Below are 141,621 nucleotides of genomic sequence, written 5' to 3'. Positions count from 1 at the left end.
ATGGGTGTCTTTTTTCATCAGTTACTAAAAGTAAGCATGCAGGTACACCAGGCAGTGAAGAAAGCTAATGGCATGTTGGCCTTCATGACAAGAGGAGTTGAGTATGGGAGCAAAGAGCTCCTTCTGCAGTTGTCGAGGGCCCGAGTGAGACTGCACCTGGAGTACAGTGCGCAGTTTTGGTCTCCAAATTTGAGGAAGGACATTCTTGCTATTGAGGAAGTGCAGTGTAGGTTCACTACGTTAATTCCTGGAATGGCGGGACTGTTATATGTTGAAAAACTGAAGCGACTGGGCTTGTATACACTGGAATTTAGAAAGATGTGAGGGGATCTCATTGAAACATAAGATTATTAAGGGATTGGACATGCGAGAGGCAGGAAACATGTTCCCAATGTTGGGGGAGTCCAGAATCAGGGGGCGCAGTTTAAGAATAAGGCCTTTTAGAACAGAGATGAGGAAAAACTTTTTCACTCAGAATTGTAAATCTGTGGATTCTCTGCCTCAGAAGGCAATAGAGGCCAATTCTCTGGATGCTTTCATGAGTGAGTTCGATGGAGCTCTTAATGATAGTGGAGTCAGTAGGTATGGAGAGAGGGCAGGAATGGGGTACTGATGTGAATGATCAGCCATGATCAAATTGAATGGCGGTGCTGGCTCGACAGGCAGAATGGCATACTCCTGCACCTGTTGTTCTATGTTTCTATCATGGTCTAATGTTTCTCAGAGCCAATGCATCAATGTGAACACTTAATATGTGGGAAGCAACTGCAGATGCTGGTTTAAACTGAAAATAGGCACAAAAAGCTGGAGTAACTCAGCGGGACAGGAAGTATCTCTGGAGAGAAGGAATGGATGACATTTCGGGTCGAGACCCTTCTTCAGACTTTGGGGCTGGGGCTCAAGCTAACCAGGTAAAGCACCAGGTGTCTTTCCAGTATTAAACCAGCTGCATTTTTATGACAATCCTGCGGTTTCATGGCGACTCCAACAATGAGACAGCACAGTGGCACAGCTGGAGCAGCTGCTTCACACACCAGAGACCCGGGGAAAGGGTAACGAGAGATATAGACGATGATGTAGAGAGATAAAAAACAACGAATGAAAGATATGAAAATAAGTAACAATGATAAAGGAAACAGGCCATTGTTGGCTGTTTGTTGGATGAAAATGAGAAGCTGGTGTGAGTTGGGTGGGGGAGGGATGAAGAGAGTGGGAATGCCGTAGTTACGTGAAGTTAGTAAAATCAATATTCATACCACTGGGCTGTAAGTTGCCCAAGGAAAATTTGAGATGCTATTCCTCCAATTTGCATTTAGCCTCACTCTGACAATGGAGGAGACCTAGGACAGAAAGGTCATCATGGCAAAAGGAAAGAGTATGGGTGTGTTTAGCAACCAGGAGATCAGGTAGGTCCAGGTGGACAGCAAAGGTGTTCAGCGAAACAATCACCCAGTTTGGTCATTGGTGGTGAAGTTGATGAAGTCCATGAGTTCTGCATGGGTGCAGGAGGTAGCACCGGTGCAGTCATCAATGTAATGGAGATAGACTTCGGGGATAGGCCAGAGTACACCTGGAACATGGATTGATCGACGTCCCCTACAAAGAAGCAGGCATGGCTGGGGCCCATGCGGGTGCCCATAGCTATCCCTTTGCCTTGGAGGTAGTGGGAGGAGTCACAGAAGAAGTTGTTAAGGGTGAGGACCAACTCCGTTAGGCTGAGGGAAATTGGATGTTTCTGCAGTTCAGGAAGAAACGGAGGACTTTAAAGCCTTTCTAGTGGGGGATGGAGGTGTAGAGTGACTGAACATCCATAGTCAAGATGAGAGAGTGGGGGCTAGGAAATTGGAAGTCATTAAAGAGAAGAAGGGTGTGTGAGATATATTGGACATTGGTCAGGAGAGATTGGATCTGGGAGGATAGGATGGAGTCGAGATATGTGGAAAATATTTCAGTGGGACAGGAGCAGGCAGAAACAATGTGTCTGCCAAGGCATTTGTGATGATGGATTTTGGGGAGAAGGTAAAACCAGGCTGAGCAGGGATGGGAAACAATGAGTGTAATGGCAGTTTCTGTACCATCTCGAAATCCCACTTCGATAGCCATTACTTCTCGGGGATGATATGTAGTTATAGCTTACGCACACGTCGCACCCATATATGACAAAACGAATCTTCCAAACTTCTTTTCTTCATTAATTGGTTTTATTAAAGTAGCACAAATCATAGAGTAATTCATCAGTTTCCGTACTTTATCAACTGTTTATTCTTCAAACAATATCTAGAATTCTTGCAGTTATTACCATATGGTTCTTACAAATATAGATGATAAAAGCGTATGGTACGAGCTCGTGGTAAAGAACTGTATGCTCACCATCCTCCGAGTCTAAACTGACCCACAACCTCTGTCGACACACTAGCCTCCTCCAATCTAGACACTCCCCATTACGCATTAAGTCACACCCACAAGCAGGCAAAAAAGATATAAACTAGAAATATTAAAACATAGCCATAACACAATGACAACTGAATTAAGCATAAATGGCTCCAACAATGAGGTTGGAGACTGTGGAAGGCAGACAGCCAGAAGTGATAAAATTAGAAATGGTTTGTGAAATTATGACCTGAAATTATGACATGGTCCAGGGATGGGTCCTAGAGCTGGCACTATGTAGTTTTCTAGAATAGATAATGGGATGCCTGCTTTCAAAACAACAGACTGCAGTCACTAAAAGTCAGTCACTTCACAATTAAAACAACAGCAGCAACAAACACAAGCATCTTGTTCACGTTAATCCACTCTGAAGGGATAGATCACCAAGAGAAGTGTATGAAGATAGAAACAAACTAACGGGGAAGGAGAGGATGAAGTTTCCGTTTCAATGGAGAGGGCAAGAATGCAGGGCAACACAATAGACAATAGTTGGCAATGTACTGTCAGGGCACAGACCTTTACATCAGCAGGCATTGTATTGTCAGGGTGTTGACCCATAACAAACACAGCACTGCATGTCAGGGCCACAGAGATTGGGTTAACATATGATGAGCTTTTGATGGCTCTGGGCCTGTACTTGCTGGAGTTTAGAGGGATGAGGGGGACCTCAATGAAATTTACAGAATAGTGAAGATATTGACGAGCAAGTTTGCAGATGATACAGAAGTGGGTGGATTTGCAGATTGTGAAGATGATTGTAAAATGTAGAGAAGATTTACGTGGATGTTGCCAGGACTGGAGGGTCTGAGCTATAGGCAGAGGTTGAGTAGGCTGGTACTCTATTCCTTGGAGTGCAGGAGCACGAGGGATGATCTTAAAGAAGTGTAGGAAAATAACTGCAAATGCTGGTCCAAATCGAAGGTATAAAGTGCTTGAGTAACTCAGCAGGTCAGGCAGTATCTAGGAGAGAGGGAATGGGTGGTGTTTCGGGTCGAGACCCTTCTTCAGACTGGTGTGTAAGACTTATAGAGGTGTGCAAGATCATGAGACGAATAGATCGGGTAGATGCACAGTCTCTTGCTCAGAGTAGATGAATCGCGGTCCAGAGGACATAGGTTTAAGATGAAGGGGAAAAGATTTAATAGGAATCTGAAGGGTAACTTTTTCACCCAAGGGTGGTAGATGTATGAAACAAGCTGCCACCGGAGGTAGTTGAGGCAGGAACGATCCCAACATTTAAGAAACAGTTAGACAGGTACATGGATAGGACAGATTTGGAGGGATATGGACCAAATGTGGGCCTGTGGTTCTTGTAGCTGGGACATATTGATCGGTGTGGGAAAGTTGGGCCGAAGGGCAGTTTCCACACTGTATCACTCTATGACTAGGAAAGGCCTGGATAGAGTGGATGTGGAGAAGATGTTTGCACTCGTGGGAAAGTCTAGGACTGGAAGCCACAACTTTAGAAAAAAAGGCTTTTAAAAAGGAGATGAGGAGGAATTTCTTTAGACAGGGTGAAGTGGAATTCATTGCCACAAAAGGCTGCAGAAGCCATCAATTATTATTTTTGAAGCAAAAATTGACAGATTCTTGATCAGCATGGATGTTAGGGGTTATGGGAATAAGGTATGAGAATGGGGTTGAGAGGGGAAGAAAGATCAGCCAAGATTGAATGCCTTGATTGACCAAATGGTCTAAATCTGCTCCAATAATTTATGAACTTATGACTACATGCAACACAGGACAGTAATTAGTGACACAAACCCCAACAACCCAGCACTGCCTGTGGGGGCACAGATTCCCAGCACCAACTGCTCTGCTGGACAGATAATGACAGTAACACCCCCTGCACAACACTGTGAAGTCACAGCCCAGTACAGACCATACCAAGCCCAGTGGGGACAGAGAGCTTTGCACCAACCACAGCAACACTGGAAGGACACAGACTCGTACAAACCAGCTCTGGACTGCAGAGACTGCCCAGTACAGTTCCAGCACTGAAAGGAGGGCGATGGACACGGAAAAAATAACCACAGTCCTGCAGGGACACAGACTGGTGCAACCTCAGCACGGGAGGGGGAGGTGAATCTCTGGAACATTTTTGACACAAATGGCTGCCAAGGCACGAGAGGAAACTCAGGGAATATACAACTCCTTTTGTTGATAAGAAAAACATATATAAAATACAAATGGGGAACGTAATAGACACCACCTCAGACGACAGGTCCCCTCTTAACCTTTTATGTGATAAGCTCCCGGAATATGCTAAACAATTCCGACTATTATCGGGGGCCCTTAATAAGAAACTAGGACCTACTGTATGGCCATTAGGGGGGTCAGATGACCTGGAGACTGTCCAAAAAGCCCAGGAGCTTATCTGGACCCGAAACCGCAGTAAGGAAGCAAAACTTCTGATCCAGAAGTGGCGGTAGTTTTGCCAAGAAAAGAGGGATAAGGAGATTTTATCTAGTTGGCAGGACAACGTCGTCAAAGTGGGCATTAAGTTGACAGACGAAGGAAGCCCTAAAACTGTTGACATTTTAAAAAAGGAGGTGGGAGAAGAAAAACGGAAACGGGCGACCGTAACTAAACAAACTAAAGATGTACAATCAAAAGAATTGCGCAATTCAATGGCTGGCATAGGTTTTGGGGGGGATGACGACTCCATATGGGACGAGGGTCTATTGTATCTCACCGTTAGTAGCCAAACACCCCCTCCGGTTTTGAGACACCCAACCGGTGGCGGGCTTCCCGATCCCACCGTGAGTAGAGGCTTCCCATCAGGAACTCAAGTCATGGCTCAGAGCCCCAGAGCACCCTCTACTCCCGCAGCCATATACCCTACCGCTGATCGCCCCCCTCCACCTGGCTATACAGATGTGACTTTTCACCGAGGACCATGTGAGGGGACAAGGAGTAAAGATCATCTGAAAACGACCGCAGATTTGAACACCGCACTCCCGCAGCACGTCCAGGCTAAACGATCGATACTTCCAGATCAGGGAGCCCCTCTCATAAGGGGGATACGGACACAGACTCGTCTGGGTCTAGTGATGAGGAAAATACTAATCGGCAACTCCCTGTACGTCATGTGCCCAATCCAAGAGCCGGGGTAGTTCCTCCCGGTGGAGGTGCAGCAGCACCCAATACCATAGAAGTGTACATTCCTTGGAAACCGCATGAAATTGTTTCCCTCCTTAATGGTGCTCCGGACAGAAAAAAATCCCCCCAGGCATTCTGCGACTGGCTACGTACTACAATATCGATGTATCAGGCTGATAGCAGAGATTTATGGTCCCTGGTCAGACAGGTCCTGAATCGAAAGGAATGGCTGAAGTTTGTCGAGATAATAGGGGGGCATCAGGATCATGCGGCTATGGCAAATGCTGTTGGTAATGCCCCAAACATAAGAGAAGATGCCATCATTAACGCCTGTCATGGGGTCCTCAGAAAACCCATTGATATTCCTCCAAACTGGACCCTGTCGCTTTGGGCTACCCGCGATGTACCCAGATCCTCACTGCCTTCTACAATAGTCTCCAGTCTGCAGCCAACATCACACTTCAGCAAGACATTACCGTTTATAGTTGCCATTCGGTTACCACCTTACTCGGTCAACTGCAGACCCAACATCTGACTTCGGCACGACAAAACTGTTATGAGATCTTTCTGTTGAATAACCCCCAGCTGACTTTTAAATATTGCTCTAACATCAATCCTGCTACATTTCTCGATCACCCACCTCTCGATCAAGTAACCTCTGGGCATGATTGTCTCCAGTTGATCCAAGAAGACACTAGCCCGCGGGCTGATCTCTCTGACGCACCGCTCCTCAATCCTGACCTGGTCATGTACACTGATGGCAGTTCCTCCCTGGATGAGCGCGGTCAGCATCTCTCTGGCTATGCAGTAGTTACTGACAATAATCGCCTTTTAGAATCTGGGGCTTTTGATCCATCTGTGTCTGCCCAAAAGGCCGAACTTTATGCCCTGATTCGGGCTTGTATTATGGGGGAGGGATTAAGCATTAACATATATACGGACTCTCGATACGCTTTTGGCGTGGTGCACGACTTTGGCCAACTTTGGAAGAACCGGGGATTCCTCACCTCCTCAGGCACTCCTATTTCTAATCAAGCCCTTGTTTCTGCCCTCCTCTTAGCCATTCAATTGCCCCTAAGTATCGCTGTCATTAAATGCTCTGCCCATACCTCTGGCACATCCCCCGTCGATTTCGGAAATCACAATGTCGACCTTGCAGCCAAACAAGCTGCACGAAGTAGGACTAATGTTGTGTCAAAAAATGATGAGACTGACCACTAACCCCCCCCAAGGGACGGTCAACCTCTGAAACACCTATGCCAACCATCCAAGAAGTACTTCGGTTACAGGAGGACGCTCCTGATGTAGATAAGGCTTTATGGGTCAATTCTGGCTGTAGAATTGATTAAGTGACGGGGCTATGGACCACACCTGTGGGTCAGACCTGTATGACTGATACAATAGCCCTATGGGTGGTTGAATGTATCCATCTGGCCACTCACTGCGGGGCACAAGCAACGAGTTTGTTGCTTCTTAACACCTGGTGGCACCCTCGGCTCCAAGAATTGGCATCCCGTGTGAGTGCACGGTGCCTTGTGTGTCTCCGCCATAACACGGGCCAAGGGGCCCCGTGTTCCCGGGCAAGACCCCTCTGCCTGAGGGTCCCTTTGAGACCCTACAGATGGATTACATTGAACTTCCACGGTGTCAAAGTTATAAATATGTACTCATTATTATTGATGTCTTTAGTAAATGGATCGAGGCTTATCCGACCTCTGATAACAAAGCCTCCACGGTGGTTAAAGTGTTACTTAAGGAAATCATTCCTCTTTTTGGCATTCCTGCTCGCCTCAGTTCTGATAATGGTCTGCATTTCATTGCAGCGGTTAACAAGGAAATGTGCGCCCAGCTGGGCGTACATCAGCAACTACACTGCGTGTACCGGCCACAAGCTGCTGGCCTAGTCGAACGAGCTAATCAAACTTTAAAAACCAAACTCGCTAAACTAATTGAACAAACTGGTTCTCCTTGGCTAAAACTGTTGCCTGTAGCTCTTTTTCAGATTCGCACTACTCCCGCAGGTCGGACTGCCCTCTCGCCTGCGGAGATCGTTTATGGGCGGCCTCTCCGCACTCCTTGGAATGATGCTCCTCTGGCGCCGGTGCATTTCCACCATATGACTGACGAAATGACCACCTATATTATTGCCCTAACTAAAGCTTTGCGTTGTGCTCATTCACAGGTTCGCCCTGCCTTTGGTACTCCACTTGCCAATACTCCCCCTTCTCCAATCACGCCTGGTTCTTATGTCCTTATTAAAAATTGGACTAAGAAGTCCCTTGACCCACGGTGGGAAGGACCCGTCCAAGTTCTTCTTACGACCCCCACGGCTGTCAGGATTGAAGGACGATTGGCCTGGGTGTATCTACATCACTGCAAATTGATTGGTCAGGCCAATCAAAAGGAGAAGGAGGAGGAGTCTGTTGGGAAGGATGGGAATGTTTAAGTCAATTTATCTCCTGTTTTGTAAGTTTTTGTTTTTGAGTTAAGTTTTTGTGTTTTTTAAATCTTTTTGTGAGTCTTTTGTCTTTCAGACCAATCCAGATTATCATATACAATTATGGGACACGAAGTCTTATGTGGCCTCTTGGGGTTCGCCCAGATTACGAGTATGGCCGAGATACTCTGGCGATGTGATCCCGGACGTAGCAACCGAGTTTTCCACCTTTGTAGAAACGATGTGATGATGTGTGATGACGATACACCAGAGGCTACGGGATCTTGGAATGTCACCAAGTATAATTACTGTAACGGAGTCCTACACCAAGATACCAGGAGAGTACTCCTGAGATACCGCAACAGGTGGGATTTGCCCCGTTTGTTCCAGGAGTGTCGCTTCGACTTCATTTGTCCACGTGACGACGACAAAAAGACTGGATCATGCTCTCATGAGGCCTCTCACCAAGACTCCCTCTTGACACCCCGCCCGGGGGCACGATGAAAAAGAGAGATGGACGATGCTCAGAACTTATTCATAAGGGCTCATGATTTGATGTACTCTCCAGAATCTGTTGTCTGTTACCCCTCCACTTCAGTGGTGGGCCTCTTAACTCCCACCCCAGTCTCGAATCCTAGTTATTTTATCCAAGGATGACATTCGAACCTTCCTGAATGGGATGACCGAAGGAGTGGATTGGGGGGATTGGGGTTTGGGCAAATGGTACAACTGGTTTATTAATATTGCTATATATCTCGGCATTATCTTAATATGTGTGTTTGTAGGCATTGCAGTAATTAAATGTATAATTGCGAGGCTTATGCGAATGATGGAGGGGATTGGGAATACCCACAAAATGCTGATGTTGAGAATGGAGGAAACAGGGAAACGTGTCCCATGCTGAAGGAGGATGAAAGTTCAATGGGAGGACTCACGAATGATCAGCTGAATGAGCAGGTGGCAGGAGAGTCAGTGGAAGAGGAGTACATCCGATTAATTGTTCTGGGGAGAAACCAGAGCTATGGGGATGTTTACCACTAGTCTCCAGGAGGGGTTAGGGTATAAGAATCCGGTGGAAGGAGTAGGGACTAGAGGCGAGATTAGACAGCCTATTCGGCTAATAAAGCATCATAAGGTTAGGAATAAACTCTGATGACTCTATAAGCTCGCCTCTAATGAGCCTTCCGTTTGATTTATACCTTTATAGTTATCATAGAATGATAAAAGGGGGGAATGTGGAGATCTGTCCTTTTTCTTTGCTTCAGCCACTAGACTCCGCATGGGCTTTGCAGCATTGTGTGCTAGGTTAAAGCACATGCTTGAGGCTCTCTCTTTCTCACACACCTGCTTGAGGCTACGTAATCACAAAAATGCTGAGCTTGCTAAAGCTAGTAGTAATCAGTAGCCCAAACCGCAGAATGTTCCAGCTCGTCTTCAGAGGAGAAAAACACAATGTATAAAGAACATAAACAATAAACAGACGCCGACTAAACCTTAATAATAATAATAATAATGCATTTTATTTATATAGCGCTTTTCATATACTCAAAGACGCTTTACAGAGATTTTGAGAACATAGGGAAATGAATAAATAGATAAATAAGTAAATAAATAAATGAACAGAGAAAGGAGACAGAAGGTGAGGTGACCTTCAGTGGTTGAAGGCAGTACTGAACAGGTGAGACTTCAGCGATGTTTTGAATGTGGTGAGTGTGGAGGAGTCTCTAACGGTTTGGGGTAGTGAGTTCCATAGGGTGGGAGCAGCGATGGAGAAAGCCCTGTCCCCCCAGGATCTGAGTTTAGTCCGGATGTGGGGGGATAGGAGATTGGCAGCGGCAGGTGGGAGTGTGCCTGTGGAGGAGGTCGGTCAGGTAGGATGGGGCCAGGTTATGGAGGGCTTTGTAGGTTATGAGGAGGATTTTGTACTGGATTCTCTGGGGGATGGGGCATATATAACAATATATATAACAATAGCATGTTAGAACCTTATATGGGAAAACTGACTTTGTGCCAACACTCGGCCGTATAAGGGAAAACTGACTTAATTCCAATATTGATTGGTTGTGATACTTGTAAATAACTGTGAATTCTGCGGTTTTGGGGGATAAAAGGGGCTTAATTCTAGGGGCTGGTGTGACACGTTTCCAATGGCCCCGGAGTCCGCAACTCTGTGTGTGCTTTTAGAAACCTGTCCACGAGATCTCTAATAAACTAACAGGTAAAGTCTGTGCCGTCTCTGATTATTGTCATCCAACTGACTGCGAACGCGAAGTCGAACTCGACATGAGTGGGCGGATACATGGCAGATGCAGTTTAATGTAGATAAGCGTGAGTTTATTCACTTTGGAAGTAAGAATAGAAAGGCAGATTATTATCTGAATGGTGTCAAGTTAGGAAGAGGGGATGTTCAACGAGATCTGGGTGTCCTAGTGCATCAGTTACTGAAAGGAAGCATGCAGGTACAGCAGGCAGTGAAGAAAGCCAATGGAATGTTGGCCTTCATAACAAGAGGAGTTGAGTATAGGAGCAAAGAGGTCCTTCTACAGTTGTACCGGGCCCTGGTGAGACCGCACCTGGAGTACTGTGTGCAGTTTTGGTCTCCAGATTTGAGGAAGGATATTCTTGCTATTGAGGGCGTGCAGCGTAGGTTCACTAGGTTAATTCCTGGAATGGCGGGACTGTCGTATGTTGAAAGGCTGGAGCGATTAGGCTTGTATACACTGGAATTTAGAAGGATGAGGGGGGATCTTATTGAAACATATAAGATAATTAGGGGATTGGACACATTAGAGGCAGGAAACATGTTCCCAATGTTGGGGGAGTCCAGAACAAGGGGCCACAGTTTAAGAATAAGGGGTAGGCCATTTAGAACAGAGATGAGGAAGAACTTTTTCAGTCAGAGAGTGGTGAAGGTGTGGAATTCTCTGCCTCAGAAGGCAGTGGAGACCAGTTTGTTGGATGCTTTCAAGAGAGAGCTGGATAGAGCTCTTGAGGATAGTGGAGTGAGGGGGTATGGGGAGAAGGCAGTAACGGGGTACTGATTGAGAGTGATCAGCCATGATCGCATTGAATGGCGGTGCTGGCTCGAGGGGATGAATGGCCTACTCCTGCACCTATTGTCTATTGTCTATAACATAGTACACCATAAATAATATGACAAACGAGAGAGAAAAGAAAAAAAATAATAATAATAAACGGAAGTGCACGTTAGATTTAAGAGGATTAGCGACTGGGGAGGTCCTTTAAGGTTACATAGAGGGTGGGGTTCTGTAGCATGAATTGAGGAGAGCAAACTGTCTTGAAATATTAATGGCAGCTCAGCTTAGGGAAAACCTCACAGAGCCCGAGATATTTTGAAAACAAGAGGGTAGACAAAGAGTGACGCTGTGAGGTACCAAAGTGGCAACCAATGCGGTGGGGCAAAGGGTTTGGGCAAAGTCATAGATTAATGGTAAATTTCATGTCATAGGAGCAGAATTAGGCCATTCGGCCCACCAAGTCTGTTCAGCGATTCAATCATTGCTGATCCATCTTTCTCTCTCAAATCTATTCTCCTGCCTGGGCAGGAGGCACTAAAGCCTGAGGTTTCATACCACCAGGTTCAGGAACAGTTCCTTTCATACAACTCTCAGGTTCTTGAACAGGATTGACCTACACAATCCTAATCGTAGCTCGAGAATGGAACACTATGGCACAACTCTTGCACTGTTATAGACTTTTGTTGTTGTACTTTGTTTTGGTTTTGCAGTCATCTTTCTTTAAGAATTTTATTTATTTTAATGTACAATTTATATGTATTTTGTTTTGTGCATTTATCTAAGCCTACATGCCTTTGATGCTGCTGTAAGCAAGATTTTTTATTGTTCAAACAGCTGATTGTACTCGTGCATGTGACAATAAACTCAAATTGAACTCTATTACGCATGTTCTGCACTGGTTCAACTTCAAGATTCAAGATATCTTTATTTGTCATCCAAAAAACAAGTTCTTGTCTTATGTGGATTTATCTCCGTTATCTTATCTGAATTAAACTTCATCTGCTATTCAGTTGGCTACTTTTCCAATTGATATATATTCAGTTGTAAACTTGTAAGATAACCTTATTCATCACCTATCCCTGCAGACCACTGTAGTCGCAACAAAGATAGACTTCCCCTAGTCCTTAAATTTCACCCCATCAGCCAATACCTGTCCCAAAGGTAGGAAAAGAGGAAGTACAAAAAGATCTGTGTGTCCTTGTTCATCAGTCACTGAAAGTAAGCATGCAGGTACAGCAGGCAGTGAAGAAAGCTACTGTTACATGTACTGTGTGCAGTTTTGGTCTCCAAATTTGAGGAAGGACATTCCGGCTATTCAGGGAGTGCAGCATAGGTTCACTAGATTAATTCCCGGAATGGTGGGACTGTCGTATGTTGAAAGACTGGAGCGACAGGGCTTGGATACATTGGAATTTCGAAGGATGAGAGGGGATCTTATGGAAACATATAAAATTATTGAGGGATTGGACACGCTGGAGGCAGGAAACATGTTCCCAATGTTGGGGAAGTCCAGAACCAGGGGCCACAGCTTAAGAATAAGGGGTAGGCCATTTAGAATGGAGATGAGGAAAAACTTTTTCACTCAGAGAATTGTAAATCTGTGTAATTCTCTGCCTCAGAAGGCAGTGGAGGCCAATTCTCTGGATGCTTTCAAGAGAGAGTTCGATAGAGCTCTTAATTATATTGGAGTCAGGGGGTATGGGGAGAGGGCAGGAATGGGGTACTGATTGTGGGTGATCAGCTATGATCACATTGAATGGCAGTGTTGGCTCGAAGGGCCAAATGGCCTACTCCTGCAGCTGTGTCTATTATCGTATACAATACATAATGTTCCGACATAATGCTCCATTTCCAATGGGATCCCAACACTAGTCACATCTTCCCATCTCCTCCTCTTTCCGCCTTCCGCAGAAACCATTCCCTCCACAACTCCCTGGTTAACTCATCTCTTCCCACCCAAACCACCCCCTCCCCAGGTACCACCTGAACCCCCCAACCCGGGGGAGGGGCACAGTGAGTTGGCAATCAGTCACTTTTTCCAGGAGGGAAACTGATCTGCCAACAGTCATAAAACACAAGTTACATGATATTTGATATTGAGTTGACAGAAACTGAATATATTAATAATTGTAAAAATAATACTGTCATCGGTAGGGGTGCCAACTATCTCACTCCCAAATGTGGGACAGATGACGTCCAGAGTGTTTGGAGCTAAAATGTCGGAAAACTCGATTGTCTGGACCTAAACTGTCCGGATAAAACAACGTCAGGGCCTGCAGCGTCCAGGCTTACATCACCATCCCCCCCCCTCCCCCCCAAGCACCCCCCACCCCACCGGCCTAATACGGGACAAACCAATTTAGCCCAAAATACGGGATGTCCCGGCTAATATGGGACAGTTGGCAACCCTACTGCCAACAGTCATAAAACACTAGATACATGAAACATGAAATTAAAGTGACGAGTGGAAAGGGTTGGGGATGTGCAAAGATTTGAGGGTGGGGGGAGGTGAGTCAGTCTACCCCACGACAGAAAGGGGAGGAGTTGCACAGTTTGATAGCCTCAGGGAAGAGGGATATCCTGTGGAATTCTGTACTGCATCATGGTGGAACCAGTCTGTCACATAGTGTGTCATTGAGTAGCATCCTCCCCTCCAAGATCACCTCCTATGAATCCACTTCCGCTCCCAGGGTGGAGCCAGATGAGTTTGTGAATTCTGATGGTGTTCGCGGCCTTTGCCCTGCTGCCCCAGCACACAACAGCAAAGAAGGTGGCACTGGCTACCACCGTTTGGTCCAACATCAGGTGATTAAACCGACACCACTCAACAAAGTCTGCATTCAGCTTCCCTCCCCTCACTGATGCAGCCCACAATTGCAGAGTCATCCAAAAAACTTCTGCAGGTGGCAGGAGTCCGAGTTATATCTGAAGTCCGAGGTGTAGATGTTGAACAGGAAGGGAGAGAGTACCGTCCCCTGTGGGGCCCCCGTGTTGCTCACTACCATGTCCGAGACACAGTTCTGTTGCCTGACATTGTGGTCGTCCAGTCAGGTAGTTGGTGATCCAGGACACCAATGGTGCATCCACCCGCATCTTCGTCAGTTTGCTGCCTAGAAATGCAGGCCGGATGGTGTTAAGCACTGGAGAAGTTAAAAAAGATGACTCCCAAAGTGCTTCCCGGCTTCCGGAGACATTTTGGTGTCAAATGTGCAACTGGGGAAGCGAAATAGAATCTGTTTTCTCAAGACTGAAACTTGAACAAAATAAGTTGTTTCCAAGGCAGACGCAGTGAAAAAGATCAGCGAAAAATTAATGAAAGAGATAAAGGGCAAAGTAAGAGGCGAGAGATGCAGCCAGTCAGAATCGTGTAAAGAGTAAGCGTTTCTGGTGAGATAAAATAAAATAGAAATTTATTGAGAAAGTGAGCGGTGATTCTGTGCAAAGTGAGTCTGAGGGGCAATGGTGGTAAATTGTTGACAGCAGAGTGAGTGGGAATCACTGCCAGGTAAGGAAGGCGAGAATTAGACGGGGCCTGAGGGTTGTATTACACTCAGAACGTGGTTGCAATGTGGGATATGGTGCCTGAGAATGTGGTGGATACAAGAACAATCACACAAGTGAACAAGTATCTGGGAGAGCACTTAAAGCGTTGCAGTGTTGAAGGTTATGGAGCAAGTATGATAAACTGGACTGGTACAGTGGGGCTCTTAATCGTCAGTATGGAGGGCCACATGGGCTGTCTCTGTACTGCACAATCCCATGAGTCTGTCAGAGTCACTACAGAGGATACAATGAACCTCGCAGAAATGGCTGTAAATCAGGAACTGGAAGTTAGGGGAATCCCTGAAAAATTGCAATCAAAATTGTTATCTAGACAGCTGTTGGAGCTGAAGGCAGACAAGTCTCTAGGTTATCTTCTCATCATTCCAGAGTTATAAAAAAAGTTGGTGTTGAGCTGGCATTTTTAATTTTTTTCCAAATATTCCCAGATTAGGGGCAGTATCCTTCCGGCAACAACAAAGAGTACAATTCCATACCAACAAAGGTGGAGTGGGTGGGGGGGGGGGGAGCAGGAAACACCAGGCAAATGATCTCAACAACCTGCCACAGGAAACTGTGTCGGAAAGAACTGCAGGTTTAAATCAAAGATAGATGTTTCTCGATCCGAAACGTCACCCATTCCTTCTCTCCAGTGATGCTGCCTATCCCGCTGATTTACTCCAGCATTTGGTGTCACAGGAAAATGTCAGCTGCTATTACTAAAGAGATAACATGACACTCGAGTAAAACCCAAATCATTTGGGCAAAGTTAACAAGATGCTGAAAGGGAATCTAGTTTTGATCATTTTGACCAATATATCAGAGTTCACTGAAAGTGACCATCAGGATGAGGGAACCTGGGTCCACAAGAGATATTTGGGCTCTCAAGAGTCATGGACGCATAATTATCACAAAAACCAAGTGGACCCGTTGGGCCCAAACCTCTCCTGCATTGGTGCAGCACCCTCTCCTCCCCCCTCCCCTCTCCTCCCCACTCCCCCCCTTCCTCCTCACCTCTGCTCCCCCTCCCCCCCACCCTCCCCTCTCCCCCCTCCTACCCTCACCCCTCCGTCCCTCCTCCCCCTCCCTCCCCCAACCCCCCTTCCTACCCTTTCCTCCCCTCGCTGCCCCTCACCCCCCTCCCCCCTTCTCCTCCCACCCACTCAACCCCTCCTTGCCCCCTCCCTCACTAGGAGATAGATTTAAACTTTAAAAATGTGAATAACTTAAAAAATATAACACCTATTTCAATTAAACTTCTTCCATTAGCACCAGATGGTGAGTAAAGTGGGCCTAAAATTGCTGCGCTATCGTGTACCGTTCTGGCTGTAGTTCAGGAACAAACAAACGAGAGTTTTTGTATATAGATATGTACCCGCAATAGAACAATGACATGCACACTTGCTGCAGCTTCAAATGTCATTTAACACAGGAGCACACAGATCATAATTAACAATTAAACATACATTAAATTTGTAACCACATTACTTGGTAACCAAAATTGTGCAACAACTGAAATCCATAATGCAGCTAAAAACATGGTGCACAGCAGATCATAGCTGAGGTTAGTATTGTGTCATGTTCAAAAGCACGATAATTATTGGGAAGGAGCTGTTCTTGAACCTGATGACCATGATATTCAGACTCCTGTACCTTCTTTCTGATGGTAGGAGTGAATTATGAGCACAGCCAGGGTGGGGTGGTTTTTTGATAACATTAGCTGCCACTAAAGCAGTGCTTTATCTGGATCCCTCTGATGGTGGAGAGGTCAGCACATGTGAGTGACCTGGTAGTGTCTACCTCTCTCTGTAGTCTCCTTCGTACATGGGCCTTTGAGTTGCCAAACCAGACCGTGATGCAACAGTACGCTTCTGTATACCTGTAAAAGTTCAATAAAGTATTTGTCAACAAACTGAATTGCTCAATATTTTTAGAAAGTAGAGGAAGGAATAAAAGAAGTATATATCATGTGTAGATAGCTGGGATGAAGCAAATCTCTTGGGGTGTGCAAGTGATATAGAAGTACACTTAAGTCGAAAAGCAGAAGAGCAAAAAGAAGACACAAGATATCTTTAGCAGAGAAGGTTATGGAGATAACCTGGGGATTATTTAAGCATATTGAAAGGCAACAAAGGTGAGATTAGGGTCCCTGAAGGATCAATGTGGAATGTATATTGGCAGCCATTGAGAACGTCACATAAACTGGGGAATTCAGGGACGAGAACTGTGATGTCTGCAAACATGTCCCATGTTTAGAGGCATAGATAAAGTCGACAGTCAAAACTTTTTTCCCAGGTTGCAAATGAACAGTACTCGTGGGAATAGCTGTAAGTTGAGAGGGGGGAAGTATTAAGGAGATATGCGGGGCAAGTGTTTTTACACAGAGTGGTGGGGGCCTTCATCGCATTGTCTGGGGAGGTGGTGGAGGCAGATACAATAGTGGTGTACAAGAGGCTTTTAGATAGGCACAACAATGTGCAGGGAATAGAGAGGTATGGATCATGTACAGGCAGATGAGATTAAGGGCTTTGTGGCCACGTTTGTGGATGATACGGAAATAGGTGGAAAGGCGGGTAGTGTAGCTTAGAACACATCAGTATAATATGGCTAGGGAGGAACTGCAGATGCTGTTTTAAATCGAAGATAGACACATAATGCTAGAGTAACTCAGGCGGACAGGCAGGATCTCTGTCTAAAGATCATTTGGAAGAAGGGTTTCAAATCAAAACATCACCCATTCCTTCTCTCCAAAGATGCTGCCTGTCCTGCTGAGTGATTCCAACGTTTTGTGTCTATCTTACTGCAATATGGCACCAGTTTCAGACAGCCAAGCTGAGGAAGGATGTGCTGACTCTGGAGAGGGTCCAGAGGAGATTTACAAGAATGGTCCCAGGAATGAGTAGGTTAACCTACGATGAGTGTTTGTCGGCACTGGGCCTGTACTCGCAGGAGTATAGATGAACGAGGAGTGACCTCATTGAAACATACAAATAGTGAAAGGCTTGGGTGGAGTGGATGTGGAAAAGATGGTTCCGTTCATGGGAGAGTCTTGCACTAGAGGCGCCTCAGAATTAAAGGCCGTTCCTTTAGGAACGAGACGAGGAGAAATTTCTTTAGTCCGAGGGTGGTGAATATGTGGACCTCTTTGCCACAGAAGGCCTTGGAAGCCAAGTCAGTGGATATTTTTAAGGCAGAGATAGATAGATTCTTGATTTGTACAGGTCTCAAACGTTATGGGGAGAAGGCAGGAGAACGGGGTTAGGAGGGAGAGGTAGATCAGCCATAATAGAATAGCGGAGTAGACTTGATGGGCCAAATGGCCTAATTCCACTGCTCTCACTTCTGACCACATGACCTAATTAGGCATCATGTTTGGCACAAACATTGTGGGGTGAGGGACCCACACTGTTCTTTGGACCATTACGAAAGAGTGGTCTTAAAGTGCATAAAGTGGAAATCCTTGGAGCCTGATCAAGGGTATCCGAGGACAATGTGGGAAACCAAGGAAGAAAATGCAGGGGCTCTGCAGAGTTATTTGCATCACTGTTAGCCATGGATGAGGTACTGGAAGACTGCGGGGTGGCTATAGTGGTGCCTTTACTTAAGGACTGCAAGGAAAAGGCAGGGAACTACAGGCCAGTGAGCCTAAAGTGAATTGTGTGAAAGTTACTGGGGGGGAATTCTCAGAGACAAGTTCTGCCTGCAATTGTAAAGACAAGGACTGAGTAGGAACAGTCACGGTGGTTCTGTGAAAGGGAAATTGTGACTCACGAATTTAACTGAGTTTTTCAAACAGGAACCATGAAAATTGGTGAGGGACAGGCAGTAGGTGTTGCTACATGGACTTTAGCAAGGCCTTTGACATGGTGTTTTATGGTATGCAGGTCCAGAAGTTAGATCACAAGCGATGCAGAGTGAGGTAGCCAATTGATACAAAACTAGTTTGGTAGAGATGATTCTGTAGGTCTGTTTTACAGTTTGGAGACCTATGACCAGTGGTGTGCTGCAGAGATCAGCACTGGGTCCACTGTTGTTTATCATCTATGTCCATCATTTGGATGATTATGCGATTGTCTTGGTTAGTAAGTTTACGGATAATCAATTAGTGGTAGAGTGGACAGTGAATAAGGTTATCTAAGATTGATTCTGGATCTAAATCAGTTGGGCCAGAGGCCCAAGGAATGGCAGAAGGAACTTAACTCACACACCTGCACAGTGTTGCATTTTTGCTGAACAGTAAACGGCACCAGATTGTAGGAAGGATGTGGTTTTAACATAGCAACATAGAAAATGGGTGCGGGAGCAGGCCATTCGGCCCTTCGAGCCAGCACCGCCATTCATTGTGATCATGGCTGATCGTCCCCAATCAATAATCGTGCCTGCCTTCTCTCCATATCCCTCGACTCCACTAGCCCCATGAGCTCTATCCAACTCTCTCTGAAATCCATCCAGTGGTTTGTTTTCCACTGCCCTCTGTGGCAGAGAATTCCACAAATTCACAACTCTCTGGGTGAAAAAAAAATTCTCACCTCAGTTTTAAATGGCCTCCCCTTTATTCTAAGACTGTGTCCCCAGGTTCTGCACTCGCCCAACATTGGGAACATTTTTCCAGCATCTAGCTTGTCCAGTCCTTTTATAATTTTATATGTTTTACAAGATCCCCTCTCATCCTTCTAAACTCCAGTAAATACAATCCTAATCTTTTCAATCTTTCCTCATATGACAGTCCCGCCATCCCAGGGATCAATCTCGTGATCCTACGCTGCACTGCCTCAATTACAAGGATGTCCTTCCTCAAATTAGGAGACTAAAACTGTGCACAATACTCCAGATGTGGGCTTACCAGGGCCCTATAAAACTGCAAAGAACCTCTTTACTCCGATACAGAAATCCTCTTGTTATGAAGGCCAACATTCCATTAGTTTTCTTCACTGCCTGCTGTACCTGCACGCCAACTTTCAGTGACTGGTGTACAAGGACATCCAGGTCTCGCTGCACCACCCCCTTACCTAACCTAACTCCATTGAGAAAATAATCTGCCTCCATGTTTTTTCCGCCAAAGTGGATAACCTCACATTTATCTATATTATACTGCATCTGCCATGCATCTGCCCACTCACTCAACCTGTCCAGGTCAACCTGCAACCTCCTAACATCCTCTTCACAGTTTACACTGCCACCCAGCTTTGTGTCATCCGCAAACTTGCTAGTGTTGTTTCTAATTCCCTCTTCCAAATCATTAATATATATGGTAAACAGTTGGGGCCCCAACACCGAGCCTTGCGGCACTCCACTCGCCATTACCTGCCATTCTGAAAAGGAGCTGTTTACTCCTACTCTTTGCTTCCTGTCTGCCAACCAATTATCCATGTCAACACCCTATCCCCAATACCATGCGCTCTAATTTTAGTCACCAATCTCCCGTGCGGGACCTTATCAAAGGCTTTCTGAAAGTCTAAATACACTACATCCACTGGTTCCCCTTCATCCATTTTAATTGTCACATCCTCAAAAAATTCCAGAAGATTAGTCAAGCATGATTTCCCTTTCATAAATCCATGCTGACTTGGACTTATCCTTTTACTGCTATTCAAATGCACTGTTATTACCTCTTTACTAATTGACTCCAGCATCTTTCCCACCACCGAAGTCAGGCTAACTGGCCTGTAATTCCCCGTTTTCTCTCTCGCTCCTTTCTTGAAAAGTGGGATAACATTAGCTATCCTCCAATACACAGGACCTGATCCTGAATCTATTGAACATTGGAAAATGATCACCAATGTGTCCACTATTTCTAGAGCCACCTCCCTGAGGACCCTGGGATGCAGACCATCAGGCCCAGGGGATTTATCATCCTTCAGTCCCATTAGTCTACCCAATACTATTTCTCGCCTAATGAAAATTTCTTTCAGTTCCTCTACCCCCCAAGATCCTCTGTCCTCCAATACATCTGGGAGATTGTTTGTGCCTTCCTTAGTTTTGCTGGAGAGAGCACAAAGGAGATTCAGCAGAATATTTAGGAAAGAACTGCAGATGCTGGTTTAAATCGAAGGTCGACACACAATGCTGGAGTAACTCAGCATCTCTGGAGAGAAGGAATGGGTGACGTTTTGGGTCGAGATCCTTCTTCAGATCAGTATTAAGAAGGGTCTCGACCCGAAAAGTCACCCATTCCTTCTCTCCAGAGATGCTGTACGTCCCAGAGATTTACTCCAGTATTTGGTGTCTACCTTCAGCAGAATATTGCTTCGACTGGAGGACTTTATCCATTGGGGAGAACCTGGAGAGGATTTTATTTTTTTCCTTGCAACGAAGGAAACTGAGGAATGACCTGTTTGAAGTATATGAGGTTAGAATAAATAATCAATATTGTTTTCTCATGGTCAGTATTTCAAAAACATGAGGAGATAGGGTTGAGGTAAACACAAGGAGTTTTAAAGGGAATGTGAGGGGTATTTTTTTTACACAGGGTTGGTTGATATCTAAATCATGTGACAGAGAAGGTGATGGAATTGGATGCTGTCACCATGTTTAAGAAACATATAGACAAATGAATAGGCAAGGCACAGAAGATTTCAAGAGAGAGTTAGATTTAGCTCTGAGCGCTAAGGGAATCAAGGGATATGGGGGAAAAGCCGACACTGGGTACTGATTTTGGATGATCAGCCATGATCTTATTGTATGGCGGTGCTGGCTCAAAGGGCCGAATGGCCTACTCCTGCACCTATGTTCTATGTTTCTATGAAGTCCCTATGCCAGCAAATGGGACTAATACAGATGGGCAAATTGATGTGGTGGGCCAAAGGCTCTGTTTATTGGCTTTATTACTCTGTCCATCTGAATACAAAATTATCAAATTTGGGGGAAAAAAGAAGCATGTCTCCAAACATATCACCAACTATTTGTTCTGGTATAACTACATTGATACGATGATAAGGCACCACACCAACGCCTCCACTTCTCCAGAATACCAAACAATCTAGCGGCTCTCCAATGACTATCAACTTCTGCTGATGCACCACCATGGAAATCATATATCCATAAACATCATAGATTGCTGGTCTGTCCTAGTCTGTTCAGGATCTCAATAAATTGCAGAGAGTTGTGGAAATAGCCCAGTCCAACACAAACCAGGCTGCCCCATCAACATAATCCACACTTCATCCTGCCTCGGGAAAGCAACCAACATAATCCAAGGACCACTCACATGTCTCAAGAAGGGTCTCGACTGTCTTGCTGAGTTACTCCAGCTGTTTGTGTCCATCTTTGGTTTAAACCAGCATATGTAGTTCCTTCTTACACCACTCACAACCTGGTCATTGTATCTCCTCTCCTCTGCTGTCAGGCGGAAAATATGACAGTTTGAAAGCGCGTGTCACCAGATTCAAGATCAGCTATTTGCCCGCTGTTAGCAGACTCTTGAACAGACTTTTCATATGTTTCCAATCTTCCAATCCACCTCGTGACCCCTTGCACTTTGTTTCCTTTTTGCTCTCATGTATTGTGTGAGTGTACGATTTGCCTGCCTTACATGCAAAATAAACGTTGTCACAGTATACTGCTACGTGACAATAATAAACCAACTCCAAATACTGAGATGACAAAGGCCTGAGGTTCACAGAGATCTTAGGGTCCTGCTGCCTGATTTGCAACAACTCCAATGCAGACACAGATAGAATGACATTTTCCTCTACTTCTTTCTTAGGCCCCCTCGGTCATGGCTGACCATGGGTGATGCAGCCTAGTTGGCTGCTTGTTCCATACCTCGGCTGGAGCAGCAGATAGAATGTGAATTAGTGGATTTTACAGGTTACCTGATGTAGGAGAGGGGGGTTGCAGAAGCCTGTAAGTGTAACAGGATTATACTGGTAGGTGATTTAAACTTCCGTCATGTTGACTGAGAGTGCCACAGATTCGAGGCTATGGAAGGGGAGGAATTTGTTAAATGCGTCCAGGAAACATTTCTCAAACAATATGTGGAAGGGCCTGACAGAGAGGAGGCGATACTGGGCCTCCTATTGGGAAATCAGGCAGAGCAAGTGACTGAAGTGTCAGTGGGGAGTCAGTGACCATAATACTATCCGGTAAAAATAACAAGTATATAAATTATATTTCAGACGTGCAGTGAGCTGTTGATACCACAACTGGAGTCTGTGTCAGGTGTTGGACTGTTTAAAAATACAGGGCCGCTCATGCAAGAGAGAGACGAGACGAATCCAGGGATCGGAGACTCTGATGAGCGACGGCGTCAGCGAGTTTAACAGTTACTGAGCTGGGAAACCACACGCAACCCCCGAGAATCCACAGCAGAGAGGTTATCCCACCCTGGGAACTGTGCAACGGGCTAACTGTCCGAGCTGTGAATGTGTAGATGTGAACATTGTGTCAGAGAGTGTGTTAAAGGGGTGGGCGACTCAGATTGATGTCACTGTGTTTGTGGGTCCAAACATTTCGCCAGATTTCCCAGTCCCTCTGGTGAAAAATGTAAAGATATCAGTGGCACGGGATCGCCCCACTTCCCAGCTCAGTTGTGATGTGGGAATTAACCGCAAAGTTTACGTTGGTTTCGATATTTCTGTCGAAAAACAGCGGGCATGTCAGCGATCGGGACAGAGAACGCGCTCAGTGCATCAGTGAAACGGGTTTAAATGGAAAGCGATGCCTTTAATTCGTATCAGACTTACTCTACAATAAACATTCCGGTCTCAGAGATGTACCGAGGTCAGTCTGGTTCTCCGAAGTGTCTGGTTTTAATTGGAATTGGAGGGTTTTTGAAGACAGAGAAACACAACGAGGCGGAGGGGCCGGGAGCTGACAGCAGGATGTCTCCGCCCCGTCCGCTCGCTGCCTTTAAGTTGCTCTGTGCCGCCGCCACTCGCTTCATTTCTCACACAGTCCTGAGTGTCAGAGAGAGCTTGTGCAAAGTCGCCGACATGACCGAGACCGCAGCCGCCGAAGCGGCTCCTCAAGCCGTCCCCGCCGCTAAAACCAAGGCTCCCAAGAAGAAGAGGGCGGCCGCCCGGAGCAAGGCAGCCGGTCCCAATCTGGGCGGCCGGATCGACAAACTTGTGGCGGATTGCCACGATCGCCGAGGGATGTCTTTATTTGCGATAAAGAAGGGTCTGGGGGCCGAAGGCGTCGATCTGATGAAGTCCCGCCGCCTGATCCTGTTGTGCATCAGGAAGAGAGTAGCAAACGGTGTCCTGGTTCAGAACAAGGGCTCCTTCAAGACCGGTAAGGGAGAAGCCGCCGTGAAACCGATAAAGAAAGCGAAGGTTCCTGCAGCCAAGACATCCAAGAGCAAGAAACCGACGGCCAAGAAAACCCCGATCAAGAAATCACTGGCAAAAACTACCACCAAGAAACCAACGGTGAAGAAATCTCCCGCCAAGAAAGTTGGGGCCAAGAAACCAGAGGCTAAAAAAACGGCGGCGAAGAAAGTATCGCCCAAGAAGGCATCGCCAATAACACCCAAAAAGGTCGCAGTGAAAAAGGCAGCAAAGAAGCCAGTAAAACGACCGGCGAAGCCGAAATCGGTGAAATCGAAGAAGGCAGCGACCAAAAAGTGAATTAAAAAACGAACATTGTAAAGACCTGAACCCAACGGCTCTTCTCAGAGCCACCCACATCTCTCAGGAAAGAGCTGATCCAGACCCAAGCGATCCCTGTCCCGGGACAAGCTCAGTGTCAGGGGGGGAATCATTTAAATTACCGGGGGTCCCTCGTAACTCGCTGACATCCCCCACCCCTCCCCCCCGGTATCCAGTATCTGGAATACAACTAAATGGTGTGACCGGGCTCAGCATCACTCGGACTGGGCATACGTTTGGCTTCGAATTCAAAGACTTTCATTGTCAGCGAGACGGTAACACTGACAGAATCCCCGTCTCAGCCCAAGCACCAACTCGGTATGTTTCCCAAAATCATCCTTTAAAGCGACTGTAAACTGCTGAACCGCGTGGGGTGGGCGATATGGGCAGAGGGAACGGACTCCGAGAATGAACAGGAAGGAGACAAATTAATTTGACACAGCGATAATACCACTGAGTGACTTCCCGCGGAATGCCTGTCTCTGAAAGTTTGTCCGGAGCGCTAATTTTCGGATCGATTGGCGACTAACCGTTGGAAATTGGTTTCAGGAATCTGGGGCGTGGAGCTGGAATATGAGAGGGTGCTGTCTGTCACGTTGTCTCCTCCTCTCTCCGCCTCTCTCTCTCTCTCTGCATATCTCGGGCAGGTCGGGGCGCTGTGTATAAAAGGAGACAACAGCAGTCAGTTTATCATTGAGCAGCGACTCAAGTGAATCAGCATCATGTCTGGCCGAGGGAAAGGAGGCAAAGGTCTGGGCAAAGGCGGAGCAAAGCGGCACCGAAAAGTGCTTCGCGATAACATCCAGGGTATCACCAAGCCAGCCATCCGCCGCCTGGCTCGGCGTGGCGGGGTCAAGCGGATCTCGGGTCTGATCTACGAGGAGACCCGCGGGGTGCTGAAGGTTTTCCTGGAGAATGTGATCAGGGACGCGGTCACCTACACCGAGCACGCCAAGCGCAAGACGGTCACTGCCATGGATGTGGTGTACGCTCTGAAACGCCAGGGCCGCACTCTACGGGTTCGGCGGCTAAATAACTACCCCTTTATTCGAACACAAAACAAAAGGCTCTTCTAAGAGCCGCCCACAGCCTCACAGAGAGAGCAGTGACACGGGAGTGAGAGTAGATGCAGATTGTAATGTGCTTTATGAAACGAGTTATTCGACCACTGAACACAAGAGTGACTTGATCACCGCGGTCATTAGAAATGCAAAGAACATCGGCAGCCGACGGTAAAAGATCATAGACAACATCACAGACTTTTACCTTTATACCTCATGATGTGGATAAATGTGAGGTTATCCACTTTGGATGTGGATAAATGTGAGGTTATCCACTTTGGCGGCAAGAACAGGAAAGCAGAGTATTACCTGAATGGTGACCGATTGGGAGAAGGGGAGATGCAACGTGACCTGGGTGTCATGGTGCACCAGTCATTGAAAGCAAGCATGCAGGTGCAGCAGGCAGTGAAGAAAGCGAATGGTATGTTGGCATTCATAGCAAGAGGATTTGAGTTTAGGAGCAGGGAGGTTCTGCTGCAGTTGTACAGGGCCTTGGTGAGACCGCACCTGGAGTATTGTGTGCAGTTTTGGTCTCCTAACCTGAGGAAAGACGTTCTTGCCTTAGAGGGAGTACAGAGAAGGTTCACTAGATTGATCCCTGGGATGGCGGGACTTTCATATGAGGAAAGAGTGGATAGACTGGGCTTGTACTCGCTGGAATTTAGAAGACTGAGGGGGGATCTTCTAGAAACATATAAAATTCTTAAGGGGTTGGAGAGGCTAGATGCGGGAAGTTTGTTCCCGATTTATTCACAAAATGCTGGAGTAACTCAGCAGGTCAGGCAGCATCTCGGGAGAGAAGGAATGTGTGACGTTTCGGGAAGAAGAAGGGTCTCGACCCGAAACGTCACCCATTCCTTCTCTCCCGAGATGCTGCCTGACCTGCTGAGTTACTCCAGCATTTTGTGAATAAATCGATTTGTACCAGCATCTGCAGTTATTTTCTTATACATAATATTGTTCCCGATGTTGGGGGAGTCCAGAACCAGGGGTCACAGCTTAAGGATAAGGGGGAAGTCTTTTAGGACCGAGATGAGAAAACATTTCTTCACACAGAGAGTGGTGAGTCTGTGGAATTCTCTGCCACAGAAGGTAGTTGAGGCCAGTTCATTGGCTATATTTAAGAGGGAGTTAGATGTGGCCCTTTTTGCTAAAGGGATCAGGGGATATGGAGAGAAGGCAGGTACAGGCTACTGAGCTGGATGGTCAGCCATGATCATATTGAATGGCGGTGCAGGCTCGAAGGGCCGAATGGCCTACTCCTGCACCTATTTTCTATGTTTCTATGATTACTGCAGCAACAGGAGGGTCGACTCGAAACCGTTCTCTGGGTAACCGTCGCTTATTTCCAGTCACGAGCAGAGCTGAATTCCGTCTGCACCGGGATCCGGTCTGTGAATCCGCGCCGCATATTCAGTCAATGATTTAAGCGATAAGTTAAAATGGATTTGATATTAAGTTGACAGAAACTGAATTTATTCAGAAATATCAATAAAATACCGTCTTCGGTTCCCCGGTGAAATGAAATTGGCGGCAATTTAAAATTCAATCCGCAACCAATGATACTCCACCTATATCCTTCCTTTGTCCCACCCCCGACATCAGTCTGAAGAAGGGTCTCGACCCGAAACGTCACCCATTCCTTCTCTCCCGAGATGCTGCCTGACCTGCTGAGTTACTCCAGCATTTTGTGAATACTGCAGTCCGTGCTCTCTGGTTGGCTGAGCTTTCCCCACCCCACCCGCCGGTCACAAATCTCTGTATCCTCAGACCTTCTGAAACCGCCGCCTGGTGCTGACAGACCTGCAGCCACTCGCAGGCATGGGACACAGTGAGTGACATCCCTGCTCCAGCCAATCAGAGGCTGTGGGCCGGCGCTTCACCAACGATTTAAAAGCCGGTCCCAGAGCCGGCTCCGTCATTCACGCTGTGTTCTGACTGTTGAAGGAGAATGGCCCGGACCAAGCAGACAGCGCGCAAATCGACCGGAGGCAAAGCTCCTCGCAAACAGCTGGCGACCAAAGCGGCGCGGAAGAGCGCTCCAGCCACGGGCGGAGTGAAGAAGCCTCATCGCTACAGGCCCGGCACCGTGGCTCTGAGGGAGATCCGGCGCTACCAGAAATCCACCGAGCTGCTCATCCGCAAATTGCCCTTCCAGCGCCTGGTGCGGGAGATCGCTCAGGACTTCAAGACAGACCTGCGCTTCCAGAGCTCGGCCATCATGGCCCTGCAGGAGGCCAGCGAGGCTTACCTGGTGGGGCTCTTTGAGGACACCAACCTGTGCGCCATCCACGCCAAGCGAGTCACCATCATGCCCAAAGACATCCAGCTGGCCCGCCGCATCCGCGGGGAGCGCGCCTGAACCCCACCTCCACCAAGGACAACAAACGGCTCTTTTAAGAGCCACTAACCCGGCAGATGAAAGTGCTGCGCCTTTGTCTTAATGTCCTGTTACATTAATGTTCTGTTCTATCCGCGGGGATTTTTTTAATGCCATAGACTATTGCTGAGCGGAGTTTTACTCCAGTGATTCAAGTGTAACTGGTTACGATGTAAACGCCAAAGCTGCTCATATTGCTGTGTACACGCCGCGCACAGTCCAGCCCCTGTTCGCTCTGCGCCCCATTTTCTCGCGCTCTGGGTTCAAGGCAACAAACACCTTTATTACGCACTTTCCCCGCGCGGACCTCAGTCGCTGATCAGCCCTTCCACAGTCACTGAGTTACTGCATCTACATCTACAAAGTGATGAGGCCGGTTGGAGGGACAACGGCGGAGACCAGATACACCAGCTCCAAGTAACGACCCACACAGCGCTGACGAAGCGAACGGAAATCCTAACTGCTCTGTTCAGAGCCACGCACGGTCTCGCTGAAAGTGTTGTGCCGATATTTCGACACCTCATTGCTCCAACTGGTTCCATATTTCATTTTCTGGCGATGATTCTCATTCTGTATAATCCAGGTATCGCTCTGCATTCATGCCAACTGCAATGAAACGGAAACGTCACCCTCTGTTTCCCCGTTAGTTTTTTCTCAATCTTCATACACTTCTCTAAATGATTTATCCCGTCAGATAGGATTAACGTGAACAATATGTTGGTTTGTTTGTTGCTGCTGCTGTTTTAATTGTGAAGTGACAGACTTTTTGTGACTTCAGTCTGTTGTTTTGAACGTGCGAGTCGTTTGCTATTCGAGAAGCAAACATATTAAGTGCTGCGACCGCTCCGTGAGTCATTAGATCATTGGTCATCAATAGTCTAATGTCCTTTGTGCACAGAGCGATGTCTAACATGTTCTGTGAACCGCGTTTGTTCCGACAGGTTTGCGGTTTAAAATAGTAAGTGAGCATTCCCAGGAATCTCTCACCATGGAACGAATTCACACTCAGTGTGTCTTGTAGATGGGTCATCATAGAATAACCGGGATGCGGGGATCCATTATCATAGATGTGTAATTAATTAAGTCTAGGGTATTGCTGAAGATATATTTTTTATTTTTGGTCGGGCTTTTCAAATTTCAGTTCTTTTGGGGACTGGCGGTTATTTTCCGCGCTTCTCCTGTTGGCGCCTGGTCACTGGAGGAAGAGGCAACTCTACGATTGGCCTATTTCACTTCACCAAGAGATGAAGCGCTGCGCCACCAATGGTAAGCGTCCCACCGCATTCCTCCAGAAGCTACAAGAAGGGCGAGTGCGGGAGGATTTCCTCATTCTCTGCACGCAGAAGTTTGTGGAAATGAGGGTGTCGTCTCTTGGTGGTGGATGTAATGTACCGTGGTTCTCCGCTCCGGCTGATAAATGTGTATGCCTCACCCAGGTGGAGCGAGCGGGTGGCCGTCCTCCAGCAGCTCCCACCGCTGCTGGCCACGTCTAGACCGCTCGTTCTGGCCGGTGACTTCAACTGCATCATCGATGCGGCTGGACGATCCGGCAGTGCCAACCACAGACTGGACGGCACCTCCAAACTCCTGGTGGAAACGGTCAAAGATGCAAAGCTGCGCGACGCCTTCAGTGACCCTGCAGGCGGAGTCCAGCCACGGTTCACCTGGTCAGGACCAAACGGTTCAGCCCAGTCCCGGATAGACTTCCTCTTCACATCGAGGGCCGTCACGGTCAGACACACCGACCTCGCCCCGGTGTTCTTCTCTGACCACTGCCTCCTTCAGGCCACCTGTCACCTACAGGAGGACCGGAAGGCGGGCAGAGGGACGTGGAAGCTAAACGTGGAGCTGTTGACCCCGGAGAACGTTAAGGAGCTAAAGAGGGACTACGCATGTTGGAGAACTGTGAGGCCCCTCTTTGACTCCCAGACACTCTGGTGGGAGGCAACAAAGGAGAACATCAAGAAGTTCTTCGTCTCCAAAGGTGTTCAGAGAGCAAGACAGGGTAAGAGGGAACTGTGTCAACTCCAGACAGATTTGCAGCAGCTACTCCTTCTGCAGAGGAGAGGGGTGGATGTGAGGGAGGAACTGAGAGAGTTGAAGGGCCGGCAAGCTCGGCTCTTTACCTCTGAATCCTCCAAGATCATCTTCCGGTCCAGGGTCCGCCATGTTGAGCAGGATGAGACGTGCTCACGTTACTTCTTCCATAAGGTTCACAGGGGGAGCTCTGTGATCAAAAGCCTTAGGGAGGAGGACGGCTCGGTAACATCCTCGCAGACAGACATGCTCAAGATCTGCAGATCCTTTTATAAGGATCTGTACGATGTAAAGACCACAGACAGCACCGCCTCCCAGAACTTCCTGTCCTCCATCACGGAAGTCTTGGACGACAGCAAGCGGGAGAGTCTGGACCAACCACTGACCCTGGAGGAGCTGACTGGCTCCATCCGTTCCTTTGACTCGAGTAAAACTCCCGGAGGCGATGGCTTACCGGCAGAGTTGTACTCGGCTCTGTGGGACTGGGTGGGCCCGGACCTGCTGGAAGTGTACAACGATATACTCCTAGCAGGCAGCATGTCAGACTCTATGAGGAAGGGCAACATCACCCTGATCTACAAGCAGAAGGGGGAGATGAATGACTTAAGGAATTGGAGACCCATCACATTGTTGAATGTAGACTACAAGATCCTGTCTAAGGCCATCGCCAACCGGGTCAAGTCTGCTCTGGGACAGGTGATCCACCCGGACCAAACCTGTGCTGTACCTGGCAGGAAAATCTCAGACAGCCTGGTGCTGCTGAGAGATACCATTGCCTACGTGCAGGACAGACGGGTGGATGCCTGCCTGGTCAGCTTGGACCAGGAGAAGGCCTTCGACAGGATATCGCACACGTACATGAGGGACGTGCTCTCCAAAATGGGCTTTGGGGAGGGAATCAGGAAGTGGATCCAACTGCTCTACTCTGATATCTGTAGTGCAGTCCAAATTAATGGGTGGGAATCAGACAGCTTCCCCGTCAGGTCTGGAGTCAGGCAGGGTTGCCCTCTTTCCCCTGTCTTGTTTGTCTGTTGCATTGAACCCTTTGCCGAATCCATCAGGAAGGATGCGAGCATAAGAGGAGTGACACTGCCAGGCAGTGGGGGCACTCAGGTCAAGGCCTCCCTGTACATGGACGATGTCGCCGTCTTCTGCTCGGATCCAGGGTCGGTCCGCAGACTGATCAGCGTCTGCGACCAGTTTGAGTTGGCCACGGGGGCCAGGGTAAACCGCAGGAAGAGCGAGGCCATGCTCTTTGGCAACTGGCCCGACCGATCTTCCATCCCCTTCACCATCAAGCCTGACTTCCTGAAGGTGCTGGGGATCTGGTTCGGGAAGGCTGGGGCATGTAACAAAAATTGGCTGGAGTGGATAGCCAAGGTGGGGAAGAAGCTGGAGCTGTGGAAGCAGCGCTCCCTCTCCATCACGGGGAAAAACCTGGTCATCAGGTGTGAGGTGCTCTCGGGGCTGCTGTACTTGGCGCAAGTGTGGCCCGTCCCTCCCTCCTACGCCACGGGGATCACCCGGGCCGTCTTCCGCTTCATCTGGGGGTCGGCGATGGACCGGGTGCGACGAGCCACAATGCACAAGTCGGCAGAAAACGGGGGTAAAGACGTGCCCAACGTCGCCCTCATTCTGATGGCCACTTTCGTGTGTGGCTGCATCAGGCGGAGCATAGATCCAAGGCACGTGGGCACCAAATGCCACTACCTGCTGAGGTTCTACCTGTCCCCGGTGTTGCGAAGGATGGGCCTGGCGCAGATGCCACGCAATGTGCCAGTCAGCTGGACATTGCCGAACCATCTGTCGTTTGTGGACAGGTTCTTCCGGACCAACACCTTTGACCACAAGTCCATCGGGCAGTGGTCAGCACGGAACGTCCTGCAGGCACTGCAGGGGAATGACTCCATGGATCCTGTGGCGTGGTTCCCAGAACAGACAGCCCAGCTTGTCTGGCAAAATGCCTCATCGTCAGAACTCACCAACAAGCACCAAGACCTGGCTTGGCTGGCGGTGAGGGGAGCCCTCCCAGTCAGATCCTTCCTGCACCGCCGGAACCTCACTACCAGCGCACGCTGCCCTCGGGACGGCTGCTACGGAGAGGAAACGGTGGCCCACCTCTTCAAAGAGTGTGGATTTGCCAGGAGAGTCTGGAGAGGTCTGCAGGGGTCCCTGTCACGATTCATTCCGAGCAGCTCCGTCACAGAGGACTCTGTGCTCTACGGACTGTTCCCAGGGACGCATTCCGAGACTGACATCGAGTGCGGCTGGAAGGTCATCAACTCGGTGAAAGACGCCCTTTGGTCTGCCCGATCCTTGTTGACCTCCCAGCGGAGCGAGCTGTCCGTCAAGGAATGTTGCCGACTGGCCCACTGCAGACTGCAGGAGTACGTGCTGAGGGACGCTCTGAAGCTCGGTGCAGCCAACGCCAAGGCCCTGTGGGGGAGGACCACAGTCTAGGGTCCTTCCGCTGCTGGACATGGGGGGCAGGGTGTGGTGGAGAGAGACGCCCCTCCAAATAAGGGATATGTATGTAAATGTATGTAAAGGTCTAAGTAAATGCCTGTATTGAATATGTAACCTCCGGGAATGTCGGATGGGTTTGTTTTAAAAATGATGTTTTGTAAATGATATTTATAACTTGAATAAAGTATTTTTTGATTAAAAAAAAAAAAAAAAAAAAGTGGACGAGGGAAAACCGGAGGCAAAGCCACGATCGTCCCGGGCCGGACTGCAGTTCCCGGTGGGCCGTGTTCACAGGCTCCTGAGAAAGGGCAACTATGGTGATCGGGTGGGTGCCGGAGCCCCGGTCTATCTGGCTGCTGTGCTCGAGTATCTGACGGCTGAAATCCCCGAGCTGGCCGGCAACGCGACCCGGGACAACAAGAAGAGCCGCATCATCCCCAGACACCTGCAGCTGGCCGTCCGCAACGACGAGTAGCTCAACAAGCTGCTGGGAGGGGTGACCATCGCTCACGGCGGGGTACTGCCTAATATCCAGGCCGTGCTGCTGCCCAAGAAAACCAGCGCAACTCTGGCACTAAGAGCAAATAGATCAGCGCAACGTCAATCTAACGACCCAAAGGCTCTTTTCAGAGCCACCCACAGTGTCTGTCGAAGGGCTGAGTACCGGCTCGGTGGGCGGTTTCTGTTCAGTATGCGCTCACGTTCCCCTTTGCGTCCCGCCAACTCCCATGAATACAGCCAACAGCTGCCCCGCACAAAGCGATCCGCTTCTGTCCGGCTTCCTCCACAGTCCATTCTCATCTCCGTCAGTTACATGGAGCTCTCTCCCAACGGGATCAGTGAGAGGGGAGCTGTGGAATTTCAGAAAGGCCGACGATTCCAGAACATCATACAAACAGAAAATAGGTGCAGGAATAGGCCGTTCGGCCCTTCGAGCCTGCACTGCCATTCAATATGATCATGGCTGATCATTCAACTCAATATCCCGTACCTGCCTTCTCTCCATACTCCCTGATCCCTTTAGCCACAAGGGCCACATCTAATTCCCTCTTAAATATAGCCAATGAACTGGCCTCAACTACCTTGTGTGGCAGAGAATTCCACAGATTCACCACTCTGAAAAAAAACGTTCTCATCTTGGTCCTAAAAGACTCCCCCCTTATCCTTCAACTGCGACCCCTTGTTCTGGACTTCCCCAACATCGGGAAGAATCTTCCTGCATCTTCCTGTCCAACCCCTTAAGAATTTTGTAAGTTTCTATAAGATCCCCCCTCAATCTTCTAAATTCCAGCGAGTACAAGCCGAGTCTATCCAGTCTTTCTTCACATGAAAGTCCTGCCATCCCAGGAATCAATCTGGTGAACCTTCTCTGTACTCTCTCTATGGCAAGAATGTCTTTCCTCAGATTAGGAGACCAAAACTGTACGCAATACTACAGGTGTGGTCTCACCAATGCGCAGCAGAACCTCCCTGCACCTATACTAAAAATCCCCTCGCTATGAATGCCAACATACCATTCGCTTTCTTCACCGCCTGCTGCACCTGCTTGCCTACTTTCAATGACTGGTGTACCACGACACCCAGGTCTCGTTGCATCCCCCCTTTTCCTATCCGGCCACCATTCAGATAATAGTCTGCTTTCCTGTTCTTGCCACCAAAGTGGATAACCTCACATTTATCTACATTATACTGCATCTGCCATGCATTTGCCCACTCACCTAACCTGTCCAAGTCACCTTGCAGCCTCCTACCATCCTCCTCACAGCTAACACTGCCCCCCCAGCTTCGTGTCATCCGCAAACTTGGAGATGTTGCATTCAATTCCCTCATCCAAATCATTAATATATATTGTAAATAGCTGGGATCCCAGCACTGAGCCTTGGGGTACCCCACTAGTCACTGCCTGCCATTCTGAAAAGGACACGTTTATTCCTACTCTTTGCTTCCTGTCTGCCAGCCAGTTCTCTATCCACATCAATACTGAACCCAAAATACCGTGTGCTTTAAGTTTGCATACTAATCTCTTATTGGGACCTTGTCAAAAGCCTTCTGGAAGTCCAGATATAACACATCCACTGCTTCTCCCTTATCCACTCTATAAAATTCTATAAGATTCATCAGACATCCATGCTGACTTTGTCCAATGATTTCACCACTTTCCAAATGTTCTGCTATCCCATCATTAATAACTGACTAGCATTTTCCCCACTACCGATGTTAGACTAACTGGTCTGTAATACCCCATTTTCTCTCTCCCTCCCTTTTAGAAAAGTGGGGTTACATTAGCTACCCTCCAATTCTCAGGAACTACTCCAGAATCCAAAGAGTTTTGAAAAGTTATAACTAATGCATCCACTATTTCTGGGGCTACCTCCTTAAGCACTCTGGGATGCAGCCTATCTGGCCTTGGGGATTTATCGGCCTTTAATCCATTCAATTTACCTAACACCACTTCCAGACTAACCTGAATTTCACTCAGTTCCTTCATCTCATTTGACCCCCGGTCCACTGCTATTTCCGGCAGATTATTTATGTGTTCCTTCGTGAAGACAGAACCAAAGTAGTTATTCAATTGATCTGCCATGTCCTTATTCCCCATGATCATTTCACCTGTTTCTGCCTGCAAGGGACCTACATTTGTTTTAACTAATCTTTTTCTCTTCACATATCTATAAAAACTTTTGCAGTCAGTTATTATGTTCCCTGCCAGTTTTCTTTCATAATCTATTTTCCCTTTCCTAATTAAGCCCTTTGTCCTCCTCTGCTGGACTCTGAATTTCTCCCAGTCCTCTGGTAGGCTGCTTTTTCTTGCTAATTTGTATGCTTCATCTTTTGTTTGGATACTATCCCTAATTTCCCTTGTTAGCCACGGATGCATTACCTTCCCTGATTTATTCTTTTGCCAAACTGGGATGAACAATTGTTGTAGTTCATCCATGCGGTCTTTAAATGCCTTCCATTCCATATCCACCGTCAACCCTTTAAGAATCAATTGGTAGTCGATCTTGGCCAATTCACGTCTCATACCCTCAAAGTTACCTTTCTTTAAGTTCAGAACCGTTGTTTCTGAATTAAATATGTCAATCCGCAGAGGGAAAATGTAACCTACATACCGTCACCATCTGTGTGACGACTCCCAAATACTGGGAATAACTTAACCGGTCACAGCATCTGTGAAGGGAATGAATAGCGGACATTTCGCCGACACGAATCTTTGTCTCCATGGAGCAAAGCCTCTCTTCATGACCGAATGCCGCCCAGGCTGTTCCGACACCGGACCGGTGTTAAACAGGCGGAGACACCACTCCGCAACAGTACAACCGGTCACCAATGTCACAGAATGACTGCTGCAACATTCAATATAATTAGTTGAAAATCTCATCGGCCCCAGTTAACCTTTAACAAATTATAATTAACCAAATCGGGTGGTCACTGCTCTCTCTGTGAGGCTGTGGGCGGCTCTTAGAAGAGCCTTTGTTTTGTGTTCGAATGAAGGGGTAATTATTTAGCCGCCGAACCCGTAGAGAGTGCGGCCCTGGCGTTTCAGAGCGTACACCACATCCATGGCAGTGACCGTCTTGCGCTTGGCGTGCTCGGTGTAGGTGACCGCGTCCCTGATCACATTCTCCAGGAAAACCTTCAGCACCCCGCGGGTCTCCTCGTAGATCAGACCCGAGATCCGCTTGACCCCGCCACGCCGAGCCAGGCGGCGGATGGCTGGCTTGGTGATGCCCTGGATGTTATCGCGAAGTACTTTTCGGTGCCGCTTTGCTCCGCCTTTGCCCAGTCCTTTGCCTCCTTTCCCTCGGCCAGACATGATGCTGCTGCACCCGAGTCGCTGCTCAGTGACAATCTCGCTGTTGCTGTCTCCTTTTATACGCAGCGCCCCGACCTGCCGGGGAAATGCAGAGGAGGAGGAAAGGCATAATCAGGGTGACGGACAGAAAGAGGGACGCCTCTTATCTTCCAGCTCCGCCCTCGGCTTTCTTTAACCGCCAATTTCCAACCGTCAATAAACAATACAATTTAAATTTAGCGTTCCCGCCAATCCCCATGTTGAACTGGTCGAAATATGGAACTGCAGATGCTGGTTCATACGAAAGATGGACACAAAGTGCTGGAGTAACCAGCATCTCAAGAGAAAAGGGATAGGTGATGTTTTTGCTCTGGACCCTTCTTGAGCCTGAAATTGGGGAGGGGGTGTGGAGGAAATTGAGGAGGCAGTGGAGAGGGTGTGGAAAGTTGGAGGTGAGGAAAGACCGGGACAAATCAGGGCCAGCAACAATTTACCTTTCCACTTGGAAATTGGAGGAACAGCAGCTGATGTTTAGCTTGTGGAGGGGTGTGAACGGTGAATTCTCTGTGTTTAAATAACTTCTACCAACACTCTCCTCCCCTCCCCCTTTGCCCCCATCACCCTCTAGTCGTTTAACCAGATCCACAGTTTTCCCTATTGTATCCCTCTTGGGATCGCACCTTCCTTAGCCACAACTTTGCAACACGGTCCAGAGCAGTTGGGAAGATGGGACTAGGAAGGGCAGATGGCAAATAAGAGATGTTTCATTTTGGCCTATGAAACAATGGACATGACTTGCACGTAAATGGTAGGACCCTGAAGTGTGTTGCAGAAAACAGAGATCTGGGTGTACAGGTGTATGGCTCCCTGAAAATGGTCATTCGTGGGACTGGACATCTTTGTAGATCTGACCTGGGTCCAGCACTTAGATGCAATCGTAAGTAAAGCCTATCAACGTTTCTACTTCTATAGAAGATTGAGGAGATTCTGTATGTCAACGAATACTCTCATGAACCTCTACAGGTGTACAGTAGAGAGCATATCTCTATGACTGGTTGCATCACTGCCTGGTTCGGCAAATCGAACGCCCAGGAATGAACAAGATTGCAAAAACTGGTAAACACTCCCAGTTAATCACGGGTACTGACCTGCCCCCATCAAAGGAATCTACAACAGTTGCTACCTCAAAAAGGCAGCTTGCAAAGCCCCACACCACCATGGCTATGCCCTTATTTCACACCTGCCATTAAGAAGGTGGACAGGAGCCTGAAAACTAACATCCAGGTTCAGACAATAGACAATAGGTGCAGGAGTAGGCCATTCAGCCCTTCGAGCCAGCACCGCCATTCAATGCGATCATGGCTGATCACTCTCAATCAGTACCCCGTTCCTGCCTTCTCCCCCTCACTCCACTATCCTTAAGAGCTCTATCCAGCTCTCTCTTGAAAGCATCCAATGAACTGACCTCCACTGCCTTCTGAGGCATAGAATTCCACACCTTCACCACTCTCTGACTGAAAAAGTTCTTCCTCATCTCCGTTCTAAATGGCCTACCCCTTATTCTTAAACTGTGGCCCCTTGTTCTGGACTCCCCCAACATTGGGAACATGTTTCCTGCCTCTAAACTGCACACAGTACTCCAGGTACGGTCTCACCAGGGCCCGGTACAACTGTAGAAGGACCTCTTTGCTCCTATACTCAACTCCTTTTGTTATGAAGGCCAACATTCCATTGGCTTTCTTTACTGCCTGCTGTACCTGCATGCTTCCTTTCATTGACTGATGCACTGACACCCAGATCTCGTTGAACTCCCCCTCCTCCTAACTTGACACCATTCACATAATAATCTGCCTTTCTATTCTTACTTCCAAAGGAGCTGCTATATCTCAAAAACCACACACCACCCTTCCGTACACAACAACCTCCAAATGTGCTTTGAACTATATAGATCAGGGGACCTTATTGTTGTAAGAATATCTGCCAAAACTTACCTTTCCGCATCAGTCAACCGCTGTTTCATGTTTTGTTTAGTTTAGAGGTACAGCGCGGAAACAGGCCCTAAGGGCCAGCGAGTCAACACCGACACGCAATCCCCACACATGAACGCGATCCTACACACACATGGGATTTTTTTGTAAATTTACATTATGCCAATTAACGTCTTTTGAATGTGGAAGGAAACGGGGAGAACGGACAGGCAAGCACCCCTAGTCAGGATTGAAATCGGGTCTCTGGCGCTGCAAGGCAGTTGGTCTACCGCTACGTCACTGTATACACAACTCAATGTGCAGGGTCGGTTTTCGAGACAATGAACACTTTTCCCGCATCGAAAGATTAGCCCTTCCACAGACATGGTGAGTGGCTCTGAAAAGAGCCTTTGGGTTACTATGTTCAGTTTCTCTCGCTTACTTGCTCGCTCCGCCAGTTTTCTTGGGTAACAGCACGGCCTGGATATTGGGCAGCACACCGCCCTGAGCGATGGTCACCCCTCCCAGCAGCTTGTTGAGCTCCTCGTCGTTGCGGACAGCCAGCTGCAGATGTCTGGGGATGATGCGGCTCTTCTTGTTGTCCCGGGCCGCATTGCCGGCCAGCTCGAGGATTTCTGCCGTCAAATACTCGAGCACAGCAGCCAGATAGACCGGGGCTCCGGCACCAACACGCTGAGCATAGTTGCCCTTTCTCAGGTGCCTGTGTACACGGCCAACCGGGAACTGCAATCCGGCCCGGGACGAGCGAGACTTGGCCTTGGCCCGAGCTTTGCCGCTGGTTTTTCCTCGTCCAGACATCTCCCGAATCTTGCACACGCAAAATGAGAAAATGATCACACACTCGCCCTTCTTGTACATTTTTGAGGAATCCAGTAAACCGCTGATGATTGGTGAAAAGGCACTTGATCTCATTGGTCAGAAGAATAACCGAATCACTGAACTGTTTTATCTACCAATCAAAACCCACAACAAAAGCGCTGAAAATAACTGCTAGTCCCTCCAAAACCAGAACTTTGAAATAGCCCGCCAAACTATAAATCTGGATGTCAATACAATTAGTTACATCACATAATCATTGTTTATCATTTTTTTATCTAAGTGCATTACGTCAAGATGTTAATTATACTGCTGCGAGTAAGAATTCCATAGCTCCGTTGACGGCATATTTGATAATTAAATACTCTTGATTATTGACCACCTTGAACCCTGGGCAATACGGCACAACCCAGTTAATTATGAAGTTAGAGACGAAGACAGGAGTTAATAAACCGCAGTACCCATAGTAAATAAAACAGCAACGACAGCACTAATCGGCTGCCCGTGGACACAACTTATGGTGACTGGGACAAGCAAACGTGAAGGAGTTTTACTTCTGTTTAATGGACAGGAACGTAACATGGATACCGGGAATATCCCGCGTATTGAAACATTTCATCACTAAACATAATGTGAAATAATTTGCCCAACAAAAATATCCTGAAACAACTCTGCTGCGATTCAATGTCCAAACATTAGGACAACTCTTTCTGCGAGAATGTGGGTGGCTCTTAAAAGAGCCGTTGGGTTTTCGGTATTTTGTCAACAATGTGCGGATCTTTACTTGGAGCTGGTGTACTTGGTCACCGCCTTTGTCCCTTCCGACACGGCGTGCTTGGCCAGCTCCCCGGGAAGAAGCAGGCGCACGGCGGTCTGAATCTCTCGGGAGCTGATGGTCGACCGTTTGTTGTAATGGGCCAGGCGGGCAGCCTCGCCTGCGATTCGCTCGAAAATATCGTTGACGAACGAGTTCATGATGCTCATGGCCTTGGAGGAGATGCCGGTGTCGGGGTGAACCTGCTTCATCACTTTGTAGATGTAGATGCCGTAACTCTCCTTCCTCGACCTCCTGCGCTTCTTGCCCGCTTTGCCTGTAGATTTCGGCAAAGCTTTCTTTGCGCCCTTCTTGGCAGCTGCTTTCGACGTCTCAGGCATTTCCTCGGTGGATTTCAAACACAGAAGAGACCAGACGCCGATCGGAGCGAGGATTAAATAGGCAGCGCGTCGCCCTATGCTAATGAGGGATGGAGCAGGAGCGGATCGTCATTGGGTGGTCGGAGACATGAATAATTACATCTCCCCGTAAACGCTCTGATTGGATATATGAGGGGAACGTCACAATCCCTCGCTGCACCAATCAGAAGCCGCTCCCACTGTCATGTGTCGTGTCAGGGTCACTCTGCGGACTAGGAATTGGCGCCGATCTGGTGCAGTGGCCGCTGCTGTTTAATACAGCAGAAAGCCCCGAAAGCTGTCGTTTGTCATCCTTCACCGTGGTGAGTACGGGATACTGACGTCCCGTGGGATAAAACATGAGAAAGGAAAACACCTTGCAATTAAAGGTCAGCTAGTACAAGTTCATTAGTGGAGCAATTATTGAAATATGAAAGTGCCGGAATAACTCAGCAGGTGAGGCAGCATCGCTGGAGAACATGGATATGGGACCACAGGTAGACAAAAAACGTTGAAGTAACTCAACGGGTCAGGCAGCATCTCGGGGAAGAAATTGGTGACGTTTCGGGTCGAGACCCTTCTTCAGACTAATGTCAGGGTAATGGGCGGGACAAAGATAGAATGTAGTCAGAGATAGAAAGACCAGTGGGAAAACTGGGAGGTGGGGGGGGGGGGGGGGGGGGGAGAGAGGGAAAGCAGGGACTAGCTGAAAAATCAGTGTTCATACCGCTGGGGTGTAAACTACCCAAACGAATTATGAGGTGCTGTTCCTTCATTTTGCGCTGGACCTCACTCTGACAATGGAGGCCCAGGTCAGAAAGGTCAGATTCGGAATGGGAGGGGGAGTTGAAGTGCTGAGCCAGCAGGAGATCAGGGAGATAGGACGGACTGAGCTGATGTGTTCAGCGAAACGATCGCCGAGCCTGCGCTTGGTCTCACCGATGTAGAGGTTGACACCTGGATGCAGTAGATGAGGTTGGAAGAGGTGCAGGTGAAACTCTGCCTCACTATGAAAGACTGTTTGGATCCATGGATGGAGTCGAGGGCGGAGGTAAAGGGACAGGTGTTGCTTCTCCTGCGGTTGCAGGGGAAAGTACCCGGGGAGGGGGTGGTTTGGGTAGGAAGGGACGTGTGGACCAGGGAGTTATGGAGGGAATGGTCTCTGCGAAATGCAGAAATGGGAGGAGATTGGATGATGTGGCCAGTAGTGGTATTCCGTTGGAGTTGACGGAAATTTTGGAGGATAATTTGTTCGATACGTTAGCTGATGAGGACAAGGGGGGCTCTATCCTTGTTACGAATAGGGGAGGTCAAGCGCTGAGCTGCAGGATATAGAAGAGACCCTAGTGAGAGTCTCATCTGTAATGGAGGAGGGGAAGCCCCGTTTGCTAAAGAATGAGGACATCGCTGATGCCCTGGTGTAAAAAGCACCTCATCCTGGCCCAGATGCGGCATAGACGGAGGAATTGGGAGTAGGGGATAGACATTTTTTGCAGGAGACAGGGTGGGAAGAAGTGTAGTCCAGATAGCTGTGGGAGTCAGTGGGCTTGAAGAAGATATCAGTCACTAGTCTGTCTCCTGTGATGGAGATGGTGAGATCCAGAAACCGTAGGGAGATGTGGGAGATGGTCCAGGTACATTTAAGAGCGGGATGGAAATTAGTGGTGTGCTATTTGCTTCGTGATTTTATACATCTTTAAAGTTCAACCTCCTGTCTTCAAAGGAGAAAAGTGCTAGCTAGACAAACCTCACCCAATGGCTCAGGCCTTCGAGTCCTGGCAATATCCTTATGCATCTCTACACTTTGAAACTTAACTGTTTATTTTCCTGAACTGAATAACCAAAACTGTGCAGAATGTTCCAAGTGCTGTATCAACAACGTCTTCTACAACTAACCACGTCCTAAATTCCATGCTCATTGCCTCGAATGTTGAAGGCCAATGTACCGAAGGCCTTCGCCCCAGGAGCAGAGATAGAAAGAGCGCAACAAATCTGGAATCTAATTTTTTCATTGCCCATTGTTTGCGAGAACATTCCAGTAACCGCGCATTCTGAATATTAAATCCAGTCCACATACCATTTCTATACTTTATTCGCTCTCTAACCACATACGTGAACCACTACAGTCATTGACCCGAAACTCTTGTCCGTCAGGAAAGCCAGGAGAACCGTCCACTGACCGTCGACGATGCTCAGTGTACTAAGATAGACAATAGACAATAGGTGCAGGAGGAGGCCATTCGGCCCTTCGAGCTAGCACCGGCATTCAATGTGATCATGGCTGATCATTCTCAATCAGTACCCCGTTCCTGCTTTATCCCCATACCCCCTGACTCCGCTATCCTTAAGAGCTCTATCTAGCTCTCTCTTGAATGTATTCAGAGAATTGGCCTCCACTGCCTTCTGAGGCAGAGAATTCCACATCTATGTTCTAAATGGACTACCCTTTATTCTTAAACTGTGGCCCCTTGTTCTGGACTCCCCCAACATTGGGAACATGTTTCCTGCCTCTAACGTGTCCAACCCCTTAATAATCTTATACGTTTTGATAAGATCCCCTCTCAGCCTTCTAAATTCCAGTGTATACAAACCTAGTCGCTCCAGTCTTTCAACATATGACAGTCCCGCCATTCCGGGAATTAACCTAGTAAACCTACACTGCACGCCCTCAATAGCAGGAATATCCTTCCTCAAATTTGGAGACCAAAACTGCACACAGTACTCCAGGTGCTGTCTCACTAGGGCCCTGTACAACTGCAGAAGGACCTCTTTGCTCCTATACTCAACTCCTCTTGTTAAGAAGGCCAACATTCCATTGGCTTTCTTCACTGCCTGCTGTACCTGCATGCTTCCTTTCAGTGAATGATGCACTAGGACACCCAGAACTTGTTGAATGTCCCCTTTTCTTAACTTGACACCATTCAGGTAATAATCTGCCTTCCTATTCTTATCACCAGTGGATAACCTCACACTTATCCACATTAAACTGCATCTGCCATGCATCCGCCCACTCACACAACCTGTCCAAGTCACCCTGCAACCTCATAGCACCTTCCTCACAGTTCACACTGCCACCTAGCTTTGTATCCTCGGCAAATTTGCTAATGGTAATTTTAACCCTTTCATCCAAGTCATTGATGTATATTGTAAATAGCTGCGGTCCCAACACCGAGCCTTGCGGTACCCCACTAGTCACTGCCTTCCATTCTGAAAGGGACCCATTTATCCCCACTCTTTGCTTTCTGTCTTTCAACCAACTTTCTATCCATGTCAGTACCCTACCTCCAATACCTTGTGCTTTAATTTTGCCCACCAATCTCCTCTGTGGGACCTTGTCGAAGGCTTTCTGAAAGTCGAGGTACACCACATCCACCAGCTCTCCCCTGTCAATTTTCCTAGTTACATCCTCAAAAAATTCCAGTAGATTAGTCAAGCACGATTTCCCCTTCGTAAATCCATGCTTACTCGGAACGATCCTGTTACTGCGATCCAAATGCTCTGCAATTTCGTCTTTTATAATTGACTCCAGCATCTTCCCCACAACTGATATCAGACTAACTGGTCTATAATTTCCCGTTTTCTCTCTCCATCCTTTCTTGAAAAGTGGGACAACATTAGCTACCCTCCAATCCACAGGAACTGACCCGGAATCTATAGAACATTGGAAAATAATCACTAATGCGTCCACAATTTCTAGAGCCACCTCCTTAAGCATCCTGGGATGCAGACCATCAGGCCCTGGGGAATATCAGCCTTGAGTCCCATCAGTCTACCCAAAACTTTTTCCTGCCTAATGTGGATTTCCTCCAGTTCCTCTGTCACCCTAGGATCTCTGGCCACTAGAACATCTGGGAGATTGTTTGTATCCTCCTTAGTGAAGACAGATCCAAAGTACCGATTCAACTCGTCTGCCATTTCCTTGTTCCCATAATAAATTCCCCTGCTTCTGTCTTCAAGGGACCCACATTTGCCTTGACTATTTTAGTCCTCTTCACATACCTAAAAAAGCTTTTACTATCCTCCTTTATATTATTGGCTAGTTTACCCTCGTACCTCATCTTTTCTCCCCGTATTGCCTTTTTAGTTATCTTCTGTTGCTCTTTAAAAGAGTCCCAATCCTTTGGCTTCCCACTCTTCTTTGCTATGTTATACTTCTTCCCTTTTATTTTTATGCTGTCCTTGACTTCCCTTGTCAGCCACGGGTGCCTCTTACTCCCCTTAGAATCTTTCCACCTCTTTGGGATAAATTGATCCTGCAACTTCTGCATTATTCCCAGGAATACCTGCCATTGCTGTTCCACAGTCTTCCAGTCAATTTTGGCCATCTCCTGCCTCATGCCTCTGTAATCCCCTTTGCTATACTGTAATACTGACACCTCCGATTTTCCCTTCTCCCTCTCAATTTGCTAGAGTAAAACTTATCATATTGTGGTCACTGCCTCCTAATGGCTCATTTACCTCAAGTCCCCTTATCAGGTCAGGTTCATTACATAACACTAAATCCAGAATTGCCTTCTCCCTAGTAGGCTCCAGTACAAGTTGTTCTATGAATCCATCTCGGAGGCACTCCACAAACTCTTTCCTGGGGTCCATTACCAACCTGATTTTCCCAGTCTACCTGCATGTTGAAATCTCCCATGACCACCGTAGCATTACATTTGTGACATGCCAATTTTAGCTCCTGATTCAACTTGCACCCTATGTCGATGCTACTGTTTGGGGGCCTGTAGATGACTCCCATTAGGGTCTTTTTACCCTTACAATTCCTCATCTGTATCCATACTGATTCTACAACTCCTGATTCTATGTCACTCCTTGCAAGGGAGTGAATATCATTCCTTACCAACAGAGCTACCCCGCCCCCTCTCCCCACCTACCTGTTTTTTTCTGTACGTTGTGTACCCCTGAATATTCAGCTCCCAGCCCTGGTCCTCTTGTAGCCATGTCTCTGTGATTCCCACAACATCATACTTGCCAATGTCTAACTGAGCCTCAAGCTCATCCACTTTATTTTTTATACTTCGCGCATTTAAATACAACACTTTAACTTCGGTATTCACCTCCCCTCTCACACGGGTCACAATTGGCCCTGACCTTATTCTCATATCCCTTCTAGAACTTCGCTTCCCATTCATTCGAGAGTCCTTTACAGTTTCTCCTGTATTCGCTTCCCCTTTAACTCCATCTTCATATTCCCAATTTGTCAACCCCTCCCCCCACTACTTAGTTTAAAGATGACAGAATGTAAAGCCATTTAGCAAATATCTCCATGATCTCAGATGGAGCCGCCATCAAACGGCCCGACCAACGACAAAGACGTACAGGTATATAGGTTAATTGGCTGGGTAAATGGTTTTTTTTAAAATTGTCCCTAGTGGGTGTAGGATAGTGTTAATGTACGGGGATCGCTGGGCGGCACGGACTTGGTGGGCCGAAAAGGCTCGTTTCCGGCTGTATATATATATGATATGATAAGAGTAACCCGCAGTCAGGCAATTGCCCGACAAACTCTGACAAGTGGAACAGAGTTCGACCGACTGAATTCTGATACAATCGGAGCCGAAAGTTTGGTGCTGATCTGCAGACGCTGCCATCGACTATAATCACCAACAACGCACTGGAATGCGGAGCAAAGCGCTGCGAATAAAAAAAGCAACGAGAGCGGGGGTCAGTGACAGCGGCAGTTTATTCTCCAACAGCCACCTACAGTTCCAGGGAACTGCCCACACAACCCGCCCTCACACCAGTCTCCCGTTTCCATAGAGCCACAGTGCCGACCAGTAGAGTCACGGAGAGCAGCGCCGTCCCGGCCGCAATTCCAGGAAGGACCAAGGACGGAACATCAGCAGCAGCGTCTGTGGGAACAAGACAGGGTTAGAGCGGCTCCAGGAACTCGCGCCCTTGCCAGTTACAGCCACATCATTTACCTTCGTCCTGCTGGGGGAGCCCAGCAGACAAGCGTTCCTCGTCTTCCAAGAGAATAATGGGACCAGCGGCCGTCACCAAGATCCCAGCCCGCTCCTTTGCGCTTCTTCGACTTTCTGGGGGATGGGATAAGACAAGAGGGAGCATAGTTTACCACATTTGCCGGGACAACGGTCAGTCGGTTCTCCAGGTGGGGGAAGAGCCGAGGCAGAACGCCGTTTAGGACTAAAATTAACAGCTTCACAGCACCTCCACGCTGCAGAAGACGATGAGATCTGGGACCACTGTCGTAGTCAATATCACGAGCCCCGGCCACTCCTCGGGCCGTAGGTGGACCTTATCTCCGATAATCTACTCCAAGTGCCGGCCAGTCGGTGCCGACAGGGGGCGAGTGCGGGTAGAAAACTTTACCCGATCGTCCGACCAACCTCTGGGGCGCTGTGAATGTTGGTTCATTCACCGACGTTACCTCCCGCCACGAACAAACGCGAGGCTATAAATTCTACCCGAAAACTGTCATCTTAGTCTTTCCACCGCCCGCCATGGGTAACTAATTGCATCGAATAACGTCCTCACCGCCCATAACCAGACTGTCAGTATCTCCGGCAACTGACCGCGGGCCTCACACTCCCTCGACCACCGCGCACGCTGGTCACTTTGTGCATCGGCGACGCAGTTACTGACCCCTGGTACGCGAACAAAAGGCACCAGTCAAGGAGTAGGTTCCCGCACTGCTTCCGCCCCATTCCTGTTTAACAATATCGCAGTTCCTCCGAAGACCGGTTTAAACCCTGAACAGCCGAGGGCAGCGGACGAATCACGGCCGTTCACTGCACTTGAGGGGGAATAGGGGCGGGCAATCAACGCAACCTGATCAACGACCCCATCCCGCCGTCAGATGTACTTACTGGGGCTGCAGGAAGCCGCGCAGTTCTCACGGTGGGAGGGAAAGCAAACCTCAGCTCTACAGTGGAAGTAAACCTGGAGAGGGAGAGTGTGGGATGGTCAGTGCCACGGCCCAAGGTCAATGCTTCTCCAGTCAATGGGGAACAGGGGACGCCCCACTGTTCCAAAGACGCGGGAAAGCAGCGCAGCCAAGTGAGTGCCCGCGCAAAACCGCCGGAAACTCACCTCTCCGCATAGAGCCCGGGCCGAAACGCGGTCCCAGAAAGTGAAACTGCTGACTACAAACCGCTGATGGTGCGTTGGGAAGCGCAGGTGGGAAGCGGCGCTCACGGGGACCAGGCGGGTTTTGTAGTTGTCACCAACAAACGGGCACCTGCGACAGAGGAACAGAGGGTTTAATAGAGAAAGACAGCGAGGGGATCTTCAGCGGGCCTCACACTCACCAATGGCTTCCCCAATCTCACTCACGGTCCCTGCCTCTCACCTGTTCACCAGGAGGTCCCAGCCGGACCCCGAATAAGGCTCGGGCCCTGGGGTCGCCCAGCAGTCATCGAGAACCAGCACAAGGGTCGGGTCGTTGTGGTTCAGCACACGAACCTCCACAAACACGGGGTCCCGCAGCACACTGACGATCGGGTAGTCACTGGCCACGTACCATCTCCGGTATCTGCCATCTGCAGAGAGAAAGGGCGGCCTGTATGTATTTGCAGAGAGCCTGCAGTTGGATACTGAGCAACGGAACACTCGCTACCTCTCGCTATTCGCAGCTCCAGAAGAAGGTGGGCGGTCTCATTGGCAGGACGTGGCGGAGTAAGCGAGTCTATACGGAGCGTCACCTGCAGCTCGGACTCCTGGCTTCACTCGTAACTGCACTGCACGTGGAGCCTGAAAGAGAACGGACACTTGTCTCCTCACCACCCACTCGCCGTATAAGCCGTTCCCAAACTCACCTGAACGGACTATCCCGGCTCACCGAGGCCAGAGCTCCAGGCAAGATCTCCAACTGTCCCAACACGTCCGTTTCATAAACCACATTCCCTCCGTACATCTACATGAAACAAAAGACCATCAGTGCCTGCGCGGGCGACTGTCATGACCCCCACCCCAACACCTACCCGCTGCGTGGTGCCATACTCGATGAGCGCGAACTGGAAGAGCACAACATCTGCGGAGACGGCGGTGGGACAGCAGTCGGCTCCGGACCCATTCTTCACGTACACCGTGCTCAGGTTTACAGGGGGCAGCGTCACATCCTTGGCGATAGCGACCAGAATCTGCCCGTCCTTTGTGCACACTGTGGAATGGGCAATGAAAGGCTGTTAGATAATGCACTGTATAGTCGAGACCCGGGACAACAGGTCACAAACCATAGCTCCCATCTACACCCTCTCCAATGTAAACCCATGTGACCAGCTCCCTGCCCCGCACAGATGCGGCTGATCTGCCGCTGTCTATTGATTTGGGGGTGGGGGCTGGCGTGTAGTAACAAAGGGGCGCTCAGCCCCAGCCCCTCCCTTTCCCTCCTCCACGGTAACATGACTGATACCAAACAGCGGGAAAGCACCCTCACAGAATGACTAAAATACGATCAAAATTCTACGTTTCAGCGGCGAACAATGTAACCCGCTCCACACGAGAGGAGTCTCGATGAACTGGTGATTGACCTTGATAACCGCGAGTATCAGGATTAAAGAGATCGGCGAATCCCCAGAACACAGTGGCCAGAAAGATACACACCCGGCAGGTTGTCAAGTGAATAGAAACACGGCGGAATATGCGCACTATCTGCATCTAAGCAGCAGCCTCTCTGCACGCACTCGCGACCAGAAATCCCCACAAACCCGCAGTCTTTGCGGAATTGAGGAGACAGCCAACATTTATCGGCCGGGAGATGCAGAGAGGGCGGCTGCGCTGAATAGGTTGCAGCAAAAGCCAAGCAAAGTGCCCATAACCCGTCCATCTCAACGCGCCAAGTCTCCGGGTGAATGATGCGCTAGAGCCGACTCCTCCTTTTTCACCCGGCGCTGTTTTACCGCCACTCAATGAATGACCCAATCAGCCGCAGGCCCAGAGTCCCCCGCCCACCGCCTCCCGTATTCCCGCGTGAATCTCGTGGATGGGCCTGGCTCCAATCAACCAGTGAAGGTGCTTCTGTCTTCAGGGAACGTTCAGAAAATTCCCCTCTTAAAGGCACCGCGGGTCTATATTGCAAGTCATTGTTTGATTAAATAATCAAAGTTATTTAAGACAGAATCAGGCTCTTCGGCCCACCGCATCCTGTGTCCGCCACCAACCACCAATTTTACTGTGATCTAATTGAGCAGCATCTATTTAGATTGAGGGTCGATGATGAAGGGAGGTAATGGCATCAAATTCCTGGCGTTAACATCTTGGATGCTATACATCCGATACGATACGATACGATAAGACGTTATTCTTCCCCGGAGGGAAATTGGTCTGCCGACAGTCACAACACACAGGGTGCACAAAAACTTGAAATTAAAAGTGAAAACAAAAAGACAAACACAAGCGACAGTTGGCTGGCTGTCCTGTGCACAGCGCCTTCACCGGAACAAATGAACAAAGAAACAAACAAACGCAGACTTATCCCATGGGCAGAGGAATCTAAACTAGAGATCCCCCCTCCCCCACACCGGGTCCCCCTTGTTCTCCCACCATCCCTCACGGCGCCCCCCCCCCCCCCCCCCCAAGCCGGGTCCTCGTTGTCTTCCCCTCCCCCCTCACGTTCATCCACCGCGAGCACCACCTGTTCTGGGCCAAGCAAGTAGATACCATCACGATAAAGGTGCGCCAGCGTCTTTGCTTTCTCCGAAGTTTAAATCAATCTGACATGACTCCGAACACTCTGGCAAAACTTCTACAGATGCATTGTATTCTGTCTTATTGCGTCATGGTCAGGTGCCGCATTTCTAACGCGGAGGAACACGGTGCAGAATGATAGGTTCAGCTCGGACCACACAACGGCTTTTGTGCGGTTCAAGTCCGCACAAAAAGCCTTGGGATTTTCTTTTATCCGATGTCAGTGACATTTCACGGGACATTTTGACCCTTCTAACTGCTCACTTGTTTTATTTTCTTGCTTGCTCACTACTCCTCAAATTAACCATCTGAATTCATCTGTCTGTACCTTATATAGACAACCTTTGACGTTATGATCAAATTTGCATGGTCTTTGGTCATTTAAGGTTCCATTAACTTGCCTCCTTATCCTCCCTTCTTACAGGAGTATACTGGAACTGAATTCTGAATAACTAGACTTTTATCGACTCCCATGTGGACTTTTACCTAATAATATTCTCTCATTTTGTTTCTCGCTAGCTCCTGCTCATAATGGCTTATCCCAATACGTTACCCCAAGATCCAGACTTATCCTTACTCATGACTCTCTTAAAGTACGTATGTGCTGACGGTACGGACAATATTATCCACTGAAACACCAGTCACCTGGCCATATTTGTTTCTCCGTACATGGTCCAGTCTGATCCCTCCTCGGGTTGCACTATCCAGACACTGTTTCAGGAAACATTCTCGGATGCATCAAATAAAATAAATACATTCTACCCCTTCCAGGTCTTTTGTACTGAGCATGTCTGTTGAGTATTGGGGAAGTTACATTTGGCCACTACGCCAACACTGTTGCTTTACTATCTTTCCGTAGTTTGTCTTCAAAGATATTGTCACGATGGGAAGAGTGCAGAGAAGATTCACGAGAATGTTGCCAGATTTTAAGGGTCTGAGTTGTACAGAAAGGTTGGGCAGCCTCGGGCATTTTACTTTCGAGAGCAGCAGGAAGAGGGGTGATCAGATAGAGGGGTATAAAATCATTAGAGGAATACATAGGGTAGATGCACTGAGTATTTCATCCAGAGTAGGGTATTAGAGAACCAGAGGATATAGGTTCATGGTGAGAGGGGAATTATTCAGTGGGAACCTGAGGGACAACCTTTTCACACACAGCGTGGTGTGTATTTGGAGCGAGCTGCCAGGGGATATAGTTGCAGCAGGTACTGTGTCAACATTTAAAATGCATTGATGCAGGTACATGGCTTAGAAAGATTTAGATGAATATAGGCCAAGCATGGGAAGGTGGGACAAGGATAAGTTTCAAACATTGACCCGGGCTCTACGTTCATCTGCTTTACACTCGATACACATTTGCGTTGAAATAAACACACTTCACCCCATCTACCTCACCATATTGCGTAATTTCTCCCAGTTTGAGAATGAGTGATCATTGCCTCCACCTAACAATCACCCCTTGCATTTGCTGACCATCTACTTCGCTCCCCTTGCTCCTGCCTCTCTAGTTTATGCCGCCTCAGTAGTACTAGCAAGAATATTGGTACTCTCTAGTTCAGGCGCAACCCTGCCCTATTGTAATGGTCAGCTTTGGTCCAGAAGATATCCCAATGATCCAACAATTTGAATCACTGCTCCCACCTCCAACACCTGACAAAAACAATAATCTGTCCTATCTTCCTATTATTACACCCAATACCGCGTGTCTCGGGAATACTCTGGAGATCACTGCCATTGAGATTCTGCTTTTCAAACGTTTTGCTTAACTCCATATGACGTGCATAGTGACTTATTGCTTCTCCTCTTCACCCGTGAGAATGTTCTACAGTCGCTCCTCCAGACCCTCGTAAACGTTCTGCACTCGCACCGAGACTCCCTCGCATCAGAAAAGCAACACACTATTCTGCTGTCTGGGAGTGCAGACACCCAGTCTGCGGCCACATAACCTTCTGCCGTCCCCCTAACAAGTCTCCTATCAGTATTGCTTTGTTGGTCTTCGCCCTTCTATGTTGTGTCTCAGGGCCTGGCATGGTGCCACTGTCTGCTGATGCTACTCTTCGCTGACAGGTCATCCCCAACAGTTTCCAAAGAGCATGCATGTTTTGGAGGGAAATGGCCACAGGGGATTCCTGCACTCTCTGCTAACTCTTTATCCGGGTTGTAACCCATCTACGTTGTCCCTGCACCATAAATGTAACCATCTCAATATTGTCCCTATTTATGTGGCGCTCCATCTCACCGGCAGTGCTGAGGTTGTCCAGACCCAACCATAGTTTCCTCACTAGGTCAGTGAGCAGCTGCAGCTGGAGGAACCTCAAACGGCAAAGTGGCTAAAGACATCAGCCTTGTCAAGGAGACTGGTACTGGTTTAGGAGAGAAGGAAAAGAGTCAAGGTAAACTACTCTTGCACGGGATCTATATCTAACTGAGACCAAAAGGGTATATTTATATGGATATTTATATGAGTATTTAAAAGCATCTTAACCTCCACAATCTATTTGCTTCGAGCAGCAACAGTGACAGAGCGATCGAGGCACCATGCTCTCTGGAAAGTTCTGCTTGAGCGGATGATACAGGATGGTACTCTGAAAGAGGTTGGAGCGAAAGGAAAAGCAGACAGTTCGTGGATTGTGAATTGGTTTCATGGAGTTAAGTCGATCGTGAACGGTGGAAAGTTGTATTTCGGACTGGCCGTGAATAGAGATGTGGCTCAGTAATCGGTGCTGAGTCCATTGCTCTCTGTCGTTTAAAAAAAAACGATTTGGTGATATCTTAGTTAGCGAGGAAAGTTACCAGAAAATTACTGCAATATGTTGATCAGTTAGGCAAGTGGGCGACGGAATTATTATTTGAGTTTAATGCGGGAAAGTGCGAGTTGTTGCATTTTGGTAAGTCAAACTAGCGCAGGCCCTTCACAGTGAATGGCAGCCCCCTGGGGAGTGTTGAAGGATCTAGGAGTGCAAGTACATAGTTCGTTGAAAGTGGGAAATGTAGGAAAGAATTGCAGATGCTAGTTTAACCCGAAGATAGACACAAAATGGTGGAGTAACTTAGCGGGAGAGGCAGCATCTCTGGACAGAAGGAATGGGTGACGTTTCGGGTTTAGACCCTGCTTCAGACTAGTCAGGGGAAAGGGAAACGAGAGATACTGGTAGCGATGTGGAGAGATATAGAACAAATTAATGAAAGGTATGCAAAAACGTAATGACGATAAAGGAAACGGGCCATTGTCAGCTGTTTGCTGGGCGAGAACGTGAACCTGGTGCGACTTGAGTGGGGGAGAGGTGGAGAGAGAGGAAGTGCAAGGGTTACATGAAGTTAGGGAAATCAACATTCATAACACTGGATTGTAAGCTGCCCAATCGAAATATGAGATGCTTTTCTTCCAATTGGCCATTAGCCTCACTGACAAGGGAGGAGGCCGAGGGTATAAAGGTCAGTGTGAGAATGGGAAGGGGAATTAAAGTGTTTGGCATCCGGGAGATCAGGTAGGTAAAGGCGGACTGAGCCAAGGTGTTCAGCTCAATGATCGCCCAGTCTACGTTTCGTCTCGCCGAACATGTTGAACAACGGATAAAGTAGATGAGTTTGAAGGAGGTGCAAGTGAACCTTTGCCTAACCTGAAAGGACCGTCGGGTTCTATGGACAGAATCGAGGGAGGAGGTATAGTGAATGTAGACCTGCAGCAGAGTGAGAAATGATCCGTCACGAAGGAGCGTGGGACTGTTCCACCCCACCCGAGAACTGAGGACATGCTGATCTGATTATTAGTCTGAACACGTCACCGTGCCCTGTTAGATGATGCTCAGCGGCAGAGCTGGTCGCTTGCCTCTCTGTTGAAAGAACACATTCCGATTATATTTAGACGAAAGTAATAAGTCCAGACCGGCGTCCTTTTGCAAAGATTGTTAATGTATCATTTTCCAATTACTTCCGTTACCTCACGAGGATCTTTATTTGCAACAGGTCCCTCGTTTATACTCATCTCGGTGACATCATACACCAGCCGTCGGTTTCTGATAGAAAGCGGTTTGATGTGTTTACGGTGACACCATGGGAATAATACCTATCAGGATTAATGGATTTAAACGTACGCATGCTTTTACCCATTGTGTGAAGTGACGTGATATCACTCAAATGAGCCATATCCTATTTGTGCATCGGGTGAATTAACCGTCTGAGAGAACAGCTTCAAATCTAAGCATTCATCAGTGCTCACCTGAACGACTGGTGTTTCGTTCATCGTTCCGCGTGAAGTGACGTGTCGTTTCTCCACTGGCTGGGCATTTTGACTTCTCAGGAGTAATGGAAAACGAATCATTTACAATCACGCGTATGGAGTAATTTAAGGAGCAATGAAGGAACTTGCCGAAACGACTGAATAGCCATCAGGCGGATGAAATACCGTGGAATCGGTAAATCCGTCTACGGGCCGATTTGATACAAAAGGAAGAGAGATATAAAAGTGTGTAAGATTGAACTGCAGATGCTAGTTTAAACCGAAGATAGACACAAATAACTGGAGTAACTCAGCGGGACAGGCAGCATCTCTGAAGAGAAGGAATGGGTGACGTTTCGGGTCGTCACCCTTCTTCAGATATGAAAGTGTTACAATAGCAGAAAATAAGGAAAATTGAACAACTCGGCTGCGCGCCATTGTACATATTAATGACGGAGAATAACTGGGAATAGACAAAATTTGGGCCGTACGAAACCTCTTCATAATTGGTACAGAAGGCAGGGACCAATCAGTGTCCACACGTTTTCCTTGCTAACCGTGCGAAAACAATGCAATATCAACCATTTATTCAATTGTCATTGGAACGATGCGTTCCATCGTCTGCCGTTTTATTTGTGTACAAACAACAAAGGAGACAACATTTCAAACCCAGACCAGCATATATACCAATTACGATTTCTCACAACGCTATTTTTTCTGAATCGCGGTGCAGCAAATGAGATCAAGAGAGCTGCGATGGCCGAGTGGTTAAGGCGTTGGACTCGAAATCCAATGGGGATTCCCCACGCAGGTTCGAACCCTGCTCGCAGCGTAAGCATCTTCAGCGCCTGGTGCTGAACGGCCGACTACTCCTCACAGTTTTACTTCACTTTCAGGTCTCATGAGGCCTCACCTATTCCTCACCGGGTCACGCAGTTTAGTTTTGGCGATTATGAATTGGGCAGTCGCTTACCTTCGCTGTTCAGGTGATGGGAGCTGAGATAATTATGCTGTCGGATATATGTGGCGCAGATTCCCTTCGAGTGCGGAATGAGGCTCAAAACGTTCCTAGTGGGGAAACGGGCTGTTGCTCATTGGGTTGGTGCCGTCATCTTATTCAAAATTCAATGACAAAATAAGACGGAAAGGAAAATAAAACGCCATATCAGCCGCTGAACCTCGTGTACAAAAGGTAGGGTGTAGATTCACCTTGCTCCTGTCACTGAACTGTTTTTAGCCCTGGTCGTCTGCAGTTCTGACTGAACCCACCCCAATCCAGGAACTCCCCTCTGATTCTGCCCCCTAGGAGGAATGGGGGACTGTCATTAGATTCTGTATCCAATGCCTTATCGAAAGCCCATCGCTACTAAGCTGAATGGATGCCAATTACACGGTTGCAGATCTCAGTGAACTAAAACGCGGAGTGAGACGCAAAACAGCGGCAAATACGAGCGGGATGCGGGCCGCTGTCAGACAGTACTGGTCATCCGAACTGTCACACGCTGCAAGTGTTGCCGGGGATTTCAGCTACCGATAAAGCATCAAGTTTAAAGTCCGGTTACTGAAATGGCATCGGACACAGGAAGGGCCACCGCAAAATTCTGTTAAAAAGAAGTGGAGTTAGTACATCATCAGCGCCTTTGTTTCCGGAAGTAGTTCTCCAAGTGCTCGGTTTCTCCAACCCATCCATTCCTCCTTCCCCCATCGGCACTCTTTGAACCTCCAACGCATTACCTAGTCCAAGGAAGCCCAAATGATTCCATCAGGACAAGTACGGAACGGAGTGACGCTCATTTTCACTGTTGCTCCGAGAGAAGCAAAACCATTGCCAGCGCAAATTGGAGGAACAGCACTTCATATTTCACTTGGGTAGCTTACACCCCAGCAGTATGAACATTGACATCTGTAACTTCAAATACCCCTTGCTTTCCCTGTCTTTCCATAACCTCCCCATTCCCAGTTCTCCCACCATTCCTACTGTCTCCGACTACATTCTATCTCTGTCCCGCCCACTCTCCTGACATCAGTCCGAAGAAGGGTCTCGACCCGAAACGTCACCCATTCTTTCTCTCCAGAGATGCTGCCTAACCCGCTGAGTTACTCCCGCATCATCAGTTCTGCCTTCGATTTAAACCAGCATCATCAGTTCTTTCCGACACATTCCTATCACAAGGCATTTTCATGATCTTAAGTAAAACACTCCTAATTTGCATAAAACGCTCCTCCATAAAATTTGAAATTTGAACTCCATCCAGGAGAAAGCTGCTCCCTTGATTCGCATCCAATCAAGTTCACAATATATTCACCGCCCACCATTAGCATGAGGTGCTGCAGTGTGTATCAGTGTGTATTGCCTATTATAAACATGGCAGTTCCTGTCCAGGACCACTGGAATAACATCTCCCAAACCTGCGACCACAGCCATTAACAACATCAAGGACAGTGCACGTGCGAGGCATCGCGCTCAGCACCTGCGCCCAAGCCGCACACCGCCGTGACTTGGAGAAATTCAGCAGGCCCTGCAGCATCTGCGAAGGGAATGAATTGTCTTAGTTGCGGATGAATACAGTAGAAGGGAACTAGGTCAGGAAAAAAAGACAAGGCTAGCAAGGGGAAACATATGATGTCGGGAGAGTAAACGACAAAAGAAAACAAGGGAAGATGCAACGTTCACAACAGAACAACATAACGCACTCGTTTACGTGAGACTGACTAGCAGAGTGGCGCAGCGGGAGCGTGCTGGGCCCATAACCCAGAGGTCGATAGATCGAAACTACCCTCCGCTATTTAACTCGGCTTTTATTTTCCATTACGCATTTGCCAACGGAACCCACATTTCTTTCAGATCCACAAATAAAACCGGTAAAGATGGTTAAAACAATGATAAACCAATGACAGCCGCGCGGATAACAGTGGGGATATTCCCGAGGAGCAGAGGGAATGAATGGGTCTCAGAGTGCAAAGGGGAGGGTGCAGGGGATGCACCAACATGTTGCCCGAGGTGGCGCGGATCGGTCAAGAGGCGAGACTATAAAGATTGGGTTTATTGTCCAGGGAGCCGAGTCTGCAACAAACCTACTAATGAGGGGCTTCGGAAGGTCATTCCATCCCCACGTCGCGTCCACGGAAGTTGAAATCTGGATCCGACCCCATGTGTGGGTGGTGGGGATTCTCACAGTGTTTATGTATCTCTAGCCCTTGAATCACCAATGCATTGAAGATAGAGTCGGTACTGTTAAACTCGTTCAGTACGGATGGATACCTGATGGTCGGTATGGATATTTGGGACCGAAAGGCCTGTTTCTGCGCTGTCTATGCTACATCTCTCAGTGCAGAAGTCTATGTCGGAATGAAGGGGGAGCGAGGGGAGAGATTCCACGGGCGAAACATAGAAAGACAGCTGGCGATGAGGAGATTAACAATTCACACCGGTGTGAATTGATCGCATTGTCGTGTTGGGATGTGTCCGAGTTTGCTCTGGGAATCTGCAACAGAATGAGAACAGGAATATGCGCTGATCCGTCACATAAACTGGGGAATTCAGGGACGAGAACTGTGATGTCTGCAAACATGTCCCATGTTTAGAGGCATAGATAAAGTCGACAGTCAAAACTTTTTTCCCAGGTTGCAAATGAACAGTACTCGTGGGAATAGCTGTAAGTTGAGAGGGGGGAAGTATAAAGGAGATATGCGGGGCAAGTGTTTTTACACAGAGTGGTGGGGGCCTTGATCGCATTGTCTGGGGAGGTGATGGAGGCAGATACAATAGTGGTGTACAAGAGGCTTTTAGATAGGCATAACAATGTGCAGGGAATAGAGAGGTATGGATCATGTACAGGCAGTGGAGATTAAGGGCTTTGTGGCCAAGTTTGTGGATGATACGGAAATAGGTGGAAAGGCGGGTAGTGTAGCTTAGAACACATCAGTATAATATGGCTCGGGAGGAACTGCAGATGCTGTTTTCTAAAAATATTGAGCAATTCAGTTTCTTGACAAATACTTTATTGAACTTTTACAGGTGTACAGAAGCGTGCTGTTGCATCACGGTCTGGTTTGGCAACTCAAAGGCCCATGTACGAAGGAGACTACAGAGGGAGGTAGACACTACCAGGTCATTCACATGTGCTGACCTCTCCACCATCAGAGGGATCCAGAGAAAGCACTGCTTTAAAGGCAGCTAATATAATAAAACCACTCCACCCTGGCTGTGCTCACAATTCACTCCTACCATCAGAAAGAAGGTACAGAAGTCTGAAAATCATGGTCATCAGGTTCAAGAACAGCTCCTTCCCAGTAATTATCGTGCTTTTGAACATGACACAATACTAACCTCAGCTATGATCTGCTGTGCACCATGTTTTTAGCTGCATTATGGATTTCAGTTGTTGCACAATTTTGGTTACCAAGTAATGTGGTTACAAATTTAATGTATGTTTAATTGTTAATTATGATCTGTGTGCTCCTGTGTTAAATGACATTTGAAGCTGCAGCAAGTGTGCATGTCATTGTTCTATTGCGGGTACATATCTATATACTAAAATTCTCGTTTGTTTGTTTGTCCCTGAACTACAGCCAAAACGGTACACGATAGCGCAGCAATTTTAGGACTCCCTTACTCACCATCTGGTGCTAGTGGAAGAAGTTTAATTGAAATAGGTGTTATATTTTTAAAGTTATTCACATTTTTAAAGTTTAAATCTATCTCCGAGGGAGAGAGGGGGCAAGGAGGGGTTGAGCGGGTGGGAGGAGAAGGGGGGAGGGGGTTGAGGGGCAGCGAGGGGAGGAAAGAGGAGGAAGGGGGGTTGGGGGAGGGAGGGGGAGGAGGGAGTGAGGGTGGGAGGGGGGAGAGTGGGGGGGAGGGGGTGCAGAGGTGAGGAGGATGGGGGGGGGGGGAGTGGGGAGGAGAGGGGAGGGGGAGGAGAGGGTGCTGCACCAATGAAGAAGAGGTTTGGGCCCAACGGGTCCACTTGATTTAGTGACAATTATGCGTCCTTGAATCTTGAGAGCCCAAATATCTCTTGTGGACCCAGCTTCCCTCATCCTGATGGTCACTTTCAGTGAACTGATATATTGGTCAAAATGGTCAAAACTGGATTCCCTTTCAGCATCTAGTTAACTTTGCCCAAATGATTTGGGTTTTACTCGAGTGTCATGTTATCTCTTTAGTAATAGCAGCTGACATTTTCCTGTGACACCAAATGCTGAAGTAAATCAGCGGGATAGGCAGCATCACTGGAGAGAAGGAATGGGTGACGTTTCGGATCGAGAAACATCTATCTTCGATTTAAACCTGCAGTTCTATCCGACAATTTTTCCTGTGACAGTAACTTTTTTAATAACTCTAGAATGAGGAGAAGATGGCCCAGAGTCTTGTCTGCCCTCAGCTCCAACAGCTGTCTAGATAACAATTTTGATTGAAATTTTTCAGGGATTCCCCTAACTTCCAGTTCCTGATTTACAGCCATTTCTGCAAGGTTCATTGTATCCTCTGTCGTGACTCTGACAGACTCATGGGATTGTGCAGTAGAGACAGCCCATGTGGCCCTCCATACTGACGAATAAGAGCCCCCCTGTACCAGTCCAGTATATCAGCACTTGCTCCATAACCTTGTACACTGCAACGCTTCAAGTGCTCTTCCAGATACTTGTTCGTGTTCTTGCATCCACTACATTCTCAGGCACCATGTTCCACTTTGCATGCACGTTCTGAGTGTAATACAACACTCAGGCCCCGTCTAATTCTCGCCTTCCTTACCTGGTAGTATTTCTCACTCACTCTGCTGTCAACAATTTACCACCATTGCCCCTCAGACTCACTTTGCACAGAATCACCGCTGACTTTCTCAATAAATTTCCATTTTATTTTATCTCACCAGAAATGCTTACACTTTACACGATTCTGACTGGCTGCATCTCTCGCCTCTTACTTTGCTCTTTATCTCTTTCATTAAATTTTCTCTGATATTTTTCATTCTTCTGCCTTGGAAACGATTTATTTTGTTCACGTTTCTGTCTTGAGAAAACAGTTTCTATTTCGCTTCCCCAGTTGCACATTTGACACCAAAATGTCTCCGGAAGACGGGAGCACTGTGAGAGTCATCTTTTTTTAACTTCTCCAGTGCTTGACACCATCCGGTCTGCATTGCTAGGCAGCAAAATGACGAAGATGCGGGTGGATGCACCATTGGAGTCCTGGATCACTAATTACCTGACTGGACGACCACAATGTCAGGCAACAGAACTGTGTCTCGGACATGGTAGTGAGCAACATGGGGGCCCCACAGGGGACGGTACTCTCTCTCTTCCTGTTCAACATCTACACCTCGGACTTCAGATATAGCTCAGACTCCTGCCACCTGCAGAAGTTTTTGGATGACTCTGCAATTGTGGGCTGCATCAGTGAGGGGAGGGAAGCTGAATGCAGAGGTGTGGTCAAAGACTTTGTTGAGTGGTGTGGGTTGAAATACCTGATGTTGTACCAAACGGTGTTAGCCAGTGCAAGCTTCTTCGCTGTTGTGTGCTGGAGCAGCAGGGCAAAGGCCGCGGACACCATCAGAATTCACAAACTCATCTGGCTCCGCCCTGGGAGCGGAAGTGGATTCATAGGAGGTGGTCTTGGAGGGGAGGATGCTACTCAATGACACACTATGTGTAACAGATTGGTTCCACCATGATGCAGGATATCCCTCTTGCCTGTGGCTATCAAACTGTGCAACTCCTCCCCTTTCTGTCGTGGGGTAGACTGACTCCATTCCCCCCACCTTCACATCTATGCACATCCCCAACCCTTTCCACTCGTCGCTTTAATTTCATGTTTCATGTATCTAGTGTTTTATGACTGTTGGCAGTAGGGTTGCCAACTGTCCCGTATTAGCCGGGACATCCCGTATTTTGGGCTAAATTGGTTTGTTCCGTATTAGTCCCGGGGTGGGGGTGATGTAAGCCTGGACGATGCAGGCCCCGACGTTGTTTTATCCGGGCAGTTGAGGTCCAGACAATCGAGGTTTTCGACATTTTAGCTCCAAACACTCTGGACGTCATCTTGTCTCGCATTTGGGAGAGAGATAGTTGGCACCCCTACCGACGACAGTATTATTTTTACAAATTATTAATATATTCAGTTTCTGTCAACTCAATATCAAATATCATGTACCTTGTGTTTTATGACTGTTGGCAGATCAGTTTCGCTCCTGCGAAAAGTGACTGCCCGCAGCAGCTCCTCTGATAGACAGCTCACTCTGCCCCTCCCCCCGGGCTGCTTCCGCCCCTGTCACGTGATGCGAGACAACTCTTCGGCGAGCCATTTGCGCGATGACGTCACAGAGGCCGCGTGCCGTCACTGACGTCGTTCCCTCGCAATCCCCCGGTCGGCGGCGAGGCCCACGGAGGGGGAGGGGCCTGGGCCCGGGGGTGGAGCCTGAGGTAAAGGACTGGACTGAAGTGGGGTCGGTCTGTACTTGCTGGAGTTGAGAAGAATGAGAGGTGATCTCACGGATGCTCTTGTGGTTTGCAGACTGGTTTGGAGAGATGGAGAAGGCGGCGATTGTATCAGACGAGCTGGTCCTTGCTCTCTGCCATTCCCGTGTGGATCTGGGGCCTGACTGGTGGAGTCTTGTGGGCCTGACTGCTCCTCCACTGTGGACATCGGGGTCTTCTCTTCCTGCCCGCCGGGCAGTGAACAGTGAGTGTGTTAGTGTCTTACTCCCTGCCTCAGTTTGAGCATTCTCATCCTAGTGTACCAATCCCTCCTTGGTCCTCACACCCTCACTCAGTCTGTCACCTCCTCCACTCCTGTGACCCTCTGAAATCTTTGTTCTCCTCTATCTGTGGCCCCCTTTTCTTGCTCACATTCTTTGGCTTCGCAAATTGGAGGCCTCAGTGTCACAAACAGCTGGAGTAACTCAACGGGACCGTCAGCGTCTCTGGAGAGAACGAATGGGTAACCTTCGTGTGGAGACCTTTGATTTGGGAAAAAGGAAATGAGAGATCTAGAGTTTGATGTAGAAACATAAAGAACAATGGATGAAACATATGCAAAAAGTAACAATGATAAAGGAAACAGGCCATTGTTAGCTGTTTGTTGGGTGAAAACAAGAAGCTGGTGCGACTTGGGTGAGGGAGGGATAGAGAGAGGGAGAGTTGAAATTAGAGAAATCAATATACCTCTGGTCAAGTGAAATATGAGATGCTGTTCCTGCAATTTGTGTTTGGCCTCACTCTGACAATGGAGGGGACAGAAAGGTCAGTGTCGGAATGGGAAGGAAAATTAAATTGTTTAGCAACCGGGAGATCAGGTAGGTTCAGGTGGACTGAGCAAAGGTGTTCAGCGAAACGATCGCACAGTCTGCATTTGGTCTCACCGATGTATATGAGTCCGCATCTTGAACAACGGATACAGTAGATGAGTTTGGAGGTGGTGCAATTGATCTTCTGCCTAACCTGAAAAGACTTTCGGGATCCCTGGACAGAGTCGAGGAAGGAGGTTTTGGGACAGGTTGCATCTCCTGTGGTTGCAGGGAAGGTACCTGGGGAGGGGGTGGTTTGGGTGGGAAGAGATGAGTTAACCAGGATGTTTCGGAGAGAACGGTTTCTGTGGAAGGCGGAAAGGGGTGGAGGTGGGAAGATGTGACTAGTGTTAGGATCCCGTTGGAAATGGAGCATTATGTCGGAACATTATGTATTGTATGCGATAATAGACAATAGCTGCAGGAGTAGGCCATTCGGCCCTTCGAGCCAACACTTCCATTCAATGTGATCATAGCTGATCATCCACAATCAGTACCCCGTTCCTGCCCTCTCCCCATACCCCCTGACTCCGATATAATTAAGAGCTCTATCTAACTCTCTCTTGAAAGCATCCAGAGAATTGGCCTCCACTGCCTTCTGAGGCAGAGAATTACACAGATTTACAATTCTCTGAGTGAAAAGGTTTTTCATCATCTCCATTCTAAATGGCCTACCCCTTATTCTTAAACTGTGGCCGCTGGTTCTGGACTTCCCCAACATTGGGAACATGTTTCCTGCCTCGAGCGTGTCCAATCCCTTAATAATTTTATATGTTTCAATAAGATCCCCTCTCATCCTTCGAAATTCCAGTGTATACAAGCCCAGTCGCTCCAGTCTTTCAACATACGACAGTCCCGCCGTTCCGGGAATTAATCTAGTGAACCTATGCTGCACTCCCTGAATAGCCGGAATGTCCTTCCGCAAATTTGGAGACCAAAACTGCACACAGTACTCCAGGTGTGGTATCACTAGGGCCCTGTACAACTGCAGAAGGACCTCTTTGCTTCTATACTCAACTCCTCATGAAAGCCGACTTGCCATTAGCTTTCTTCGCTGCCTGCTGTACCTGCATGCTTACTTTCAGTGACTGATGAACAAGGACACACAGATCTTTTTGTACTTCCCCTTTTCCTACCTTTGGGACAGGTTTGGCTGATGGGGTGAAATTTAAGGACTAGGGGCTGTCTATCTCTGTTGCGACTACAGTGGTCTGTGCAGGGATCGGTGATGAATAAGGTTATCTTACAAGTTTACAACTGAATATATATCAACTGGGAAAGCAGCCAAGGGAATAGCAGATGAAGGGCGGCACGGTAGCGCAGTGGTAGAGTTGCTGCTTTACAGCGAATGCAGCGCCGGAGACACAGGTTCGATCCTGACTACGGGTGCTGCACTGTAAGGAGTTTGTACGTTCTCCCCGTGACCTGCGTGGGTTTTCTCCGAGATCTTCGGTTTCCTCCCACACTCCAAAGACGTACAGGTATGTAGGTTAATTGGTTGGGTAAATGTAAAAATTGTCCCTAGTGGGTGTAGGATAGTGTTAATGTACGGGGATCACTGGGCGGCACGGACTTGGAGGGCCGAAAAGGCCTGTTTCCGGCTGTAGATATATGATATGATATGATATGAAGTTTAACTCAGATAAGATAACGGAGATAAATCCACATAAGACAAGAAGTTGAACCAGTGCAGGACATGCGTAATAGAGTTCAATTTGAGTTTATTGTCACATGCACGAGTACAATCAGCTGTTGGAACAATAAAAAAATCTTGCTTAAAGCAGCATCAAAGACATGTAGGCTTAGATAAATGCACAAAACAAAATACATATAAATTGTACATTAAAATAAATAAAATTCTTAAAGAAAGATGACTGCAAAACCAAAACAAAGTACAACAACAAAAGTCTATAACAGTGCAAGAGTTGTGCCATAGTGTTCCATTCTCGAGGTACGATTAGGATTGTGTAGATTTGTTCAAGAACCTGAGAGTTGTATGAAAGCAACTGTTCCTGAACCTGGTGGTGTGAAACCTCAGGCTTTAGTGCCTCCTGCCCAGGCAGGAGAAGAGATTTGAGAGAGAAAGATGGATCAGCAATGATTGAATCGCTGAACAGACTTGGTGGGCTGAATAGCCTAATTCTGCTCCCATGACATGAAATTAACCATTAATCTATTACTTTGCCCAAACCCTTTGCCCCTCCGCATTGGTTGCCACTTTGGTACCTCACATCTTCACTCTTTGTCAACCCTCTTGTTTTCAAAATATCTCGGGCTCTGTGAGGTTTTCCCTAAGCTGAGCTGCCACTAATATTTCAAGACAGTTTGCTCTCCTAAATTCATGCTAGAGAACCCCACCCTCTATGTAACCTTAAAGGATCTCCCCAGTCGCTAATCCTCTTAAATCTACCATGCACTTCCCTTTATTATTATTATTTTTTCTTTCTTTTCTCTCTCGTTTATCATATTATTTACGGTGTACTATGTTTACATATTGTGTTGTGCTGCAGCACTTATGAATTTCATTGTTCTATCTGGGACATATGACAATAAAACACTTTTGACACTTAACTCTTGTTTTAATCAATCCCTCAATATCCCTCAAAATTCACGGTTCCCAGGACTGCATCTGCTTGCCCAACTTCATTCCTTAGGATTAGGTCCAGCACTCCCCCATCAAACTCAGACTATCTATGGACTATCTCCTGCACTTCAAAAGTCTCACTCCTTATCCTTTCACACTTATGTGATCTTAATCGCATCAGCCTTTGTCCTCAGTTTATAGTTGTCTGATGATGCCATTTATATCTACACTTTGCTGAGATCTGCAAAGCCCTGTGTCCTCCAGTGCAATGGTTTGTGTTTTAAGGGCCTGTGCCCTCACAGTGCAATGCCCCGGGTTGTAAACGCCTATGTCCTCACAGTGTGGCGCTCTGTGTTGTAAAAGCCTGTGTCATCACAGTGCAATGCTCCACGTTGCAACATGCAACACTTAACATGCAACAAAAGCTTTTCAATGTACCTCTTTACATGTGACAATAAACAAAACTAAACTAAAGTAAAGGTCTGTGTCATCACAATGTGGCGCACTGTGTTGTAAAGGCCTGTGTCCGTTCATTACCACAAAAGCAAGGAGTGGGAGTTGGCCATCTGGCCTGCCATCCCTTCACTGTGATCATGGCTGATGTGTCCCAGGCCTCAACTCCTCTTCTGTGCTCATTCTTTCACCCAGAGCAGAGGAATCAAGAACCAGAGGTCATAGCTTTCAAGTGAGAAGGAAAAGAATAGGAATCTGAGTAGTAACTTTTTCACAAGAGGATGGTGGGTCTTTGGAAAGAGCTGCTGGAGGAGGTAGATGAGGCAGAAACTATAACATTTTGAAAGACTTTCGGACAGATACATGGGTAAGAAACATTTTGAGGGATCTGGGTTAAATATTGTCGAGTGGGAATAACGTACATGAGCAAGCTGGGGTGGGTGACAGGCTTGTTTCCGTGCTGTTTGGCCCTATGACTCAATGAATTCCACATTACGTTAGTACTGAACTTCCACAACAATGTATCCCCCCCTCTCTTCAAATATCTCCAGTGATCCAGTCTCCACAACCCATTTGTGTCAAAGTTCCAGAGATTCACCTCCCCCTCCCGTGCTGAGGTTGCACCAGTCTGTGTCCCTGCAGGACTGTGGTTGTTTTTTCCGTGTCCATCGCCCTGCTGTCAGTGCTGGAACTGTACTGGGCAGTCTCTGCAGTCCAGAGCTGGTTTGTACGAGTCTGTGTCCTTCCAGTGTTGCTGTGGTTGGTGCAAAGCTCTCTGTTCTCACTGGGCTAGGTATGGTCTGGGCTGTGGCTTCACAGTGTTGTGTTACTGTCATTATCTGTCCAGCAGTGCAGTTGGTGCTGGGAATCTGTGGCCCCACAGGCAGTGCTGGGTTGTTGGGGTTTGTGTCACTAATTACTGTCCTGTGTTGCATGTAGTCATAAGTTCATAAATTATGGGAGCAGAATTAGACCATTTGGCCAATCAAGGCTACTCCACCATTCAATCGTGGCTGATCTTTCTTTCCCTCTCAACCCCATTCTCCTACCTTATTCCCATAACCCCTGACATCCGTGCTGATCAAGAATCTGTCAATTTTTGCTTTAAAAGTAATAATTGACGGCTTCTGCAGCCTTTTGTGTCAATGAATTCCACAGATTCACTGCACCCTGTCTAAAGAAATTCCTCCTCATCTCCTTTTTAAAAGCCTTTTTTTCTAAAGTTGTGGCTTCCAGTCCTAGACTTTCCGACGAGTGCAACCATCCTCTCCACATCCACTCTATCCAGGCCTTTCATAGTCATCGAGTGATACAGTGTGGAAACAGTGCCCTTCGGCCCAACTTTCCCACACCGGCCAATATGTCCCAGCTACACGAACCACCGGCCAACATTTGGTCCATATCCCTCCAAATCTGTCCTATCCATGTACCTGTCTAACTGTTTCTTAAATGTTGGGATAGTCCCTGCCTCAACTACCTCCTCTGGCAGCTTGTTTCATACATCTACCACCCTTGGGTGAAAAAGTTACCCTTCAGATTCCTATTAAATCTTTTCCCCTTCATCTTAAACCTATGTCCTCTGGACCGTGATTCATCTACTCTGAGCAAGAGACCCGATCTATTCGTCTCATGATCTTGCACACCTCTATAAGTCTTACACACCAGTCTGACGAAGGGTCTTGACCCGAAACGTCACCCATTCCCTCTCTCCTGGATGCTGACTGACCTGCTGAGTTACTCCAGCACTTTGTGATACCTTCGATTTGTACCAGCATTTGCAGTTATTTTCCTACACCTCTATAAGATCATCCCTCATGCTCCTGCGCTCCAAGGAATAGAGTACCAGCCTACTCAACCTCTGCCTATAGCTCAGAACCTCTAGTCCTGGCAACATCCACGTAAATCTTCTCTACACCCTTTCCAGCTTGACAACATCTTTCCTATAACACGGTGCCCAGAACTGAACACAATAATCTAAATCTGGCCTCACCAATGACTTATACAACTGCAACATGACCTCCCAACTTCTATACTCAATACTCTGGCTGATGAAGGCCAATGTGCAAAAAGCCTTTTTTTACCACCCGATCCACCTGCAACTCCACCTTCAAGAAACCATGCACCTGCACGACTAGATCCCTCTGTTCTACAACACTACCCAGTGCCCTACCAATCACAGTGGGTCCTGCTCATGTTAGACTTCCCAAAATACAACACCTCACATTTATCTGTATTAAACTCTATCAGCCATTCATCAGCCCATCTGGCCAAACGATCAAGATCCTGCTGCAATATTTGACAATCATCTTCACAATCTGCAAATCCACCCACTTCTGCATCATCTGCAAACTTGCTCGTCAATATCTTCACTATTCTGTAAGTTTCATTGAGGTCCCCCTCATCCTTCTCTACTCCAGCAAGTACAGGACCAGAGCCATCAAAAGCTCATCATATGTTAACCCAATCTCTGTGGCCCTGACATGCAGTGCTGTGTATGTTGCTAAACACAGAGGGGGAGCAACGAGAGAGCATGTTGCTAAACACAGAGGGGGAGCAACGAGAATGAGTGTATGTTATGGGTCTACACCCTGAGAATACAATGCCTGCTGATGTAAAGGTCTGTGCCCTGACAGTACATTTGCGGTTGCAGCTCCTAGACTGTGGAACAGCATCCCTCTCCCCATCAGAACTGCCCCCTCCATCGACTCCTTTAAGTCCAGGCTCAAAACCTATTTCTACTCCCTAGCGTTTAAGGCCCATTGAGGAGGTGCTGTGAACTGTTTTGTATGTGCTGTTATGTTTGTGTGCTACTGTATGTTTCATTTTTTCCTTAGTACCTAATCATATGTACAGCACTTTGGTCAACGTGGGTTGTTTTTAAATGTGCTATATAAATAAAATTGACTTGACTTGACATTGCCAACTATTGTCTATTGTGTTGCTCTGCATTCTTACCCATTCCATTGAAACGGAAACTTCATCCTCTCCTTCCTCGTTAGTTTGTTTCTATCTTCATACACTTCTCTTGGTGATCTATCCCTTCAGAGTGGATTAACGTGAACAAGATGTTTGTGTTTGTTGCTGTTGTTGTTTTAATTGTGAAGTGACTGACTTTTAGTGACTGCAGTCTGTTGTTTTGAAAGCAGGCATCCCATTATCTATTCTAGAAAACAACATATTAAGTGCCAGCTCTAGGACCCCTCTTCCTACCCACCCCTGGACCATGATCCCACACACCAGGTCATAATTTCACAGACCATTTCTAATTTTATCACTTCTGGCTGTCTGCCTTCCAGTCTCCAACCTCATTGTTTCCCACCCCCGCTCAGCCTGGTTTTACCTTCTCCCCAAAATCTATCATCACAACTGCCCTGGCTGACACATTGTTTCTGCCTGCTCCTGTCCCACTGAAATATTTTCCACATATCTCGACTCCATCCTATCCTCCCAGGTCCAATCTCTCCTGACCAATGTCCAAGATATCTCACACGCCCTTCTTCTCTTTAATGACTTCCAATTTCCTAGCCCCCACTCCCTCAACTTCACTATGCATGTTCAGTCACTCTACACCTCCATCCCCCACAAGAAAGGCCTTAAAGCCCTCCGTTTCTTCCTGAACTGCAGAAACATCTAATACCCTCTGCCTCACGGAGCTGGTCCTCACCCTTAACAACTTCTCCTTTGACTCTTCCCACTTCCTCCAAGGCAAAGGCATAGTTATGGGCACCCGCATGGGCCCCAGCCATGCCTGCCTCTTTGTAGGGGACGTCGAACAATCCATGTTCCAGCTGTACTCTGGCCCTATCCCCGAAGTCTATCTCCATTACATTGGACTGGGTGATTGTGTCGCTGAACACCTTTGCTGTCCACCTGGTTGCTAAACAAACCCATACTCTTTCCTGTTGCCATGATGACCTTTCTGTCCTAGGTCTCCTCTGTTGTCAGAGTGGGGATAAACATTACATTAAGACAAAGGCGCAGCACTTTCTTCTGCCGGGTTAGTGGCTCTTAAAAGAGCCGTTTGTTGTCCTTGGTGGAGTTCAGGCGCGCTCCCCGCGGATGCGGCGGGCCAGCTGGATGTCATTGGGCATGATGGTGACTCGCTTGGCGTGGATGGCGCACAGGTTGGTGTCCTCAAAGAGCCCCACCAGGTAAGCCTCGCTGGCCTCCTGCAGGGCCATGACGGCCGAGCTCTGGAAGCGCAGGTCTGGCTTGAAGTCCTGAGCGATCTCCCGCACCAGGCGCTGGAAGGGCAGTTTGCGGATGAGCAGCTCGGTGGATTTCCCTCAGAGCCACGGTGCCGGGCCTGTAGCGATGAGGCTTCTTCACTCCGCCCGTGGCTGGAGCGCTCTTCCGCGCCGCTTTGGTCGCCAGCTGTTTGCGAGGAGCTTTCCCTCCGGTCGATTTGCGCGCTGTCTGCTTGGTCTGGGCCATTCTTTATTTTTATTTTTATTTTTTATTTTTTTTAATATCAAAAAATAATTTATTCAAATAATAAATATCATTCACAAAACATATTCTTAAACAAGCCCATCCGACATTTCCGGAGGTTACATTTGGTACAGACATTCACTTAAACATTTACTTACATTTAGACATTTACCCAGTATCCCTTATTTGGAGGTGTGTCTCTCTCCACCACACCCTGCCCCCCATGTCCAGCAGCGGTAGGACCCTAGACTGTGGTCCTCCCCCACAGGGCCTTAGCGTTGGCTGCACCAAGCTTCAGTGCGTCCCTCAGCACGTACTCCTGCAGTCTGCAGTGGGCCAGTCGGCAACATTCCTTGACGGACAGCTCGCTCCGCTGGGAGGTCAACAAGGATCGGGCAGACCAAAAAGCGTCTTTCACCGAGTTGATGACCTTCCAGCAGGACTCGATGTTAGTCTCGGAATGCGTCCCTGGGAACAGTCCGTAGAGCACAGAGTCCTCTGTGACGGAGCTGCTCGGAATGAATCGTGACAGGGACCCCTGCAGACCTCTCCAGACTCTCTTGGCAAATCCACACTATTTGAAGAGGTGGGCCACCGTCTCCTCTCCGTAGCAGCCGTCCCGAGGGCAGCGTGCGCTGGTAGTGAGGTTCCGGCGGTGCAGGAAGGATCTGACTGGGGGGGCTCCCCTCACCGCCAGCCAAGCCAGGTCTTGGTGCTTGTTGGTGAGTTCTGGCGATGAGGCATTTTGCCAGACAAGCTGGGCAGTCTGCTCTGGGAACCACGCCACAGGATCCATGGAGTCATTCCCCTGCAGTGCCTGCAGGACGTTCCGTGCTGACCACAGCCCGATGGACTTGTGGTCAAAGGTGTTGCTCCGGAAGAACCTTTCCACAAACGACAGATAGTTCGGCAATGTCCAGCTGACTGGCACATTGCGTGGCATCTGCGCCAGGCCCATCCTTCGCAACACCGGGGACAGGTAGAACCTCAGCAGGTAGTGGCATTTGGTGCCCACGTGCCTTGGCTCTATGCTCCGCCTGATGCAGCCACACACGAAGGTGGCCATCAGAATGAGGGCGACGTTGGGCACGCTTTTACCCCCGTTGTCTGCCGACTTGTGCATTGTGGCTCGTCGCACCCGGTCCATCGCCGACCCCCAGATGAAGCGGAAGACGGCCCGGGTGATCCCCTTGGCGTGGGAGGGAGGGACGTGCCACACTTGCTCCAAGTACAGCAGCCCCGAGAGCACCTCACACCTGATGACCAGGTTTTTCCCCGTGATGGAGAGGGAGCGCTGCTTCCACAGCTCCAGCTTCTTCCCCACCTTGGCTATCCGCTCCAGCCAATTTTTGTTACATGCCTCAGCCTTCACGAACCAGATCCCCAGCACCTTCAGGAAGTCAGGCTTGATGGTGAAGGGGATGGAAGATCGGTCGAGCCAGTTGCCAAAGAGCATGGCCTCGCTCTTCCTGCAGTTTACCCTGGCCCCCGTGGCCAACTCAAACTGGTCGCAGACGCTGATCAGTCTGCGGACCGACCCTGGATCCGAGCAGAAGACGGCGACATCGTCCATGTACAGGGAGGCCTTAATCTGAGTGCCCCCACTGCCTGGCAATGTCACTCCTCTTATGCTCGCATCCTTCCTGATGGATTCGGCAAAGGGTTCAATGCAACAGACGAACAAGACAGGGGAGAGAGGGCAACCCTGCCTGACTCCAGATCTGACGGGGAAGCTGTCTGATTCCCACCCATTAATTTGGACTGCACTACAGATATCGGTGTAGAGCAGTTGTATCCACTTCCTGATTCCCTCCCCAAAGCCCATTTTGGAGAGCACGTCTCTCATGTACGTGTGCGATATCCTGTCGAAGGCCTTCTCCTGGTCCAAGCTGACCAGGCAGGCATCCACCCGTCTGTCCTGCACGTAGGCAATGGTGTCTCTCAGCAGCACCAGGCTGTCTGAGATTTTCCTGCCAGGTACATCACAGGTTTGGTCCGGGTGGATCACCTGTCCCAGAGCAGACTTGACCCGGTTGGCGATGGCCTTAGACAGGATCTTGTAGTCTACATTTAACAATGTGATGGGTCTCCAATTCCTTATGTCATTCATCTCCCCCTTCTGCTTGTAGATCAGGGTGATGCTGCCCTTCCTCATAGAGTCTGACATGCTGCCGGCTAGAAGTATGTCGTTGTACACTTCCAGCAGGTCCGGGCCCACCCAGTCCCACAGAGCCGAGTACAACTCTGCCGGTAAGCCATCGCCTCCGGGAGTTTTACTCGAGTCAAAGGAATGGATGGAGCCAGTCAGCTCCTCCAGGGTCAGTGGTTGGTCCAGACTCTCCCGCTTGCTGTCGTCCAAGACTTCCGTGATGGAGGACAGGAAGTTTTGGGAGGCGGTGCTGTCTGTGGTCTTTTTATCGTACAGATCCTTATAAAAGGATCTGCAGATCTTTAGCATGTCTGTCTGCGAGGATGTTACCGAGCCGTCCTCCTCCCTAAGGCTTTTGATCACAGAGCTCCCCCTGTGAACCTTATGGAAGAAGAAACGTGAGCACGTCTCATCCTGCTCAACATGGCGGACCCTGGACCGGAAGATGATCTTGGAGGATTCAGAGGTAAAGAGCCGAGCTTGCCGGCCCTTCAACTCTCTCAGTTCCTCGCTCACATCCACCCCTCTCCTCTGCAGAAGGAGCAGTTGCTGCAAATCTGTCTGGAGTTGACACAATTCCCTCTTACCCTGTCTTGCTCTCTGAACACCTTTGGAGACGAAGAACTTCTTGATGTTCTCCTTTGTTGCCTCCCACCAGAGTGTTGGGGAGTCAAAGAGGGGCCTCACATTTCTCCAACGTGCGTAGTCCCTCTTTAGCTCCTTAACGTTCTCCGGGGTCAACAGCTCCACATTTAACTTCCACGTCCCTCTGCCCGCCTTCCGGTCCTCCTGTAGGTGACAGGTGGCCTGAAGGAGGCAGTGGTCAGAGAAGAACACCGGCGCGAGGTCGGTGTGTCTGACCGTCACGGCCCTCGATGTGAAGAGGAAGTCTATCCGGGACTAGGCTGAACCGTTCGGTCCTGACCAGGTGAACCGTGGCTGGGCCCCGCCTGCAGGGTCACTGAAGGCGTCGCGCAGCTTTGCATCTTTGACCGTCTCCACCAGGAGTTTGGAGGTGCCATCCAGTCTGTGGTTGGCACTGCCGGATCGTCCAGCCGCATCGATGATGCAGTTGAAGTCACCGGCCAGAACGAGCGGTCTAGACGTGGCCAGCAGCGGTGGGAGCTGCTGGAGGACGGCCAACCGCTCGCTCCGCCTGGGTGGTGCATACACATTAATCAGCCGGAGCGGAGAACCACGGTACATAACATCCACCACCAAGAGACGCCCCCCCACCACCTCCCTTACCTCAGTGATGGTGAAGCCCCCTCCCCGCAGCAAGATCCCCAGACCGGACACACGACAATCATTGCCCCCCGACCATACCGACAGTCCGTGGGGCCACCATCGCGACCACCTCCGATAGCAGCGAAGGTGTGGCAGCCCGCACTCTTGTAGAAAAGTCACATCCGCCTTTACCTTGGCCAGGTACTGCAAGGCGTTGACACATCGCGCAGTGTTCTTATCATATCATATCATATATATACAGCCGGAAACAGGCCTTTTCGGCCCACCAAGTCCGTGCCACCCAGCGATCCCTGCACATTAACACTATCCTACACCCACTAGGGACAATTTTTACATTTACCCAGCCAATTAACCTACATACCTGTACGTCTTCACACTGCGCACGTTTAAGGATGCCAGTTTCAGCTCCATTGTCCTTTAGAGTTCCAGGCCGTCCTTCTCCTCCCGCATGCACATCATCTGGCTGAGTTCCAGCACATTTTTGTGGCAAGGTACTGGTACTGGCTGGTGGCTTCCTCAGCCCAGGGTGAATTTTCTGGCGTGGCCACTGCGTTGCTCCCGGTCTCCCGGAGCTGGGGCCCATTGGCCACTGCACTGCTCCCGGTCTCCCGGAGCTGGGGCCCGTTGGCCACTGCACTGCTCCCAGTTTCCTGGGGCTGGGGCCCATTGGCCACCGCACTGCTCCCGGTCTCCCGGAGCTGGGGCCCATTGGCCGTTGTGCCGCTCCCGGTTTCCCGGAGCTGGGGCCCATTGGCCGCTGCACTGCTCCCAGTCTCCTGGGGCTGGGGGCCGTTGGCACTGCTCCCAGTCTCCTGGGGCCCGTTGGCACTGCTCCCAGTCTCCTGGGGCTGGGGGACAACAGACATGTTCTTCCTCTTACCTTCCTCCTCCCCCGTTTTCTTCCTCTGCCTCCGTTGTCGGCTCCTCCCGGTCGCCTCATCCTCCGACGAGGAGAGGTTGCTGGCCTCGTCCTGGGAGAGGACTCTTTTTTGGGGCTTGCTTGCTCCCTCCGGCTTTTTCTCTGTGCGCAGAGCCTTCAGGGTTTTCCTCGACTGTACCAACTTCCAATCCTCCTCTTCCTGTTCCCCCTCTTCCATCGACTCGCCCTCGGGGGCAGGGGGCTGGGGGGCTCTGTCGGGCGGTTGGGGGCTCGAGGTGGTCACGCTGTCATCGCCCCTGCTCTCCTTTCCTATTTGGGCTTTTGCCGTGGTAGGAGACGTCTCGACCACCCTGGGGGTGCTGGCAGCGGCCCCTCTTTTCGCCTGTGCATAAGTGCTTGCTCTTTTAGGGCAGGCCCTGTAAAGGTGGCCTCCCTCCCCACACAGGTTGCAGCTCTTACTTTCTTTACATTCCCTTGTCTCGTGGCCTTCTAGTTTGCAGTTTCTGCAGACGACTGTCCTGCATTCTGCCGCCACGTGCCCAGGTTTGTTGCATTTCCTGCACACCCTGGGCTGCCCCGCGTAAGTCATGTAGCCCCGGTTCCCTCTGATGGCGAACACCGAGGGAGGGTGGATGATGAATCCCTTCCCGTCCACCCTCAGCTTCACCTTCACTTGCCTCTTGCTCGTCCAGATCCCGAACAAGTCCTTTATGCCCACACAGTTCCCTGCCCCTTCGACATACCGTGCGAGGAAGGTGAGGACATCCACGACGGGCACATGTGGGTTGAACATGTGCACCGTGACCATCCGTTCCCTCTGGGTGGCGAGGGTGACGAGCGGCTGCACCTTCAGGAGCGACAGCGGGGCTTCATCCCCCTTCTCCCGGAAGTCCTGCAGCATCTTCTGCCATCCCGACGGGTTTTGGAAGGTAACGTCAAAATATCCGTTACCTGGGAAGTCCTGGAGGCAGAAGATGTCCCCGGCCTTGAATCCACAGGCCTCCAGCAGCACCTTCTTGATGAAGAGGTCCCTTGAGAAAGGGGTCCCCTCCCTGAGGTCCTTCACCGATACTCGCAGGGTATTCCGGATACACTGCCCTCCAGCTCCACTTGCTGCTGCTGCCATCCCACCTGGATAAGGGTGTTAGGTTGGTTACCCAACCAGCATGGATCCACCCCTAAACCAGACTCGTGCTCCTGACCTCCGCTCCTCGTCAATGATCCACGCCTCAATACAGATACTGCTCTTATACTGTTCTTATAAGAACATTAGGGTTGTGCAAGAACAGATACTACACTTGATCTTAGCCAAAAGGCCGACTCTCCTTCAACAGTCGGAGCACAGCGTGAAACACAGGCACTGAAATGACGGAGCCGGATCTGGGACCGGCTTTTAAAGCGTTGGTGAAGCGCCGGCCCACAGCCTCTGAATGGCTGGAGCACAGATGTCACTCACGGTGTCCCATGCCTGCGAGTGGCTGCAGGTCTGTCAGCATCAGGCGGCGGTTTCAGAAGGTCTGAGGCCGGGGGGGGGGGATAGAGATTTGTGACCGGCGGGTGGGGTGGGGGAAGCTCAGCCAACCAGAGAGCACGGACTGCAGTATCATTGGTTGCGGATTGAATTTTAAATTGCCGCCAATTTCACAGCAGTCGGGAACCGAGGACGGTATTTTATTGATATTTCTGAATAAATTCAGTTTATGTCGGATATGCGGCACGGATTTCCAGATCGGATCCCGGTGCAGACGGAATTCAGCTCTGCTCGTGACTGGAAATAAGCGACGGTTACCCAGAGAACGGTTTTGAGTCGATCCTCCTGTTGCTGCAGTAATCATGAGGTATAAAGGTTAAAGGGAAACTGACATCGCCTTGTGTGTGATCTTTTACTGTCGGCTGCCGATGTTATTTGCATTTCTAATGACCGCAGTGATCAAGCCAAACACTCTTGTGTTCAGTGGTCGAATAACTCGTTTCATAAAGCACATTACAATCTGCATCTACTCTCAGTCCCGAGTCACAGCTCTCTCTGTGAGGCTGTGGGCGGCTCTTAGAAGAGCCTTTGTTTTGTGTTCGAATAAAGGGGTAGTTGTTTAGCCGCCGAACCCGTAGAGAGTGCGGCCCTGGCGTTTCAGAGCGTACACCACATCCATGGCAGTGACCGTCTTGCGCTTGGCGTGCTCGGTGTAGGTGACCGCGTCCCTGATCACATTCTCCAGGAAAACCTTCAGCACCCCGCGGGTCTCCTCGTAGATCAGACCCGAGATCCGCTTGACCCCGCCACGCCGAGCCAGGTGGCGGATGGCTGGCTTTGTGATGCCCTGGATGTTATCGCAAAGCACTTTTCGGTGCCGCTTTGCTCCGCCTTTGCCAAGACCTTTGCCTCCTTTCCCTGGAATGATGAGAAGATGCCCCAGAGACTTGTCAGCCCTCAGCTCCAAAGCTGTCTAGATAACAATTTTGATTGCAATTTTTCAGGGATTCCCCTTACTTCCAGTTCTTCATTTACAGCCATTTCTGCGAGGTTCATTGTACCCTCTGTAGTGACTCTGACAGACTTATGGGATTGTGCAGTACAGAGACAACCCATGTGGCCCTCCATACTGACGAACAAGAGCCCCCCCTGTACCAGTCCAGTTTATCAGCACTTGCTCCATAACCTTCGACACTGCAACGCTTCAAGTGCTGTTCCAGATACTTGTTCACTTGTGTGAGTGTTCTTGCATCCACTACATTCTCAGGCACCATGTCCTACTTTGGAACCACGTTCTGAGTGTAATACATCCCTCAGGCCCCGTATAATTCTCGCCTTCCTTACCTGGCAGTGATTCCCACTCACTCTGCTGTCAACAATTTACCACCATTGCCCCTCAGACTCACTTTGCACAGAATCACCGCTCACTTTCTCAATAAATTTCCATTTTATTTTATCTCATCAGAAATGCGTACTCTTTACATGATTCTGACTGGCCTGCATCTCTCACCTCTTACTTTGCTCTTTATCTCTTTCATTAAATTATCTCTGATCTTTTTCATTGCTTCTGCCTTGGAAACAATTTATTTTGTTCAAGTTTCTGTCTTGAGAAAATAGTTTCTATTTCACTTCCCCAGTTGCACATTTGACACCAAATTGTCTTCGGAAACCGGGAAGCACTGTGAGAGTCATCTTTTTTAATTTCTCCAGTGCTTAACACCATCCGGCCTGCATTGCTAGGCAGCAAACTGACGAAGATGCGGGTGGATGCACCATTGGTGTCCTGGATCACCAACTACCTGACTGGACGACCACAATGTCAGGAAACAGAACTGTGTCTCGGACATGGTAGTGAGCAACATGGGGGCCCCACAGGGGACGGTACTCTCTCCCTTCCTGTTCAACATCTACTGGACTTCAGATATAACTTAGACTCCTGCCACCTGCAGAAGTTTTTGGATGACTCTGCAATTGTGGGCTGCATCATTGATGGGAGAGAAGCTGAATGCAGAGGTGTAGTCAAAGACTTTGTACAGTGGTGTGGGTTGAAATACCTGAGGTTGTACCAAACAGTTGTAGTCAGTGCCACCTCCTTCGCTGTTGTGTGCTGGAGCAGCAGGGTAAAGGCCACAGACACCATCAGAATTCACAAACTCATCTGGCTCCGTCCTGGGAGCGGAAGCGGATTCAGAGGAGGTGGTCTTGGAGGGGAGAATGCTACTCAATGACTCATTATGTAACAGTTCCACCATGATGCAGTACAGACCACCACAGGATATCCCTCTTCCCTGAGGTTATCAAACTGTGCAACTCCTCCCCTTTCTGTCGTGGGGTAGACTGACTACCCTGCCCCCACCCTCAAATCTTTGCACATCCCCAACCCTTTCCACTCGTCACTTTAATTTCATGTTTCATTTATCTAGTGTTTTATGACTGTTTGCAGTAGGGTTGCCAACTGTCCCTTATTAGCCGGGACATCCCGTACTTTGGGCTAAATTGGTTTGTCCCGTATTAAATTGGTTTGTCCCGATGGGGGGGACGGGGGACGGTGATGTAAGCCTGGACGCTGCAGGCCCCGACTTTGTAGGTCCGGACAGTTTAGGTCCAGACAATCTAGGTTTCCGACATTTTAGCTCCAAACACTCTGGACGTCATCTTGTCCCGCATTTGGCAGTGAGATAGTTGGCATCCCTACCGACGACAGTATTATTTTTTATTTAGACGAGCACTAAATTTTTGGAATCACCTTAAATCTAGTCCCCCAGACACCCTCCAGTTCAAAGCCCTCCAAATCCAAGAGGGGAACCCAGAAAAGAGCTCCCTGTGTCAGTTGGTACTGAGACTAACTACCCCAACTCAGTTAAACCTTGACCAGTCTCAGATCAACACTGCTTTCCAATCACCAGTTAGAGTGAACCAAATTATTAAACAATGCAAAGAAATCTATTTGGAACATTGGGATAAAGTAACTAAAAGCCAAAGCAGACTAGAGTGCTACCGTGCCCTCAAAAGAGATTATAAATTGGCAGACTATCTCTCAACTGTTAGAGACATAAAGCAGAGACAGACCCTCACCAAGTACAGGTTAAGTGACCATCATTTGGCAGTTGAAAAAGGAAGACAGAAGAGATCTTGGCAACCAAGAGAAAATAGAATATGCGGTCACTGCTTGACAGATGTATCATATCATATCATATCATATATATCCAGCCGGAAACAGGCCTTTTCGGCCCTCCAAGTCCGTGCCGCCCAGCGATCCCCGTACATTAACACTATCCTACACCCACTAGGGACAATTTTTACATTTACCCAGCCAATTAACCTACATACCTGTACGTCTTTGGAGTGTGGGAGGAAACTGAAGATCTCGGAGAAAACCCACGCGGGTCACAGGGAGAACGTACAAACTCCTTACAGTGCAGCACCCGTAGTCAGGATCGAACCTGAGTCTCCGGCGCTGCATTCGCTGTAAAGCAGCAACTCTACCGCTGCGCTACCGTGCATTTTCTCTTAAAATGTTAAAAAATCGATAAAATAAGAAAAATATATTTTGAAAAACTCAGTCTGGCGACCCCAGATTTTAAAGAACTAGACAATATATCAAAACTAAGAATAATCCTTGGCGAAGGAAATACGGCACATCTTGGCGCACAATACGTAACAGCATGCCACAACCTGAGGGACAGTGAATGACCAACATGTACACATACACTCATACATAAATTGACTCTAAGGAAATTAATATCGACCTGCTAAACGTGCTACCTTGCTGTACTGTTTACAACTGCAAGAACCAGTAGCAATCGATAAAAGACTATAAATGTATTGCGTGAATAAATATATATATATATATGTACAGGGGCATATCGACCCATGCATCGTCTACTTGTTTTTATATTCATGCATTTTAAATATGTATGCTATGTTCTATACTTTAGCAATATAATGATGTATCTTATCATGCCAATAAAGTATTTTAAATTGATAAATTGAATTTAATTATTTTTACAATTATTAAAATAATTCAGTTTCTGTCAACTCAATATCAAATATCATGTACCTTGTGTTTTAAGACTGTTGGCAGATCAGTTTCCCTCCTGGGAAAAGTGACTGCCCGCAGCGGCTCCTCTGATTGACAGCTCACTCTTCCCCTCCCCTCGGGTTGCGGCCGCCCCTGTCACATGATGCGGGAAAACGACGGCGAGCCATTTGCGCGATGACGCTACAGACACCGTTTGGCGTCACTGACGTCGTTCCCCTGGCAACCGACCGGTCCGCGGCGCGGGGCGGCGGCGAGGCCCCCGGAGGGGGAGGGGTCTGGGCCCGGGGGTGGAGCCTGAGGTAAAGGACTGGACTGAAGTCGGTCTGTACTTGCTGGAGTTGAGAAGAATGAGAGGTGATCTCACGGATGCTCTTGTGGTTTGCAGACTGGTTTGGAGAGATGGAGAAAGCGGCGATTGTATCAGACGAGCTGGTCCTTGCTCTCTGCCATTCCCGTGTAGATCTGGGGCCTGACTGGTGGAGTCTTGTGGGCCTGACTGCTCCTCCACTGTGGACATCGGGGTCTTCCCTTCCTGCCTGCCGGGCAGTGAACAGTGAGTGTTAGTGTCTTACTCCCTGCCTCAGTTTGAGCATTCTCATCCTAGTGTACCAATCCCTCCTTGGTCCTCACACCCTCACTCAGTCTGTCACCTCCTCCACTCCTGTGACCCTCTGAAATCTTGGTTCTCCTCTATCTGTGGCCCCCTTTTCTTGCTCACATTCTTTGGCTTCACAAATTGGAGGTCTCAATGTCACAAAAAGCTGGAGTAACTCAACGGGACCGTCAGCATCTCTGGAGAGAATGAATGGGTGACTTTCGGATCGAGACCCTTCAGTTGGGAAAAAGGGAAATGAGAGATCTAGAGTATGATGTAGAAACATAAAGAACAATGGATGAAAGATATGCAAAAAAGTAACAATGATAAAGGAAACAGGCCATTGTTAGCTGTTTGTTGGGTGAAAACGAGAAGCTGGTGCGGCTTGGGTGAGGGAGGGATAGAGAGAGAGGGAATGCCGGGGTTAGTTGAAATTAGCAAAATCAATATACCTCTGGGCTGTAAGCTGCTCAAGCGAAATATGAGATGCTATTCCTCCAATTTGTGTTTGACCTCACTGATAATGGAGGGGAACTAGGACAGAAAGGTCAGTGTCGGAAAGGGAAGTAGAATTAAAGTGTTTAGCAACCGAGAGATCGGGTAGGTTCAGGTGGACGGAGCAAAGGTGTTCAGCGAAACGATCGCACAGTCTGCATTTGGTGTCGCCGATGTATATGAGTCCGCATCTTGAACAACGGATAGTAGATGAATTTGGAAGAGGTGCAATTGATCTTCTACCTAACCTGAAAGGACTTTTGGGATCCCTGGACATAGTCGAGGAAGGAGGTTTTGGGACAGGTGTCGCATCTCCTGTGGTTGCAGGGAAGGTACCTGGGGAGGGGGTGGTTTGGGTGGGAAGAGATGAGTTAACCAGGGAGTTGCGGAGAGAACGGTTTCTGCGGAAGGTGGAAAGGGGTGGAGATGGGAAGATGTGACTAGTGTTAGGATCCCGTTGGAAATGGCGAAAATGTAGGTGCATTATTGTTGTATGCGATAATAGACAAAAGCTGCAGGAGTAGGCCATTCAGCCCTTCGAGCCAACACCGCCATTCAATGTGATCCTGGCTGATCATGCACAATCAATACCCCGTTCTTGCCCTCTCCCCATACCCCCTGACTCCGCTATCATTAAGAGCTCTATCTAACTCTCTCTTGAAAGCATCCATAGAATTGGCCTCCACTGCCTTCTGAGGCAGAGAATTCCACAGATTTACAACTCTGAGTGAAAAGGTTTTTCCTCATCTACATTCTAAATGGCTTACCCCTTATTCTAAAACTGTGGCCCCTGATTCTGGACTCCCCCAACATTGGGAACATGTTTCCTGCCTTAATAATTTTATATGTTTCAATAAGACCTTCATCCTTCTAAATTCCAGTGTATACAAGTCCAGTCGCTCCAGTCTTTCAACATACGACAGTTCCGCCATTCGGGGAATTAACTTTGTGAACCTATGCTGCACCCCCTCAATAGCAAGAATGTCCTTCCTCAAATTTGGAGACCAAACCTGCACACAGTACTCCAGGTGTGGTCTCACTAAGGCCCTGTACAACTGCAGGAGGACCTCTTTGCTTCTATACTGAACTCCTTTTGTTATGAAGGCCAACATTCCATTGGCTTTCTTCACTGCCTGCTGTACCTGCATGCTTCCTTTCAGGTGACTGATGCTCGTAAGTCTTCTCTACACCCTTTCCAGCTTGACATCTTTTCTCTAACACGGTGCCCAGAACTGAACACAATACTCTAAATACGGCCTCACCCACGTCTTATACAACTGCAACATGACCTCCCAAATTCTACAGTTTGAAGAAGGGTCTCGACCAAAGCGTCATCCGTTCCTTCTCTCCCGAGATATTGCCAAACCCCCTGAGTTACTCCAACATTTTGTGTCTACGTTCTATACTCAATACTATGGCTGATGAAGGCCTATGTTCCAAAAGCTTTTTGACCACCTGATCTACCTGCGACTTCACCTTCAAGGAACGATGGACCTGCACGACTAGATCCCCATTCTCAATCTGATCTTTCTATCCCGGGCCTCCTCCATTGTCAGAGTGAGGCCCAGCGCAAATTGAAGGAACAGCACCTCATATTTCACATGAGTAATTTACACCCCAGCAGGATGAACATTGACTTCACTAACTTCTGATAGTCCCTGCTTTCCCTCTTTATCCCCTCCCCCTTTCCAGTTCTCCCACTAGTCTTCCTGACCACATTCTAACTTTGTCCCACCCCCTCTCCTGAAATCAGTCTGAAGAAGGGTCTCGACCAGAAAAACGTCACCCATTCCCAGACCTCCCAACCCTTCCGGATTTGGTGGAAAGATTCCGCTTTCTTATTTCATTTCCGTCACTGTGAATTCACCTCACATTGTTCCGCAAAACCCATACCTCGCCGCTCGTCCTGCCTCTCGCCCCGCCCCGCCTCTCGCCGCTGGCCTCGCCTCACCTCGCCGCTGGCCTCGCCTTGACATGCCGCTGGCCTCGCCTCGTCGCTTGCCTCGCTGCATAGCGCGAGGCCCGTTGATGTTGAGAGGGGATGGGGTGCAGGGGAGGGGGGAGTGGGGGTCGGGGGAGGGGTAGTGAAGGTGAGGGAAAAGATGGGGTAGGGAGGGCGGGAAAGGGGGTGAGTAGGGCGGAGGTGGGAGTGGGGGGTTGGACGGGAGGCTGGGGAAAGGGGGAGTAGGGGGGAGTTGGTGTACAGAGGGAGTGGGGGGGAGTGGATGGGGGGAGGGTAGTGGGGGTGGTGGAGAGGGTAGCGGGGGGTGGGGGGACCATGGACTGTTGTGATATGCTGTTGAAGACCACTGGAGCAAGTATGTGTTCAATGAAATTAGGTATGTGCAGTTTTAAATGAAACTCTTTCTTCATAACTTAGTCATACATTTTGTGTAGCAAAACAGAGATAACAAAACAAATCAATTTTTTCTTTGTGTTGTGAAAAATATTTCTGTTCAATAATCTTTCTATAAATAGCAGAATTTACTCATTGAAGGTATTTATTCACAAAATGCTGGAGTAACTCAGCAGGTCAGGCAGCATCTCGGGAGAGAAGGAATGGGCGATGTTTCGGGTCGAGACCCTTCTTCAGACTGAACATACTCATGACAGGTCTGACTGACATTGTACATGTAGTACAAGAACTACAGACTGTTGGAAATAATAGTAGTTTTCCACACATGAACGTAGCGCATCGCGTACGCGCATTTGGCGTGCATACCATTTGTTTGCTGAAAAGTTGCATTACGCGCCATATTATGAATTTTGGTGTAAAATGCTGAATTTTTGACATCAAAATTCTGAATTTGTAAAATCAAGTGTTGGGAAGTCTGCTTTCCTTCTCAAGTCAAGTCAAGTCAAGTCAAATTTATTTGTCACATACACATACTCGATGTGCAGTGAAATGAAAGTGGCAATGCCTGCGGGTTGTGCACAAAAATAATTACAGTTACAGCATATAAATAAAGTTAATAAGTTACTAAACATAGCACAAAAAGTGTCGACAAAAATTTAGTCTCTGGGGTTATCAAAGTTGACAGTCCTGATGGCCTGTGGGAAGAAGCTCCGTCTCATCCTCTCCGTTTTCACAGCGTGACAGCGGAGGCGTTTGCCTGACCGTAGCATCTGGAACAGTCCGTTACTGGGGTGGCAGGGGTCCCTCATGATTTCTCCAAAGATGCTGCCTAACCCGTTGAGATATTCCAGCATTTTGTGTCTATCATATCATATCATATATATACAGCCGGAAACAGGCCTTTTCAGCCCACCAAGTCCGTGCCGCCCAGCGATCCCCGCACATTAACACTATCCTACACCCACTAGGGACAATTTTTACCTTTACCCAGCCAATTAACCTACATAACTGTACGTCTTTGGAGTGTGGGAGGAAACCGAAGATCTCGGAGAAAACCCACGCAGGTCACGGGGAGAATGTACAAACTCCTTACAGTGCAGCACCCGTAGTCAGGATCGAACCTGAGTCTCCGGCGCTGCATTCGCTGTAAAACAGCAACTCTACCGCTGCGCTACCGTGCCGCCCTACCTTCGATTTATACCAGCATCTCCAGTTTCTTTCCTACAAAGATTAGCCTCCGTATGTAGGAAGGAACTGCAGATGCTGGTTTAAATCGAAGATAGACACAAAATACTGGAGTAACTCAGCGGGGCAGGCAGCATCACTGGAGAGAAGGAATGGGTCCCATTTATCCCCGGTGGGCCGTAGCTTTCTCTGCTTGGTGATTGAATTTGTATTGGGATGCTACAATGTTGCAAGCTTACCTGCATCAACAACCTCCTCAGCAGTGCTTTCCAGATTCCAACCACGATGTGTGTGAAGTAGATACCACTCAAGTTCACTCTAAACCTCCTCCCCTCTAATCTGCTTTGGGTGCCCGCACCACCTTATGTTTACCATATGGATCTCCTGATGATTTTGTGCACCTCAGCTCAGATCACCCCTCAGACTCCTCCACCCTGGGGAAAACACCCCATTCTATCCAATCTCTTCTTGTAACTAGAATGTTCTGATCCAGGGAACATCCTAATGAACCATCTCCCAGTAATCATCCTGCTGTAGCTCTTCTGGGCTGAGTCCTCAGCCAGCGTATCCGTTCTTCAGTTCAGGGACTATGGGAGATAATACGATATTATTTTATGCATGATATTATTTTATACATTAGACATTGTTACGGTATTATTTTACACATTGTTGTTTAAGGTTTGTAACTACTTAGGCATTACGCGCCTCTCTGTAACTAATTAAGGCGCTCTAGACATTCTTTACCCTTGACACGTCTCTGTAACATAACACTCCTTTGCTTTAGCTTGTACCCTTGCTTTAGCCTAGATGATAAGGGTAGCAGAATCCGAAGAGATGCAGACATTCATCAATGAATGGGATTTAATGGTGGCAAGAGAAGAGATAAGGAAAAACATAGGCCTTGGGGTGATGGATGGATGTGAGGGATGGACTAGCAGGAAATAAGGGAGGCGAAATATGAAGGGATGTGAACATTGAGATAAGGATATATTACTAAATGGGATTTAATGGTGGCGGGACAAACAGATACTACAAAGAAATGAAGGACTGAAGAAAGGAGTGTGGGTATGAGGTAATGCAAAGGAGATAAGGTTTAGAATAATCCTATAAAAATAGGCTGCCCGGTGTACTAAGTGGGCAGTCAGATGGTTGACATCCTGATTGTTCCAGCCGTTGTTTGCAAATAAAGGCTTTTAACTTCTTGAAGAATTCTCCGTGTCATCTGCTTCATTTCGAACACCGGTAACCACGACAAAATTGGCGTAGTCGGCAGGATCGGAAAGAGGCCTGTTCGATAAAGGACGACCAGCCAAGGGCGCTTCCTAGCCCCACGGGGCTCCCCGGAACAACAGGACAAGGGTGGCCACCCGCTAAAAGGTAGGCGGTTTTCCGCTTCATTTGGACTTATAACCTGTTGAAACGGGGGGCCGCTGGTGACACAGAAGCGTCTAGGCGGTTAAAGGGCCTCTCCGATCCAAAGAATCTGTCTAAACTATTCTAAAAAGAGACCCGGAGGATTGCTCAAGAGGGCTGCGCAGTGGGGTAAGTAGAAAATAGATAAGTTAAGAAAGTGGATTTGTGACGTCACGAAGACCTCGTGGATACCGCCCTAAGAGGATAGGGGACTGAATAGACGAGGCGTCCTGTGGATACCGCTCTAGTTAACCGGGGATTACTCTGGTTAGCTAGGGTTCTGGACGGGCAGGATAAAACGTCCTGTGGATACCGCTCTAGTTAACCGGGGATTACTCTGGTTAGCTAGGGGTCTGGACAGGCAGGATAAAACGTCCTGTGGATACCGCTCTAGTTAACTGGGGATCAATCTGGTTAGTTAGGGGTCTGGATAGGCAGGATAAAACGTCCTGTGGATACCGCTCTAGTTAACCGGGGATTACTCTGGTTAGCTAGGGGTCTGTACGGGCAGGATAAAACGTCCTGTGGATACCGCTCTAGTTAACCGGGGTTTACTCTGGTCGGCTAGGGGTCTGTATGGGCAGGATCAAAAATTGGAATAATTGGATAACATAAAAAATAAAAATATTAAAGGAATATAGTAGAACTGTAAAAAATAAAAATTGCAAAATATTAAAGGAATTATAGTAGAACTGTAAAAAATAAAAATTGCAAAATATTAAAGGAATATAGTAGAACTGTAGAAAATAGAAATAGCGTAGTAGGTAGCATAGTGACTATAGAGACGGAACGGAGTGAGAACAAGGACTGCATTTAAACTGACTGACCAAGTGCACTAAAATAAGACAAGTACAATGAATAAAATAACTGCAGTTGAAATACTAAGTAAGAAATTCCCCATATCCAAAGAGGATATTAAAAAACACTCTAAAAAATGGGAAAAAAGGACGGGAAAATTAGTCACAAAATGGCCCAGGGAAGGCACATTTGATATAAATATGTGTGACGAAATGGAAGTGCTGATTAAGAACTATAAGCCTAAGGATAAATCAGAAATCCGAGTAACAAAAAAGGAAAAAGAACTAGGCGTGCTTAAATTGTTTAGAATAGAAGGAGAAAGGCTGAGGAAAGCATACCAGGAAAAGAATACCACCCCAAACAAGAGTGAAAAACCCACAAAAAACAGCATGAAAGTCAGGAGCTTCAGGGGAAAAAATCAACTCTGTACCCCAGCTTAAGGGACCCTGGGTATCCCCCCTCCCTATTCCAGCCAGGACGGAATAAAGCAATGCCCGTTGGTGAAAGGGATAGTGGAGATAGAGGGAGAGGTCGAAGTTTGGAGGAATGGGCAAGACATAAAGGAATATAGACAAAGAAGGGGGCAGCGAGAAAAGGAAAGGATAAGGCAAGAAGAACAGGAACTAGAAGGAGACATTAAAAGGTTGCAGGTCCTCAGGGATCTCAGGGACAGAAAGATTTGTGAGATCCGTCAGGCAGCAAATGAGGAGTATGAGGGAGACTGCAACGCAGAAACACAGGCGAGTAATCAACAGGCATTAATCAACAGGCATTAATCAACAGGACAAAACTGTGAGAATGAAGCAGAATTAGAAAGTGATGGGGAAAGAACAAGGGAGCGTAGAAGAGAAATAGAGGCATCCATGAAGCACTTAGAGATGGAGATGAGGGAGTTGGAAAAAACTATAGAAAGAGAAAGAAAGGAAAGCCAGGGGTACGCCCAGGAAAGAATGAGGTGGGAAAGTATACAGATAGAGCCACAACAAGAGATGGTGAACGAGAGACAGGAGCTGAGGGATGGAATGATGCCGTTACTTTTGAAAAAGGCAGGACAAACCCAGTATATTCCTTGGGCGACCCGAGACCTAGAAGGGCTGAAAAACACCTTGCCCAGCATATATAACGGGGCAGGAAAATGGATTAGGGCCTTTGAGGAGGAGACTACAGGACGATTATTGGCTATGGGAGATTTGAAGGCACTACTGGTGAAGGTAATAGGAACCACAAAGTTAGCAGAACTATGTGAAATGGCTGGGATAAAAAACACAGCAAATAACCCGATGATTGATGGCACGCCATTTGATCGAGTCAGGCAGAGGGTATGGCAGGCCCTCAGAGACTGTTACCCGCTCAAAGTGAACCTAAAGACATTGAAAGGAGACCCGCTGGGGGACACGGAGAACCCAGCGGCTTATCTGGAGGATCAACTGAAAAAGTGGAGACTTGAAACCGAACAAAACATAGACGGTAACGAGTTGATGACCGCTTTGTTTCGGACCGCTATAGTGGACGCCATGTCTCCTCAAGTTAAGCCCAGACTGGAGGAGGTGGTGGAATTGTCAACCATATCCCACTCCCAGTTCAGGGACCACCTGGTTCATGCAGTCGACAAATGTAAGGAGAGACAAAAAATGGAGAACCAACAAGAAGAGGTGCAGAGAAAGTTGATGCAAATGCAACTAGAAGAACTAAAAAAGAAAGAGCGTGAAAAAGGAAAGAAAATGCTGGCAGTAACAGCAGACCTGGCTGAAACAGCAGAAGTGAACGATACACTGATGCAGAGTGAGTCCTATGACAGAGCCAGGCAGAGGCCAGAGAATCCCATGCCAATAATAAATGTCTTTGGGGGAGCTTCTCCTCAAATGTCCTATCAGGGGCAAAACAGATCAGGGAATCAGCCCCGACAGGATTGGGGCCCTCAAGGGGAAGCACAAGGAAGGGGGAGAGGAAGGCCAGTAGGCAGACAGGTAGTTGATAGAATATGTTGGGGATGCAATCAGGTAGGGCACCTGAGGAGGAACTGCCCACACTGTCCGTGGCCCGGCCCATACCAACAGGGACCCACAGTGGATGAGCAGGGTTTTTACCCGGGGCAAGCCCCAACCGGCTCGGGCCGGAGGCCCGACTGGACTTGTGAATCCCTATGCTAGATACTAGGGGTGCCCAGAGAACCCGGATGGGAAGGGACTTTACCCAATGATAACACAGGAGGCAGAAGAAGAACCCATGGTTCAGGTAATTTTGGGGGGACGAGTAACACCTATGATGATAGACACTGGCGCTACATATACTTGTGTGCAGCCGCAGTATGCCTCCCACCTTCCCATGTCAGGAAAATTTATTAAAACTGTAGGGTTCTCGGGAAAAACACAGTTAACACGATGCACAACCCCCGTAAGTTTAAAAATGAGTAATAGGGAAATAATATTACCGATATTGGTATCTAAAGGAACCCCCATTAATCTGCTAGGTAGGGATGCCTTGTTGAAGCTGGAATTAAAGTTAGAATGTACCAGAAATGGCCTGAACGTGGAGAAATTAAATACCCAGCTGTTTATGGGGGAAGCTAGGAAAGCTAATGTAATTTGGATAGGAAATATAGAAGATCAAATTTGGAATACGTGGAACAGATGGAAAGAGGGAATAATGACCATATTACCCGAAGCAACCCCACCAAAAAATGAACTGCATTGTACAATACGTTTTGATGAAACCCAGGACATAGGGCAGGAAAGGTTGTGGCGCCTGGGAACATGCGGTCAGCATCACTTAAGGGCAGAAGCTATAATAGTTGGAAAACAAGGGGCAGCCTTACAGATCAATTGGAAAACCTTTTTTGACAAATGGTATGGGGTGCCAGGAGCTGCACCCCATATGACATTACTAGTAAATAAGGGATATCAGTCCAGGGACTTGGGGCTCATGATGAAGCAAGTAAACACTATTGTTAACTGGAAAAGAATTACACCGAAGGTATGGAAATCTGAGGACGATAATTATGTCAAGATAGTGGTGAGCATAGATATGGTGGGAACGACAAAAGAGGTTGAAATTAGTCCCCAGCAACATCTATGTTTATTACAGAAGGGAGAAGGTCAGACAAAGGAAGACATGTTAACCAGGCTGCCACTTGGCCTGTGGTCACATCATGATACATATAACATATATAACATATAACAACTACAGCATGGAAACAGGCCTGTCCGGCCCTACCAGTCCACGCCGACCATTCTCCTTGACCTAGTCTCATCTACCTGCACTCAGACCATAACCCTCTAATCCCCTCTTATCCATATACCTATCCAATTTACTCTTAAATAATAAAATCGAGCCAGCCTCCACCGCTTCCACCGGAAGCCCATTCCATACAGCCACAACCCTCTGAGTAAAGAAGTTCCCCCTCATGTTACCCCTAAACCTTTGTCCCTCAATTCTGAAGCTATGTCCCCTTGTTGGAATCTTCCCCACTCTCAAAGGGAAAAGCCTACCCACGTCAACTCTGTCCGTCCCTCTCAAAAATTTAAAAACCTCTATCAAGTCCCCCCTCAACCTTCTACGCTCCAAAGAATAAAGACCCAACCTGTTCAACCTCTCTCTGTAGCCTAAGTGCTGAAACCCAGGCAACATTCTAGTAAATCTCCTCTGTACCCTCTCCATTTTGTCGACATCCTTCCTATAATTTGGCGACCAGAACTGCACACCATACTCCAGATTCGGCCTCACCAATGCCCTGTACAATTTCAACATTACATCCCAACTTCTATACTCGATGCTCTGATTTATAAAGGCAAGCATACCAAACGCCTTCTTCACCACCCTATCCACATGAGATTCCACCTTCAGGGAACAATGCACAGTTATTCCCAGATCCCTCTGTTCCACTGCATTCCTCAATTCCCTACCATTTACCCTGTACGTCCTATTTTGATTTGTCCTACCAAAATGCAGCACCTCACACTTATCAGCATTAAACTCCATCTGCCATCTTTCAGCCCACCCTTCCAAAAGGCCCAAGTCTCTCTGTAGACTTTGAAAATCTACCTCACTATCAACTACTCCACCTATCTTAGTATCATCTGCATATTTACTAATCCAATTTGCCACACCATCATCCAGATCATTAATGTAAATGACAAACAACAGTGGACCCAACACAGATCCTTGGGGCACTCCACTAGACACTGGCCTCCAACCTGACATACAATTGTCAACCGTTACCCTCTGGTATCTCCCATTCAGCCATTGTTGAATCCATCTTGCAACCTCACTATTAATACCCAACGATTTAACCTTCTTAATCAACCTTCCATGTGGAACCTTGTCAAATGCCTTATTGAAGTCCATATAGACAACATCCACAGCCTTGCCCTTATCAATTTCCCTGGTAACCTCTTCAAAAAATTCAAGAAGATTAGTCAAACATGACCTTCCAGGCACAAATCCATGTTGACTGTTTCTAATCAGGTCTTGATTATCCAAATAATTATATATATTGTCCCCAAATAAACGACTATTGACTATTGACTAAGTATCTTTTCCATTAATTTTCCCACCACAGACGTCAAACTAATAGGTCTATAATTGCTAGGTTTACTTTTAGAACCTTTTTTAAACAAAGGCACAACATGCGCAATGCGCCAATCTTCCGGCACCATCCCTGTTTCTAATGACGTTTGAAATATTTCCGTCATAGCCCCTGCTATTTCTGCACTAACTTCCCTCAATGTCCTAGGGAATATCCTATCAGGACCTGGAGACTTATCTACTTTTATATTCTTCAAAAGTGTCCGTACCTCCTCTTCTTTAATCCTCCTAATTTCCATCACTACTCTACTTGTTTCGCTTACCTCACATAATTCAATATCCTTCTCCTCGGTAAATACCGAAGAAAAGAAATTGTTTAATATCTCCCCCATTTCTTCTGGCTCAGCACATAGCTGTCCACTCTGACTCTCTAATGGACCAATTTTATCCCTCACTATCCTTTTGCTATTGACATATCTGTAGAACCCCTTGGGGTTTACTTTTACATTACTTGCCAAAGCAGCCTCATATCTTTTTTTCGCTTTTCTAATTTCCTTTTTAAGATTACTTTTACATTCTTTATATTCCTCAAGAACCTCATTTACTCCCTGCCGCTTATATTTATTGTATATCTCCCTCTTTTTCCGAACCAAGTGTCCAATTTCCCTGGAAAACCACGGCTCTTTCAAATTATTATTCTTTCCTTTCCACCGAACAGGGACATAAAGACTCTGTACTCTCAAAATGTCACCTTTAAATATCCTCCATTTCTCTATTATATCCTTTTCATAAAACAACAATTTCCATTTCACTCCTTTTAAATCCTTTCTCATCTCCTCAAAATTAGCCTTTCTCCAATCCAAAATCTCAACCCTTGGTCCAGATTTGACCTTCTCCATAATGATATTGAAACTAATGGCATTATGATCACTAGACCCAAAGTGCTCCTCAACACATACCTCCGTCACCTGACCCATCTCATTTCCTAACAGGAGGTCCAACACTGCCCCTTCTCTGGTAGGCACCTCTACGTATTGCTGCAAAAAACTATCCTGCACACATTTTACAAACTCCAAACCATCCAGCCCTTTAACAGAATGTGATTCCCAGTCTATATACGGAAAATTGAAATCACCCACAATCACCACTCTGTGCTTACTACTAATATCTGCTATCTCCTTACATATTTGCTCTTCCAATTCTCGTTCCCTATTTGGCGGTCTATAATACACCCCTATAAGTGTTGCTAAACCTTTCTCATTTCTGAGTTCCACCCAAACAGCCTCCTTAATCGAGCCTTCTAGTCTGTCCTGCCAAAGCACTGCTGTGATATCCTCCCTGACAAGCAATGCAACACCCCCACCTCTTGCCCCTCCGATTCTATCACATCTGAAACAATGAAATCCTGGAATATTTAATTGCCAATCGCAACCCTCCTGCAACCATGTTTCACTGATCGCCACAACATCATACTTCCAGATGTCAATCCAGGCTCTAAGCTCATCCACCTTTCTTACAATGCTCCTAGCATTAAAATATACACATTTAAGGGACCCATCATTTCTTATTCTCAGTTTATTTATTTTCCCTTCTTTCTCTGCTACATATTGGGTCTGAGTGTTTCCCTTTTCTGCCTCCTGCCTCACACACTGCCTATTAGCTATCTGTGTTTGAGTCCCTCCCCCCAACCGTACTAGTTTAAAGTCTCCGCAGTTATTTTAGCAAATCTCCCCGCCAGGATATTGGTTCCCCTCGGGTTCAGATGCAACCCGTCCTTTTTGTACAGGTCATACTTCCCCCAGAAGAGGTCCCAATGATCCAGAAACTTGAAACCCTGCTCCCTGCACCAGTTCCTCAGCCACGTATTTATCCTCCACCTCACTCCATTCCTATTCTCACTATCGCGTGGCACAGGCAGTAAGCCTGAGATTATTACTTTGGAAGTCCTTTTTTTTAACTCTCTTCCTAGCCCCCTGAATTCTCCTTTCAGGACCTCTTCCTTTATCCTACCTATATTGTTGGTACCTATATGTACCACGACCTCTGGCTCCTCTCCCTCCCCTTTCAGGATATCCTGGACACGCTCAGACACATCCCGGACACCGGCACCAGGGAGGCAAACCACCATCCGGGTCTCCCGACTGCGTCCACAGAAACGCCTATCTGACCCCCTCACTATAGAGTCCCCTATTACTACTGCTCTCCTCTTCCTTTCCCTACCCTTCTGAGCAACAGGGCCGGTTCCTTGCCAGAGGCCCGGGCACCGTCGTTGCCCCCAGGTAGGCTGTCCCCCCCAACAGTACTTAAACAGGAGTACTTATTTCCAAGGGGTACAGCCACCGGGGTACTCCCTAGTCCCTGCCTCTGTTCCTTGCCCCCCCTAACAGTGACCCACTTGTCTACCTCCCGTGGTCTAGGAGTGACCACCTCTCTGTAACTCCTATCTATAACCTCCTCACTCTCCCTGATCAGACGGAGGTCATCAATCTGCCGCTCCAGGTTCCTAATACGGTCCCTTAGGAGCCCCATCTCGTCGCACCTGGCGCAGATGTGGATGTCTGGAAGACTATCAGACTCCCAGATTCCCCACATCCGACACCCAGAACAAAAAAATGCCCTGGCAGTCATACTCTCCAAACAAAGCCCCGCGCTCGGTTACTAAACCTACCGCCCGGCCGCTACTCCAACCGCTCCAACCGCCCACCCAAAAGAACTGAGTGATCTCCTGGGAGAGGCGAAAAAACGGATAAAAAACTCAGGCCAATTTGGGAAAAAATCCGGGAAATTCCTCTCCGACCCCAAGCTAGGCGATCGAAACTAGTCCGGGAGATCACACAGGTCTTACTCCTTACAATCCCCACACAATCCCCACACACTACTTCCCAAGCAACACAGCTTGGTGCTGCTTGCTGCTGCTTGCTACTGCTGCCTGCTGCTTGCTGCTGCTGCTACTGATGTTGGAAAAGTGAAATCCGCAAACCCGGTAGAAATAGAACTGAAGCAGGGGGCAATTTTGCCAAGGAAACCACAATACCCCTTAAAGCCAGAAGCAGAGGAAGGCATAGCAGTAACTATACAGGGTTTGTTGGAGGCGGGAGTACTCGTCAAGACAAAAAGTCCTTGTAACATCCCGCTGTTGCCAGTTTTAAAAGCAGACAAGTCAAGGTGGAGATTAGTACATGATTTGCGAGTAGTCAACGAGGTGGTGGAAGATTGGCCAGCAGTGGTTCCAAACCCACACACACTGCTGACTAACATTCCACCGGAGGCAGCGTACTTTTCAGTGATTGATCTCTGCTCAGTATTCTTTAGCGTACCGTTAGCGGAAAGATGCCAGTTTTTGTTTGCATTTACTTACAGGGGCATTCAATATACTTATACTAGGATGCCGCAGGGATTTAAACACTCGCCTCATGTTTTCAATCAGGTACTGAAGGCAGATTTGGATGGTATATCCCTACATAGTACGTTAATACAGTATGTGGATGATTTGTTGGTCTGCTCTGAAAGTGAGGAGCAATGTGAGCAAGACACCCTGACTCTTTTGGAAAGGCTGGCGCACGGAGGCCATAAAGTGTCCAGGAAGAAGTTGCAGTTTTGTAAGCAACAGGTGGAATATTTAGGACGGTTGATCTCCAAGAGGTTAAAGCTATAGCACCAGATCAAATTGAGGCAATAATTAAAGCTCCCAAGCCTCAGACAGTAAAGCAAATGATGACATTTTTGGGAATGTCTGGATATAGCTCAGACTGGATTGGAGAATATGCTGAAATTGTGATGCCATTGAGAAAAATACTGAAGGAAGCGGGACACACAAATTTGAGAAATGTTTTACAATGGAATGAGGAGGCGGAGACAGCTTTTAACACCATTAAGCGAGAGTTACAGTCAGCCCCAGCCCTGGCCCTGCCAAATTATGAGAGGGTCTTTCACTTGTATGTTTCCAACAGGCAGGAGGGCTACGCTGCAGCAGTACTGATGCAGGAAACAGGCATAGGTAAAGCTAAGCAGCCTGTAGCATACTACAGTACAAAATTAGATGAGGTGGCGCAGGGTTACCCACCCTGCTATCAGGGACTGGCTGCGTTGCACTATGCGTACAACAAAGCCTCATCTATAACCATGGGCTATCCTGTAACTATATATACACACCATAAAGTAGTAGAGCTGTTGGAGAAGAGGAAGTTTGTATTAACACCAGCCAGAATAATAGCATTTCAAATGCTGTTGACATTCCCAGACATTACAATACAAAGATGCACCACATGTAACATAACTGATTATGTTCCACTTAACTATGAGGGAGAACCCCATGATTGCGTTGGGGAAACGTTTTTTTTCTAAATTAAGGACGGACTTACAATCAGAACCACTGAATGATGAGGACAAGAAAGTTTTGTTTGTGGATGGTTCATGCTATAGGGATTATGATGGCAATCATGCAGGATTTGCAGTAGTGCAGCAGGACCAATCAGGTTTTCAAACAATCAGATTAGAAGCTTGCCCACAACCTTGTTCAACCCAGTTAGTAGAGATTAAGGCTTTAACAACAGCGTGTGAAATGATGGAGGGTGAGAAAGCTGACATTTACACAGATTCAGCATATGCACATGGGGTCTGTCACCTGTTTGGGGCAGTATGGAAGCAGCGTGGCTTCAAGAAAAGCAATGGGGACCCCATACAGCATTTTCAGCAAATTTCAGACCTAATAAAGGCACTGACTAAGCCTAAGGCACTAGCTATCGTTAAATGCCAGGCACATAAAAAGGGAAACGACATGATCACAAAGGGCAATCATGCCGCAGACGAAGCAGCCAGAAGAGCGTCTGGATGCCAATCAGCCATTGTTGCACCGCAGGTAGATTTGAACCTACAACCCACACAGGAGGATATAGTTGAGATGCAAGGTAGGGCTACTTTAGCTGAACAAACAATGTGGAGACAGAGGGGAGCCAAACAGAATGTAGAGGGCCTGTGGACTACGGAAGAAGGTTTGCTGGTAGCACCTACACCTCTGCTGACCATTCTCATCTCAGAAGCGCATGGGCTAGACCACTGTGCAAGGGGGGAAGTGTTAAGGAAGATAACGAGAGATGGATTTTGGTCACCCTATCTACAGGCTTCAGTAGATTACATTTTGTCACAATGTGAGATATGTGCTCAAAACAATGTTAGAAAGGGAATAACAACACCTATAGGACATATACCTGTGCCCGAAGGACCATTTAGGCACCTGGTTATTGACTATGTGGACATGCTGAAAAAAGTAAGAGGGAAAAGGTATATGCTGGTAGTAATTGATAGATTTAGCAGATGGGTGGAAGCAGTACCATCTAAGGATTTAGGTGCAGGAACTGTAGTCAAGTTTCTGACAAATGAGGTCATCCCACGATTCGGTATACCAACCGAAATCGTTCCGACAATGGAGCGGCTTTTATTCAAAAAACAGTTAAGTTGGTGCTGCAAGCCCTGAGAGTGAAACAAAGATTTGGGTGTGTATACCACCCTCAATCTCAGGGCATGGTAGAAAGAGTTAATGGAACATTGAAGGCTAAATTGAACAAGATTTGCGCAACTACAAAGTTAAATTGGATTGATGCCCTGCCATTGGCATTAATGAGCTGTCGCATGCAAACTAATCGAATAACTCATTTAACACCACATGAGATGCTCACTGGCAGACCCATGCCGATGCCCAAATGGAGAGGTCTTACAAGGGACCAAGTTTGGAGCAATTAGAGGTAGAACTTAAACAATACATGCAACAGTTAACTATGATACACAAGTCTATTTACACACAAGAAAAGCAAAAGGAGCCAGAGGCGGACCAGGGAGAAGGACCTATTAAACCCGGAGATCAGTTCTATGTGCGAGCCTTTCGACAAAGGTGGAATGAGCCGAGAAGGGAAGGACCGTTCACAGTAACCAAGGCCTCACCGACTGCTGTTCAGGTAGAGGGCCGGTCCACGTGGTACCATCTCAATCATTGTACAAGGACTGTCCCACAGGCACAACCTGTGAATGACCTCGAGGTAAACGGGAAAGAGAACGAAAATACAGGAGAAGAGGTAAGCGAGCGTGAGAACGAAAATACAGGAGAAAAGGTAAGCGAGCGTGAGAACGAAAACGCAGGGGAAGGATCAAGCATTGACCAGATCATAAAGGAAGTCTTTGGGGACATTAGTGACTCTGAGGTTGTTGACGATGAGGTTGTGGGCGTCTGTCCTCCTCGCGACAATGTGGACAGGGGCGACGGGGTGGGGGGCAATAGTGCCTCTCCCGAATCAGACCGTGCCTCTCCCGAATCAGATCTGGGAGCCCTCAATTTCACAGCTTTGGACTGGGTGGAACCAGACTGGTCCTAATACTACCCTGCTAGAGTTAGGGGAACAGAGGCGGGTTCGAAGGAACATTGAGGATAGGGATGACGATGACTCACATAACTTAGTCGCATGGCGCACAGCGACCATTAATGATTGGTATAAGTGGGCACAGTATACGGCACACACTATGCAACAATCACAATGCATCGTGTGCGCCAAAGCCAAGGAACAAATACTGGCTATACCAGACCCACAACTTTACGCATTGTACAAGATTAGACGACCCTTCAACGGACATAGAACGGTGGTATGTTGATTATTACTGCCCAATCGAGTGTCTAAACGAAGCAGGATCCTCCCACGTGATGCCCTCAGAGTACTGTGACGTATGGAACTTTACACAGGTCAGAAAACCCTACCCCATGCCACCGCAAGGGGTTAAGGTAAATGAAACGGAACAATTTGAGTGTTATTCTGCATTAAATGGCAGACGTCCGGTAGGGAGATTCCCAGGCAATTGTAAAAAGATCTGGATATGCAACCAGGCAAATCCGAGTCAGCTTCCTATAGGGGTGCCCATGCACACTAGTGTTGCCCTTCTGCCAAGATGTGACGCTATTTTGAGAGCAGATATAGCCATAGCAGATAGATTTTGGATGTGCGGAGGTGGCCCCAAGAATGTACTTCCACGTAACTGGACTGGGCTATGTGCAAGGGTAATGTTAGTCCAATCGGTCCTCGTGATCAGCCCACAGGAGGCATCACAAGAGGTATTTGAGAACACTCGGCAGAAGAGAGCGTTTGACCAAATGCCCAAGGGCGTCTACCTGGATGCGATAGGGCAACCAAGAGGAATCCCCAATGAATTCAAAGCTAGGAATGAGATTACTGCTGGGTTCGAATCAATATTTTTTTGGATCACACCTGCAAAAAACACAGAATGGATCAACTACATTTATTACAATCAGCAAAGGTTTATTAATTACTAGCAAAGCGGGCCCGTTGGGCCCGTCCCCACACCCCCCATTCTCTCCTCCCCCAGCCCCACTCTTACTCTCCAAGTGTGCCCGTTGGGCCCGTCCTGATCTGTGTATGTCAAGTGACCACTATAACTTTCTTTTTTTTTATTTTCCTAATCAGATGTGCAGCACTTTGGTCAACGTGGGTTGTTTTTAAATGTGCTATACAAATAAAATTGACTTAACTTGACTTGACTTGCAATAACAAAAAAAACAACTTTAAAAGAATCAGTGCTTTTCTGGAAACTTTTCGAAACAATGTAGCCGTCACAAGCTGAAGGCTCAAGCTGAAGGCTGAATCTGCACCGCAGCGCCCCCCTGAAAAGGGGGGGGGGGGGCAGCGCTTTAAAACCTCTGTAACTTAAAAAACACGCGACCAAAGCAAATGAAAATATCACGGCCGGATTAAGGCGGTGCGAAAACCGTCACGCTACTGTTCACCGGTTTTCCGCAATTGCTGTTACGCGCGAACATATCAAATAATTCAGGTCAAACCCAAAAAATATATATATACAAGATCTGAGTTTTAATAGTATACTAGCACAAGTGTGCCCGTTGGGCCCGTCCTCGTAGGGTTTCCATTGTAACCGGGAGGATGGGAGGGAGGGAAGGGGGAGGGAGGAGGGGAGGGTGGAGTGGAGGGGGGAGGGGAGGAGGAAGGGGGGGAGGGTCTATTTTACTTTAAAATCAACAGCGTTCTTTGTTGAAAAGGAAATAAACTTATCTATAGAGCATCAGCTTTTATAAAATAAATAAAATCAAACTTAATGAAAATCACATTCCTCATTTTAAATAAATGTCTTTGTTATAAATGAAATCAAACAGCGGGAGAGGCGACGGCGACTACACCTCCCGGCGGTCAGCGCTGCTGGGACGGGAGGGAGGGAGGGATGAGGGAGGGAGGAGAGTGGGGAGGGAGTGGGACCTCCCCTTTTCCCAGTACTCTTCTTTCCCAAACCACCAAGCCCCCTGTTGTCCCCCTCCCCAGTCCCCATTCTCAGGACCCCCCCATTCTCTCTCCCCCAGATACACTCTTACTCTACCCCCCCCTTTCCCCAGCACACCCCTTTCCCCGTTGGGCCCGTCCTCGTAGGGTTTCCATTGTAACCGTGAGGCAGGGAGGGAGGGGGGAGGGAGGGAGGAGGGAGGTGTGGAGGGAGGAGGGAGGGGGGAGGGAGAGGGGGAGGGGTGGGGGGAAGGGGGGAGGGAGGGAGGGTGGAAGGGGGAGGGAGGGGGACCTCCCCTTTTCCCAGTACCCCTCTTTCCCCGTTGGGCACGTCCTCGTAGGGTTTCCATTGTAACCGGGAGGGGAGGGAGGGAAGGGGGAGGGAGGGAGGAGGGAGGTGTGGAGGGAGGAGCGGAGGGGGAGGGATGGAGGGGTATGGGGGGAGGGGAGGGGGGGGGAGGGAGAGGGAGGAGGGGGGAGGGAGAGGGGGTGAGGGAGGGGGAGGGAGGGAGGGGGAGGGGAAGGGCGGAGGGAGGGGGACCTCCCCTTTTCCCAGTACCCCTCTTTCTCCGTTGGGCCCGTCCTCGTAGGGTTTACATTGTAACCGGGAGGAGGGGAGGGAGGGAAGGGGGAGGGAGGGAGGAGAGAGGTGTGGAGGGAGGAGGGGAGGGGGAGCGGAGGGGGGAAGGGGGGAGGGAGAGGGGAGGGAGGGGGGTAGGGGGAGGGAGGGGGAGGGGAGGGAGGGAAGGGGGAGGGAGGGAGGAGGGAGGTGTGGATGGAGGAGGGGAGGGGGAGGGAGGGGGCGAGGGGAGGGGGGAAGGGAGGGGAGGGGGGAGGGAGAGGGGTAGGGGGGAGGGGGAGGGAGGGGGAGGGGAGGGGGGAAGGAGGGAGGGGGACCTCCCCTTTTCCCAGTACCCCTCTTTCCCCGTTGGGCCCGTCCTCGTAGGGTTTCCATTGTAACCGGGAGGAGGGGAGGGAGGGAAGGGGGAGGGAGGTAGGAGGGAGGTGTGGAGGGAGGAGGGGAGGGGAGGGGTGGGGAAGGGGAGGGAGAGGGGAGGGAGGGGGTTAGGGGGGGAGGGGGAGGGAGGGGGAGGGGAGGGGAGTGGGGGAGGGGGGAAGGGGGAAGGGGGAGGGGGGAGGGGGAGGGAGAGGGGTAGGGGAGGAGGGGGAGGGAGGGGATGGGGGAAGGGGGGAGGGAGGGGGACCTCCACTTTTCCCAGTACCCCTCTTTCCCCGTTGGGCCCGTCCTCGTAAGGTTTCCATTGTAACCGGGAGGAGGGGAGGGAGGGAAGGGAGGTGTGGAGGGAGGAGGGAGGTGTGGAGGGAGGAGGGGAGGGGGAGGGGGGAGGGAGGGAGAGGGGAGGGAGGGGGGTAGGGGGGGAGGGAGGGGGGAGGGGAGGGGGGAAGGGGGAGGGAGGGGGACCTCCCCTTTTCCCAGTACCCCTCTTTCCCCGTTGGGCCCGTCCTCGTAAGGTTTCCATTGTAACCGGGAGGAGGGGAGGGAGGGAAGGGGAGGGAGGGAGGAGGGAGGTGTGGAGGGAGGAGGGGAGGGGGGAGGGGAGGGGGAGGGGGGAAGGGGGGGGGAGAGGGGAGGGAGGGGGGTAGGGGGGGAGGGAGGGGGGAGGGAGGGGGACCTCCCCTTTTCCCAGTGAGGAGGGGAGGGAGGGAGGAGGGAGGTGTGGAGGGAGGAGGGAGGGGAGGGGGAGGGGTAGGGGAGGGGGAGGGGAGGGGGGAGGGAGAGGGGAGGGAGGGGTTAGGGGGGGAGGGAGGGGGGAGGGAGGGGGACCTCCCCTTTTCCCAGTACCCCTCTTTCCCCGTTGGGCCCGTCCCCGTAGGGTTTCCATTGTAACTGGGAGGCGGGGAGGGAGGGGAGGGAGGGAGGAGGGGAGGGGGATGGAGGGGGGGGGAGGGGAGGGGGGAAGGGGTGGGAGGGGAGGGGGGAAGGGGTGGGAGGGGAGGGGAAAGGGGGGAGTTGGAGGGAGGGGGAAGGGAGGAGGAAGGGGTTGAGGGGGGAAGGGGGACCTCCCCTTTCTTTTTTCGAAACACTTGCCCCGGTGGCCCACGAGCATAGGGGCCCCATGCTGATCTGTGTATGTTAAATGACTTGCAATAAAAAACACAACTTTAAAAAACATTCTGTTGCCTTTCGCTACAATGTTGCAACCATCTCACACAAGCATTGTGACGTCACAAGCTGAAGACCTTGGAAAAAAAAGGTTAAAAATAAAAAGATGTAAATTTGTAAAGAGCAGACACCCAATAGCAGCTGCTTGTCCATTGTGACATCACACGCTGAAGACTAAATCCGCACCGCAGCGCCCTCTATAGAAACTTCAATATGGGGGGGGGGGGCAGCGCTTTAAAACCTCTGTAACTTAAAAAACATACGAACAAATTAAATGAAAATATCGCGGCCGGTTAGACGGGAGGTTGGTAATCAAGGCGGTGCAAAAACCGTGGCGCCACGATTACCGTTTTGCCGGAATCACTGATATATACACAAATCCTGATACAAACCTACAAGATCTGAGTTTTAATAGTATACTAGCACGAGTGTGCCCGTTGGGCCCGTCCTCGTAGGGTTTCCATTAAAACGGGAGGGGAGTGGGGGGGGAGGGAAGGGGGAGGGTGGGGGGAGGAAAGGGGGAGGGTGGGGGGAGGGAAGGGGGAGGGAGGGAGGAGGGAAGGGGGAGGGAGGGGGGAGGGGAGGGGGGAAGGGTGGGATGGGGGAGGGAGAGGGGAGGGAGGGGGGTAGGGAGGAGGGAGGGGGGAGGGTGGGAGGGGAGGGGAGGGGGGAGGGAGGGGGAGGGGAGGGGGGAGGAAGGGGGACCTCCCCTTTTCCCAGTACCCCTCTTTCCCCGTTGGGCCCGTCCTCGTAGGGTTTCCATTGTAACCGGGAGGAGGGGAGGGAGGGAAGGGGGAGGGAGGGAGGAGGGAGGTGTGGAGGGAGGAGGGGAGGGGGAGGGAGGGGGGAGGGGAGGGGGAGGGAGGGGGGAGGGGAGGGGGGAGGGAGGGGGACCTCCCCTTTTCCCAGTACCCCTCTTTCCCCGTTGGGCCCGTCCTCGTAGGGTTTCCATTGTAACCGGGAGGAGGGGAGGGAGGGAAGGGGGAGGGAGGGAGGAGGGAGGTGTGGATGGAGGAGGGGAGGGGGAGGGGGAGGGGAGGGGGGAAGGGAGGGGAGGGGGAGGGAGAGGGGTAGGTGGGGAGGGGGAGGGAGGGGGGAGGGGAGGGGGAAGGGGGGAGGGAGGGGGACCTCCCCTTTTCCCAGTACCCCTCTTTCCCCGTTGGGCCCGTCCTCGTAGGGTTTCCATTGTAACCGGGAGGAGGGGAGGGAGGGAAGGGGGAGGGAGGTGTGGAGGGAGGAGGGGAGGGGGAGGGAGGGGAGGGGTGGGGAAGGGGAGGGAGAGGGGAGGGAGGGGGTTAGGGGGGAGGGGGAGGGAGAGGGGAGGGGAGTGGGGGAGGGGGAAAGGGGGGAGGGGGAGGGAGAGGGGTAGGGGGAAGTGGGGAGGGAGGAAGGGGGGAGGGAGGGGTACCTCCACTTTTCCCAGTACCCCTCTTTCCCCGTTGGGCCCGTCCTCGTAAGGTTTCCATTGTAACCGGGAGGAGGGGAGGGAGGGGGGAGGGAGGGAGGAGGGGAGGGGGATGGAGGGGGGGGAGGGGAGGGGAGGGGGGAAGGGGGAAGGGGGAGGGAGAGGGGAGGGAGGGGGTAGGGGGGGAGGGAGGGGGAGGGAGGGGGACCTCCCCTTTTCCCAGTACCCCTCTTTCCCCATTGGGCCCGTCCCCGTAGGGTTTCCATTGTAACTGGGAGGCGGGGAGGGAGGGGGGAGGGAGGGAGGAGGGGAGGGGGATGGAGGGGGGGGAGGGGAGGGGGGAAGGGGTGGGAGGGGAGGGGGGAAGGGGGGAGTTGGAGGGAGGGGGGAGAGGAGGGGGGAAGGGAGGAGGAAGGGGTTGAGGGGGGAAGGGGGACCTCCCCTTTCTTTTTTCGAAACACTTGCCCCGGTGGCCCACGAGCATAGGGGCCCAATGCTGATCTGTGTATGTTAAATGACTTGCAATAAAAAACACAACTTTAAAAAACATTCTGTTGCCTTTCGCTACAATGTTGCAACCATCTCACACAAGCATTGTGACGTCACAAGCTGAAGACCTTGAAAAAAAAGGTTAAAAATAAAAAGATGTAAATTTGTAAAGAGCAGACACCCAATAGCAGCTGCTTGTCCATTGTGACATCACACGCTGAAGACTAAATCCGCATCGCAGCGCCCTCTATAGAAACTTCAATATGGGGGGGGGGGGGCAGTGCTTTAAAACCTCTGTAACTTAAAAAACATACGAACAAATTAAATGAAAATATCGCGGCCGGTTAGACGGGAGGTTGGTGATCAAGGCGGTGCAAAAACCGTGGCGCCACGGTTTACCGTTTTGCCGGAATCACTGATATATACACAAATCCCGATACAAACCTACAAGATCTGAGTTTTAATAGTATACTAGCACAAGTGTGCCCGTTGGGCCCGTCCACGTAGGGTTTCCATTGTAACCGGGAGGGGAGTGGGGAGGAGGGAAGGGGGAGGGAGGGAGGAGGGAAGGGGGAGGGTGGGGGGAGGGAAGGGGGAGGGAGGGAGGAGGGGAGGGGGAGGGAGGGGGGAGGAGAGGGGGGAAGGGGGGGATGAGGGAGGGAGGGGGGTAGGGAGGAGGGAGGGGGGAGGGAGGGGAGGGGAGGGGGAGGGAGGGGGGTAGGGGGGAGGGAGGGAGGGGGAGGGGAGGGGGGTAGGGAGGAGGGAGGGGAGGGGAGGGAGGGGAGGGGAGGGGGGAGGGAGGGGGGTAGGGGGGGAGGGAGGGAGGGGGAGGGGAGGGGGGGAGGAAGGGGGACCTCCCCTTTTCCCAGTACCCTTCTTTCCCCGTTGGGCCCGTCCTCGTAGGGTTTCCATTGTAACCGGGAGGAGGGGAGGGAGGGAAGGGGGAGGGAGGGAGGAGGGAGGTGTGGAGGGAGGAGGGGAGGGGGAGGGAGGGGGGAGGGGAGGGGAAGGAGGGGGGAGGGGGGGAGGGAGAGGGGGGGAGGGGGGAAGGGGGGAGGGATGGGGACCTCCCCTTTTCCCAGTACCCCTCTTTCCCCGTTGGGCCCGTCCTCGTAGGGTTTCCATTGTAAACGGGAGGAGGGGAGGGAGGGAAGGGGGAGGGAGGGAGGAGGGAGGTGTGGATGGAGGAGGGGAGGGGGAGGGAGGGGGGGAGGGGAGGGGGGAAGGGAGGGGAGGGGGAGGGAGAGGGGTAGGGGGGGAGGGGGAGGGAGGGGGGAGGGGAGGGGGTTAGGGGGGAGGGAGGGGGACCTCCCCTTTTCCCAATACCCCTCTTTCCCTGTTGGGCCCGTCCTCGTAGGGTTTCCATTGTAACCGGGAGGAGGGGAGGGAGGGAAGTGGGAGGGAGGTGTGGAGGGAGGAGGGGAGGGGGAGGGTGGGGAAGGGGAGGGAAAGGGGAGGGAGGGGGGTAGGGGGGAGGGGGAGGGAGGGGAGGGGAGTTGGGGAGGGGGGAAGGGTGGGAGGGGGTGGGAGAGGGGTAGGGGGGAGGGGGAGGGAGGGGAGGGGGGAGGGTGGGGGACCTCCACTTTTCCCAGTACCCCTCTTTCCCCGTTGGGCCCGTCCTCGTAGGGTTTCCATTGTAACCGGGAGGAGGGGAGGGAGGGAAGGGGGAGGGAAGGAGGAGGGAGGAGGGGAGGGGGAGGGGAGGGGGTAGGGGGAAGGGGGGAGGGAGAGGGGAGGGAGGGGGGTAGGGGGGGAGGGAGGGGGAGGGAAGGGGGGAAGGGGGAGGGAGGGGGACCTCCCCTTTTCCCAGTACCCCTCTTTCCCCGTTGGGCCCTTCCTCGTAGGGTTTCCATTGTAACCGGGAGGGGAGTGGGGGGGGAGGGAAGGGAGGAGGGAGGTGTGGAGGGGGAGAGGAGGGGGAGGGAGGGGGGAGGGGAGGGGGGAAGGGGGGGGAGGGGGAGGGGGGAGGGGAGGGAGGGGTGAGGGGAGGGAGGGGGAGGGGAGGGAGGGGAGGGAGGGGGGAGGGGAGGGAGGGGGGAGGGGAGGGAGGGGGAGGGGAGGGAGGGGGAGGGGAGGGAGGGGGAGGGGAGGGAGGGGGACCTCCCCTTTTCCCAGTACCCCTCTTTCCCCGTTGGGCCCGTCCCCGTAGGGTTTCCATTGTAACTGGGAGGCGGGGAGGGAGGGGGGAGGGAGGGAGGGGGATAGAGGGGGGGAGGAGAGGGGGGAAGGGGTAGGAGGGGAGGGGGGGAGGGGAGGGGGGAAGGGGGGAGTTGGAGGGAGGGGGGAGGGAGGGGGGAGGGAGGGGGGAAGTGAGGGGTTGAGGGGGGAAGGGGGACCTCCCCTTTCTTTTTTCGAAACACTTGCCCCGGTGGGAAGGGGGGAGTTGGAGGGAGGGGGGAGGGAGGGTGGAGGGGAGGGGGAAGGGGGGAGGGAGGGGTTGAGGGGGGAAGGGGGACCTCCCCTTTCTTTTTTCGAAACACTTGCCCCGGTGGCCCACGAGCATAGGGGCCCCAGGCTGATCTGTGTATGTTAAATGACTTGCAATAAAAAACACAACTTTAAAAAACATTCTGTTGCCTTTCGCTACAATGTTGCAACCATCTCACACAAGCATTGTGACGTCACAAGCTGAAGACCTTTGAAAAAAAAGGTTAAAAATAAAAAGAATGTAAATTTGTAAAGAGCAGACACCCAATAGCAGCTGCTTGTCCATTGTGACATCACACGCTGAAGACTAAATCCGCACCGCAGCGCCCTCTATAGAAACTTCAATATGGGGGGGGCAGCGCTTTAAAACCTCTGTAACTTTAAAAACATACGAACAAATTAAATGAAAATATCGCGGCCGGTCAGCCGGGAGGTTGGTGATCAAGGCGGTGCAAAAACCGTGGCGCCACGGTTTACCGTTTTGCCGGAATCACTGATACATACACAAATCCCGATACAAACCTACAAGATCTGAGTTTTAATAGTATACTAGACCAAGTGGGCCCGTTGGGCCCGTCCTCGTAGTGTTTCCATTGTAACCGGGAGGAGGGGAGGGAGGGAAGGGGGAGGGAGGGAGGTGTGGAGGGAGGAGGGGAGGTACCACGTAAAGACCCAACCAATCGGGCGCTAACAGGGAGGGTGAAACCCAATGAAAAAAACCGGGTTTTTACTTTTAAATAAGTTCTTTGTTGAAAAGGAAATAAACTTATCTATAGAGCAGCAGCTTTTTTAAAATAAATAAAATCAAACTTAATGAAAATCACATTCCTCATTTAAAATAAATGTCTTTGTTATAAATGAAATCAAACAGCGGGAGAGGCGACGGCGACTACACTTCCGCTTCGGGGAGAGGAGGGGGGGAGGGGGGAGGAGGGGAGGGAGAGGAGGGGGGGGAGGGGGGAGGAGGGGGGGAGGAGGGGGGGAGAGGAGGAGGGGGGGAGGAGGGGGGGGAGGAGGGGGGGAGGAGGGGGGGGGAGGAGGGGGGGAGAGGAGAGGGGGGAGAGGAGAGGGGGGGAGAGGAGAGGGGGGAGAGGAGGGGGGGAGGAAGGGGGCAGAGGTGGGGGGAAGGGGAGGGGGAGGGGAGGGGGGAGGGGGTGGGAGGGAGGGGGAAGGGGGAGGGGGGAGGGAGGGGGGAGGGAGGGAGGGGAGGGGGGAAGGGGAAGGGGGAAGGGGAGAGGGAAGGGGGGGAGGGAGGAGGACCTCCCCTTTTCCCAGTACCCCTCTTTCCCCGTTGTGCCCGTCCTTGTAGGGTTTCCATTGTAACCGGGGGGAGGGGAGGGAGGGAGGAGGGAGGAGGGGAGGGAGGGGGGAAGGGGAGGGCGGAAAGGGGGGAGGGGGGGAGGGGGGAGGGTTGAAAGAGCATCCCTCTCCCCATCAGAACTGCCTCCTCCATCGACTCCTTTAAGTCCAGGCTCAAAACCTATTTCTACTCCCTAGCTTTTGAGGCTAATTGAGGAGGTACTGTGAACTGTTTGGGAGGGAAGGGGAGGGGGGAAGGGGGGAAGGAGGGGGACCTCCCCTTTTCCCAGTTCCCCTCTTTCCCCGTTGGGCCTGTCCTCGTAGGGTTTCCATTGTAACCGGGAGGACGGGAGGGAGGGAAGGGGGAGGGAGGGAGGAGGGAGGTGTGGAGGGAGGAGGGAGGTGTGGAGGGAGATGGGGAAGGAGGGGGGAGGGGAGGGGGTAGGGGGAGGGAGAGGGGAGGGAGGGAGGGGGGTAGGGGGAGGGGAGGGGGGAAGGGGGGAGGAGGGGGACCTCCCCTTTACCCAGTACCCCTCTTTCCCTGTTGGGCCCGTCCTCGTAGGGTTTCCATTGTAACCGGGAGGAGGGGAGGGAGGGAAGGGGGAGGGAGGGAGGAGGGAGGAGGGGAGGGGGAGGGAGGGGGGGGAGGGGAGGGGGGAAGGGGGGAGTGAGGGGGTAGGGGGAGGGAGGGGGGAGGGAGGGGGAGAGGGGAGGGGGGGTAGGGGGGAGGGGGAGGGAGGGGGGAGGGAGGGGGAAGGGGGGAGGGAGGGGGCTCTCCCCTTTTCCCAGTACCCCACTTTCCCCGTTGGGCCCGTCCTCGTAGGGATTCCATTGTAACCGGGAGGAGGGGAGGGAGGGAAGGGGGAGGGAGGGAGGAGGGAGGAGGGGAGGGAGGGGGGGAAGGGGAGGGCGGAAAGGGGGGGAGGGGGGAGGGGGGAGGGGGGAGGGGGGAGGGAGAGAGGGGGAGGGTGGAAAGAGCATCCCTCTCCCCATCAGAACTGCCCCCTCCATCGACTCCTTTAAGTCCAGGCTCAAAACCTATTTCTACTCCCTAGCGTTTGAGGCTCATTGAGGAGGCGCTGTGAACTGTTTGCGTGTACTGTATATTTCATTTTTTTCCTTAGTACCTAATCAGATGTACAGCACTTTGGTCAACGTGGGTTGTTTTTAAATGTGCTATACAAATAAAATGGACTTGACTTGACAGCTCTTCGCAACAATGTAGCACAGGGGCATTGTGACGTCACACGCTGAATACCGCTGGGGGGGGAAGGGGGGTCAGCTCGAGTTCATCTCACAGGGGCATTGTGACATCACAATCCGCACCGCAGCGCCCCCCTTCTGTCAAAACTTCGATAAATCAGGGGGGGCAGCACTTTTAAACCTCTGTAACTTAAAAAATATGCGTCCGAATTAAATAAAAATATCATTTTCCAGCAGCGAACCGCATGCTGATTAAGGCGGTACAAAAATCGTGGCGCTACGGTTCACCGTTTTGCCGGAATTGCCGTATTCAGCCGACATCAGTGGAATATATATATATAGATACAACATCTGAGTTTTAATAGTATATATAGATAGATAGATAGATAGATAGATAGACTAGAACAAGTGTGCCCGTTCAAAGCGGGCCCGTTGGGCCCGACCCCACACCCCCCATTCTCTCCTCCCCCAGCTCCACTCTTACTCTCCAAGTGTGCCCGTTGGGCCTGTCCTCCTGACCTGTGTATGTCAAGTGACCACTATAACTTCCTTCTTTTTTTTTTTCCTAATCAGATGTGCAGCACTTTGGTGAACGTGGGTTGTTTTTAAATGTGCTATACAAATATAATTGACTTGACTTGACTTGCAATAACAAAAAAACCAACTTTAAAACAATCAGTCCTTTTCTGGAAACTTTTCGAAACAATGTCGCCATCACAAGCTGAAGACTAAATCTGCACCGCAGCGCCCCCTGAAAAAAAGGGGGGGGGGGGGAGCGCTTTAAAACCTCTGTAACTTAAAAAATACGCGACCAAAGTAAATGAAAATATCACGGCCGAGCGAGCGCGAGATTGGCGATTGAGGCGGTGCGAAAACCGTGGCGCTACGGTTCGCCTTTTTTCCGCAATCGATGTTACGTACGGTTCAGGCCATTCCAAAAATATATATTAATATATCTACATAACACAAGATCTGAGTTTTAATAGTATACTAGCACAAGTGTGCCCGTTGGGCCGTCCTCGTAGGGTTTCCATTGTAACCGGGAGGATGGGAGGGAGGAAGGGGGAGGGAGGGGGGGAGGGGAGGGTGGAGTGGAGGGGGGAGGGGAGGGGGAAGGGGGGGAGGGTCTATTTTACTTTAAAATAAACAGCGTTCTTTGTTGAAAAGGAAATAACTTATCTATAGAGCATCAGCTTTTTAAAATAAATAAAATCAAACTTAATGAAAATCACATTCCTCATTTTAAATAAATGTCTTTGTTATAAATGAAATCAACAGCGGGAGAGGCGACGGCGACTACACCTCCCGGCGGTCAGCGCTGCTGGGACGGGAGGGAAGGAGGGATGAGGGAGGGAGGAGAGTGGGGAGGGAGTGGGACCTCCCCTTTTCCCAGTACTCTTCTTTCCCAAACCACCAAGCCCCCTGTTGTCCCCCTCCCCAGTCCCCATTCTCAGACCCCCCCATTCTCTCTCCCCCAGATACACTCTTACTCTACCCCCCCCTTTCCCCAGCACACCCCTTTCCCCGTTGGGCCCGTCCTCGTAGGGTTCCATTGTAACCGTGAGGCAGGAGGGAGGGGGAGGGAGGGAGGAGGGAGGTGTGGAGGGAGGAGGGAGGGGGGAGGGAGAGGGGAGGGGTGGGGGGAAGGGGGAGGGAGGGAGGGTGGAAGGGGGAGGGAGGGGGACCTCCCCTTTTCCAGTACCCCTCTTTCCCCGTTGGGCACGTCCTCGTAGGGTTTCCATTGTAACCGGGAGGGGAGGGAGGGAAGGGGGAGGGAGGGAGGAGGGAGGTGTGGAGGGAGGAGCGGAGGGGGAGGGATGGAGGGGAGGGGGGAGGGGAGGGGGGGGAGGGGGGAGGGAGAGGGGGGAGGGGGGAGGGAGAGGGGGTGAGGGAGGGGGAGGGAGGGAGGGGGAGGGGAAGGGCGGAGGGAGGGGGACCTCCCCTTTTCCCAGTACCCCTCTTTCTCCGTTGGGCCCGTCCTCGTAGGGTTTACATTGTAACCGGGAGGAGGGGAGGGAGGGAAGGGGGAGGGAGGGAGGAGAGAGGTGTGGAGGGAGGAGGGGAGGGGGAGCGGAGGGGGGAGGGGGAAGGGGGGAGGGAGAGGGGAGGGAGGGGGGTAGGGGGGAGGGAGGGGGAGGGGAGGGGAGGGAGGGAAGGGGGAGGGAGGGAGGAGGGAGGTGTGGATGGAGGAGGGGAGGGGGAGGGAGGGGGCGAGGGGAGGGGGGAAGGGAGGGGAGGGGGGAGGGAGAGGGGTAGGGGGGAGGGGGAGGGAGGGGGAGGGGAGGGGGGAAGGAGGGAGGGGGACCTCCCCTTTTCCCAGTACCCCTCTTTCCCCGTTGGGCCCGTCCTCGTAGGGTTTCCATTGTAACCGGGAGGAGGGGAGGGAGGGAAGGGGGAGGGAGGTAGGAGGGAGGTGTGGAGGGAGGAGGGGAGTGGGAGGGGTGGGGAAGGGGAGGGAGAGGGGAGGGAGGGGGTTAGGGGGGGAGGGGGATGGAGGGGGAGGGGAGGGGAGTGGGGGAGGGGGGGAGGTGGGAGGGGGAGGGAGAGGGGTAGGGGAGGAGGGGGAGGGAGGGGATGGGGGAAGGGGGGAGGGAGGGGGACCTCCACTTTTCCCAGTACCCCTCTTTCCCCGTTGGGCCCGTCCTCGTAAGGTTTCCATTGTAACCGGGAGGAGGGGAGGGAGGGAAGGGAGGTGTGGAGGGAGGAGGGAGGTGTGGAGGGAGGAGGGGAGGGGGAGGGGGGAGGGAGGGAGAGGGGAGGGAGGGGGGTAGGGGGGGAGGGGGGAGGGGAGGGGGGAAGGGGGAGGGAGGGGGACCTCCCCTTTTCCCAGTACCCCTCTTTCCCCGTTGGGCCCGTCCTCGTAAGGTTTCCATTGTAACCGGGAGGAGGGGAGGGAGGGAAGGGGAGGGAGGGAGGAGGGAGGTGTGGAGGGAGGAGGGGAGGGGGGAGGGGGGAAGGGGGGAGGGAGAGGGGAGGGAGGGGGGTAGGGGGGAGGGAGGGGGACCTCCCCTTTTCCCAGTGAGGAGGGGAGGGAGGGAAAGGAGGTGTGGAGGGAGGAGGGAGGTGTGGAGGGAGGAGGGGAGGGGGAGGGGGAGGGAGGGAGAGGGGAGGGAGGGGGGTAGGGGGGGAGGGAGGGGGGAGGGGAGGGGGAAGGGGGAGGGAGGGGGACCTCCCCTTTTCCCAGTACCCCTCTTTCCCCGTTGGGCCCGTCCTCGTAAGGTTTCCATTGTAACCGGGAGGAGGGGAGGGAGGGAGGAGGGAGGTGTGGAGGGAGGAGGGGAGGGGGAGGGGGAGGGGAGGGGGAGGGGAGGGGGGAGGGGGGAAGGGGGGAGGGAGAGGGGAGGGAGGGGGGTAGGGGGGGAGGGAGGGGGGAGGGAGGGGGACCTCCCCTTTTCCCATTACCCCTCTTTCCCCGTTGGGCCCGTCCCCGTAGGGTTTCCATTGTAACTGGGAGGCGGGGAGGGAGGGGAGGGAGGGAGGAGGGGAGGGGGATGGAGGGGGGGGAGGGGAGGGGGGAAGGGGTGGGAGGGGAGGGGGGAAGGGGTGGGAGGGGAGGGGAAAGGGGGGAGTTGGAGGGAGGGGGGAAGGGAGGAGGAAGGGGTTGAGGGGGTAAGGGGGACCTCCCTTTCTTTTTTCGAAACACTTGCCCCGGTGGCCCACGAGCATAGGGGCCCCATGCTGATCTGTGTATGTTAAATGACTTGCAATAAAAAACACAACTTTAAAAAACATTCTGTTGCCTTTCGCTACAATGTTGCAACCATCTCACACAAGCATTGTGACGTCACAAGCTGAAGACCTTGGAAAAAAAAGGTTAAAAATAAAAAGATGTAAATTTGTAAAGAGCAGACACCCAATAGCAGCTGCTTGTCCATTGTGACATCACACGCTGAAGGCTAAATCCGCACCGCAGCGCCCTCTATAGAAACTTCAATATGGGGGGGGGGGGGGCAGTGCTTTAAAACCTCTGTAACTTAAAAAACATACGAACAAATTAAATGAAAATATCGCGGCCGGTTAGACGGGAGGTTGGTAATCAAGGCGGTGCAAAAACCGTGGCGCCACGGTTTACCGTTTTGCCGGAATCACTGATATATACACAAATCCTGATACAAACCTACAAGATCTGAGTTTTAATAGTATACTAGACCGAGTGGGCCCGTTGGGCCCGTCCTCGTAGGGTTTCCATTGTAACTGGGAGGATGGGAGGGAGGGAAGAGGGAGGGAGGGAGGAGGGAGGTGTGGAGGGAGCAGGGGAGGGGGAGGGAGGGGGGGAGGGGAGGGTGGAGTGGAGGGGGGAAGGGGGGGAGGGAGGGGGACCTCCCCTTTTCCCAGTACCCCTCTTTCCCCGTTGGGCCCGTCCCCGTAGGGTTTCCATTGTAACGGGGAGGGGGGAGGGGAGGGAGTGGGGTAGGGGGGAGGGGGAGGGAGGGGAGGGAGAGGGGAGGGGGAAGGGGGGAGGGAGGGGGACCTCCCCTTTTCCCAGTACTCCTCTTTCCCCGTTGGGCCCGTCCTCGTAGGGTTTCCATTGTAACCGGGAGGGGGGGAGGGAGGGAGGAGGGAGGTGTGGAGGGAGGTGTGGAGGGAGGTGTGGAGGGAGGAGGGGAGGGGGAGGGAGGGGGGGAGGGGAGGGGGAGGGGGGAAGAGTGGTAGGGGGGAGGGGAGGGAGGAGGGGAGGGAGGGGGATCTCCCCTTTTCCCAGTACCCCTCTTTCCCCGTTGGGCCCGTCCCCGTAGGGTTTCCATTGTAACCGGGAGGGGGGGGAGGGAGGGTGGAAGGAGGGGGGAGGGGGAGAGGGGTGGAAGGGTGGAGGGATGGGGGGGAGGGAGGGAAGGGGGAGGGAGGGAGGAGGGAGGTGTGGAGGTGTGGAGGGAGGAGGGGAGGGGAGGGGGAGGGGAGGGGGGGAGGGGGGAAGGGGGGAGGAGGGAGGGAGAGGGGAGGGAGGGGGGTAGGGGGGAGGTAAGGGGGAGGGAGGGGGAGGGGAGGGGGAAGGGGGGAGGGAAGGGGGGAGCGGGTAGGGGGGAGGGGAGGGGGATCTCCCCTTTTCCCAGTACCCCTCTTTCCCCGTTGGGCCCGTCCCCGTAGGGTTTCCATTGTAACCGGGAGGGGGGGAGGGAGGGTGGAAGGAGGGGGGAGGGGGAGAGGGATGGAATGGTGGAGGGAGGGGGGAGGGAGTGGGGGAGGGTGGGATGGAGGGAAGGAGGGAGGGGGGAGTTAGGGGCTGAGTGGTGATGGAGGTTGGGATTGAGGGGGGAGGGAGGGGGGGAGGGAGTGGGGATGGGAGTGGGGATGGAGGTGGGAAGGAGGGGGGAGGAAGGGGTTGAGGGGGGAAGTGGGACCTCCCCTTTTCCCAGTACCCCTCTTTCCCCCACCACCAAGCCCCCTCCGCAACGACCCCTGTTGTCCCCAGTCCCCATTCACAGACCCCCCCCCCCCATTCTCTCTCTCCCCATACACACTCTCAGTGCTTTTTTCGAAACACTTGCCCCGGTGGCCCACGAGCATATGGGCCCAATGCTGATCTGTGTATGTTAAGTAACTTGCAATAAAAAAAAATACTTTAAAAAGAGATAAGTGCTTTTTAAGTGCTTGTTTTGAAACATTCGCGGTCACATAGTGCTTCTCACTGTAGCACCCATCTCAAGTGTGCCCGTTGGGCCCGTCCTCGTAGGGTTTCCATTGTAACCGGGAGGGGAGTGCGGGGGAGGGAAGGGGGAGGGAGGGAGGAGGGCAGGGGAGGGGGAGGGAGGAGGAGGGGAGAAGGGGGGGAGGGAGAGGGGAGGGAGTGGGGTAGGGGAGGGGGAGGGAGGGGGAGGGGAGGGGAGGGGGGAGGGGGGGGGAGGGAGGGGGGGAGGGGGGAGGGGGAAGGGGGGAGGGAGGGGTACCTCCACTTTTCCCAGTACCCCTCTTTCCCCGTTGGGCCAGTCCTCGTAAGGTTTCCATTGTAACCGGGAGGAGGGGAGGGAGGGAAGGGGGAGGGAGGGAGGAGGGGGGTGGGAGGGGGGGAGGGGAGGGGGGAAGGGGGGAGTGAGGGGGTAGGGGGAGGGAGGGGGAGGGAGGGGGAGAGGGGAGGGGGGGGTAGGGGGAGGGAGGGGGAAGGGAGGGGGCTCTCCCCTTTTCCCAGTACCCCTCTTTCCCCGTTGGGCCCGTCCTCGTAGGGATTCCATTGTAACCGGGAGGAGGGGAGGGAGGGAAGGGGGAGGGAGGGAGGAGGGAGGAGGGGAGGGAGGGGGGGAAGGGGAGGGCGGAAAGGGGGGGAGGGGGAAAAGGGGGGAGGGGGGAGGGAGAGAGGGGGAGGGTGGAAAGAGCATCCCTCTCCCCATCAGAACTGCCCCCTCCATCGACTCCTTTAAGTCCATGCTCAAAACCTATTTCTACTCCCTAGCGTTTGAGGCTCATTGAGGAGGCGCTGTGAACTGTTTGCGTGCTACTGTATGTTTCATTTTTTTCCTTAGTACCTAATCAGATGTACAGCACTTTGGTCAACGTGGGTTGTTTTTAAATGTGCTGTACAAATAAAATGGACTTGACTTATGGGCGGCACGGTAGCGCAGCGGTAGAGTTGCTGCTTTACAGCGAATGCAGCGCCGGAGACTCAGGTTCGATCCTGACTACGGGTGCTGCACTGTAAGGAGTTTGTACGTTCTCCCCGTGACCTGCGTGGGTTTTCTCCGAGATCTTCGGTTTCCTCCCACACTCCAAAGACGTACAGGTATGTAGGTTAATTGGCTGGGTAAATGTAAAAATTGTCCCGAGTGGGTGTAGGATAGTGTTGGTGTGCGGGGATCGCTGGGCGGCGCGGACTTGGAGGGCCGAAAAGGCCTGTTTCCGGCTGTATATATATGATATGATATGATATGATATGACTTGACAGCTCTTCGCAACAATGTAGCACAGGGGCATTGTGACGTCACACGCTGAATACCGCTGGGGTGGGGGGGAAGGGGGGTCAGCTCGAGTCCATCTCACAGGGGCATTGTGACATCACAATCCGCACCGCAGCGCCCCCCTTCTGTCAAAACTTCGATAAATCAGGGGGGGCAGCACTTTTAAACCTCTGTAACTTAAAAAATATGCGTCCGAATTAAATAAAAATATCATTTTCCAGCAGCGAACCGCATGCTGATTAAGGCGGTACAAAAATCGTGGCGCTACGGTTCACCGTTTTGCCGGAATTGCCGTATTCAGCCGACATCAGTGTTATATATATATATATATACACAACATCTGAGTTTTAGTAGTATATAGATAGATAGAAGATAGATAGATAGATAGATAGATAGATAGATAGATAGATAGATAGATAGATAGATAGATAGATAGATAGATAGATAGATAGATAGATAGATAGATAGATAGATAGATAGATAGATAGATAGATAGATAGATAGATAGATAGATAGATAGATACTAGCACAAGTGTGCCCGTTGGGCCCGTCCTCGTAGGGTTTCCATTGTAACCGGGAGGATGGGAGGGAGGGAAGAGAGAGGGAGGGAGGAGGGAGGTGTGGAGGGAGGAGGGGAGGGGGAGGGAGGGGGGAGGGGAGGGTGGAGTGGAGGGGGGAAGGGGGGGAGGGAGGGGGACCTCCCCTTTTCCCAGTACCCCTCTTTCCCCGTTGGGCCCGTCCCCGTAGGGTTTCCATTGTAACCGGGAGGGGGGGGGGAAGGGTAGAAGGAGGGGGAGGGGGAGAGGGATGGAAGGGTGGAGGGAGGGGGGTGGGAGTGGGGGAGGGAGGGATGGAGGGAAGGAGGGAGGGGGGAGTTAGGGGGGAGGGTTGAGGGAGGTGGAGAGGGATGGTGGAGGGAGGTGGAGGGAGGGGGGGAGGGAGTGGGGATGGAGATGGGAAGGAGGGGGAGGAAGGGGTTGAGGGGTGAAGGGGGACCTCCCCTTTTCCCAGTACCCCTCTTTCCTCCACCACCAAGCCCCCTCCGCAACGACCCCTGTTGTCCCCCTCCCCAGTCCCCATTCTCAGACCCCCCCCATTCTCTCTCTTCCCCAGACACACTCTCAGTGCTTTTTTCGAAACACTTGCCCCGGTGGCCCATGAGCATAGGGGCCCAATGCTGATCTGTGTATGTTAAGTGACTTGCAATAAAAAAAAAGACGTAAAAAAAAGATAAGTGCTTTTTAAGTGCTTGTTTTGAAACATTCGCGGTCACATAGTGCTTCTCACTGCGATCTGTTAGTGGTGCTTTTCGAAACAATGTAGCACCCATCTCACACAAGCATTGGGAGGATGGGAGGGAGGGAAGGGGAGGAGGGAGGTGTGGAGGGAGGAGGGGAGGAATGGGGGAAGGGGAGGGGGGGAAGGGGGGGAGGGGGGAGGGAGAGGGGAGGGAGGGGGGATGGGATGGGGGAAGGGGGGAGGGAGGGGGACCTCCCCTTTTCCCAGTACCCCTCTTTCCCCGTTGGGCCCGTCCTCATAGGGTTTCCATTGTAACCGGGAGGAGGGGAGGGAGGGAAGGGGGAGGGAGGGAGGAGGGAGGTATGGAGGGAGGAGGGGAGGGGGAGGGAGGGGGCAGGGGAGGGGGGGAAGGGGGGGAGGGGGGAGGGAGAGGGGTAGGGGGGAGGGGGAGGGAGGGGGGAGGGAAGGGGGGAGGGAGAGAGGTAGGGGGAAGGGAGGGTGGGAGGGGAGGGGTGAAGGGGAGGGAGGGGGACCTCCCCTTTTCCCAGTACCCCTCTTTCCCCGTTGGGCCCGTCCTCGTAGGGTTTCCATTGTATCCGGGAGGAGGGGAGGGAGGGAAGGGGGAGGGAGGGAGGAGGGAGGTGTGGAGGGAGGAGTGGAGGGGGAGGGAGGGGGGAGGGGAGGGGGGAAGGGGGGGAGGGAGGGGGACCTCCCCTTTTCCAAGTACCCCTCTTTCCCCGTTGGGCCCGTCCTCGTATTGTTTCCATTGTAACCGGGAGGAGGGGAGGGAGGGAGGAGGGAGGTGTGGAGGGAGGAGGGAGGTGTGGAGGGGGGAGGGGAGGGGAGGGGAGGGGAGAGGGGGGAGGGAGAGGGGAGGGAGGGTGTAGGGGGGAGGGGGAGGGAGGGGGGAGGGAGGGGGGAAGGGGGAGGGGGGAAGGGGGAGGGAGGGGGACCTCCCCTTTTCCCAGTACCCCTCTTTCCCCGTTGGGCCCGTCCCCGTAGGGTTTCCATTGTAACCAGAAGAGGGGGAGGGAGGGTGGAAGGAGGGGGGAGGGGGAGAGGGATGGAAGGGCGGAGGGAGGGGGGGGGAGTTAGGGGGGGATTGGTGAGGGAGGTGGGGAGGGAGTTGGGGAGGAGGGTGGGAGGTAGTGGGGATGGAGGTGGGAAGGAGTGGGGAGGAAGGGGTTGAGGGGGGAAGGGGGGGGAGGGAGGGAATAGGGGCCCCATGCTGATCTGTGTATGTTAATGACTTGCAATAAAAAACAACTTTAAACAACAATCACTTGCTTTTCGCAACAATGTAGCAACCATCTCACACAAGCTGAAGACTAAATCCGCACCGCAGCGCCCCCCTGAAAAGGGGGGGGGCAGCGCTTTAAAACCTCTGTAACTTAAAAAACATGCGACTAAATCAAATGAAAATATCACGGCCGGTCGTTTGGGAGGTTGGCGATTAAGGCGGTGCGAAAACCATCACGTTACTGTTCACCGTTTTGCCGCAATCGCTGTTACGAACAAATAAATATATCAAATAATTCAGGTCAAACCCAAAAAATATATATATACAAGATCTGAGTTTTAGTAGTAGATAGATAGATAGATAGATAGATAGATAGATAGATAGATAGATAGATAGATAGATAGATAGATAGATAGATAGATAGATAGATAGATAGATAGATAGTTAGATAGATAGATAGATAGATAGATAGATAGATAGATAGATAGATAGATAGATAGATAGATAGATAGATAGATAGATAGATAGATAGATAGATAGATAGATAGATAGATAGATAGATAGATAGATAGATAGATAGATAGATAGTGAGGATGCACTGACAGCCTTAGGGGAACAGCTTGATGCCACTAGCAAAATGGCATGGCAAAACAGGCAGGCCCTGGATTGGTTACTGGCTGAGAAAGGGGGGATCTGTGTCCTTTTTGGTGAACACTGTTGTTCGTTTATACCCAATAATACCAGTCCGGATGGGCTTTTCACTAAAGCAATGGAGAAATTGAGAAATCTGAGGAAAGAGTTTAACAGAATGCAGGTTACGGACACCAACTCTTTGGCTGGCTAGAAAACATTCTAGGCGGATGGGGAGCATGGTTGGTTAAAGTCGGGGTGACTATCGGAATCACCCTGCTTATAATTGCTATTGTATTGTGTTGTGTTTTTCCATGTATTAAATCTCTTCTAGTGAAAGCTACTGCAAATCAGCTACCGTTGCTCCAGGATACGGGCAAATTTCACCTCCAAGAGAAACAGATGCCTCCGATAGAATACTATACTGTTGAGCAATTTACTCTGGAAGATTACTAAGAACGTAGTTGTAAGGGAAGCTGGGTCTTTTTTCCTACCGAAGACATATGGGGGTAGGTTTTTGGCTGCCATACCCTCTGCCTGACTCGATCAAATGGCGTGCCATCAATCATCGGGTTATTTGCTGCGTTTTTTATCCCAGCCATTTCACATAGTTCTGCTAACTTCGTGGTTCCTATTACCTTCACCAGTAGTGCCTTCAAATCTCCCACAGCCAACAATCGTCCTGTAGTCTCCTCCTCAAAGGCCCTAATCCATTTTCCTGCCCCGTTATATATGCTGGGCAAGGTGTTTTTCAGCCCTTCTAGGTCTCGGATCCATACACACTGCCTCCTCGAGAGAAGAGTCAAGTGTGGAATTGTCACATAAACTGGCAATGAAGTCTGTAGTGCAACTAAAAGAACAGTCCATAGTAGATCATTGATGCTGAGGTAGGAGAGTAAATAATTGAAAGCCCAGGACTGATCCATGGCTCTGTCTATTAGTTACATTTTTTCAGCCTGAAAAAGACTTGTTCATTCCATCTCTGTCTTCTATGTGGCAACCAGTCTTCAATCCGTGCTGACACACTTCCCCCAACAAAGGGAGCTCTTGGCTTGTGCATCAGCCTTTCATGTGGCACCTTGTCACATACCATCTGTAAATCTAAGTACTGTACATCATATCTCCATGTTCCCCTCAATCATCTTAGGTTTTTACCTCCAACTGCAGTCTGTTTGTCAAACATGATTTACTGTTGATAAAATCACACAAACAACGTTTGATTATGCTAAGCTTTTAGATCAGCCAACAATGCCTGATCTCATCAAAGGCCTGACTGAAGTCTGTGTAAATAACATGTACCCCACTGCACTCAGTACACTTAGTTACCTCTTCAAACTATTTGATCAAATCAGTGGTGCAACATTTCAATGAAGAAAGCCCTACTGATTATCCTAATGGTCAACTTTGCCTGTGTAAATAAATCCTGTCCCTTTGAACTTTGACCAGTAATTACCCTTCCACTGATGTAGAACTCACTGCTCAAGGGACCACATTTCCTGTCCTCCAGTCATCTGGGTCATTACTTGTGGCTGGTAAAGATGTAAGAATCTCTGCCAAGGCCGCAGCAATCCACTGTGCATGCGTGTGTGTATGTTGTGGCATGTTGTGATGAGGATATGTGAGTGAGTGTGAACTATATATGTGAGTGAGTGTGAACAAACTAACACACTAACTGTGGTTAATGTCCTCGTCACGGTGAGAGATTTCATTCCTTTGTTCTGTGACCCTGTCTGGTCCTGTGGTTGAGTTTGTGCATCTCTATCACTTAGTCTGAAAGGGTTAAATGCTTTAAATACATGAGGGGATACAGGACTATCTTTTGTAGCTTCGTAATTCTTCTTTAGCAGGCTTTCTCTAGTGGGGAAGTGCTAACTGGTAAGAAGAGACAAACCCAGACTGCTGGGCTTGGGCTGCTGTATATTGGAACCAGGACTAATGCCTTTAGAAATCTGTCCTTCCTGTTCTTCCTTTGATGTACCTGGCTATGTAAGAGAGACAATCTCAGACTTGCCGGAAAGGTGCTGACGAACTACAGCATTTTGGGACCATGACTAATGGTTTAAGGAATGTGTATTTTTGATCTTTACAGCATAAAACATCTGGTCCAGTCTTTGTTCTGGGGAGTGGTGGCTCGGAACAGTCAAGTACTTGTGGCGTAATTGATTGATGTACATCCCGACACTCCCGCTGGCTGATCAACCAGTAAAGCTTGTGTTGGTTTACCTAACCCATTGTGTGTTGTCTGTTTTAAGAAGAAGCGAACTTTAACAAGTCTCTCGTCTCTTGGGATTTCATCTGACCCCAGGGTAGCCTTTAGACTTTGTACCTGAGCCTCCTCGACCAGAACAGATAAAACCCGTATTGAATCCATAACACTCGTGAGTTGTGGACAGGGATTGAGTGAGAACCTCGAGGAACCTGACTGGGGTCCAGCTTGTCCATTTCTGTCAGCTGCAGAATTCCAGCTCTCTCTGGTATTTCAAGCGTGGTGATGCTGTCCTATTGTGGGACTGACACAGTGCCTTTCAATCCGGCAGTGTGTAGAGTCCCAGAGTCAGTGGAGCAGAGCAGTTAAGTTCCTGGCTAAGAAATGCAGGGGCCTGGACTAATGAGGACTGAGTCTGGAATCAAAAGCAGGTGTCAGTGTGGTGAGCACTGGCCTGTGGTAAAAGCCCATCTGGATCACTGATTCCTTCTGAGGGGTGGGGTGGTCTGGAGGGGAAATCTGTCGTCCTTCCACAGCCTGGCCTCTGTGTGACTCCCTCCCCACAGCGATGATTCTCACCAGCGACTCCCCCCCCCCCCCCCCCCCCCCCCCCAACTCTGCCTCCCTACCCTGTCAGCGTTATTGGGCATTTGTAGCAGTCTGTGTTTGGTGGCAGAGAGGACTATGATTGTCGCTTCAGAGCTCCATTCAAAGGTTTAAACTAAAATGTTAATTTTCTCAGTCAAAACTGGCTAATGACATTGCTTGCCTTCCTCATTCCTCTTCAGCACAGGGCGATCGGGCAGGTTATTTAATTCGTGTTCTGCTCATTTGCGATTCTGAATCCAACGAATGAAATTCCAGAGCCGCAAAAGCTCCCAAAAAGGGCACCAAAAAAGCCATGTTCAAAGCAGCTCCCAATGGCAGCAAGAAACGCAAGAGATCGAGGCAGGAGAGCTACGCCATCTACATCTACAAAGTGTGAAGCAGGTTCACCCCGACACCAGCATCTCCTCCAAGGTTCAAAAGTAGTATCATGAACTAGTTCGTGAACGATATTTTTGAGCGCATCGTGGGAGAGGCTTAGATAGGGTGGTCAAGAAGGCTTTTGCTTCATTGACCCTCATCAGTCAGGGTATTGAGTACAAAGTTGGGATGTTATGTTACAGTTGTACAAGGCATTGGTGAGGCTGCATTTGGATTATTGTGTTCAGTTTTGGGTACCTTGTTATGGGAAGGATATCATTAAGCACGGTAGCGCAGCGGTAGAGTTGCTGCTTTACAGCGAATGCAGCGCCGGAGACTCAGGTTCGATCCTGACTACGGGTGCTGCACTGTATGGAGTTTGTACGTTCTCCCCGTGACCTGCGTGGGTTTTCTCCGAGATCTTCGGTTTCCTCCCACACTCCAAAGACGTACAGGTATGTAGGTTAATTGGCTGGGTAAATGTAAAAATTGTCCCTAGTGGGTGTAGGATAGTGTTAATGTACGGGGATCACTGGGCGGCACGGATTTGGAGGGCCGAAAAGGCCTGTTTCCGGCTGTATATATATGATATGATATGAAGCGGGAAAGAGTGCAGAGAAGATTTTCACGAATATCAAAGGTCTGTTGATTGTCATGTATACCAATTAAGGTACAGTGAAACTCGAACATACTCGAATATATTGCCAAGACTACAGAGCCTGATCCATAGGGAGAGGCTGCGTAAGCGAGAACTTAATTCTTCATTCTGGAGGCTGAGGGTTGATCTTACAAAGGTGTATAAGATCATGAGCGGAATAGATTGCGTGAAAGCAGTTTTTTACACAGGGAAGGGGAATCAAGAACCAGAGGACATGGTTTAAGGTGCGTGGGATGAGATTTAATAGAAACCTGATGGGCATCTTTTTCATGTAGAGGGTGGTGGGTATATGGAGCAAGCTGCCAGAGGATGTCGTTGAGGCAAGTACTATAACAAGACATCTGGACAGGTACACCAATAGAAAAGGCTTAGAGGGAGCTGGTGAAGCACAGGCAGGTGGACGAGTATAGATGAGCTATCATGGTCAACAGCGGCAAGTTGGACTGAAGGGCCTGTTTCCGTGTTGGATGATTCTGACTAAGTGGTTGATCATCACATCCTGGGACAGTGTTCTGTGTTGTTGGTGCTGATGCAGCACAGAGAAACATAGAAAATAGGTGCAGGACTAGCCCATCGGCCCTTCGAGCCAGCATGGCCATTCAATATGATCATGGCTGATCATCCGAAATCAGTACCCCATTTCTGCTTTTTCCCCATATCCCTTGATTCTGTTAGCCCTAAGAGCAAAATCTAACTCTCTCTTGAAAACATCCAGTGAATTGGCCTCCATTGCCTTCTGTGGCAGAGAATTCTACAGATGGGTGTTAACTCTCCACTCTTTGTGTGAAAATGTTTTTCCTCATCTCAGTCCTAAATGGCCCACCCCTTATTCTTAAACTCTGACACTTGATTCTGGACTCCCCAAGATGGGGAACATTTTTTCTGCATCGAGCCTGTCCAAAGAATTTTATACTTTTCCATAAGATCCCTTCTCATCCTAAATTCCAGTGAATACAAGCCCAGTTGACATATTCTTTCTTCATTATGTCAGTCCCGCCATCCCAGGAATTAACCTACGCTGCACTCCCTCAATAGCAAGAATGTCCTTCCTTAAATTAGGAGACCAATACTCCAGGTGTGGTCTCACCAGGGCGCTGTACAACTGCAGTAGGATGTCCTTGCTTCTAAACTCAAATTCTTTCGCAATGAAGGCCTGCAGCACATGCCTGCTGCTGTGCGGGGAGCTGGCCAAGCACGCCATGTCGGAAGGGAACAAAGGCAGTGACCAAATACACCAGCTCCAAGTAAGGATCCACACAAGCTGAAAAAGTCAACCACAATCACAACGGCTCTTTTAAGAGCCTCTTAAAGTCTCACTGAAAGAGGTGCAGCACTATTTCAACATGGAGTTGCAGCAAAATTGGTGAGTTTTGCTCCGACATGGGTTTCTAGCTGTTAATGTCTTTTAAATTTTGCGGTTCTTTCTCCTCACTGTCCCGGTGTTACTGCTATGTTCCCATCCTCTGAACTGGCACGGAAACGTTATCTTATTCTCTCTCAGCTTGTCTGTGTCTTCAAATATTTCACCCAAAAATGTTAAATATCGAACAGATTAATGTGAACACAATACAGTATTTGCATTTTGCTGCTGTTGATGTGGTTTAATTGCTGTGGTGTATGTGATGTATTAACTGCAGTCCCCTGTGTTGTAAGTGCCCTGAATCTCACTTCTTATCGAGATCACAAGTTCTCGGTCCTTTCACTGAAACAACTTTTACATTTCAGTCTCAGATTTGACCCCAGTGTGTGAACAGTGACCTGTCCAAAACCTAATGCCCTTTACACAAAAACCCAACCTTCATTATGTTCTGTGAATCACATTTGTTCCGAATCGTTATCATATGAAATGAATGGGAGGTTAATTCCCAGAATCTCGTATCAGAGAATTAATTCATTCGCTGTCTGTATTGTAAATGTATTGGGATCAGGTAAAGGGTGAAGGGGGGAAACCACATTCACACATTTATAATGTATCTGTCTTAGAGATTATTGTTAAAAAACCTGTTCTTCTTTTGAATGCAAGGGGAAATGTATAATTAATAGCATGACCATTCACACCATTGATGTACATAAAGATATTGGGGTCCCAGTACATCACTCCCTGAAAATGGCAACACGTAGAAAGAGCAGTAAAGAAAGCATATGGTATGTTTGGCTTCATTATTCAGGGCATTAGGAGTCAGGGGTCATAGTGCAGCTTTGTAGGACTTTGCTTCGGCCACATTTGGAGTATTGCGTGCAGTTCTGGTTGCCCCATTACAGGAAGAGTTTGGTTGGTTTGGAAAGGGTGCAGAGGAGGTTTATTGCAATAATGCCTGGATTACGGGGTATTAGCTACAGGGAGCAGTTGGACAAACTTGGATTGTTTTCTCCAGAACGCCAGAGTTTGAAGGAAGACGTTATAATAGTGTGTAAAATTGTGAGAGGTAAAGATGAAATAGACAGTAAGACCCTTTTATTCACAGGTAAAAAATGGGAAAAACTAGAGGCCATAGCTTTTAGTTCAGATGGGATGAGTTTAATGATGGTATGAAGGGCAAGTTATTTTAAAATTATTTACACAGAGTGTAGTGAGTACTGGGAATGCACTGCTGGGGGTGGTGGAGTAGGCAGATGGGACAGTGGCAATTGAGAGACTTCTGGACAGTCACGTTGAAGTGCAGGGGATGGAGTGATATAGATTATGTGCAGGCAGATAAAAATTGGTCTTGGAGTCATGTTTGTCACAGACATTGTGGAGCGAAGGGCCTGTTCCTGTGCTGTCCTACATGGGTGAGCTTTTCAAACTTCAGCTCATTTTGGGGACTGACGACTATGTTTTGGTGTTGCTATTATTGCCACTTGTTCATTGGAGAATGACATCACTCTCTGATTGGACTGTTCCTCTCACCAATGAGATTAGATGCTTCACCACCATTCATCCAGGAAGTACAAAGGCGAGGGAGAGAGAATCTTCTTATTTTTAGCAAAATATCTGATGATGTGGGGAATCGGGATTGGGAAAGCTTCCGGTCTGATACAGACCTCTTGGTGTGCGAATAAATGATGGTTGAAATCAAGGCAGCAAAGGTTATTCTGCAGGATTTAGAGCAAGATGGGTGAATGGCGACTCATCTCCAGCAGATACACAAGCTGGTTGCACTGAATGGAAATCCCTGCACCCTCCAAAGCCAGTGCTCAGCCCTTCCACAGACAATGTGGGTGGCTCTGAAAAGAGCCTTTGGGTCATTAGATTGATGGTTCACTGATTTACTTGCTCTTGGGCAGCACCCCGCCCTGGGCGATGGTCACCCCTCCCAGCAGCTTGTTGAGCTCCTCGTCGTTGCGGACGGCCAGCTGCAGGTGTCTGGGGATGATGCGGGTCTTCTTGTTGTCCCGGGCCACGTTGCCAGCCAGCTCGAGGATTTCAGCCGTCAGATACTCGAACACAGCTCCAGCACCAACACGCTCATCATAGTTGCCCTTTCTCAGGAGCCTGTGAACACGGCCCACCGGGAACTGCAGTCCGGCCTGGGATGAGCGCGATTTAGGCTTGGCCTTGGCTTTGCTGCCGGTTTTCCCTCGTCCAGTCATTTCCACAAACTTCGGCGCACAGAGAATGAGGACATCTTCTCGCATTCGCTCTTGTGGCATCTCGAGGAATAAAGTCGGCCTCTTACAATTGATGGTACAGCATTCAATGTCAATGGTCACATACAATAGAGTCAGAGTTATACAGTGTGGAAACAGTCCCACCTGCCTGTGTTTGGCCCATATTCCTCTAAACCAGTCCTATTCATGTACATGTCTAAATATTTCTTAAACAATGCAATAGTATCTGGCTCAACTACCTCCTCCAGCAGCTCGATCCATACACTCACCACCCTTTGTGTGAAATAGCCCAATCAGACAGCTGCATCAATCTCCAATGATCAGACAGCAACAAGGGATGTGCAGAAAATAACCCTTGTTCCCCAAAAGGGCCTGAAATTTGAAAAACCCAATAAAGTGAAAACTATTCAAGCAATAGTCTAAAAATCTCCATTGTAAATCTGTTATGAACACGGATTCCGCACATTCCCAGTCACTCGATCCTGACCCACTTACAGTACACACTGAATGTGGATTAATTCCACAGAGAGAGATGCTTTTGATTTAGGTTTATTATTGTCACATTTACCAAAGGACAGTGTGAAGCTTTGTTTTGCTTGCTATCCAAAAGGATCAGAAATCGAGATGAGAAAACATTTCTTCACACAGAGAGTGGTGAGTCTGTGGAATTCTCTGCCACAGAAGGTAGTTGAGGCCAGTTCATTGGCTATATTTAAGAGGGAGTTAGATGTGGCCCTTGTGGCTAAAGGGATCAGGGGGTATGGAGAGAAGGCTACTACTACAGGTTACTGAGCTGGATGATCAGCCATGATCATATTGAATGGCGGTGCAGGCTCGAAGGGCCGAATGGCCTACTCCTGCAACTATTTTCTATGTTTCTATACCATACAATGAGACAATCAGTTCAAACTCGTACAATAGATAGAGCAAAGGGGAAGACACAGAGTGCAGAATAAACCTATTAGCATTTTAGCACATTGGTTCCTTTGACATTGTCCTCAATGGGATAGAGGAGAATCGGACAGTGCCCTAGCTTATAGAATAACCGTTCAGAAAACTGCTAATGAAGGGGAGGATTCTGTTTCCAAGTCTGGTGCAGCAGCTTTTGAGCTTCTGTTGGACTTGAGCACGGCAAAGGAGGAATGATTTGGGTGGGATGTCTTTGATTATTTTCCCCATTTTTGAGGCAGAGTGAACTGTAGATGGAGTTAATGGTGGGAGGTCTGGTGTATGTAGTCTGGTGCAGCTTCCGGGCGGTAGATTTAAAAACCGAGCGCAGGGCTTTGTTTTCACAGAGGCCCAGGAACGGTTGGAGTGGCTGGTGCAGCGTCCAGTTGGAGGTTTAAAAACGTTCCATCACACTTCAAAAGAAGTGGTCTGGAGGAAGCCGCTGATTGGTGGAAGCGGACTAGAGGAAGGAGCTGATTGGGAGTAACCCCAGGTTTGAGTTAAGGGTTCAGTGAGTTAAGGGTTCAGTGAGTTAAGGGTTCAGTGAGTTAAGTGTTCAGTGAGTTAAGGGTTCAGTGAGTTAAGGGTTCAGTGAGTTAAGGGTTCAGTGAGTTAAGGGTTCAGTGAGTTAAGGGTTCAGTGAGTTAAGGGTTCAGTGAGTTAAGGGTTCAGTGAGTTAAGGGTTCATTGAGTTAAGGGTTCAGTGAGTTAAGGATTCAGTGTGTTAAGGGTTCAGTGAGGTAAGGGTTCAGCGTGTTAAGGGTTCAGTGAGGGAAGGGTTCAGTGAGTTAAGGGTTCAGTGAGGTAAGGGTTCAGTGAGTTAAGGGTTCAGTGAGGTAAGGGTTCAGTGAGTTAAGGGTTCAGTGAGTTAAGGGTTCAGTGAGTTAAGGGTTCAGTGAGTTAAGGGTTCAGTGAGTTAAGGGTTCAGTGAGTTAAGGGTTCAGTGAGTTAAGGGTTCAGTGAGTTAAGGATTCAGTGTGTTAAGGGTTCAGTGAGGTAAGGGTTCAGTGTGTTAAGGGTTCAGTGAGGGAAGGGTTCAGTGAGTTAAGGGTTCAGTGAGGTAAGGGTTCAGTGAGTTAAGGGTTCAGTGAGGTAAGGGTTCAGTGAGTTAAGGGTTCAGTGAGTTAAGGGTTCAGTGAGTTAAGGGTTCAGTGAGGTAAGGGTTCAGCGAGGTAAGGGTTCAGTGAGTTAAGGGTTCCGTGAGGTAAGGGTTCAGTGAGTTAAGGATACAGTGCTTTTTAGTAAAGGTACATTTTAAAGGATTAAGATTTTTTAAGTGGGAGTGAGTTGATTTAATTTGGGGGTAAGACATGGCAGTTGAGATCGGCCCCGTGGATTGTTCATCCTGCAACATGTGGGAGATCAGGGATATTGTCGGTGTCCCTGATGACTACGTGTGCAGGAAGTGTGTCCAGCTGCAGCTCCTGGCAGACCGCATTGAACGGTTGGAGCTGCGGTTGGATTCATACTGGAGCATCCACGATGCTGAGAAGGTCGTGGATAGCACATACAGTGAGTTGACCACACCGTAGGTAAAAGATAAGCGGACAGAAAGGAAACGGGTGGCCACTAGCCAGCGTAGCAGTAGGCAGGTAGTGCAGGAGTCCCCTGCGGTCATCTCCCTCCTAAACAGATATACCATGTTGGATATTGTTGGGGGAGATGGCTCATCAGGGGAAGGCAGCAGCAGCCAAATTCATGGCACCGTGGGTGGCTCTGCGGCAAAAGAGGGGAGGAAAAAGAGTGGAAGGGCTATAGTAATAGGGGATTCAATTGTAAGGGGAATAGATAGGCGTTTCTGCGGCCGCAAACGAGACTCCAGGGTGGTATGTTGCCTCCCTGGTGCAAGGGTCAGGGATGTCTCTGAGCGGCTGCAGAACATTCTGGAGGGGGAGGGCGAGCAGAGAGTTGTTGTGGTGCACATTGGCACCAACGATATAGGTAAAAAGCGGAATGAGGTCCTACAAGGTGAATTTAGGGAGGGGGGGTAGCAGGAAACACCAGGCAAGTCACAACCACCTGTCACAGGAAAATGTATCGGAAAGAACTGCAGGATTAAATCGCAGATAGATATTTCTCAATACGAAACGTCACCCATTCCTTCTCTCCAGAGCAGGCGATACTGGGCCTCCTATTGGGAAATCAGGAAGAGCAAGTGACTGAAGAGTTAGTGGGGAGCCTTTACCATAATATTATCCGGTAAAAAATAACAAGTAAATAAATCATATTTCAGACATGCAGTGAGCTGTTGATACCACAACTGGAGTCTGTGTCAGGTGTTGGACTGTTTAAAAATACAGGGCCGCTCATGCAAGAAAGAGACGAGACGAATCCGAATCCAGGGATCAGAGACTCTGATGAGCGGCGGCGTCAGCGAGTTTAACAGTTACTGAGCTGGGAAACTACACGCAACCCCCGAGAATCCACAGCACGGGTGGAGCGGAGAGGTAATCCCACCCTGGGAACTGTGCAACGGGCCAACTGTCCGAGCTGTGAATGTGTAGATGTGAACATTGTGTCAGAGACTGTGTTATAGGGGCGGGCGACTCAGATTGATGCCACTGTGTTTGTGTGTCCGAACATTTCGCCAGATTTTCCAGTCCCTCTGGTGAAAAATGTCAAGATATCAGTGGCACGGGATCGCCCCACTTCCCAGCTCAGTCCTGAAGTGGGAAGTAACCGCAAAGCTTACGTTGGTTTCGATATTTCTGCCGAAAAGCAGCGAACATGTCAGCGATCGGGACAGAGAACGCGCTCAGTGCATCAGTGAAACGGGTTTAAATGGAAAGCGCTGCCTTTAATTCGTATCGGACTTACTCTACAATAAACATTCCAGTCTCAGAGATGTACCGAGGTCAGTCTGTGTCTCCGAGGTGTCCGATTTTTATTGGAATTGGAGGGTTTTTGAAGACAGAGAAACACAACGAGGCGGAAGGGCCGGGAGCTGACAGCAGGATGTCTCCGCCCCGTCCGCTCGCTGCCTTTAAATTGCTCTCTGCCGCCGCCACTCGATTAATTTCTCACTCAGTCCTGAGTGTCAGAGAGAGCTTGTGCAAAGTCGCCGACATGACCGAGACCGCAGCCGCCGAAGCGGCTCCTCAAGCCGTCCCCGCCGCTAAAACCAAGGCCCCCAAGAAGAAGAAGGCGGCCGCCCGGAGCAAAGCAGCCGGTCCCAATCTGGGCGGCCGGATCGACAAGCTTGTTGCGGATTGCCACGATCGCCATGGGCTGTCTTTAGTTGCGATAAAGAAGGGTCTGGGGGCCGAAGGCGTCGATCTGATGAAGTCCCGCCGCCTGATCCTGTTGTGCATCAGGAAGAGAGTAGCAAACGGTGTCCTGGTTCAGAACAAGGGCTCCTTCAAGACCGGTAAGGGAGAAGCCGCCGTGAAACCGATAAAGAAAGCGAAGGTTCCTGCAGCCAAGACATCCAAGAGCAAGAAACCGACGGCCAAGAAAACCCCGATCAAGAAATCATTGGCAAAAACTACCACCAAGAAACCAACGGTGAAGAAATCTCCCGCCAAGAAAGTTGGGGCCAAGAAACCAGCGGCTAAAAAAACGGCGGTGAAGAAAGTATCGCCCAAGAAGGCATCGCCGATAACACCCAAAAAGGTCGCAGTGAAAAAGGCAGCAAAGAAGCCGATAAAAACCCCGGTGAAGCCGAAATCGGCTAAACCCAAGAGGGCAGTGACCAAAAAGTAAATTAAAAAGCGCACATTGTAAAGACATGAACCCAACGGCTCTTCTCAGAGCCACTCACATTTCTCAGGAAAGAGCTGATCCAGACCCAAGCGATCCCTGTCCCGGGACAAGCTCAGTGCCAGCGGGGGAAATCATTTAAATTACCGGGGGTCCCTCGTAACTCGCTGACATTCGCTGCATCCCCCATCCCACCCCCCGGTATCCAGTGTCTGGAATACAACTAAATGGTGTGACCGAGCTCAGCATCACTCGGACTGGGCATACGTTTGGCTTCAAGCTGAATTTAAAGCCTTTCATTGTCAGTGAGACGGTAACACTGACAGAATCCCCGTCTCAGCCCAAGCACCAACTCGGTATGTTTCCCAAAATCATCCTTTAAAGCGACTGTAAACTGCTGAACCGCGTGGGGTGGGCGATATGGGCAGAGGGAACGGACTCCGAGAATGAACAGGAAGGAGACAAATTAATTTGACACAGCGATAATACCACTGAGTGACTTCCCGCGGAATGCCTGTCTCTGACAGTTTGTCCGGAGCGCTAATTTTCGGATCGATTGGCGACTAACCGTTGGAAATTGGTTTCAGGAATCTGGGGCGTGGAGCTGGAATATGAGAGGGTGCTGTCTGTCACGTTGTCTCCTCCTCTCTCCGCCTCTCTCTCTCTGCATATCTCGGGCAGGTCGGGGCGCTGTGTATAAAAGGAGACAACAGCAGTCAGTTTATCATTGAGCAGCGACTCGAGTGAAGCAGCATCATGTCTGGCCGAGGGAAAGGAGGCAAAGGCGGAGCAAAGCGGCACCGAAAAGTGCTTCGCGATAACATCCAGGGCATCACCAAGCCAGCCATCCGCCGCCTGGCTCGGCGTGGCGGGGTCAAGCGGATCTCGGGTCTGATCTACGAGGAGACCCGCGGGGTGCTGAAGGTTTTCCTGGAGAATGTGATCAGGGACGCGGTCACCTACACCGAGTACGCCAAGCGCAAGACAGTCACTGCCATGGATGTGGTGTACGCTCTGAAACGCCAGGGCCGCACTCCCTACGGGTTCGGCGGCTAAATAACTACCCCTTTATTCGAACTCAAAACAGGCTTTTCTAAGAGCCGCCCGCAGCCTCAGAGAGAGCAGTGACTCGGGAGTGAGAGTAGATGCAGATTGTAATGTGCTTTATGAAACGAGTTATTCGACCACTGAACGAACACAAGAGTGTTTTGCTTGATCACCGCGGTCATTAGAAATGCAAAGAACATCGGCAGCCCACAGAAAAAGACCACACACAAGGCGATGTCAGTTTCCCTTTAACCTTTATACCTCATGATTACTGCAGCAACAGGAGGGTCGATTCGAAACCGTTCTCTGGGTAACCGTCGCTTATTTCCAGTCACGAGCAGAGCTGAATTCCGTTTGCACCGGGATCCGGTCTGTAAATCCGCGCCGCGTATTCAGTCCATGATTTAAGCGAGAAGTTAAAGTGGATTTAACAGTGGATTTGGTGATAAGTTGACAAAAACTGGATTCATTCAGAAATATCAATAAAATACTGCCCTCGGTTTCCGACTGCTGTGAAATTGACGGCAATTTGAAATTTAACCCGCAACCAATGATTCTGCAGTCCGTGCTCTGGTTGGCTGAGCTTTTCCCACCCCACCCGCCGGTCACAAATCTCTGTATCCCCCCCGACCTCAGACCGTCTGAAACCGCCGCCTGATGCTGACAGACCTGCAGCCACTCGCAGGCATGGGACACCGTGAGTGACATCTCTGCTCCAGCCATTCAGAGGCGCTTCACCAATGCTTTAAAAGCCGGTCCCAGAGACGGCTCCGTCATTCCAGTGCCTGTATTTCACGTTGTGCTCCGACTGTTGAAGGAGAATGGCCCGGACCCACCACTGACCCTGGAGGAGCTGACTGGCTCCATCCGTTCCTTTGACTGGAGTAAAACTCCCGGAGGCGATGGCTTACCGGCAGAGTTGTACTCGGCTCTGTGGGACTGGGTGGGCCCGGACCTGCTGGAAGTGTACAACGACATACTTCTAGCCGGCAGCATGTCAGACTCTATGAGGAAGGGCAGCATCACCCTAATCTACAAGCAGAAGGGGGAGATGAATGACATAAGGAATTGGAGACCCATCACATTGTTGAATGTAGATTACAAGATCCTGTCTAAGGCCATCGCCAACCGGGTCAAGTCTGCTCTTGGACAGGCGATCCACCCGGACCAAACCTGTGCTGTACCTGGCAGGAAAATCTCAGACAGCCTAGTGCTGCTGAGAGATACCATTGCCTACGTGCAGGACAGACGGGTGGATGCCTGCCTGGTCAGCTTGGACCAGGAGAAGGCCTTCGACAGGATATCGCACACGTACATGAGGGACGTGCTCTCCAAAATGGGCTTTGGGGAGGGAATCAGAAAGTGGATACAACTGCTCTACACCGATATCTGTAGTGCAGTCCAAATTAATGGGTGGGAATCAGACAGCTTCCCCGTCAGGTCTGGAGTCTGAAGAACGGTCTCGACCCGAAACGTCACCCATTCCTTCTCTCCCGAGATGCTGCCTGACCTGCTGAGTTACTCCAGCATTCTGTGAATAAATCGATTTGTACCAGCATCTGCAGTTATTTTCTTATAGGTCTGGAGTCAGGCAGGGTTGCCCTCTCTCCCCTGTCTTGTTCGTTTGTTGCATTGAACCCTTTGCCGAATCCATCAGGAAGGATGCGAGCATAAGAGGAGTGACATTGCCAGGCAGTGGGGGCACTCAGGTCAAGGCCTCCCTGTACATGGACGATGTCGCCGTCTTCTGCTCGGATCCAGGGTCGGTCCGCAGACTGATCAGCGTCTGCGGCCAGTTTGAGTTGGCCACGGGGGCCAGGGTAAACCGCAGGAAGAGCGAGGCCATGCTCTTTGGCAACTGGCCTGACCGATCTTCCATCCCCTTCACCATCAAGCCTGACTTCCTGAAGGTGCTGGGGATCTGGTTCGGGAAGGCTGAGGCATGTAACAAGAATTGGCTGGAGCGGATAGCCAAGGTGGGGAAGAAGCTGGAGCTGTGGAAGCAGCGCTTCCTCTCCATCACGGGGAAAAACCTGGTCATCAGGTGTGAGGTGCTCTCGGGGCTGCTGTACTTGGCGCAAGTGTGGCAAATCGACCGGAGGGAAAGCTCCTCGCAAAAAGCTAGCGACCAAAGCGGCGCGGAAGAGCGCTCCGGCCACGGGCGGAGTGAAGAAGCTTCATCGCTACAGGCCCGGCACCGTGGCTCTGAGGGAGATCCGGCGCTACCAGAAATCCACCGAGCTGCTCATCCGCAAAGTGCCCTTCCAGCGACTGGTGCGGGAGATCGCTCAGGACTTCAAGACAGACCTGCGCTTCCAGAGCTCGGCCGTCATGGCCCTGCAGGAGGCCAGCGAGGCTTACCTGGTGGGGCTCTTTGAGGACACCAACCTCTGCGCCATCCACGCCAAGCGAGTCACCATCATGCCCAAAGACATCCAGCTGGCCCGCCGCATCCGCGGGGAGCGCGCCTGAACCCCACCTCCACCAAGGACAACAAACGGCTTTTTTAAGAGCCACTAACCCGGCAGAAGAAAGTGCTGCGCCTTTGTCTTAATGTCCTGTTACACTAATGTTCTGTTCTTTCCGCGCTGTTTTTAATTGAATTTATGCCACAGACTCTGCTGCTGAGCGGAGTCTGACACCAGTGATTCAAGTGTAACTGGTTACGATGTAAACGCCAAAGCTGCTCATAATGCTGTGTACACGCCGCGCACAGACCAGCCCCTGTTCGCTCTGCGCCCCATTTTCTCGCGCTCTGGGTTCAAGGACAACAAACAGCTTTATTACGCACTTTCCCCGCGCGGACCTCAGTCGCTGATCAGCCCTTCCACAGTCACTGAGTTACTGCATCTACATCTACAAAGTAAAGTTCCACACAGCGCTAACGCAGCTAACGGAAATCATAACGGCTCTGTTCAGAGCCACGCACGGTCTTGCTGAAAGGGTTGTGCTGATATTTCGACACCACTTTGCTGCAACTGGTTCGATATTTCCGTTTCAGGTAATAATTCTCATTCTGTTTAATTTGATCAAATTGGCCGTCCTACCCTCGGTATAGTATACCCCATTGGGGAGTCTAAAACCAGGGGTCATTGTTTATGAATAAGGGGTATGCCATTTCGGAATGAGATGAGGAAAAACTTTTTCACCCAGTGTTGCGAATCTGGAATTCATTGCCACGAAAGGCAGTGGAGGCCAATTCACTGGATGTTTTCAAGAGAGAGTTAGCTCTTCGGGGTAACGGAATCAAAGGATATGGGGAAAAAAGCGGGAACGGGGTACTGATTTTGGATGATCAGCCATGATCATATTGAATGGTGGTGCTGGCTCGAAGGGCCGATTGGCCTACTTCTGCACCCATTTTCTTCTATTTTTCTCTCATCCAGGTGCGGCAGTGTGAACTGTGAGGAGGATACTATGAGGGTGCAGGGTGATTTGGACAGGTTGTGTGAGTAGGATGCAGTTTAATGTGGATACATGTGAGGTTATCCACTTTGGTGGTATGAACAGGAAGGGAGATTATTAGCTAAATGGTGTCAAGTTTGGAAATGGGTGTCTTTTTTCATCAGTTACTAAAAGTAAGCATGCAGGTACACCAGGCAGTGAAGAAAGCTAATGGCATGTTGGCCTTCATGCCAAGAGGAGTTGAGTATGGGAGCAAAGAGCTCCTTCTGCAGTTGTCGAGGGCCCGAGTCAGACTGCACCTGGAGTACAGTGCGCAGTTTTGGTCTCCAAATTTGAGGAAGGACATTCTTGCTATTGAGGGAGTGCAGTGTAGGTTCACTAAGTTAATGCCCGGAATGGCGGGATTGTTATATGTTGAAAAACTGAAGCGACAGGGCTTGTATACACTGGAATTTAGAAAGATGTGAGGGGGTCTTATTGAAACATAAGATTATTAAGGGATTGGACATGCGAGAGGCAGGAAACATGTTCCCAATGTTGGGGGAGTCCAGAACCAGGGGGCACAGTTTAAGAATAAGGCCTTTTAGAACAGAGATGAGGAAAAACTTTTTCACTCAAGAGTTGTAAATCTGTGGATTCTCTGCCTCAGAAGGCAATAGAGGCCAATTCTCTGGATGCTTTCATGAGTGAGTTCAATAGAGCTCTTAATGATAGTGGAGTCAGTAGGTATGGAGAGGGCAGGAATGGGGTACTGATTGTGAATGATCAGCCATGATCAAATTGAATGGTGGTGCTGGCTCGACGGACCGAATGGCATACTCCTGCACCTGTTGTTCTATGTTTCTATCATAGACAATAGACAATAGACAATAGGTGCAGGAGTAGGCCATTCAGCCCTTCGAGCCAGCACCGCCATTCAATGCGATCATGGCTGATCACTATCAATCAGTACCCCGTTCCTGCCTTCTCCCCATACCCCCTCACTCCGCTATCCTTAAGAGCTCTATCCAGCTCTCTCTTGAAAGCATCCAACGAACTGGCCTCCACTGCCTTCTGAGGCAGAGAATTCCACACCTTCACCACCCTCTGACTGAAAAAGTTCTTCCTCATCTCCGTTCTAAATGGCCTACCCCTTATTCTCAAACTGTGGCCCCTTGTTCTGGACTCCCCCAACATTGGGAACATGTTATCTGCCTCTAATGTGTCCAATCCCCTAATTATCTTATATGTTTCAATAAGATCCCCCCTCATCCTTCTAAATTCCAGTGTATACAAGCCCAATCGCTCCAGCCTTTCAACATACGACAGTCCCGCCATTCCGGGAATTAATCTAGTGAACCTACGCTGCACACCCTCCATAGCAAGAATATCCTTCCTCAAATTTGGAGACCAAAACTGCACACAGTACTCCAGGTGCGGTCTCACCAGGGCCCGGTACAACTGTAGAAGGACCTCTTTGCTCCTATACTCAACTCCTCTTGTTACGAAGGCCAACATTCCATTGGCTTTCTTCACTGCCTGCTGAACCTGCATGCTTCCTTTCATTGACTGATGCACTAGGACACCCAGATCTCGTTGAACTCCCCCTCCTCCTAACTTGACACCATTCAGATCATGGTCTAATGTTTCTCAGAGCCAATGCATCAATGTGAACACTTAATATGTGGGAAGCAACTGTAGATGCTGGTTTAAACTGAAAATAGGCACAAAAAGCTGGAGTAACTCAGCGGGACAGGAAGCATCTCTGGAGAGAAGGAATGGATGACATTTCGGGTGGAGACCCTTCTTCAGACTTTGGGGCTGGGGCTCAAGCTAACCAGGTAAAGCACCAGGTGTCTTTCCAGTATCAAACCAGCTGCATTTTTATGACAATCCTGCGGTTTCATGGCGACTCCAACAATGAGACAGCACAGTGGCACAGCTGGAGCAGCTGCTTCACACACCAGAGACCCGGGGAAAGGGTAACGAGAGATATAGACGATGATGTAGAGAGATAAAAAACAACGTATGAAAGATATGAAAATAAGTAACAATGATAAAGGAAACAGGCCATTGTTGGCTGTTTGTTGGATGAAAATGAGAAGCTGGTGTGAGTTGGGTGGGGGAGGGATGAAGAGAGTGGGAATGCCGTAGTTACGTGAAGTTAGTAAAATCAATATTCATACCACTGGGCTGTAAGTTGCCCAAGGAAAATATGAGATGCTATTCCTCCAATTTGCATTTAGCCTCACTCTGACACTTCAGGAGACCTAGGACAGAAAGGTCATCGTGGCAACAGGAGAGAGTATGGGTGTGTTTAGCAACCAGGAGATCAGGTAGGTCCAGGTGGACAGCAAAGTTGTTCAGCGAAACAATCACCCAGTCCACGTTTGGTCATTGGTGGTGAAGTTGATGAAGTCCATGAGTTCTGCATGGGTGCAGGATGCAGTCATCAATGTAATGGAGATAGACTTCGGGGATAGGCCAGAGTACACCTGGAACATGGATTGATCGACGTTCCCTACAAAGAGGCAGGCATGGCTGGGGCCCTTGCGGGTGCCCATAGCTATCCCTTTGCCTTGGAGGAAGTGGGAGGAGTCAAAGGAGAAGTTGTTAAGGGTGAGGACCAGCTCCGTTAGGCAGAGGGAAATTGGATGTTTCTGCAGTTCAGGAAGAAACGGAGGGCTTTAAGGCGTTTCTTGTGGGGGATGGAGGTGTAGAGTGACTGAACATCCATAGTGAAGATGAGAGAGTGGGGGTAGGAAATTGGAAGTCATTAAAGAGAAGAAGGGCCTGTGAGATATATTGGACATTGGTCAGGAGAGATTGGCCCTGGGAAGATAGGATGGAGTCGAGATATGTGGAAAATATTTCAGTGGGAAAGGAGCAGGCAGAAACAATGTGTCTGCCAGGGCAGTTGTGATGATGGATTTTGGGGAGAAGGTAAAACCAGGCTGAGCGGCGATGGGAAACAATGAGTGTAATGGCAGTTTCTATACCACCTCGAAATCCCACTTCGATAGCCATTACTTCTCGGGGATGAAATGTGTGCTTACGCACACGTCGCACCCTTAAATGACAAAACGAATCTTCCAAACTTCTTTTCTTCATTAATTGGTTTTATTAAAGTAGCACAAATCATAGAGTAATTCATCAGTTTCCGTACTTTATCAACTGTTTATTCTTCAAACAATATCTAGAATTCTTGCAGTTATTACTGTATGGTTCTTACAAATATAGATGATACAAGCCTATGGTACGAGCGCGTGTATGAACTGTATGCTCACCATCCTCCGAGTCTAAACTGACCCACAACCTCTGTCGCCAAACTAGCCTCCTCCAATCTAGACACTCCCCATTACGCATTAAGTCACACCCACAAGCAGGCAAAAAAGACATAAACTAGAAATATTATAACATAGCCATAACACAATAACAATAACTGAATTAAGCATAAATGGCTCCAACAATGAGGTTGGAGACTGTGGAAGGCAGACAGCCAGAAGTGATAAAATTAGAAATGGTCTGTGAAATTATGACCTGGTGTGTGGGATCATGGTCCAGGGATGGGTAGGAAGAGGGGTCCGAGAGCTGGCACTATGTTGTTTTCTAGAATAGATAATGGGATGCCTGCTTTCAAAACAACAGACTGCAGTCACTAAAAGTCAGTCACTTCACAATTAAAACAACAGCAGCAACAAACACAAGCGTCTTGTTCACGTTAATCCACTCTGAAGGGATAGATCACCAAGAGAAGTGTATGAAGATAGAAACAAACAAACGGGGAAGGAGAGAATGAAGTTTCCGTTTCAATGGAGTGGGCAAGAATGCAGAGCAACACAATAGACAATAGTTGGCAATGTACTGTCAGGGCACAGACCTTTACATCAGCAGGCATTGTATTGTCAGTATGTTGGCCCATAACATACACAGCACTGCATGACAGGGCCACAGAGATTGGGTTAACATATGATGAGCTTTTGATGGCTCTGGGCCTGTACTTGCTGGAGTTTAGAAGGATGAGGGGGACCTCAATGAAATTTACAGAATAGTGAAGATATTGACGAGCAAGTTTGCAGATGATACAGAAGTGGGTGGATTTGCAGATTGTGAAGATGATTGTAGAATGTAGAGAAGATTTACGTGGATGTTGCCAGGACTGGAGGGTCTGAGCTGTAGGCAGAGGTTGAGTAGGCTGGTACTCTATTCCTTGGAGCGCAGGAGCACGAGGGATGATCTTAAAGAGGTGTCGGAAATTAACTGCAAATGCTGGTACAAATCGAAGGGATCACAAAGTGCTAGAGTAACTCAGCAGGTCAGGCAGCATCTAGGAGAGAGGGAATGGGTGGTGTTTCGGGTCGAGACCCTTCTTCAGACTGGTGTGCAAGACTTATAGAGTTGTGCAAGATCAAGAGACGAATAGATCGGGCAGATACACAGTCTCTTGCTCAGAGTAGATGAATCGCGGTCCAGAGGACATAGGTTTAAGATGAAGGAGAAAAGATTTAATAGGAATCTGAAGGGTAACTTTTTCACCCAAGGGTGGTAGATGTATGAAACAAGCTGCCAGAGGAGGTAGTTTTGGCAGGAACTATCCCAACATTTAAGAAACAGTTGGACAGGTACATGGATAGGACAGATTTGGAGGGAATATGGACCATATGTGGGCCGGTGGTTCGTGTAGCTGGAACATATTGGTCGGTGTGGGAAAGTTGGGCCGAAGGGCAGTTTCCACACTGTATCACTCTATGACTATGAAAGGCCTGGATAGAGTGGATGTGGAGAGGATGTTTGCACTCGTGGGAAAGTCTAGGACTGGAGGCCACAACTTTCGAAAAAAAGGCTTTTAAAAAGGAGATGAGGAGGAATTTCTTTAGACAGGGTGCAGTGAATCTGTGGAATTCATTGCCACAAAAGGCTGCAGAAGCCATCAATTATTATTTTTAAAGCAAAAATTCACAAATTCTTGATCAGCACGGATGTCAGGGGTTATGGGGATAAGGTAGGAGAATGGGGTTGAGAGGGAAAGAAAGATCAGCCATGATTGAATGGCGGAGTAGCCTTGATTGGCCAAATGGTCTAAATCTGCTCCAATAATTTATGAACTACATGCTACATGCAACACAGGACAGTAATTAGTGACACAAACCCCAACAACCCAGCACAGCCTGTGGGGCCACAGATTCCCAGCACCAACTGCTCTGCTGGACAGATAATGACAGTAACACCCCCTGCACAACACTGTGAAGTCACAGCCCAGTGCAGACCATACCAAGCCCAGTGGGAACAGAGAGCTTTGCACCAACCACAGCAACACTGGAAGGACACAGACTCGTACAAACCAGCTCTGGACTGCAAAGAGACTGCCCAGTACAGTTCCAGCACTGAAAGCAGGGCGATGGGCAAGGAAAAAACAACCACAGTCCTGCAGGGACACCGACTGGTGCAACCTCAGCACGGGAAGGGGAGGTGAATCTCTGGAACATTTTTGACACAAATGAGTTATGGAGACTGGATCACTGGAGATATTTGAAGAGAGGGGGATACATTGTTGTGGAAGTTCAGTACTAACGTAATGTGGAACTCATTGAGTCATAGGGCCAAACAGCACGGAAACAAGCCTGTCACCCCAGCTTGCTCATGCACATTATTCCCACTTGCCAATATTTAACCCAGATCCCTCAAAATGTTTCTTACCCATGTACCTGTCCGAAAGTCTTTTAAATGTTATAGTTTCTGCCTCCTCCAGCAGCTCTTTCCAAAGACCCACCATCCTCCAGTGAAAAAGTTGCTTCTCAGATTCCTATTCTTTCCCTTCTCACTTGAAAGCTATGTCCTCTGGTTCTTGATTCCTCTGCTCTGGGTGAAAGAACAAGCACAGAACAGGAGTTGAGGCCTGGGACACATCAGCCATGATCACAGTGAATGGTTGGCAGCCAGATGGCCAGCTCCTGCTCCTTGCTTTGTTGTAATGAACGGACACAGGCCTTTACAACACAGTGCGCTGCATTGTGATGACACAGACCTTTACTTTAGTTTATAGACAATAGACAATAGGTGCAGGAGTAGGCCATTCAGCCCTTCGAGCCAGCACCGCCATTCAATGCGATCATGGCTGATCACTCTCAATCAGTACCCCGTTCCTGCCTTCTCCCCATACCACCTCACTCCGCTATCCTTAAGAGCTCTATCCAGCTCTCTCTTGAAAGAATCCAACGAACTGGCCTCCACTGCCTTCTGAGGCAGAGAATTCCACACCTTCACCACTCTGACTGAAAAAGTTCTTCCTCATCTCCGTTCTAAATGGCCTACCCCTTATTCTTAAACTGTGGCCCCTTGTTCTGGACTCCCCCAACATTGGGAACATGTTTCCTGCCTCTAATGTGTCCAATCCCCTAATTATCTTATATGTTTCAATAAGATCCCCCCTCATCCTTCTAAATTCCAGTGTATACAAGCCCAATCGCTCCAGCCTTTCAACATACGACAGTCCCGCCATTCCGGGAATTAACCTAGTGAACCTACGCTGCACGCCCTCCATAGCAAGAATGTCCTTCCTCAAATTTGGAGACCAAAACTGCACACAGTACTCCAGGTGCGGTCTCACCAGGGCCCGGTACAACTGTAGAAGGACCTCTTTGCTCCTATACTCAACTCCTCTTGTTACGAAGGCCAACATTCCATTGGCTTTCTTCACTGCCTGCTGTACCTGCATGCTTCATTTCATTGACTGATGCACTAGGACACCCAGATCTCGTTGAACTCCCCCTCCTCCTAACTTGACACCATTCAGATAATAATCTGCCTTTCTATTCTTACTTCCAAAGTGAATAACCTCACACTTATCTACATTAAACTGCATCTGCCATGTATCCGCCCACTCACACAACCTGTCCAAGTCACCCTGCAGCCTTATTGCATCTTCCTCACAATTCACACTACCCCCCAGCTTAGTATCATCTGCAAATTTGCTAATGGTACTTTTAATCCCTTCGTCTAAGTCATTAATGTATATCGTAAATAGCTGGGGTCCCAGCACCGAACCTTGCAGTACCCCACTGGTCACTGCCTGCCATTCCGAAAGGGACCCATTTATCCCCACTCTTTGCTTTCTGTCTGTCAACCAATTTTCTATCCATGTCAGTACCCTACCCCCAATACCATGTGCCCTAATTTTGCCCACTAATCTCCTATGTCGGACCTTGTCGAAGGCTTTCTGAAAGTCGAGGTACACCACATCCACTGACTCTCCCCTGT

At 49.7% G+C, this 141,621-nt stretch overlaps 10 protein-coding genes, 1 non-coding gene and 2 pseudogenes across 11 annotated transcripts; 8 read left to right on the top strand and 5 right to left on the bottom strand.

The window, feature by feature from the left end:
- Positions 1–23,369: 23,369 nt before the first annotated feature.
- Positions 23,370–24,116, top strand: LOC144609518 (uncharacterized). Its single transcript, XM_078428010.1, has one exon. It carries the CDS (start codon positions 23,370–23,372, stop codon positions 24,114–24,116), a length of 747 nt encoding a protein of 248 aa, XP_078284136.1.
- A 743-nt stretch (positions 24,117–24,859) lies between these two features.
- On the top strand, positions 24,860–25,169 carry LOC144609502 (histone H4-like; annotated as a pseudogene).
- A 1,980-nt stretch (positions 25,170–27,149) lies between these two features.
- LOC144609397 (histone H3-like) lies at positions 27,150–27,560 on the top strand. The gene has a single exon (XM_078427860.1). The coding sequence runs from the start codon at positions 27,150–27,152 to the stop codon at positions 27,558–27,560; it is 411 nt and encodes a 136-aa protein (XP_078283986.1).
- Positions 27,561–35,586: 8,026 nt separating this feature from the next.
- Positions 35,587–35,910, bottom strand: LOC144609450 (histone H4). The gene has a single exon (XM_078427928.1). It carries the CDS (start codon positions 35,896–35,898, stop codon positions 35,587–35,589), a length of 312 nt encoding a protein of 103 aa, XP_078284054.1. The 5' UTR covers positions 35,899–35,910.
- Positions 35,911–38,282: 2,372 nt separating this feature from the next.
- LOC144609664 (histone H2AX-like) lies at positions 38,283–38,690 on the bottom strand. Its single transcript, XM_078428166.1, has one exon. The coding sequence runs from the start codon at positions 38,661–38,663 to the stop codon at positions 38,283–38,285; it is 381 nt and encodes a 126-aa protein (XP_078284292.1). The 5' UTR covers positions 38,664–38,690.
- A 643-nt stretch (positions 38,691–39,333) lies between these two features.
- LOC144609666 (histone H2B 1/2-like) lies at positions 39,334–39,851 on the bottom strand. Its single transcript, XM_078428167.1, has one exon. The coding sequence runs from the start codon at positions 39,834–39,836 to the stop codon at positions 39,462–39,464; it is 375 nt and encodes a 124-aa protein (XP_078284293.1). The 5' UTR covers positions 39,837–39,851; the 3' UTR covers positions 39,334–39,461.
- Positions 39,852–54,474: 14,623 nt separating this feature from the next.
- Positions 54,475–54,556, top strand: trnas-cga (transfer RNA serine (anticodon CGA)). The gene has a single exon. It is a non-coding gene; the product is annotated as a tRNA-Ser (tRNA).
- Positions 54,557–69,086: 14,530 nt separating this feature from the next.
- LOC144609663 (histone H3-like) lies at positions 69,087–69,480 on the bottom strand. Its single transcript, XM_078428165.1, has 2 exons — positions 69,343–69,480; positions 69,087–69,290 (listed from the first exon to the last, which is right to left on the bottom strand). The coding sequence occupies exons 1-2, from the start codon at positions 69,478–69,480 to the stop codon at positions 69,087–69,089; spliced, it is 342 nt and encodes a 113-aa protein (XP_078284291.1).
- Positions 69,481–79,441: 9,961 nt separating this feature from the next.
- On the top strand, positions 79,442–122,943 carry LOC144609604 (histone H2B-like; annotated as a pseudogene).
- Positions 122,944–124,944: 2,001 nt separating this feature from the next.
- Positions 124,945–125,268, bottom strand: LOC144609603 (histone H2A-like). Its single transcript, XM_078428105.1, has one exon. The coding sequence runs from the start codon at positions 125,266–125,268 to the stop codon at positions 124,945–124,947; it is 324 nt and encodes a 107-aa protein (XP_078284231.1).
- A 3,921-nt stretch (positions 125,269–129,189) lies between these two features.
- On the top strand, positions 129,190–129,944 carry LOC144609440 (uncharacterized). The gene has a single exon (XM_078427919.1). The coding sequence runs from the start codon at positions 129,190–129,192 to the stop codon at positions 129,934–129,936; it is 747 nt and encodes a 248-aa protein (XP_078284045.1). The 3' UTR covers positions 129,937–129,944.
- Positions 129,945–130,689: 745 nt separating this feature from the next.
- On the top strand, positions 130,690–131,667 carry LOC144609673 (histone H4-like). The gene has a single exon (XM_078428176.1). It carries the CDS (start codon positions 130,690–130,692, stop codon positions 130,987–130,989), a length of 300 nt encoding a protein of 99 aa, XP_078284302.1. The 3' UTR covers positions 130,990–131,667.
- On the top strand, positions 131,245–133,452 carry LOC144609602 (histone H3-like). Its single transcript, XM_078428104.1, has 2 exons — positions 131,245–131,349; positions 133,063–133,452. Exons 1-2 carry the CDS (start codon positions 131,245–131,247, stop codon positions 133,450–133,452), a joined length of 495 nt encoding a protein of 164 aa, XP_078284230.1.
- Positions 133,453–141,621: the final 8,169 nt, after the last annotated feature.

The sequence above is a fragment of the Rhinoraja longicauda genome, chromosome 34, assembly GCF_053455715.1.
Source record: "Rhinoraja longicauda isolate Sanriku21f chromosome 34, sRhiLon1.1, whole genome shotgun sequence".
Lineage (NCBI taxonomy): Eukaryota > Metazoa > Chordata > Chondrichthyes > Rajiformes > Arhynchobatidae > Rhinoraja > Rhinoraja longicauda.
This window is presented reverse-complemented; position numbering and strand designations above follow the sequence as displayed.

Coding starts and splice junctions, on each gene's coding strand:
- LOC144609602 (XM_078428104.1), top strand. CDS start 131,245: ATGATTACTGCAGCAACAGGAGGGTCGATTCGAAACCGTTCTCTGGGT. Junction 131,350..133,062: donor TCCGTTTGCACCGGGATCCG/GTCTGTAAATCC, acceptor ACTTGGCGCAAG/TGTGGCAAATCGACCGGAGG.
- LOC144609450 (XM_078427928.1), bottom strand. CDS start 35,898: ATGTCTGGCCGAGGGAAAGGAGGCAAAGGACTGGGCAAAGGCGGAGCA.
- LOC144609518 (XM_078428010.1), top strand. CDS start 23,370: ATGTCTCCGCCCCGTCCGCTCGCTGCCTTTAAGTTGCTCTGTGCCGCC.
- LOC144609440 (XM_078427919.1), top strand. CDS start 129,190: ATGTCTCCGCCCCGTCCGCTCGCTGCCTTTAAATTGCTCTCTGCCGCC.
- LOC144609673 (XM_078428176.1), top strand. CDS start 130,690: ATGTCTGGCCGAGGGAAAGGAGGCAAAGGCGGAGCAAAGCGGCACCGA.
- LOC144609663 (XM_078428165.1), bottom strand. CDS start 69,480: ATGGCCCAGACCAAGCAGACAGCGCGCAAATCGACCGGAGGGAAAGCT. Junction 69,291..69,342: donor ATCGCTACAGGCCCGGCACC/GTGGCTCTGAGG, acceptor CTGCCCTTCCAG/CGCCTGGTGCGGGAGATCGC.
- LOC144609603 (XM_078428105.1), bottom strand. CDS start 125,268: ATGACTGGACGAGGGAAAACCGGCAGCAAAGCCAAGGCCAAGCCTAAA.
- LOC144609666 (XM_078428167.1), bottom strand. CDS start 39,836: ATGCCTGAGACGTCGAAAGCAGCTGCCAAGAAGGGCGCAAAGAAAGCT.
- LOC144609397 (XM_078427860.1), top strand. CDS start 27,150: ATGGCCCGGACCAAGCAGACAGCGCGCAAATCGACCGGAGGCAAAGCT.
- LOC144609664 (XM_078428166.1), bottom strand. CDS start 38,663: ATGTCTGGACGAGGAAAAACCAGCGGCAAAGCTCGGGCCAAGGCCAAG.